This window comes from Rosa chinensis, chromosome 1 (assembly GCF_002994745.2).
Source record: "Rosa chinensis cultivar Old Blush chromosome 1, RchiOBHm-V2, whole genome shotgun sequence".
Classification (NCBI taxonomy): Eukaryota; Viridiplantae; Streptophyta; class Magnoliopsida; order Rosales; family Rosaceae; genus Rosa; species Rosa chinensis.
This window is the reverse complement of record NC_037088.1, coordinates 62692435-62830398: the sequence shown is the minus strand read 5'-3', so window position 1 is coordinate 62830398 and position 137964 is coordinate 62692435. Positions and strand designations below refer to the sequence as shown.

At 37.7% G+C, this 137964-nt stretch overlaps 18 protein-coding genes, 1 long non-coding RNA gene and 1 pseudogene across 29 annotated transcripts; 7 read left to right on the top strand and 13 right to left on the bottom strand.

Annotated features, from left to right (window-relative positions):
- The first annotated feature begins 12078 nt into the window (after positions 1-12078).
- Positions 12079-14739, top strand: LOC112171697. The gene has a single exon (XM_024308845.1). It carries the CDS (start codon positions 12079-12081, stop codon positions 14737-14739), a length of 2661 nt encoding a protein of 886 aa, XP_024164613.1.
- A 5108-nt stretch (positions 14740-19847) lies between these two features.
- LOC112171686 lies at positions 19848-21914 on the bottom strand (annotated as a pseudogene).
- Positions 21915-27825: 5911 nt separating this feature from the next.
- LOC112203968 (mitochondrial metalloendopeptidase OMA1) lies at positions 27826-31055 on the bottom strand. Its single transcript, XM_024344883.2, has 3 exons — positions 29911-31055; positions 29661-29809; positions 27826-28325 (listed from the first exon to the last, which is right to left on the bottom strand). The coding sequence occupies exons 1-3, from the start codon at positions 30826-30828 to the stop codon at positions 28073-28075; spliced, it is 1320 nt and encodes a 439-aa protein (XP_024200651.1). The 5' UTR covers positions 30829-31055; the 3' UTR covers positions 27826-28072.
- A 2246-nt stretch (positions 31056-33301) lies between these two features.
- Positions 33302-33862, bottom strand: LOC112171681. Its single transcript, XM_024308828.1, has one exon. The coding sequence runs from the start codon at positions 33860-33862 to the stop codon at positions 33302-33304; it is 561 nt and encodes a 186-aa protein (XP_024164596.1).
- A 240-nt stretch (positions 33863-34102) lies between these two features.
- LOC112203307 (DEAD-box ATP-dependent RNA helicase 7) lies at positions 34103-38947 on the bottom strand. The gene is made up of 14 exons (XM_024344320.2): positions 38330-38947; positions 38106-38240; positions 37885-38025; positions 37683-37794; positions 37405-37475; positions 37087-37241; positions 36849-36960; positions 36173-36274; positions 36040-36100; positions 35768-35936; positions 35593-35689; positions 35379-35473; positions 34893-35026; positions 34103-34685 (listed from the first exon to the last, which is right to left on the bottom strand). Exons 1-14 carry the CDS (start codon positions 38798-38800, stop codon positions 34474-34476), a joined length of 2067 nt encoding a protein of 688 aa, XP_024200088.1. The 5' UTR covers positions 38801-38947; the 3' UTR covers positions 34103-34473.
- A 799-nt stretch (positions 38948-39746) lies between these two features.
- Positions 39747-41111, bottom strand: LOC112163689 (embryo-specific protein ATS3B). The gene is made up of 3 exons (XM_024299995.2): positions 40927-41111; positions 40720-40827; positions 39747-40318 (listed from the first exon to the last, which is right to left on the bottom strand). The coding sequence occupies exons 1-3, from the start codon at positions 41044-41046 to the stop codon at positions 39995-39997; spliced, it is 552 nt and encodes a 183-aa protein (XP_024155763.1). The 5' UTR covers positions 41047-41111; the 3' UTR covers positions 39747-39994.
- Positions 41112-42736: 1625 nt separating this feature from the next.
- LOC112203897 (xyloglucan galactosyltransferase XLT2) lies at positions 42737-45017 on the bottom strand. Its single transcript, XM_024344817.2, has one exon. It carries the CDS (start codon positions 44669-44671, stop codon positions 43202-43204), a length of 1470 nt encoding a protein of 489 aa, XP_024200585.1. The 5' UTR covers positions 44672-45017; the 3' UTR covers positions 42737-43201.
- A 5549-nt stretch (positions 45018-50566) lies between these two features.
- On the bottom strand, positions 50567-56556 carry LOC112163843. Of its 4 annotated transcripts, none has more exons than XR_005805899.1 (8): positions 56496-56541; positions 54205-55618; positions 52562-52636; positions 52200-52255; positions 51422-51549; positions 51276-51338; positions 51040-51092; positions 50567-50791 (listed from the first exon to the last, which is right to left on the bottom strand). It is a non-coding gene; the product is annotated as an uncharacterized LOC112163843 (long non-coding RNA). The 4 variants fall into 4 exon arrangements; XR_002922298.2 differs by having other exon boundaries at positions 50568-50791; positions 52600-52636; XR_002922303.2 differs by having other exon boundaries at positions 50575-50791; positions 52600-52636; positions 54205-54390; positions 56498-56556.
- An 8970-nt stretch (positions 56557-65526) lies between these two features.
- LOC112203649 (cytochrome P450 704C1) lies at positions 65527-69101 on the bottom strand. Its single transcript, XM_024344592.2, has 7 exons — positions 68645-69101; positions 67411-68611; positions 67075-67290; positions 66651-66947; positions 66227-66547; positions 65913-66116; positions 65527-65829 (listed from the first exon to the last, which is right to left on the bottom strand). The coding sequence occupies exons 2-7, from the start codon at positions 67762-67764 to the stop codon at positions 65647-65649; spliced, it is 1575 nt and encodes a 524-aa protein (XP_024200360.1). The 5' UTR covers positions 67765-68611; positions 68645-69101; the 3' UTR covers positions 65527-65646.
- Positions 69102-69260: 159 nt separating this feature from the next.
- LOC112163767 (CDGSH iron-sulfur domain-containing protein NEET) lies at positions 69261-70415 on the bottom strand. The gene is made up of 2 exons (XM_024300052.2): positions 70075-70415; positions 69261-69556 (listed from the first exon to the last, which is right to left on the bottom strand). Exons 1-2 carry the CDS (start codon positions 70347-70349, stop codon positions 69454-69456), a joined length of 378 nt encoding a protein of 125 aa, XP_024155820.1. The 5' UTR covers positions 70350-70415; the 3' UTR covers positions 69261-69453.
- Positions 70416-71965: 1550 nt separating this feature from the next.
- On the top strand, positions 71966-78092 carry LOC112203394 (K(+) efflux antiporter 5). Of its 3 annotated transcripts, none has more exons than XM_024344387.2 (20): positions 71966-72367; positions 72658-72701; positions 72878-72945; positions 73088-73172; positions 73295-73356; positions 73658-73733; positions 73903-73977; positions 74552-74623; positions 74761-74844; positions 74945-75013; positions 75114-75191; positions 75304-75392; positions 75631-75727; positions 75823-75879; positions 76153-76248; positions 76404-76592; positions 76682-76759; positions 77224-77268; positions 77345-77440; positions 77681-78092. In XM_024344387.2, the coding sequence occupies exons 1-20, from the start codon at positions 72136-72138 to the stop codon at positions 77720-77722; spliced, it is 1734 nt and encodes a 577-aa protein (XP_024200155.1). In that variant the 5' UTR covers positions 71966-72135; the 3' UTR covers positions 77723-78092. The 3 variants fall into 3 exon arrangements, with proteins under 3 accessions (XP_024200155.1, XP_024200292.1, XP_024200204.1); XM_024344524.2 differs by having other exon boundaries at positions 77345-77502; XM_024344436.2 differs by having other exon boundaries at positions 71967-72367; positions 75826-75879.
- A 1257-nt stretch (positions 78093-79349) lies between these two features.
- Positions 79350-81919, top strand: LOC112196948 (cysteine and histidine-rich domain-containing protein RAR1). The gene is made up of 6 exons (XM_024337446.2): positions 79350-79580; positions 80074-80076; positions 80175-80257; positions 80389-80537; positions 81230-81465; positions 81549-81919. The coding sequence occupies exons 1-6, from the start codon at positions 79476-79478 to the stop codon at positions 81642-81644; spliced, it is 672 nt and encodes a 223-aa protein (XP_024193214.1). The 5' UTR covers positions 79350-79475; the 3' UTR covers positions 81645-81919.
- Positions 81920-85305: 3386 nt separating this feature from the next.
- Positions 85306-92321, top strand: LOC112176974 (LRR receptor-like serine/threonine-protein kinase ERL1). Of its 3 annotated transcripts, XM_024315119.2 has the most exons (27): positions 85308-85776; positions 86584-86722; positions 86851-86922; positions 87022-87093; positions 87179-87250; positions 87343-87414; positions 87557-87628; positions 87804-87875; positions 87968-88039; positions 88152-88220; positions 88306-88377; positions 88468-88539; positions 88620-88691; positions 88804-88875; positions 88958-89029; positions 89120-89191; positions 89282-89353; positions 89457-89528; positions 89631-89702; positions 89788-89859; positions 89952-90023; positions 90104-90175; positions 90268-90341; positions 90444-90575; positions 90666-91004; positions 91113-91483; positions 91667-92321. In XM_024315119.2, exons 1-27 carry the CDS (start codon positions 85665-85667, stop codon positions 92021-92023), a joined length of 2961 nt encoding a protein of 986 aa, XP_024170887.1. In that variant the 5' UTR covers positions 85308-85664; the 3' UTR covers positions 92024-92321. The 3 variants fall into 3 exon arrangements, with proteins under 3 accessions (XP_040368569.1, XP_024170887.1, XP_040368575.1); XM_040512635.1 differs by having other exon boundaries at positions 85306-85776; positions 90444-91004; XM_040512641.1 differs by lacking the exons at positions 88958-89029; positions 89120-89191.
- Positions 92322-93186: 865 nt separating this feature from the next.
- LOC112171670 lies at positions 93187-97015 on the bottom strand. Of its 2 annotated transcripts, XM_040519055.1 has the most exons (15): positions 96401-97015; positions 95896-96060; positions 95503-95683; positions 95176-95281; positions 95036-95086; positions 94771-94865; positions 94634-94670; positions 94411-94473; positions 94273-94323; positions 94129-94187; positions 93986-94043; positions 93835-93906; positions 93672-93728; positions 93471-93537; positions 93187-93379 (listed from the first exon to the last, which is right to left on the bottom strand). In XM_040519055.1, the coding sequence occupies exons 1-14, from the start codon at positions 96573-96575 to the stop codon at positions 93472-93474; spliced, it is 1236 nt and encodes a 411-aa protein (XP_040374989.1). In that variant the 5' UTR covers positions 96576-97015; the 3' UTR covers positions 93187-93379; position 93471. The 2 variants fall into 2 exon arrangements, with proteins under 2 accessions (XP_040374989.1, XP_024164588.2); XM_024308820.2 differs by having other exon boundaries at positions 93187-93537.
- Positions 97016-98886: 1871 nt separating this feature from the next.
- Positions 98887-101781, top strand: LOC112171661 (disease resistance protein RPM1). Its single transcript, XM_024308812.1, has one exon. It carries the CDS (start codon positions 98887-98889, stop codon positions 101779-101781), a length of 2895 nt encoding a protein of 964 aa, XP_024164580.1.
- Positions 101782-102506: 725 nt separating this feature from the next.
- On the top strand, positions 102507-104876 carry LOC112203137 (probable aminotransferase ACS12). The gene is made up of 4 exons (XM_024344173.2): positions 102507-103042; positions 103137-103271; positions 103563-103723; positions 103845-104876. Exons 1-4 carry the CDS (start codon positions 102590-102592, stop codon positions 104698-104700), a joined length of 1605 nt encoding a protein of 534 aa, XP_024199941.1. The 5' UTR covers positions 102507-102589; the 3' UTR covers positions 104701-104876.
- On the bottom strand, positions 104852-106070 carry LOC112203228. Its single transcript, XM_024344243.2, has 2 exons — positions 105247-106070; positions 104852-105106 (listed from the first exon to the last, which is right to left on the bottom strand). Exons 1-2 carry the CDS (start codon positions 106060-106062, stop codon positions 104999-105001), a joined length of 924 nt encoding a protein of 307 aa, XP_024200011.1. The 5' UTR covers positions 106063-106070; the 3' UTR covers positions 104852-104998.
- Positions 106071-107095: 1025 nt separating this feature from the next.
- LOC112171654 (putative zinc finger A20 and AN1 domain-containing stress-associated protein 8) lies at positions 107096-107533 on the top strand. The gene has a single exon (XM_024308805.1). The coding sequence runs from the start codon at positions 107096-107098 to the stop codon at positions 107531-107533; it is 438 nt and encodes a 145-aa protein (XP_024164573.1).
- Positions 107534-113431: 5898 nt separating this feature from the next.
- LOC112203050 (protein PSK SIMULATOR 3) lies at positions 113432-115174 on the bottom strand. The gene has a single exon (XM_024344101.2). It carries the CDS (start codon positions 114995-114997, stop codon positions 113534-113536), a length of 1464 nt encoding a protein of 487 aa, XP_024199869.1. The 5' UTR covers positions 114998-115174; the 3' UTR covers positions 113432-113533.
- A 6045-nt stretch (positions 115175-121219) lies between these two features.
- On the bottom strand, positions 121220-133403 carry LOC112202897 (cleavage and polyadenylation specificity factor subunit 1). 3 transcript variants are annotated; one of them, XR_005803816.1, is made up of 27 exons: positions 132872-133403; positions 132607-132753; positions 131929-132082; positions 131210-131345; positions 130644-130789; positions 130282-130377; positions 130148-130200; positions 129857-129988; positions 129305-129356; positions 129063-129182; positions 128531-128665; positions 128136-128264; positions 127782-127859; positions 127545-127670; positions 127012-127106; positions 126633-126829; positions 125384-126150; positions 125006-125086; positions 124855-124920; positions 124670-124747; positions 124056-124286; positions 123769-123900; positions 123453-123629; positions 122891-123076; positions 122150-122535; positions 121672-121910; positions 121220-121533 (listed from the first exon to the last, which is right to left on the bottom strand). XR_005803816.1 is itself a non-coding variant. In XM_040511866.1 (26 exons), the coding sequence occupies exons 1-26, from the start codon at positions 133201-133203 to the stop codon at positions 121796-121798; spliced, it is 4347 nt and encodes a 1448-aa protein (XP_040367800.1). In that variant the 5' UTR covers positions 133204-133403; the 3' UTR covers positions 121220-121795. The 3 variants fall into 3 exon arrangements, 2 of the variants coding, with proteins under 2 accessions (XP_040367800.1, XP_040367803.1); XM_040511866.1 differs by having other exon boundaries at positions 121220-121910; XM_040511869.1 differs by having other exon boundaries at positions 121220-121910; positions 122150-122514.
- Positions 133404-137964: the final 4561 nt, after the last annotated feature.

Sequence of the window (137964 nt, the reverse complement as noted above, 5' to 3'; positions counted from 1 at the left end):
GAAAAAGACAAGCAACCTGTAAGTTCTGTATTTGCATGCAAGCTCAGTCATGTAATGGTGCAGCCTAGGGACGTTGATCAATTGGTTTAAGATAGTTCCGGCAACAAGGTGGTATCTCTTTTTCTTCTCATTCAATCTTATGGCATGGGGTCTAATCATAAAGATAGCTAAAACAAATGCTAAACTTAATGCATTGAGAGGTAAAGGAGTTGAAAGAAAATCCATGACAATCAAGGGACAGTTGAAGAACACACTGTGGTGGATTAAAGTTTATTTTAGAAAGAATATGTCGCCACAGGGGAAGGAACACGTGACCGCATAATCAGCTAGTGGAAGATTTTTAGTGTTTGTGTAACTGTCCCCAAGTTAGGTGTCATTGAGAAACAAACAGTTCACATCATTTGTTATAAGTTTATAACTTAGCATAAAAAAAACCCAGACTAGGCGTGGACTCTGCATGCTATAATTGGAAGGAAGACAAATTATTGCAGGCCAGACCTTATCCAGACTATAGCTTTTTTTGAAGAAAAATCAATTTTATAGAAAAGAGATGAACCCAGACTTTTCATTGCACTGAGTCTACTGATAAAATGTAGATATTAATGCAGAGATAAATACCAATAAAGTGCATAAAAATTTCAAAAAAATACTTGAAAGTGCTAAATCACCTAATTAACCATCTCTGTCCAGATTCATTGTATTTTGTAATTGCTTGATCTTAGCTTCCTCTTCATTATGTAATTGCCTAGATTAAAGATCTAATTAGCTAACTCATTGTAATTGCTTAGACTAAGGATCTAGATAGCTTAGACAGAGGATCTAGATAGCTGTAATTTAGTAATCCTTTGTGTATATAATGCTTAGACTAAGGATCTAGATAGCTTAGACAGAGAATCTAGATAGCTGTAATTATATAATCCTTTGTGTATATAATCCTTTGCTTAGACTAAGCAAATACTATAAATCCTTTTATGGTATCAGAGCCAAGATCCTCCTCTGGCTCTTGCTCTTCTCCTTTTTTCTTGCAATCGTCATACTGCTGATTGTTCAACCTCTTTCTCTTCCTCAATCCCACAAATTCTTAGTCTTAGCCCAGTGCTTTCTCTTCCCAATTTCCAAATTTCTTGAAACTGCCACCACGTCTTCTGCTTCCATGACATCCTTCGCTGCATCTTCATCTGTATCCATGCCATCAGTTCCCTCTCAACCTATCTATCATTCTGTCACAGTCAAACTGAATGATGATAATTTTCTGCTTTGGTCTCACCAAATTGAATCCTATCTTCATGGTAACAAACTCTTCAAATTTGTAGATGGGTCATTCCCTTGCCCAGCTCCCTCTTCTTCTGATCATGAGGCATGGTTCTGCGCTGATAAGAATCTTGTCAATACCTTGTCAGCAACTTTGTCTGAGCCCATGCTTGCTTCTGTTGTTGGCTGCAAAACCTCAAAAGCCATTTGGGATCGCATCCAGGACTATTTTACACAGAAGTCTACTGCCAATTCATCTCATTTGCGACGTAAGATTAATGAGCTTTCTCGTGGAACCCGCACCGTTTCTGAGTACCTACAAGAAGCTAAGTCTATTTCAGATCAACTTGCCTCCATTGGTGAACCCGTCTCTAACACTGATCTGGTTCAAGCAGTCTTGAGGGGTCTTGGAGATGAATATGATATGCTGGTCATCGCTCTTGAATCGCATGACACCCTACCTCACTTCTCTACTCTACGGTCTCGCCTTCTCAACCATAAGGCCAAGCACTGCTCATCACTACCACCTTTCTCTATGTTAGCATCCCCCCATACACATTCTCACCAGAACAAGTCTTCCGGGTATCGCCCTCATAATCGGCTTAACAATAGAAATCGTCGGAACAACACCAATGCTTTCAATACTCCTGCAAGGATATCTTCTCCTGGTATCTTAGGAAGCGTTCCTAGCTCAAGTCTGTGTCAACTTTGTCATAGACCAGGTCACTCTGCTCCCACATGCCCCATGATCAACTGCTTTGCTCGTCCACCAGTTCCGAACTCTCTCCATACTGCCTTTGCGGGTTTACAAATTGTTGGGCAACCTCCTTATGACACAGCTTGGTATCCTGACACTGGTGCTTCCACTCATATGACTGGCAACCCAACCTATCTACAACAGCGCCATCCTTATACCGGCTCCGACTCTATTATGCTTGGAACGGGTGATCAACTGCCTATCACCTATACGGGTAACATGTCACTTTCTCTTGGCTCCAACTCATATAGGTTGAATAATGTTTATGTCATTCCCTCCATGCTTAAAAACCTTCTTTCTATTGCCCAATTCTGTACTGATAATCATGTGCTTTGTGCCTTTGACTCTCATCATTTCTATATTTTTGATCGTTCTACGGGTTGTCTTCTGTTTCAGGGCCTATGTAAGAATGGTCTTTACAAACTACCTTCACTTCCGTCCAGTCTACAAGCCTTGTCGGCTTCTCTGCAGTCATCTACTTTATGGCATAGTCGCCTTGGTCACCAGTCTAGTAAGATTATGTCTTACTTAGGCAAAAATAAATTGTTATCTTCCAACTTTAAATTGGACAAAAAATTTTGTAAGGGTTGTGCTTTGGGAAAATCCACACAACTCCCCTTTTCTTCTTCTCATACAATAAATACCGAATCTCCTTTTCAGCTTGTGCATTCTGATGTATGGCAATCACCAATCTCTTCTGCTAAAAATTATAAGTATTATGTTCTATTTACAGATGATTACACAAGGTTTACATGGTTATACTTTATGAAACACAAGTCTGAAGTTCTTGACCACTTCAAGAATTTTTTGTCTTATATTAACAACCAGTTTTCCTCCACCATACAACAATTCCAAAGTGATGGTGGCAAAGAGTATGATAATGTTGCTTTTAAAACTTTTTGTTCCTCCCTTGGTATTCATCATCGTTTTTCTTGTCCCCACCCTCCTCAACAAAATGGCCTTGCTGAACGTAAGCATAGACACATTGTTGACGTCGCTCGAACCCTTCTTGTCACCAGCCATGTTCCTCTCAATTTTTGGGTCGATGCTATGTCAACGGCGGTATATCTTATTAATCGCCTTCCCTCTCCACTTATTCAGTGGTCCTCTCCATACATTCGTCTCTATGGCATTAACCCTTCCTATTCTGAGTTGCGAGTTTTTGGTTGTGCATGTTATCCCCATTTGGGGGCCTATCTGACTAACAAGCTTTTGCCTAGGACTGTTGAGTGTGTTTTCTTAGGCTATAGTCTACAACACAAAGGATACAAGTGTTTGGATCGCACCACTGGTCGTGTTTACATCTCCAGACATGTTCGATTTGATGAGCAATCTTTTCCATTTGCTCAACTCAGATCTTCTTCTGTTTCCACCTCCTCTGAGTGGACTTGCATTCAGGTTACTCCGCCTCTTCCGGCTTCCCAGCCCCCTCCGGCTTCTCAGCCTCATTCGGCTCCCCAGTCCCCTCCGGCTCCACAGCCCTCTCCAGCTCCACAGCCCCCTCCGGCTCCCCAACTTCCTCCGGCTTCCCAGCCCCCTTCTGCTCCACCACCTCATCCGGCTTCACAGCCTCCTCCAGCACCATTACGCACCTATCAACGTCTGCAACCTACTTCACATTCTCCATCTGGCACACACGCTGTCCTACCCTCTCTTCTAGAGCTTTCTTTAGATGATTCCTCCTCAGTTCCAGGTTCTCCTACCGTAGCCATCCATCCCATGGTTACTCGCAAGCGGGATGGCACTCTCACACCTTTCGTCCGCACTGATGGTACTGTTCGATATCCCTTACCCAAGGCTCTTCTAGCTCTCACCAGCTCTTCTCCTGCTGAACCAACTTGTTATACTGACGCTTCTCGTCATCCTGAATGGCGCCAGGCCATGTCTGCAGAGTTTAATGCCCTTCTTAAAAACCACACATGGGTTCTTGTCCCTCCTGATCCGCGACAGCATGTTGTTGGTTGTAAGTGGGTGTTCAAACTCAAGCGCAAGTCTGATGGTTCTATTGAGCGGTACAAAGCCCGTCTTGTTGCTAAGGGTTTTCATCAACAACCTGTTGTTGACTTCGATGAGACCTATAGTCCTGTAGTCCGACATACCACCATCCGGACAGCTCTATCCCTCGCTGTCTCCTTTGGATGGTCCCTCCGTCAGTTGGATGTGAAGAATGCTTTTCTTCATGGTGTTCTTGCTGAAACAGTGTTTATGCATCAACCTCCAGGCTTCGCTGATCCAGCTCGCCCTCATCATGTTTGTCGCCTCAACAAAGCAATATATGGTTTGAAGCAAGCTCCTCGGGCATGGTTTCAGAGGCTCAGTGGCTTCCTACTTCAATTTGGTTTTCTTCAAAGTCAGGCTGATCCATCTCTGTTCATTTTTCGAACCGAGTCTGCCATCATGTTGCTTTTACTGTATGTGGACGACATTATTCTGACTGGGACTCTCTCAGACCAAGTACAGCATGGATCTCCTTCATCGCCACTCCATGACTGCGTGCCAACCTTGTACTACACCGGTTTGTGCTACTTCTCAGTTGTCTCACCTGCAAGGTGATTTGCTGCCTGATGGCACTGAGTATCGGCAAATTGTGGGCACTCTTCAATACTTGACATTCACTCGCCCTGATATTGCCTATGTTGTTCACCATGTTGCTCAATTTATGAGTGCTCCTCGCACCTCTCATCTCATTGCCGCTAAACGTATACTTCGCTATCTGAAAGGGACTCTAGACTTTGGTTTGTCTTTTCGTCGCTCCTCGAGTCCTCTCACTCTTTGTGCTTATTTGGATGCGGATTGGGCTGGATGTCCTGACACTCGACGTTCCACCACAGGTATATGTGTGTTTTTAGGACCTAATCTTATATCTTGGTGTGCCAAGAAGCAACAGGCTGTTTCTCGCTCCTCTGCTGAAGCTGAGTATCGTTCTCTTGCTCATGCTTGTGCTGATACTATTTGGATTTCATATCTCCTCACTGAACTTCAGTTTTCACCTTCTCGACCCATCCTCCTTTTGTGTGACAACCTCAGTACCACTTACATGGCCTCTAATCCAGTCTTTCATGCCCGTACCAAGCATATTGAACTCGATTATCACTACATCCGCCAATGCCTTCTTTCTGGTGCTCATCGCGTTCAATTCACTCCATCTCCAGATCAGATTGCCGATATCTTCACGAAAGGTCTTTCCCGCCAGCGGTTTGATCTTCTACGGTCAAATCTTGTCTCTCCTGGATCGTCAGATTTGCGGGGGAGTGCTAAATCACCTAATTAACCATCTCTGTCCAGATTCATTGTATTTTGTAATTGCTTGATCTTAGCTTCCTCTTCATTATGTAATTGCCTAGATTAAAGATCTAATTAGCTAACTCATTGTAATTGCTTAGACTAAGGATCTAGATAGCTTAGACAGAGGATCTAGATAGCTGTAATTTAGTAATCCTTTGTGTATATAATGCTTTCCTCACAATGAGAAGAATACACAGCAAATACTATAAATCCTTTTAGAAAGCTTAATGTTTTGCGATATAATACCTATCAAATAGGTTCAGTATAAATAAATCTCATGACCATTATCCAAAAATAATAATAATAATAATAATATTAAAGTAAATCCAGAATATGTGTCTGGCCCAAACTCTAGGTTACTTGACCTAGTGGTAATAAGGTTACATTAGAAAGATCTAGATTCTTATTCAATGTACGATTACTTTCCTTGTAAAATTTGGATTCTATGCATTGTAATCCTCTATATAAAGAGACTCCTATTATCAATGAGAATACACAGCAAATTCCTCTCAATTTCAGTTTTTCTACAACACGTTATCAGCACGAAGCCCTAACCCTGAAACCCTAAAATAGTAGCCTTCAAACCCCAGCAACCACTGACCCCCACCTTGAAGCTCTCAATCCCAGGAGCCCAGAACCGCCAGTGGCGTCACCGGAACGGGCCAGAAAAGTACCGAACCAGCCTCCGGAAGATAAAACCAATCCCTGCCTGGTTCGCATCCTCCCACGCCGCCTTCAACCTTCAAACTTGGTCACCATCTACACCTTGATTCCAGGACCTAGGAACCGGAGTCATAATTTCCAGAACCGGACAGATAATCACCGGACAGGCCAGTCAAAGTTGCAACATCACGTCAGACCAGACAGCCCAGTTGCTACATCTGCCCAGTTGGCTGCCTTGCCCACTTCCAGCCTAGCCCAGTCATCGGCCACCACAGCCCCTTACCACCCCTAGCTCGCTTGCAGCCTCCGGCACCGACACAGCAGCTCCGCCTTGAACCAGAAAGAAAGAAAGAAAAACCCAGAAAGGGGAGAAGACGTCTTCGGCCAAGAGGAAGGGAAGAAAGAAAAAGTGGCGGCCCACCAAGTGGGGGGGCCCAGTGCCAGAAAAAGAAAAAAAACAGAAAGCTTGTGGCCCACTTCAGAAGAAGAAGAGGAAAAAAAAAGGGCCCCGCGACCCACGTGCTCCCAAAAAAAAGAAGAAAGAAAAGGGCAAGAAGCCCACGCCACGGAAGAAGAAAGAAAGAAAAAAAAGGGGTAGAAAGCGTGCCCAAAAGAAGAAAAAGAAAGAGAAAAAAAAAAGGAAGTCGAAGTCAACTTTTGGTCAAAACCCAGAAGAAGAAAAAAAAGGTATTTTTTCTTTTAGTTTAACTCTTTTGCTTTCGTAATTTCAATTTCTCTTCTTTTCTCGGGGACTTGCAAACTCCCTTCTTCTACCCCCCCCCCCTTTCTTTTCATCATAGGGGAGACCTAATTAAGCCAAACCACTACTACAAAAACTGCATCACACAACACCTATCAGACAAGAGATTAAAAACTGACTGTCGTCTGATAACGTGAACTCCATTGCACAACGCTGTTAATGAAGTTCTGTTGTGGGAATACTACCAAATTGTGAACTTTTTCTTCAGATTTCTATCACACAACACAATTATGCATGTTCCGTTATCTAAATGACACAAAATTTATCGGTAGATATCCCACCATCACTTAACTCAAAATTCCCTCCGAAGACAAGTTCACCAATTATATCACGCAACAGAATTATGCATGTTCTGTTGTGTGAATGTTGCAAGCTACAACTATACATTGTTCTGTTGTGTGAATGTTGCAAGCTACAACAGTATAGTTGTCTATGTTGTATGACTAGAATCGAGTGCCAAATTTTGCGCCAAATTTTGGCTAGACGCCAATGTTGTAAAAATTTGACACCTTCTACTAAGTATACCTAGTGTATGATATAAAATATGATACAACAGATTGTAAGTATTCTATTGTCTGAAGGCTCAAATCGATTTGAAATCCTCCCACCAAACCTAGGCAGTGGCAAATTTCCCTTGTTCTTTTGACAAATATCGTTTATGTATACTCTCGTACAACAGTTTTTTAATTGCTCCATTGTGGCATGGGAGGAACAAAGTATACCACCACAATCAGAAAAAAGAAAAGAAAAGAAAGATAAGACCTTAACCTATCCTTTCCCCTCTCTCTCAGTAAAAACTCTAAGCCTAAGCCCCTCTTGACAAAAGCTATTCTTGGTCCCAAACTCCCAGCTCCTTTTTTTCTCCCCAGAAATCCAAATCCCCTTCCTCGCTGCCCTTTGTTGCTTCTATTCTTTCTCCCTAAAATACAAATCCTCTTGGGCAACGGAGGAGATAGAGTGCCCCAGATCCCCTTTATCTCTCCTCCTCGCCTTCAAACTAGGGTTAATTGAAGATATGCAGAAGGCGAAGGTGAGAAAGACGACGAAGGTGAACGTGTTGTGCTGCTTCTACGAGGCCTTGCTATCCTGGGCTTGCGAGGAGAAAGTCCACGCCACCACAAGCTCGCCGACGAGAATTGCGCAGACGTACATGGACGACATCAAGGCAATCCTCGACCGCAAGGAACACTACCTCAACGTCAACATCTCCTATCTCCACTTCTTTGGCGACCTCGGCTATAGGTCAGTTCACTTTTCTCTACTACTCTAGCTTAATAGCTTCAATTTGTTCTAGGTTTTCTGGCAAATCCTAATTTGATTTTCAATTTGGGAATTTCAAATTCAGGATTCTTAGAAATCTGAGTGATTCAAGCGTTTAATGATGCGGCCACGAAGGTCGCTAGCAAGATAGATCCTAAGTACTTAAAGGTCGCTAGCAAGCGTTTCGATTTAGGAATTTGGAATTCAAGATTTCTGGCAAATCCGAATGTAAGTCTCTCTCTCTCTCTCTCTCTCTCTCTCTCTCTCTCTCTCTCTCTCTCTTCCTTTCCCTCTCATGTTCTTCTTGCTCTTCTTCTTCTGCTAATTGTTGCAGAGATAGTTGAAGGTGATGGATCAGATTGAGAAATAAGTGATTAGGGAAGTATCAATGGAGGTATCGAATGAATTGAAAACCCTAATTAATGCTCAGGATTTGGATTCTTTCAAACAACTGCAGCACCTCATGTATTGTTCTCTCTCCGCTCACTGTGCTTAAAGTATTGATCTTTGTTTGTTTCTCTGTCATATTGGTCATTAAAATTCTCTAATGAAGTTGTAATTGTCATGAATTAGCAATAGTATAACTGATATCTATTTTTTTTGTTTTGTATTTTCCATCAGATATTATAACTGATGCTCATGACTTATCTGATGAGAGAAGGTACATTGGTTAGCCAACAAAGTAGTCTAAGCCATCAAGGTCCTCCCATTTTGCCTACTCAAAATCACGGTTGGTGCAATAGTGTTCTTTAAGTTTCTTTCATAAACTCATAAATTTGTAATCCTTTCTAACTTTGCAATCGTTAATTTACCAGAGGGGTTTGACAAATGCTTCTGGAGGTGTTGGCCAATTCATTGAGTTAAAGCTTCATGAATCCTTAATAGCTATGTCCAGTTTTGAAATTAATATTTAACTTAGATGATCTGTATGCAGCCTTGTAGTTTTGTTCTATTATTCATAATAATAGATGACTTGGTATACACTTCTTAAATGTGATCACTTGGAATTTATATGCTAAAAGAAAGAGAACTTGAAATTTTGTATTAGAAAAGTTTAAAAGGACTTGTATAGTGCCAGCTGCCAACTAAGTAATTTAAGGGCTTCGTCAATTATTTTTTAAGCACTATAAAGCAAAAGATGGAAGCAATCATGGGACCTTTAGGGTGTTTGCTTACGATCGACCATGACTATTGGCATGTATGTTTTCTTGTATTAGATTTTCACTCCGCCTGAGATAATAACAAGCCCTAGGATTGATTTGTTATGATAATAGACCCTAGAAATATGTAATTTTGTTGTGATTTGATTTGGATTGACTGGTGATTAGGTTTGGCGAACAAGGAAGACTGTGAGTATTCAGCCTATAAGCAAAGGCTAGTCACTAAGACCAGGAATCAGAACAAGCCGGCCAATCTGGTTCACAAGTCTATCATGAGGAAGGAGTTTCCTCGCATGGCCAAGGCTGTTACCAATCAGGTACCGTATATTTGATTTATGATTCACTGCTCTATAGATGCATATTTGTTATTGTCTAGAATGAAATGAATGCTAATAACAATACCGAATGTGATGCATTTAGTTTTCTAATCTACACATACTAAGGAGTTGCGACTATATTGCACCTTACTAGTAGTAATGAGTAAATGGCCATCGAGTCTTGGGACCATAACAGGAACCTTCCATTAGAGGTTAATCTTTGTTCTAGGTAGGTTTCAAATGACCTTGTGCTGGATGAGATGAGTTTTCATAGCCTTCTCTTAGTTGGATTGTAATTTTTTGGTTTAGTCTAGGTATAAGTTTTGTAGTAGTATAAATTGCTGACCATAGTTCTTGCTTTGTATCGGGTTCTCTTTCAGATATATTTGCTGACTATATTTGGTTTTGTGATAGGAGCATAAAATGCTATGAATTTATAGTTCAAACCTCTATACTTTTGCTTAGTTTATTCCTTAAAAAGATCAATTTAACTTTGTTATTTTCTTAGGTACTTTGAGAAGCAGTTAAGGAGAAAAGAGAGCTATTGTGGGACAATCAAGGCACTTCACATGAAGTAGTGATGCAAAGGATGGATTATGATGATTCAGTTGGTCCTAAAACTCAAGAGAAGATGGAGAAAGTTGCCGTGCAAAACAGTTGCAGAGAAGCAGAGAACAGAGTACAAGAGTCTGCCTTATTTTCTTCTGTTTTGGGAAGCTGTTTTGAAGAACCTTCGAGTGGAATTATGAAGGAAGGCCTGGAACTATTTGAAGATCACATGTTCTACTATAACTGAAGGCAAAGAGTTGGTCCAGAATGATAAAAAGGAAGCCGGAGACTGTGCTCAAAGTTGGTTCCTCGAGAAGACTGTTTCCATCAGCTTTTCAGGAAGCTTTTTCAAGGACTTTTATACTGGACTTAAGGGATGATAATCATGAATTTATCTGCCCAGAATTTAAGAATGTATGTTGTATAGCAGTTTAGAATCAAGAATCATCCAGAAAGGTGGTGTAATGAAGAAGTTACGATGCTACAAAGATGATCAGAGGATAAGGAAAATCTGGAATTTCTGACAAGTCTTTATGCGAAGCATTTTCAAGACCGTTGTTGGGCCACGTTTCAAGACGTTTTCTGGAAGGTTTTTGCACGGTTTTGAAGGGTGACATCAGATGTATTATGTCGCAGAATATCACCTTCGAATCTGCTGGGAATCCTTGTCAAACATGGAGAGGGAAATCAGTCCTAGTTGAGAAAGGAAAGTGAATTAAAGGCTATATTTTCTGAAGATATTCTTGGCAGATTTTGGGACGAATTTTATTGGATTTTTGCTGCATTATACTTATCAAGAGACTATTAGAAAGACTTAAGGAAGGTTCAGAAGATTGTGTGGCAGCCAAGCAAGTGGAGTTGGAGAAGAATAAGGAGAACTCAACCCGGTTTTGAAGAAAAAAGTTAGGGGTTTGTAAACAATAAAAGAGGAGGCTTCTAGGCGTCAAAAATAGACGACACCATACATATTTCACGCCTAAAAACACCCTAGCCTCTTCACTCTCTTTTTCTGCGACTTTGCCCTTTTATTTTCAATATGTTACTGTGTGTTTACCTTAGAACAATGAGTAGCTAAATACTTTTGTGTTAGGGGCTAGTTTGAAGCCCTAAACTATGGTTCAAGTTTCATAATAAAATTCTATGTTTTAGTTACTTTGTCGATGAGATTGTTCTTTGGTTCTGAATTAGATGAGTCTTTTATATGTATGTTTTATGTGGTTGCAAACATATAGGATATGCATGTAATTGGTGCTAGGTTAAATAGCAATTCACCTAATAGTTTTGTGATTTTAACCGAAGTAGTAAAACCTCTCGCCTAGGTGTGTACCAAAGATGAGGAATGCAACTAGACACGCTTGTTGTACTAGTTTGTACACTTAGATTGACATCCTTCCATATGTGCTTAATGCTTTAGAACTTGCTAAATGTAGGAGCTGCTTGTGATCTCTATGTTGCATGTTTTCAAAAGGTTCTAATAACGGCGCTTGTTCTTGTTAGAACATTATAGGGAAGTAATATAAGGTACTTAGCTTGCTTCTAGCTTTGTAACTTGGTCAATCTCTCTCTCATGACTTAGTAATAAACATAGGAAGAAAAATTGGAACTTGGATTGTGTTTAGTGGTGGATAACGAACTCCTAACTGCTCATCATCATATTCACAAACTCTACTTTAGTTTCATCTTTTGTTCTTACTTTATTTTCAGCAAAATTAATCAACAATCCCCCTAATTGTGTTTTTAGATTTGTTTTATTATAGTTTCCAGTTTTCTTTGTTTTCTAGGTTACATAAATTGAAGGTGAACCCTTGATCCTTGGCGTAGAACGATCCCTTACTTTCACTACTACAACTTGACAACAAAAAGGGTTTTAAATTGTGTGCTATTTTTAGCAGAGCAATTTTTGGCGCCGTGTCGCCGGGGATCGAATTTTGCCTTTATTTTTATGTTTTTGTGTTTTTTTTTTCTTTTAGTTTTTACAATTAGTTTTGAATTTCTTTTCAATTTCTTTTTCTTTTCAGCTTCTTGTTGAACTAATTTGCGTCTCTTTTCTCTCATTGAAGGAAGTTTCACTAGTGGATGCATACAAGGAACAACCCAAAAGGGGAGTTAGTGCCTTTGAATACTGAGTTAGAGAAGCTAGTACGAGAAAACAGAAGGTTGAAAAGAGAAGAACAAGCTGCTCAAGAAGAGGCCGAACCCATCATCCCCTGTTTCGTTTTTCAAATGTCGGACGACGAAGACAATCGGCAGCCGCTGCCACCACCACCAAGAAGGACCATTAGGGAGCTCTCAACGTCCCTCATAGCTGGAGGTATTCCATCATGCATTCGTTACCCTCAACCAGCTGAAGGAAAGACAGGGAATTTTGAGCTTAGGACTGGTTTTCTCCACAAGCTGCCCACTTTTCACGGGTTACCTAATGAAGATCCTAATTTGCATCTCCAAGAATTCCAATTTATTTGCTCAAGCATGACACCAGAGAATGCAGATGAGAATATCATGAAGATGAAGGCTTTTCCGTTTTCTCTTACAGACAAGGCCAAGACATGGTTGTATAGGCTTCCAAATGGCTATATAACCTCATGGGATATCATGCACAAGACATTCTTGGAGAAGTATTTCCCCACTTCAAAAATTATTGCATTGAGGAAGCAAATTACTGGAATTCAGCAAGGCATGGACGAGTCTTATTCCGAATACTTTGAGAGGTTTCAAACCTTGCTTACTCAATGTCCTCAGCATGGTTTGAGTGAGGATAGTTTGTTGACAGCATTCTATGATGGCCTCATACCCATAGAGAGAGATATATTGGATGCAGCAGCTGGAGGATCATTTATGGACAAGTACAATGAGGATGGAATGAAGCTCATAGCAGATCGTGCATTGAATGCACAACAATTCAATAATACCTCAAGACGTGTTCAAACTTTCTCTTCAAAAGGAGGTAACGATTCTGAAATTAAAGCTCAATTATCAAATCTAACCTCTATGTTATCTCAGGTCTTGGGTAACAAGAAGCAAGGAGCTATGGCTTGTGGTGTGTGCTCAATGGAAGGCCACCATACTGATCGTTGCCCTCAATTATATGAGGAAGAAGAGGTACAAGTTGTGGGAAATTTTCAGCAAGGAGGACAACATGTAAAGAATGATCCATATGCATATTATCCTGGCTCAAGAAATCACCCAAATTTTCGATGGAGTAACAATGATAATGTATTGGGCCCTTTTCAAGCATCTCAAGGGAACAACCATACACCTCCAGGGTTCACTCAACGTCCTCAAGGGGGATTTACACATAGCTCTGCGCCACATCAAGCTTCTAGTTCTTCATTGACTCCAATCTTGGATAAGTACGACAAGATGTTCGAAGCTTTGACATCCTCTACTCAACAACTCATTCAATCACAGCAAAATCAAGGGAAGGAAATTTCAGACCTTAAGAAACAAGTGGGAGAATGTGTCAACAAGTTGAATCAGTTGCATGATCAAGGAAAACTTCCAAGCAACACGATACCAAATCCAAGAGGAGGGTTTGAGTCCGCCAAAGTAGTAACAACACGAAGTGGAAGAGTACTCAGTGACGTCCCTAAGGCACAGAAGAAGGACAAAAGTGTTTCTGACCCTTCTGAGATTGAAACTGAACTTGCAATCCCAGACCCAGCGACTACGAGGATTGAAGACTCATTGCAATCCCCAACGAAACCAGAAACCAAAGGTAAAATTCCTAACTCTTCAATTCCGGTTCCTACTAATCCTCTTTCTTCTTGTCTACCTTTTCCAAGTAGATTTGCTCATTCAAAGGAAGAAGAAGACAAGGGGGATGTTTTGGATATTCTCCGGAAAGTTCAAGTCAACATTCCTCTCTTGGATATCATAAAACAAGTGCCAAAGTACGCCAAATTCTTGAAGGACTTATGCACCAAGAAGAGGAAGTTCAAGGGGAATGAAGTAGTAGCTCTTAGTGAGGAGGTGTCAAGTATTCTTCAACAAAAGCTTCCACCTAAGCTCAAGGACCCGGGACAATTCACCATTCCATGCACAATTGGTGTAAAGAGGTTTGATAAGGCTTTACTAGATTTAGGAGCTTCTATAAATTTAATGCCTTTCTCTGTGTTTTCAAATCTTAATTTAGGTACACTAAAGAAGACCTCTGTGGTGATTGAGCTTGCGGATCGCTCATCTATTCATCCTTTAGGAGTAATTGAAGATGTCTTAGTAAGGGTGGATGGATTGGTCTTGCCTGCTGACTTCTTTGTGATTGACATGGAGGAGACGTCAAGTCCCACATCATTGCCTTTAATTTTAGGGCGTCCCTTCATGGCAACTGCTCACACGAACATCAATGTCTACAAGGGAACGTTGACTATGGAAGTCCTTGGAGAAAGGGTAACGTTTCAAGTCTTTGAGCATAATGACATCACGAAAGGAATGGTGGGGCGTGAGGACAAGGAATTAAGAGAAGAAGTCCGATTTCTGAGGGGTTGGAAGGGGCATAAAGTGAAGGAAAAACACTCTCTGAAGAACTTGAATAAAGAAAATAAAGGTAATTTTAATTCTGATTTTCATTTACCTTTAGCTAATTGTAAGAGTGTTCTTGTTGATAGGGCTCACTTAGGAAATCCAACGCCACAAGAGGTATGTTCAATAACAGATGACCCACCAGATTCAACCAAGCACTCATACACAAAGGCAATGGCGAGGTTGTTTGATAAGGCTTCACGTGGAGCCTTTGGATGATCCATAGAGGATACCGTCTGGCTGAAAGACGTTAACTCAAGCGCTTGTTGGGAGGCAACCCAATCTTTTACCTTTTTCTGTCTATTTGCATTCATATTTTGTTCAATTTGATGTGTTTAGTGTGTGTTCAGGTCGGATAGGAAGGAAAAGTGAAGGAAAGACTCGTAGCTGTACGCGAAACAGAGTCCAGGTCGCACAGTCAGTCTACTTTAGACTGCTGCCGTTTTTCGCTCAGATGGAACCGGAGGATGTACCATACATGAATGGAAAGATCTTTGAGTCTAGTTTCTGTAGGTTTTTACAGAACTGGATTCGGAGTTGATATGCGTTCCCAGTTCCAGTTTGAATGCAGTAAGGTCAGCTCAGGAAAACAGAAAATTGTGCAGTTGTGTCACAGAAAAAAAGAAAAAGAAAAAAAAACTGGGCATATTTCCGTGGATGAAAAGAGGAGTTCTTTACATGGACTCACAGCTCTATATGTATACTACCTTAAGGCCGAAAATCTCGTCCATTGGACCAGTGATGCTCCCGGAATAAAGGCTTGGAGTTAGAAGGTGTTCCACATATGCACAGAGAGTTCGCAATGTCCACTTTCACTTCCAAGTGGTATCATCGTCATCTGACGCTGCATAGAAAAATTATGGGACCTAAAACATGGGCTGCCGACACAAACTTAAGGTTTCCGAAGATGCAACAAGACTTCACATGGAGCTTACGTTAGGAAGTCAAGACCTTATGGTCTTGAGGTTGGGGTCTTTTGTTGTCATCTCCAAAGGTCGTGAGCATTGGGAGGTCTACATGGGGGAGCTTTTCTGAACTTTTTCTCCTTACCACCTTTTGTTTTGTTAGCCTTTCTCTATGCTTTTGTTATTCATTGCATGCTCTATTTGCCATACATTGAGGGCAATGTATGATTTAAGTGTGGGGGAGGGATTTATGTCTTGTGTGTGTCTTTGTGTTTGAAAAAAAAAAAAAAAAAAAAATTTTGCTTTTAGTTTTTTTGAGTTTTAGTTGCCTTTCAACTGTCAGGGATGAACTTATATCTCTGAAATTATGGATAAAAGAGGATCACAATATTGAGATGATGTCAAAATAATTCTTTGGTTAATTACGATATCTATAAAGCATATGATTGTGTAGTAGATATGGTTTTCGTTGACCTTGGTACAGAATATTGAGCATGTTGATGATGAGTTTTGATTCATAATAACCCTTGTGAGAATTTGAGCCTATTTGCCATTCTTTGTGAGTGATTATTGAAAAATATATTCTTATTTTCTTGGCGATGCTTAGTGATCTCATTATCTTTCTATTTGATTGACTGCTTGACACAGATTAAGTTTGACGGACTCTAGAGATTACTAGAACTTGCTCTTGTACTAGTCGAAACTTTTATCAATACATGTCCCTGATTCTGGAAAGGATAAAGGCACCTAGGAATTTTCACCAAAGCCAAAAATAACCTGTGTCCATATTTGTGCCCGTCGTGGGACTCCCCTAGATAACCCCTTTGAGCCTACATTTAAACCTTTTTCTTTCATCACCCTCAAAATCCTAACCCTTGAACCTTAGTATAGCTATATCTCTACCCTTGTTCTAAGGATTTAGTAGAGCTAATTCACGAGGCAGACAAGATTTTGAAGGCACTACAAAAGAGAAGATGAGAAAGAATAAGTGTGGGGGAATGACTTGTCCATGTGAAAAAAAAAAATTATATGTATGCCGAAAAAAAAAATGAAGAATGAAAAAAAAATGTGTACGGCAATGAAAAAAAAAAAGTGCAAGTATTTGTGGATTTTAGTCCCCCCATTGAGGATAAGGAGTTTGTTTTGAAATTGAAGGCCTAAGTACGATAAATTTGGTCTTTGTCCTATTCCACAAGTGTTCACAGGAAGGTTAGCATGAAGCAAGGGCTCAATACAATGACATCCGCCCTCAATAAAGACATACAAGAAGTTCAATGTTGCAAGATGCCTTGGTGACCAGAAGAAGACGTCTCAATGCTTCAATGAAGGCTCCACTAGGTTTTTAGAATAGTTTGTGACTTTTCCTTACCCTTTCGTTTCTATAAACCCCTAAACCTTGGCCCCATTACAACCTTGTATTAAGACCTCTTTGATCCTTAAGATGGGCAGCCTTTGATCTGTGGAGATTGGTTACAAGAGTTGAGCATATGGTTCGGTCCGTTGGGCAAGTAGTTGGTATCCTTCATGAGATCGTAAAAAACATTAAATGCATATATTTCGACATAGCCTTTCCTTCTATATATATGTGAGCTTTTTGTTTGTCGAAAATATTATCATCTCTCACATATATTTGAGTGACAAAGCTTTTAAGCATTAGCCTTGATCTGAGAGAAGAAAGAGTGATGAATCCTGTGAGGTTTGAATCATACTTGTTGGATACATGCTGAGCTCCACCCATCACCATTGTCATATCCGTGTCTTACATATTTATATGTGGAATATATGTTTTAATTAACTCTTGAATTACTCATGATTGATTCTTGGTTGCGTGCTAATCTTGATGCTATGAAAGTAAGAGATTTCTGAGACAACAATGTTGAAAGGCTAGTTTGTTTGGAGTCTAGAGTCTTTTGTTTAGTTTTGATTGAGTCTTGTTAGTTTTGATTTTTGCTAAGGGACTAGCAAAAGCTAAGTGTGGGGGAATTTGATAGGAGCATAAAATGCTATGAATTTATAGTTCAAACCTCTATACTTTTGCTTAGTTTATTCCTTAAAAAGATCAATTTAACTTTGTTATTTTCTTAGGTACTTTGAGAAGCAGTTAAGGAGAAAAGAGAGCTATTGTGGGACAATCAAGGCACTTCACATGAAGTAGTGATGCAAAGGATGGATTATGATGATTCAGTTGGTCCTAAAACTCAAGAGAAGATGGAGAAAGTTGCCGTGCAAAACAGTTGCAGAGAAGCAGAGAACAGAGTACAAGAGTCTGCCTTATTTTCTTCTGTTTTGGGAAGCTGTTTTGAAGAACCTTCGAGTGGAATTATGAAGGAAGGCCTGGAACTATTTGAAGATCACATGTTCTACTATAACTGAAGGCAAAGAGTTGGTCCAGAATGATAAAAAGGAAGCCGGAGACTGTGCTCAAAGTTGGTTCCTCGAGAAGACTGTTTCCATCAGCTTTTCAGGAAGCTTTTTCAAGGACTTTTATACTGGACTTAAGGGATGATAATCATGAATTTATCTGCCCAGAATTTAAGAATGTATGTTGTATAGCAGTTTAGAATCAAGAATCATCCAGAAAGGTGGTGTAATGAAGAAGTTACGATGCTACAAAGATGATCAGAGGATAAGGAAAATCTGGAATTTCTGACAAGTCTTTATGCGAAGCATTTTCAAGACCGTTGTTGGGCCACGTTTCAAGACGTTTTCTGGAAGGTTTTTGCACGGTTTTGAAGGGTGACATCAGATGTATTATGTCGCAGAATATCACCTTCGAATCTGCTGGGAATCCTTGTCAAACATGGAGAGGGAAATCAGTCCTAGTTGAGAAAGGAAAGTGAATTAAAGGCTATATTTTCTGAAGATATTCTTGGCAGATTTTGGGACGAATTTTATTGGATTTTTGCTGCATTATACTTATCAAGAGACTATTAGAAAGACTTAAGGAAGGTTCAGAAGATTGTGTGGCAGCCAAGCAAGTGGAGTTGGAGAAGAATAAGGAGAACTCAACCCGGTTTTGAAGAAAAAAGTTAGGGGTTTGTAAACAATAAAAGAGGAGGCTTCTAGGCGTCAAAAATAGACGACACCATACATATTTCACGCCTAAAAACACCCTAGCCTCTTCACTCTCTTTTTCTGCGACTTTGCCCTTTTATTTTCAATATGTTACTGTGTGTTTACCTTAGAACAATGAGTAGCTAAATACTTTTGTGTTAGGGGCTAGTTTGAAGCCCTAAACTATGGTTCAAGTTTCATAATAAAATTCTATGTTTTAGTTACTTTGTCGATGAGATTGTTCTTTGGTTCTGAATTAGATGAGTCTTTTATATGTATGTTTTATGTGGTTGCAAACATATAGGATATGCATGTAATTGGTGCTAGGTTAAATAGCAATTCACCTAATAGTTTTGTGATTTTAACCGAAGTAGTAAAACCTCTCGCCTAGGTGTGTACCAAAGATGAGGAATGCAACTAGACACGCTTGTTGTACTAGTTTGTACACTTAGATTGACATCCTTCCATATGTGCTTAATGCTTTAGAACTTGCTAAATGTAGGAGCTGCTTGTGATCTCTATGTTGCATGTTTTCAAAAGGTTCTAATAACGGCGCTTGTTCTTGTTAGAACATTATAGGGAAGTAATATAAGGTACTTAGCTTGCTTCTAGCTTTGTAACTTGGTCAATCTCTCTCTCATGACTTAGTAATAAACATAGGAAGAAAAATTGGAACTTGGATTGTGTTTAGTGGTGGATAACGAACTCCTAACTGCTCATCATCATATTCACAAACTCTACTTTAGTTTCATCTTTTGTTCTTACTTTATTTTCAGCAAAATTAATCAACAATCCCCCTAATTGTGTTTTTAGATTTGTTTTATTATAGTTTCCAGTTTTCTTTGTTTTCTAGGTTACATAAATTGAAGGTGAACCCTTGATCCTTGGCGTAGAACGATCCCTTACTTTCACTACTACAACTTGACAACAAAAAGGGTTTTAAATTGTGTGCTATTTTTAGCAGAGCATTTTGTTGACAATCTTTTTCAGTTTGGTTGTAGCTGGAAGATTTTTCATTTATTTATACCATTGATAGAAGTCTCTAGACTCACTTCATCAATGCTCATACATGAATCAACCACCCTTCTCCCACATTAACTCCCTAGGAAGACTAAAAAGGTCAAAACATGAATTTAACCATGCATTTATACTCAATGCATGCACTTGACCATGCACCAATTTTCCATGCATAAGTTGTCACCTTGAATGCACAAACAATTAATACCATGCATTCATGCCATGCAAAATATCTCCACCAAGGAGGGATAGGCACCCAACAGTTGGTACTTTGATTCAAAGACAAAATCAGTTGAAAATAATTCTCCTATTATAGCTGTTACAGGGATCGAACATCTTCGAAGAAAACCTCTACGGCCCCCACGTGCTGCTTGTACATCCTGGTATATAGAGTGCTTCTTTCATGACGTTAGCTTGAGCCAGCTTTTCAGCTCTCTTTTTCCCGGTTGGATGGGTAGAAAGATAATCTTTCTGGTTTGGAGTTTCACCAGCAAGCTTGCTAAACTTCTGGTACACACCTGGAGCAACCATAGGATCATACCCGGCAGAAGCAAGCAACAACAGCCCAATGTAATCCGCCTCCATTTCCATCCTATATATCAAGATAGAGATCATTATCAGCGTACATCAATGTGAGAAGATGCACAATAAACAAGAGCATAATCACAACATGTGTAGTCTGCGGGGTAGCTTTAGTAGTTTATAGGAACACTAGACTTATATATTCAACTATTTTAATTTTTAAGCTCCAATACTATTAGTCAATTATACTATTTTAACAGTACGTACGTATCACATCTCATAGTGCATCACTGAGATGAAAGAAAACACATCATTAACAACACAACTTCAGAGTTTAAGAGAGGTATAATTGGAGATAACATGTATTCATGTAACTTAAATATTAATAAAAGATTTAGAAACAGAAAAACAGAGGAGTCTATGCCGATTCATATTTTATATATATATATATATATATATATATATAGGGAAATTCTAGTGTAGTGGTGGAAAATTATATATATATTATATGAATCATGCATCTACTTAAGCATTAGTTGGTGTGTTTTTACGAAGTAGAGAGTAGATTCACGAAGAACTTCGATAAAGGAAGACTAAATAAAAGGTTTGACAATTTGTCGAATGAGTGTGCAGCAACCGCACCGCTAAAAAATTGAAAGAAAATTACAAGCCACGTGTAGTTTGTAATGGTCTCTGCAGCATGTCGAGCCACAGCATGCCCAACCTGGTTTTTCAATCACAACCAAAACCAGAAGTCAATTATTTCAAATCATCTTGGTATTTAGGGTTCATAACTAAAAACATAGATGGATCGAGTTCATACCTCATGACCAAGTATCGTAGCTATCTCCTCATCACTTTTAAAATGCCTAAGCAACCCTGTGAAGACCACAATCTTGCCGCCGGGCAAGCAACATGCATTGATAATAGGCTGATCCACTACATATATAGATCTCCCACTTCAAACCATCCAAATGCGAAGTGGCGACTCTAGAGCCTCGCCACCACCGACCCCCCTTCTCTTTATCCTCCCTACTTATACCTCTCATCAATGCCTGAGTTATTTCATTGGCAATCCGCCTAACACGTCTGGTTTGCAAGTATCTATCAGACAATATATGCTGCCTCGATCTAGTCTTCTCTTTTTTCATCTCCTCAAATGTGTACTCTCCCAGCATCTTCTCCCACTCTCTTCTCAAAATCACAAAGTGGGTTCGTTTTGAGTAGGGAATAATCTCAAACCTGCCCAAACACACGGCTACGAAAACCCCAGAACCCAAAAAAGGCGCAGCCCACAGCCTCCTATGATCTGCATTAACCCAGGAGCACCAGCCGTGCCACCTCGTCCTGAACCGGCCAGAGCGGTAACAATCCTCACCGTGGTAATATTTATATGCACAGCCGGAAAAGGGACTGTGCTGAGCTGTTCTTGTGATTTTTCGGAGTTGTGGAATTGGTTTACGCGAAGAAGAAGAAGAAAAGCCTGGAAACTTAGGTTTGCTGGAGGCCAGAGGCGAATACTAGGAATAAATTCCCGAGATGGGCTTTCTAGTTACATCTTTGGGTACAATCCTTGATGTGAATCCGCGGAAATCATCGAGCACGAGCTTGGCTCTTCTGTAGTATGACATGATGAACAAACGTCTCAAATAGGATTCTTATCCAAGTGCCCTAATCCAGATCATTAATTTTTACCCTCCTAAACCTATTTGGACTTAAATTCGTACACCATAAAAAAAAACATCTCCTAAACCTATTTGGACTCCTAAACATTTCGTGTTTCGGAATTCCACAAGTTTGATGTTTTCCGACACAACCATCACCACCAACGGTGATCCAAGTTTTGCAAAGAACAATTTCTTCATTGTGCCTCCAAGAATCCTTTCTTGGACCCATTTTTTTCCAAGAGAAAACAAATTTAAGAATAAGAAGATGGGTGAATACATGAAAAATTGTGAAGGAGATGGAGGATGTTTGGTGTGAGAAATTAGGAAAGAATTGATAGGTATTTATAGAATTTCCTACAATTTACTGTTCCAACAAGTATATATTTTTTTCCTCAATTTTCTGGTAATTTTTTTGGATAAAACTGGTATTAAAAAGGGTTAATTACATATAAGTGCATATTTGAATGTTGTTTTAGCCATAAGGCCACCACCAAAAAAAAAATTCCCTCATAAGGCCACTAGATTAAAAAAGGTATTAAATTTTAGATATAAAAAACTAACATATTTACATAAATGCCACTAGAGTAAAAAGTCAACAATCATCTTCTCTTTCCTCTCCAACGAGGTTTCGGGCCAACTCCGGCGGGTCTCCGGCCAACTTCTGGCTACCACAAAAGCTACTGTCACTAACACCAAAAGCTACTTCGGTGAGATTTTCGGCAATCTCAGGCGAGATCACAAAAGCTACTGTCACCAGCAACAAAAGCTATTGTCACTAACAATAAAAGCTACTCTAGTGAGATTTCCGGCAACCTCCGGTGATGTCACAAAAGCTATTGTCACCAACAACAAAAGCTACTGTCACTAGCAACAAAAGCTACTCTGGTGAGATTTCCGGCAACCTCCGGTGAGGTCACAAAAGCTACTGTCACCAACAACAAAAGCCAATCAGGTGAGATTTCCGCAGCCTCCAGCATGGTAACAAAAACTACTACCACCAACACTAAAAGCTACTCTCATCAACAACAAAAACTACTCCTATACGATTTCCAGTAGTTTTCAGTAAGGTCACAAAAACTACTTTCATCAAAACCAAAAGCTACTATCACCAATAATAAAAGTTACTATCACCAACAACAAAAGCAACTTCCACTAACAACAATAACTACTGTCACCAACAACGAAAGCTAATCCGGTGAGATATCTGCAGACTCTAACAAGGTCACAAAAACTACTATTACTAACAACAAAAGCTACAACCACCAACACTAAAAGCTATTCACTAATAACAAAAGCTACTACTGTAAGATTTCAGATAGCCTTAGGTAAGGTCACAAAAGCTACTATCACCTACATTAAAAACTACTATCACCAACAACAAAAGCTACTCCTACTAACACTTATAGCTACTCTCATCACCAACAACCAGTGTTCTAAAACACGCCCACCTAGCCCGACTAGGCGGCACCTCTCCACCTCGAGTAATGCATAATCGGAGCTTCTGGGCTCTGAGATTTTAGGCGGGAGCTTGGGTTGCCTAGGCTAGTGGCCTGGGCGGACTGGGCGGTTGGCTGGGCGGTTTCCAGAATCACTAATCTGATCTTCTATAATCTTTCCTGTAACAAACGCCAGAGCCCAAAGATAATCCCACCGAACCTGAAAGCAAAGCAAACAAAACTAGATACAGTTGCTTGCACGATCTCTGAAAGCAAAGAAGAATCTCACAATACCCAAAAAGGAGTGGCCTTTACTCTCGTGTCTTCGTTCACATCACCTTCGGTTTCTTTTCTTGTTCGCTTTCTGGTTAAGCAGAGCCTATATTCAATGAGATCAGAATGTACTCGAGTGGATCAGGATGAGATCCACTTTCAAATTTCTAACTCAGATAGTGAAATCGTGAGAGAGAGAGAGAGAGAGAGAGAGAGAGAGAGAGAGAGATTCAATGATTTTGATCCAGTTGTTGGAGAATGGAGATAGAGAGGGAAAGAGGAGGAGAGCAGTACTGCAGGAGGAAGTGAGGAACAGAGATAACCTTTTTTAGTTTTCTTTTTTGTCTTTCACGTATTCTCTTTTTGACAGAGTCACTCAATGGTCTTCCACCCTTCCCTATGTTCCCCTTTTTAATTCATTAGTTATGTTTGAATCACCTGGGCACTAGAATCTTGGAATAAAATATAGTTTTATAGGATATCTTAGTATTCTTTTTTATAAGTTATAATAAGTCTTCAGTTCTTCATATTTTCATTTAAAGGCTATATATACTCTCATATATACATATATATATATATATATATATGATATAAAATTAAATAAAAATTAAAAAATACAAAACCGCCTAGGCGTCGCCTAGATACCCGCCTAGGCGCCTGAAAGCTCCTCCCCAGCCCACCGCCCGACTAGCGCCTACCGATTTTTCGAACCTCAACAACAACAAATGCTACTCTCACCAACAACAAATGCTACTGTCATCAACACCGAAAATCTACTGTCACTAACACCAAAAGCTACTCTCACCAAAACCAAAAATTACTTGTCAAAACGCCAAAAGTTGCTCTAACCAACACCGAAAACTACTCTCACCAACATTAAAAAGCTACTGACACTAACAACAAAATCTACTCTCACTAACACCAAAACCTACTCTCAGTGTACTAGCCTTTCTTCTTTCAAACCATCATTTATCAACCCAATAAAGCTACTGATAAGATAATAATGATTTGGAAATGCTAATCAAAGCGAATGCATGCCTAATCTAATACTATGCCCATTTCCTTCCAAATCTACATTGTGAATCAATATAAATCAGCCAAGTCAGAGAAAAGCTACTTAAGTAACACACAGGAAGCTGCTCCCTTTTAAATTGATATACATTTAGACATGAATAACTTGAATAGAATATAAACTATAAATGTCCATGAATAGCAAATAGTAAACACTAAAACAAAAGGAAAGGCGAATCATGAATAAAATATAAACTACAAATGTCAAGTAGAAGAAGATAAGGCACATATAATATCTAAATGATTTCAAGGTCTATACAAAACAAAGCACTGTAATTGCAATGCACCAAAAATCAAAGACAAAATCAGATTGGTGGCCATTTCACTCCGCCCGACTCTGATAATCAAATCAACCACATTTCGAACACTAATTCACTAATAAAATATTAAGAACAATTGAAATCGAAGATCGGTCCGTGGCCACATACATCAGGCTTCATTCATTTTCTCGTCAATTCAATTCCTTCGCTCTCCCTTGGATCAATTAGGTTTTCAACTAAGCAATCAGTCAATCAAATCCTTACAACAGTAGCAGTCTTGAGCTAATTTAACTTATCGGTACATTAGCTAAGCATAAAATGAAAACGTACCTTGAATCTCAGATAGGGCTTGCGAGGCCAAGCTTAACAGCCGACTCGAGGAGATGAAACGCTTCGTTTCGGCCATGGAGGTCTTCGAACCTATCTTCGGCGACGAACTCTGGGAGCAACAAGAATACATGTCTTGCCTCTTCTCTGTCTAATCACCGGCGCAAAGCATACTTGCAATTTGCAATTACAGCGATTGTTGGTGAAGAAAAATTCCGTAGAGGAGTTTGACTCACCAATAAATACGGACTGGAGCGGGTGCTGACCGGGAAGATCGAGAAGCTTCTTTTGAGTGTTGACTCGAAGTTTGACTATTGGCTAGAGGAGGAGAGGGGTACCTGCATAAAACCCTCCGATGCCTATCAGTACATTTCTTAGTAGTGGAGTCAACAAGTCAGAATCAGATATCTTACCCGGTCAGTATGCCCCCTATTTATAGGTGAGGGAGAGCTTGCACCATAAGTGGCGTTTAATATCGTTTTGATAACTGTGCTTATTATCGCCATAATTCCGTGTTATTTAATAACACCATCACTCTGCGTTATTCAATAACACCATCAGTCCGCGTTATTCAATAACGCCAACCGCGTTATTTAATAACGCCATAACGCCAATCGCATTACCACATTATTAAATAACGTCATCACTCCACGTTACTTAATAACGTCATAACACCAACCGCGTTATTTAATAACGCCATCACTCCTCGTTATTTAATAACGTCATCACTCCGCGTCATTTAATAACGTCATAACACCAACCGCGTTATTAAACAACGCCATGATGCCAACCACTTATTAAATAACGTCATCACTCCTCGTTATTTAATAACTCCATCATGCCACGTTATTATGACCGCTTTTAATAGCCTCCTTCATTGTGGTATTAACAACGGTAGTTAACGCTGCATTTACGATTGTCATTACCTGCGTACTTATGGCGAAGGTGAACCGTCACAATGGTAGGCCAAAATCGTTTATTACCCCCGCAACGATCACTTAGGAGTATGAACATGACGGATCCGAGCCTTGGAGACGACACTCAAGGCTTAGAGACAACAAAGATGAGGAGAGCTGAGGAGGAGCACGAGGCAGATAATGTGGCTTCAGATCAGAACGACAGCCATCGTAATTTGACAGGCGAGGTCGATTCCATGGCTCAATTTTGGAATTGGAGAGAGAGAGAGAGAGAGTATGTGAGACAGATATTTGGCTCCGATGCGGTTAGTTTTCTTGGATAGAAGGGCAAAATTGTCAGTAATGGAAAATTTGTGGATGAAAGTGGCCTTATGTGTACAAGAAAAATTAGGTGGCTTTATGAGTTTATGACTAATTAAATTTTCAAAATGACACTCGTGTGTAATTTTCTATATTAAAAAGCCTCTATTTAATAGGAGCGCTTGATCAATTTTTTTGATAAAACCTGATCTGTTAGATTACTAATATATCTGTTGCATGAAAATATATATATATATATATATATATATATATATAGGGGACGACATCGGAGCTGTCCATATTCAAAATTGACGAATAAGAACCATCCATTAATATGACCATTGTTACCCCCAACGGTCATTAGGGGACATGCAGTCAAAGCGTGCCCACCACAGCAGCTCCATTAAGTTGGACTTTACTCTATCTAGCGCACCAAGGCTCGTGCGCGTCTTTAGCATTCTGAAACCAGCGCATCCTTTTTAACTCTCCAGCTCGGAGCGTTTGGATTTTGCTTGGGCTGACACAGCCCAATTTGTGGCCCCGTGGCACTGCTAATGGGTCTTAGTTCTGAAAAAAGTCTCAAATATGAGACTTGGGATGAGCCCAAGTCCTATAATACCAAGACCAAGTGTTGGAGATGCAAAGTCATATATTTATCTAAATTCTAGGTTGGTAATTGTTGGAGTTGCCCTTAAAAGGCACATGATTAAGATGAAAGAGTCTTCTCGTACAAGAAAGATTTAGAAGAATATAGAGAAAGGCCAAGTGGATTTTTGTTGGAGTGCACGGACAACAATTTGGGTAAAGTCTTAATTTTTTTATTGATTTACTGTATTTTGTTATTTTTACCAAGTGTAAGTTGGGGTTTTGGTTTTTACCAAGCAACTCCACGCAAAACTAACTTCAACCCAATTTGGAGTTGAACAGCCAAAAAAATTTCTATTTTGTCAAAAACAGAAATTAACTTTCGTGTTGAGTGAGCAAGTCATTTGTCTCACATTCGTTTCATTTGTCATTTATTTTCCATTCTTTCATGGTGCTTATTTCATTAAAATGTCTAGAACACCCTATAGTTTTAGTGAAACGAAGATACGATATTCTACACCAAAACAAGTTGAACATAAGATACTGTACATGCCTTTCCAAAAAAAAAAAGTACAAGTGAATATGGAAGATATTGGTGGTAATTAATTAAATCATTCCTAATTGCAGGGAGTTACGGCTGTTATGCAATCGAAGTTAACGTAGCTTCAGGTTTCACTAAAGCAGTTAACCATCATGTAGGTCTATTATAGTAGCTTCCTTTTGTAGTTTTGTTGATATTAGTTTATTTTTGCATTTGTTATTTTTTTTCGTCCAATGGATAACGTCAATGATTCAATTTTGTTGATATTAGTTTATTTTACATAATTTTTTTGGTCCAATGGATAATGTCAAGGATTCAATATAACTCTCGTCCTTTCTTTTACCTAGAAGCTTATTTGCATGGCAAATTGCCATCCTTTCTATCTACATTGTCCTATGGCAGGAAGGGAGCGAAATAAAATTCCACATGCAAAACAACCCCAGCAAATTCATAATGGGACTTCATATTTGTTAACAGCATACATGTTTTTGACCCCTCATTGTGACCAACAGTTGCATACAAATATTACTGCTCATAGGTAAAAGGGTTGACGGATAAAATCAAGAAGCTATGCCTATATAGGACGTAAGAGGATATAATATTTCACATTTCTATGTATAGTTTCATTCATCTCACAAAATAAAAAAATATTAAACTCAACAAAAAAACGTATTGTCCTAAAGAAACCCTTCAACCCCACGTCCTGCTCGTACGTCGCGATATATAGTTAGTGCCTCTTCCATGATGTTAGCTCGAGCCAGCATTTCAGCTCTCTTTTTCCCGGATGGATGAGTGGTAAGATAATCTCTCAAAGCAGATTCTCCACCAGAGAGTTTGTCCAACTTCTCGTACACAGTTGGAGCCACTCTTGGATCATATCCAGCAGAAGCAATCAACAGCAGCCCAATGTGATCCGCTTCCAATTCCATCCTAATCAAATTAAATAGAGGCAAGAATGTGAACGTTGAAAGTAATAGTTCCATGATAATCATTACATTAAGATGTAAAAATGACAAGCAAACATCAGAAGAGCAAAATAATGAACACATCCAACCTAACCTAAAAAATCATCAGGTGATCAGGATAGTCAAAATCTTGAGGATTAACATTCAGTTCAATGACACCAAACCTAATAAGGTATCTGTCGGACCACCAACAACATCAGGTTCAAAGTGTATCAATGAGGGAACAGAGCATTAACAAATCGAGGTTATCAGAGATCACTAAGAAGTAAGAACTCAAACAAGCTAAGTATGGAGACTTCGGCCACAATTCCACTACTTCTGAGACCGGCAATTCTAACAAAAAGAAAATGCTGGAATACTTTGATTCCCAACCAAAAGGGAGTAAGCAATCCAGCAAGGCTTTATCCTCTCAGCAGACCAGATATTAGAGTTCAACAATGTATGACAGTTTAGACAGTAGGTCAAATTCCAATAAACAGTAAGAAACAGGTTAAAAAGAATCTTTAAGTACATTCACCAAGAGTCTCAGAACAATGGAACAACTCGATATATTTGACAACTTGTAACAATGTATATCCTGACAATCAGTGGGATTTTGTATGTTAGCTTCGTTAAACATCCTAATTAACTAACTATGTATCTATATAGCAATGATTCATATTGAACTGTTACGAGATTAATATCAATCGACTGTTTGAAATGATTAAGCAGGAAACCTGAAGTTGTAAAAATTGTTCTTCGCATTAAGCAGGCAAACTCTATCACCTTTTATTCTTTGCTGATGAAGCACTAGTGATCAAAAGCTATAAATACCATGCTACTATACTAGTTAATTCTGTGATTGAACATGCCAAGGGTCTTAAAACAACTACACCTCCATTCTTAACACCTGCCGGAAACCCATGGCCATCGGTCTGTCTGTACCCTGTTTTATATCCTAGACTCCTAGTTGATTAACATGGCTACATAATACTTTTACGCTGACCATATTCTGAGACAAAATCATTCTATTGCTCGGAACAATGCAGGGAACTTAAAATAGTAGAAGTGTTTGCCAAAAGCTGTTTAAAGATATCCTCAAGCTGTCAGACCATTTTAGGGATATTCTATCAGTTTTTCTAACCTTTACACTTTAAGTCCTATTATACTGATCCAAAAACCTCACTACAAAAATAACAAGAAGACATATGCAACCATTCAAGGCATGCATCTTCCTCCATCAGAACAAACCAAAACTAAGAAGAGTCACAAAGCACATAATTCTCTATCCATAAGCAAATGATAATCAGCAGTAACGTACCTTCGGGAAAAAGGAAGCCTTAAGAAAAGATTGGATAATGGGTTGACAAAATCAGGCGAAATAAGCTGATAAAGAAGCAGTTGCAGGATTGCAACCCACAGGTTCTTTGTGATGCCCTCTGCAGAGTGTCGAGCCACAGCATGCCCAACCTAGTTTCCAATCACAACACAAAGGACAAGTTTTATCCAATGCCCAACATATAACTAACACCTACACAGAACCAAAAAACCTAAGCCACAACCCATCATACCTCATGACCAATTATCGTAGCTATCTCGGCATCACTTCTAAAATGCTTAAGCAACCCTGTGAAGACCACTATCTTCCCACCGGGCAAGCAAAACGCATTGACAATCGGCTGATCCACCACCAAAACCTCCCAATTCAAATCAACCAAATGCGAAGTGGCATCCTTAACACCACTATCCTTACCCTTCTTCCTACTATGCTCAATCCACTTATCATCAAGAAACTCATCCTCACGTGACCAATTCTCCTCCACCTTCCCCTCCATCAATGCCTGCACACTCTCACTCCCCCGGCCATCGAATTTCGGGTCAACCTCCTCCGATGCATACCCCATGTCAGTCCACCCCTGATCATGCCTCAACCCTCTCTTCAACGCATCAATAATATCCTTGGAAATCAGCCTAACCCTCACACTTTCCGGGTGTATAGGAGGCAAAATCTTCCCCTTAAACCCGGCTTTCAACTCCTCGAACTGCTGCTCTCCCAGCTTCCTCTCCAAATTAGTCGACAGAATTACAAAATGCCTACGCTTGGTGTATGGTACAGTCTCTAAGTTCCCAAAATACACAGTGATAAAAACCCCACCGCCCACAACGATAGTAACAAACGCCCTCCTCGGGTCCTTGAACCAGTCAGCCCACCGGCGCGGACCTCTTTTCCGGAAATGCTGCACCTGCCGCCGATCCACATGATAATATCTGTTGGCAAAACCGAGAAATGGGCTCAATTGGTTTTGCGGAACTGGGTTCTGTAAAAGAGAATAGGGAGGAGAAAACCCAGAAAACTTAGCTGGTTTTGAGGCCAAAGTTGAAGACTTGGTGGAGTAGACTCTGGAGATGGGTTCTGGTCTAGCTACGATTCTTGATGTGAAGCCGCGAAAGGCATCGATTGCGAGCTTGGCTCGTCTGTAGTTAGCCATGATTGAATTAAAGGCCTCAACTTTGACACCAAAGTTGAATGAGGATTTGATTTGATGTTCTGAAGAAGAAAATGAGAATCTGATTTTTGTGGTTAAATGGTTGGTGAATAGAATATTCAGGAGTCTCGCTAAGAACCAACTAGAAGAAGATGAGAACAGAGAAGGAGCTGAAGAAGGACTTCGTTGAAACGTTGCGTTTAAGACATGTCAGAAACTGGAAAGTAGTGAAAACTCTGCTTAAGGTCAAAGGTACAGGATCTTAACCTAGTACCAAACTATTTTTATGTCTGGTTGGCTTTAGATACTCCGCGAGTCCGCGATTTCTTACTTTCTTGTTTCTTGTATAACAACTTCAGGAATTTTAAATAAGAAAATATCAAATTATTAGATTATAATTGACCTCAGATCATATTAACATGACCAAATTAAAAAGATAAAAAATCTTACAGAATTCTATTGTCTTAATTTCATTAATTGATTAAAATAGTACAAAAGTACATGCAATAACCAAATGTACATAGAAACAAATCCCACTTCACAAATACTTTTTTTCTTTTCACAAATATAAAACTTAGAAGATTATCAGTAGCACTGATTCTTCAAAGGGTTTCTAGCTCCGATTTTCCTTCTTTGAGGGCACTCCATTGCTCGTTATTTTCAATCAGCTTCCTTAAAGATCACTTTTTGACCCCTCACGAGTTTGTGGAAGAGTGACAGTTAAATGTCGTATCCTCATCAATCACATTCTTGAAGAGAACTTCCCATTCTTGGTTATTGAAAACCGGCCTCCGCAAAGGATTGTTAGATTTCTCCTTATTGTTGGTTCTCGTTTTGAAAACCAACGAGAAATCATCAGAGAGTGGCTTCAGACTTCCATTTTCTTCAAGTTGACCTCCACATATATTTGTCATGACTTCATCTTGTGGTAGGGGCATAGCCTCACACTTGATAGACATTGCAGCAGACGAACTTAACACAAGGACTGAATCACTGAAATTTGATCCTAAGAATTACTAAGCAAACGTATGAACACAAAGTAATGATTTGTGGAAAACTCAATGGGGTAGTTCACTATATATAGAGTTGGCTTTCCCAGTCGCATTTGGGAAATAATGCTATTCTAGGTTGGGTTAATTCTACTCCTAGTTTAAACGGGGTTATTCCTATTCCTAGTTTAAGAAGGAACTTATCTTATAGTTATAAAGTAATCTGGGGTTTGCATCCAAAACCAATTAGCAATTGATGGAGTGGCCCAAACTCTTATAAACGTATAGGCAATGTCCCATTTTTCCCAGGCCACATGGATATATTCTCAACACGCCCCCGCACGTGTGGCGAATTTCTAAGCCATACACGTGGACAACTTGGGTGACGTGGAGCCCGTGTGGCCGGTAGGCATGCACACGTGGGTAACCCACTCTGATACCATGATAAAGTAATCTGGGGTTCGCATCCATAACCAATTGACAATGGATGGAGTGGCCCAAACTCTTATAAACTCATAGGCAAGGTCTCATGTGGGATGTATATATTCTCAACATATAGGTAGGTCTGATTCCTATTCTAATTGGGATTCGTGGCCTACCAAGAAACAACTAGAAGAAGAAAGCAGGGAAGGAGCTGAAGGAATTCGTTGAAACTGTCAGAAAGTGGACCTATTTTATAAGGTCAAAGGTACAGGATTTGGTTAAAAAGGATTTTGGTCCTGGTTGGATTTAGATTTATCTAAATTTCTTTCTTTCTTGTTTCTTGTATAATAACTTCAAGAATTTCTCATAACAAAATATCAAAAAATATAACTAGCATTCTGTTTTGCTGACGAAAATCCCAGACTTGGTAATAAAAGACAAAGAAACAAGCCCTAATAAACAAGAACAAAATTTGTAACAATGAAATAGATACTAGAGTGTACAGAATATGCATGCATCAAGCAAAAATCAAGGCCCCCTACAAAATATATTTCTTCATTGTCAGATGTCCTCTTGCCTCCACTTCAAATAATTATAGTCGCTTGGCCACTTCAATGCAACCTTTATTAGTAGTTTGCTCAAGACAGGTTACTTGATGACTAACATTAGAGAAACCCCTGCCACCTCCTCTTCCACCAAACCTACTACCACCACGGCCACCACCGCCAAATCTTCCTCCCCTTGCTTCTTTTTCTTGTAAACTCGGCAAGGAGTCAAAGACCTGTATGCTGATACCAGCTGCATTTTGCGAACCTGCACCCAAAATAGAGATAAGACACATGTATAAGGATCAACCCTGTGAAGACCACAATCTTCCCACCCGGCAAGCAATACGCATTGACAATCGGCTCATCCACCACCAATACCTCCCAATTCAAGCCAACCAAATGCGAAGTAGCGTCTTTAACACCAATATCCTTTCCCTTCTTCTCATCCTCAAGTGAACACTCCCCTTCCATTTTCCCCTCTTCACCATTCATCAATGCCTGCACAGTCTCAACTTCCTACAAGGCATTCCCCATGTCCTGATCATGGCTCAACCCTCTCTTCAACGCATCAATTATATCCTTGGCAATCACCCTAATCCTCACTCTTTCCGGGTGTATAGCCAGCAAAATCTTCCCCTCAAATTGTGAAGCTTTCATTTCCTCAAATTGCGACTCTCCCAGCTTCCTCTCCAAATCAGTTGACAGAATTATAAAAAGCCGACGTTTAGTGTATGGCAGTGTCTCATAATTGGTGGTAAAAAACCCCACCACCCTCCACAATAGTAACAACAGGAATAAAATTCCGGGGTAAATCAAATATCTCTTGAACCGGTCAGCCCATCGGCGAGGATCAAAATGCCGCCGATCCACATGATAATATCTCAACTGTGTGTGTGGAATTGGTTTGTGTAAAATAGAATGGGAAGGAGAAAACCCAGAAATCTTGGCTGGTTCTGAGGCCAAAGATGAAGACTTGGTGGAGAAGACTCCGGAGACGGGCTCTGGTCTAGTTACCATTCTTGGCGTAAAGCCACGAAAGGCGTCGACTGCGAGCTTGGCTCGTCTGTAGTTTGCCATGATTGAACGAAAAGGTCTCAACCTGAACACGGAGCTTGCTTTTCTGTGCTCAAGGTTTTGAAGAAAAAAAATTTGTGCTTAAATGGTTAGTGAATAGAAAGTGACCTAGTGCTAAACTAATTTCAGGTCTGGTCAGGATTCAGATACCCTGCTACTCGGCCATTTGTTGTTTTTTTGGTCTGATTCTTTCTTGTTTAGTTTAAACTTAACTGGAATTTTAAATTCAAAAATATCAAAAAATATAAATAGCATTCTGTTTTTAATGCAGTAATCAAACAGTGATCTTACATATAAGAATGTGGGAAGCAGGAAAATCCCAGTCTGGCTAAATAAAAGGAAAAAGAACAAACCCTAATAAACAAGAACAAAAAACTTGTAACAATGAAATAGATACTAGGGTGGACAGAATATGCATCAAGCAAAAAATAGACCTATGATGAGCCAATCAAGGCCCTCTACTGAATATTTTTCTTCATCGTCGGATGTGCTCTTGCCTCCACTTGGAATAATTAGTTTAGTCACTCGGCCACTTCAAGCAATTGTCAGTGCAACGTTTATTAGTAGTTTGCTCAGGACAGGTTACTTGATGACTTGCTGACTAACAATGGGTTTCACCATCTGTTGTAGTTGCCGCGGCCTCTGCCACCGCCGCCACCAAACCTATCATTTCTTCCATTAGAGAAACCCCTGCCACCTCCTCTTCCACCAAACCTACTACCACCACGGCCACCACCGCCAAATCTTCCTCCCCTTGCTTCTTTTTCTTGTAAACTCGGCAAAGAGTCCAAGACCTGTATGCTGATACCAGCTGCATTTTGCGAACCTGCACCCAAAATATACATAACAGCGTATAAGGAACAGATCAACACTGAGAAAGCAGCCAAGAACATGAATAATTAACAGGTATAAAAGAGAAATTTGTAATGCTCAGAATTTAAGTCAATGGCATAATTGAGGTACACAAAGCCGCTTGATGAATATCTACAAGATATAAATAAATGAGTAAGGAAAGAAACCAAGTGTTCAGTACCAGTAAGAAACATATCCAAATCTTCAGCAGCTACATCAAACACTGCACCCTTTCCATCAGTTGTTAGCGCCATACCCTTCACTGACTCGACCTTCTCCTCCGGCAAGAACCTCCTCAAGGCTGAATAAGCAAAACTGAGACAAAGTTGATGGAATCAAGAGTCAAAACATATAAGCAACTAGTTGATGGAAGTCTACCACATATACTCAAAGAAAGCGTAATCAGGGGATGGAACCAATTTATATTTTACCCTTAACCATATAAACTAACTGACACAGTTCTTATATACCTTAATCGTTTTATAACGTGTTCCAGTCAGTTTATGTAGTAAACAGTTGGTTCCTATCATTAGTAAGCACTTCACATGTGATAACTTAAAAAGAAAGACTGGCAGCAGTGAGTACATATCCTTTAAGTGGTTTTAATTCGAGTGTTATCATGTGCAAGACCTAAAAGCAAAATAAGGCAAAAGTGACAAGTGCTCACGATGCTGTGTAAATGGGCTTTCCAGCTTCAAGCAGTATGGTGACATGGTTCTCCATAGAACTCAGAAGTGACCTCTTCTTTACATCAGTGTAGCCCTGCACACATGGAATGAGGCAAAGTTTAACAAACAATTTGAGACCGGAAAAAATAAAATGGCATCCAAGTTTTAAAAAATTCAAGGAAAAAATGTAGTTAAGTATTTGGAAAAGCTTACAGCAGCCTTAGCAAGAGCCTTTGACAGTAGATCTACTGCAGATAGGCCTGAGGTGTTTAGAAGCTCCTCAGCAACACTCTTGAATGCAGGAATTACGCTGCAATTAAAAATGTATTAATATTTGAATCCAATCACCATTAGAATGTAACTAGCATCTCATCGTCACGTATTATACCTATCAGAGACATTAGTAATCATTTCTGCTGCACTAAGACCTGCAGCTTTGGCAACGTCAATTGGCTGAGGAGCAGAAACATGCTCAAATTTTACCCCAGATTCTCTTTCGATCTTTGATATGTTTGACTTTCTAGGGTCATAAAGCATTACAGCAACTCCAGAATTGCCTGAAAATATGGTCACACCTCTAAGTACTCTCATAAAACTACTGCAATTAAGATACCTAAAAACACACATTTCAGAAGTGCTATTTTTTTTTTCAAGATTTACCGGCTCTCCCTGTGCGTCCGGATCGATGGATATAGTCTTCTACATCACGTGGAGGTTCACACTACAGACAATGAACAATAAAAGTAAGAGACTGGGTATATTACACAGAATGCAAATATGAAAACGAGCATACCTGAATAATTAATTGAACATCATTGATATCCAGTCCACGAGCTGCCACATTTGTGGCTACTAATGTCGAGAATTTGCCAGACCTGAAACCTGCAAGTGTGACCTGAAACGCAACAAAAAGGGAATAGATTCTGCAATTAGAGAAGGATAAATATTGAAACCACTTATACGCAGAAACCCCACAAACTCACTTGAGCAGGAAGCATCCATGCACAAAAATCCATTGAAAAATATATATGTGTGTGTGTGAGTAGGAAACCTTCAGGATGCCTAAAAACCGGTCATTGAGAGTAAGCAGAAATAAAAAGTCAAATTGGCCCTCCCAACCAAACCCTACCTACTTTTGTAATAAAAAGTCTCACAATTTCAAACGCCTTTTTATCATATAAATTGAGCTCCATTAGAAAATTTTATCTATAGGAACAGGCACAGACCTTGAAATTACTAACTTCATAATTTTGAGTTTTTCCATTTTCACAGTCAAGGTGAAACATTTACTACTTTGGGAAAATATACTAGATAAAAAGATTATGAACCATGTCCAGTACGAATATTACATACACCACATTTAAAATAAACCAATATGTATGAGGCCCCCTCCTTAAGAAAAACATATTCAGCAATTAAAAAAAGCACTTCAAAGATCTGAATAAGGATAAGAAAACAAAATAACATACCTCCCGCTGACCTTGCTGTATGTCCCCGTGCAAAGGTCTTGCTCCATGCAACCTCTCAGAAAGCTCAGAAGCACAATCCTTTGTCTCAGTGAAAATAATAGTGCGACCTCCACTGGATACAACATATATAAATTAGGAAAAGCATTCCAAAAAAAAAAAGGGAAAAATTTATAATCAAAACAGAAGCCTCCATTAACAACAGATGCGTTAGGTGTTTGTTGACAAGGGAAAAACCAACCTGCTATAACAACGAATGATATCAGGAATAACGTCTACTCTAGCTGAACTAGAGCAAGGAAGAACAATATGCCTAACATTGACGCTGGCCTTCATCTTTTCATTACCAACCAGATCTGCAGTTTTCTTATCTGATTTAAGAAACCTTTTGGAAATCTGAAAAAGCAAAATGAAATTTAATCAATATCTGTAAACGGTGGAAAGACAGACGCTATATCACAACCTTGGCAATTTATTTGTACAACTTATTTCAGATATAGAAGCTGAATCTACGTATACATCAAAATTCAAACTTCCAGCACTTGATTAATATACTTACATTTTGCACCCAAGAGGGTAAAGTTGCACTGAAGAGAAGCGTTTGAACTTTAGTTACATCTTTGACCTTGCCTGCAAACCCAAAAAACAGAGAGAAGTTAATGCCAGATATAATTCTTACAAAACTAAACAACAAAGAAATCATCTGACACAGAGATTGTAATTTGGAAAGTGTTTAGCTACAAGCATAAAGTAATTTCATAAAAATGGAAAAAACACAGCTATCCCACGTTAATAACAGCCAAACAGCAATACAACACAATTAGACAGGAAAAATACCTAGAATTTGTTCAACGTCATCAACAAAACCCATCCTCAGCATTTCATCAGCTTCATCAAGGACCCGAAACTTCAAAGTGCTCAAGTCTATATTCCCCCTCTCAATATGATCCTACACCAAATTCTCAAACTTTAATTCGCAAATCCCATAATTGCACTTCAAAGTTAAAATAGGCTCAACCACAATAGAATAACTCTATACCTTGATACGACCAGGCGTTCCCACAATGACATCAACCCCTCTCTTCAACTTATATTCTTGAGCTGCGTAAGGAGATCCACCATATACACAACACGATGCTAACCCCACAGCACCACCATAAAATTCAAAGTCCGCAAACACCTTATCAAACCAAAAACAGTCAATTCCAATACAACAAACAATCACAAACACATTGTAACCATGAGTTCCGCAGTAAATACCTGCTTGGCCAACTCCCTGGTGGGTAAAAGAACAATAACAGTCGGTGCTCTGCCGTATCCAGTCTTTCGAAATTCTTTAGCAGAACCATTTGTTAACGACTCCAAGATAGGCAACACAAAAGCCAGAGTTTTACCCTAAAATTTGCAGAAACAATAAACCAAGTGATCAAACAACGAACCAGATCATATCATAACACTCGAAAATAGACCGTTAAATTCGTTACCTGACCGGTGCGAGCCCGGCCCACCAAGTCCGCCCCGTCCAAAATGGTGTCGAACGTCATGGCCTGAATCGTAAACAAGGCCTCGATCCCCTTCTCCTTCAGCTTAGCCCTCAACGGCGCCGAAATCCGAAACTTGGTTACGGCATTAGGATCATCCTTCTTCACCTCGACCTTCTCCTCTTCCTCCTCCACCTTGGCCTTCTTCGATTTCCTCTTGCTCTTCTCCACCGAAGAATCGCCGTTGGGCTTCAAATTGACAGGCTCGCCGAGCTCGGAGCTGGTCTCGCTCCTGTCTTCGTCGTCGGCCTCCATATCCAGCGCTTTCCGCTTCTTCAGCTTTGACTCCTTCTTGCTACTGCTCTTCTTCTCACTAATCGGAGAGTCGGTTATGGACTCCTTTTTCGACTTTTTCATCTTCTTCTCCTTCTTCGGAGCCTCCAGCACATAATCGGAAACGTCTATAGAAGGCATAATAGCTATGATTCTATAAGCACTTGGTGGTTAAATCTGTGTGGGAGGGAAGGGCGCGCGAGAGAGAGGGGTTTCTCCTGCTTTCAGAGGAATGTGGCAGTGAGGTGCGTAAGCAGGAGAAAGAGAGAGGGGGTGAGGAATTAGGGTTTAGGGCATTTTATGGGCAAGCTGTGGAGGGTTCTTGAGCCGTTGGATTGCCCTACCCGAGAAATATCTAGTACGGCAACCCACATGGTAGCTAGGTCAGGGAGGTTTGGAAGGGAAGAAAGAAACGTGGCGGCATCCTAGTGGAGACAGATAGAATATGCTCCACGACGTCGTTTCAGTCCGTTTAAGATGGAAAAAAATATCCTCTGTTAAATTGAACAGAATTGCAAATTTTTTTTTTCACCATCAAGAACAAAAGCGCATTTTTTGTTAGAAGGTGTACCGGTTGATTAGGATCATGCCGAATATTAAATACAAGTATATAACTAAAGTGAAGAACTGTGAAGACATTTTATTGATGACAATAAAAATATACTGACACGATTTTGTTTGAGAGAATAAAAACACAAGTTGTTAAGAGGTGAATTGGCCGATTACAACTACACAAAAGATAAATATAATTGGAGTGAATTCACTTCTTCCCCTATTGCTCCTAATATAGTCCAATGCACATAATTGAGTTTGTCTTGACAGAGTAAAGAGACTCCAACTTTGATTATATATCTCGAATAAAAAAATTATGAAAAATGTTAGTTTGATGTCAAAATGATAAACATGATTTTTGTATAATTAATTTATAGTAGGTTGGTCAGAAAGTGTAGTGATTAGTTATTGTGTTTAAATCGAAAGCATATAAAGTTAGAGAGAACCATGTGATTCTCAAGAATTACGGAACATAACATTCTTGTAAGACTGATTACAAACCAAACATATGATTTATTCTCAAAATTCAAAAACGTTATTGACACGGGCGTGAAATTAAGTTGAGACTAATTCTTATTTGTCCACTATTTATATACACTATGATCATATGTGCTTGGAATTAAGATCATTCAATGTCAATATGAAATGTAGGATTAGCTTTCGGAAAGCTAATGATCGCATCTCACCAAATCCATAGGTGAAAGACAAATGTTTCTCCCTACAATACTAACACTAGAGACTAGAAAACCTCTAGGAGCCATTGTACCTATGGCAAGTGCAAAACTACAAGAGAAGCGACACGAGAAGCCCAACTAAAACATATATAAACCATCCATAAGCAGATTGCCGGTGTGAAGAGGAAGCATTCTGGCACAAGTTGAATCCATACCAAATGTCACTGGGAATGAAGGTATTGTAGTAGAACGAAACAGCCCTGGAGTTATGACTATAGATTTTCACACTCTCCGGTTTCCAACCATCTGGTCCTGTTCTGTAAAGATAGACATAGCAGATTTGGTATGCACAGGGTCCATATATCTCAAATGTGTCCGTAGAACAACTCTCAAACGTTCTCGAGGATGGATCGTCTAGTCGCGGAGCATAAATCTGTAGCAAAAATTGAAACCAAATTTAGTTGCATCATTCTACCAAACTCACAATGCCTTATTTTCGCAACAAGAAATATCAGAGGATAAATCGAGAATTCAAACTCATAGACCACGAATGTCGGGAGCTACACTCCCTTATATCTCGCACTACTATAAGCTGTAAGAAGGGTCCGAAAAATAGTATAATCATTCCATTGATTCTCCATACTGACTTTCATAGCCACTGACAGAAAATTCCAGTAATTACCAATTCCTAGGTTTCAATTGCAATAAGCATGGGATCAAAATTTCAGGGGTTTATCCTAAAAATTATCTATCGAAATTTCATATTCAATCTTCTATAGGGTCTAATATAAATCAAATGAATATGCAAAATTATGAGTAATCAGAGAGACAAACCTGGTTGCCATAACCATCCCCGAATGAGATACTGATTTGATCCCTTGTGTACCTCTTTGAGGAGCAGCTGGTGGTTATATCAACCGTATAAGAACAACTCCCGGCACTCTTTTTTCCATGAAGACAAAAAGATTGAAGCTATCAATGAAAATTTCAACGAAAAACGAAGATTAGGATTAGCGTTTTCTTTTTGGCGGATTGGTGTACCTGTACATGGCTGACGTTGAACCCTGTGGCAGGTTGGGGTCGCAGGATGCTTAATTTGGCTTGTGAAAGCGTGGAGACGAAGGCGACTAGGAGCAGAACAAAAGCGAGCGCTTTGATCATTTCTGCAGAGGAGTCAAAGAGCCATCGGAAGAGAGAGGAGTAAGATATTTATGGCCGTGAAGACAAAGAGGACAAGTGCGTCTTTATTTGGAAATTTAATTTTTAATTTTTTTTTTTAAAGTAATGTGTGACCAATAGCAGTGTTGGATACAAATTAGGCTTTGAGAAGCGTGGAAAATTGGGAAGCCAGAGACAGCAAATAGAGTAGCTTGTCCAATACGTATTTAGTTTGTATGGGCCAGTTGACCATCAGTTGCAAATGGCAGGCCAATAGGCCCAATCTAGATTGTAGTTGAATTAAAGTAAAAGTTTGGAAGAAGAAACATCAAAGAGTTGTTATGTCGTCTTCTGCCAGTTTGGCCCATCTAAGGTAGCTTTCCCTGCTTATCTTGTTATATTGTTGCTTACTGGCTGAATTGTAGACGGAAAATACTACGATACATTAGTTTATCGATATATTAAGTAGGTTATATTTGACATGAATGTAGACTAATTCTATACATAAGTAGACTAGTTTAACTTAATCTCAAATTAGTCTACATTTGTATTGTACTAGTTTACTTAATGTATCGGTACATTAATGTACCGTAGACAAACTCATAGTAGACTGGCAGGTCGTATGTTCATTCTTACTTGGAGAGATGTGACTGATCATTTTAAACGAACGAGATCGTTTTAATGGTTAAAATTAAATGTTAAACTACGGTCAATTGTCAAAAAGGTAATAATTTGATAATCCAATTAACGACGTTTGATAATTTGGTTTGCAGAGTTCAAAGTTGTTATGATTGGTGCTCAAATGATGATATTTTGTGAACTGTTACGCACACTAGGTTCATTGTTGAGACTTGGTGCGATGTGATACAACACACTAAAATTGTAAATGAAAAATTTCTATCATATTCAACATTAGTGTTTGAATATATTTTCAAACGTTCGATGTGGTAGAAGTCTTCCAATGACTACAATTGAGTACAATGACTACACAAGATATAAGCCCAGAATATTTGTTGCATCAACTCCTTTGGTCCGATTTGTAGATTGGCGACTATAAGGTTAGTTGGCTTGGAAGGTCGCGCCTTACCACAATTTCGCACTAGTAGGACAAGAGGATGGTAAGATTCCATTCATTTTCGTCCCTTCATTTCTCCTTCCCCCCCCCCTTATTTTTTCCCTTTAGAGCCCTACAACACGAAAGGACTGGCCCATTGCGCTCCTTTATCATCTTAAAAGCACCACCATGGCACCATCCACCATTTAGATGCAAATTCACTATCAAGCTACCCAACTATGCAAATTTATTAGCAATTCATCGAGATATTATTCAGAGTACCGCCGTGCACTTGCACTAACATAAATGAATGGTTAGATTGCATTAAATACACTTTTTATTTATTAAAAATATAATTGATAATAAATATCAAGGGTTGAGATTATTTTATAAGGGTTGGGTCACTTACACCGTCGGTGCATAGAATAATTTCCACAATTCATCATCTTATTTTCTCTAGCTATTCTATTCTAGCAAATTAATCATACTTTGGATGCATATAAACAACTGACCCACTGCTCCTCCTATAATTGGTGTTAGATACTTTACCAAACACTAGGCGTTCTCTAAAATTCACACACTAATTATACTACCGAATTTTGAAATCTCAATACTCGAAACACTACAAAACAACCCCGATGATCAAAACATATAAATTTCTTATTTCATTTTATTGGGTAAATTTCTGTCACCTTCATTATTCAACTTTCTATAATGCATGCTATACATGTTACAAAAGAAAAAGGAAAGACACAAGTCCATATCACATAGGGCATGTCCCTCCAAACCTAACCGAGCAATTTAAGGACCACAGCAATGTGTGGCACTGAATAAGTGAATCATCACATTCACAACTGCACTACCTATCAAACCCATTCTCAACAGAAATGAAAATTCACAGTAACTAAAAAATATAGTACTATCTTTTCTCTTTACCCAAAAAAAAAAAAAAACTGTAGTAACTAATATAACCGCTAGCAGCTTTTCCCATCTGTCCATAACAGCTTTTCCCCTGCAGTATGGGAACCCTTATCTAACCCCAATTTATACATGCCACATAGTAACAAAAAATAAATGAAATAATTTACTTTCCTCATTTACCCTTCATTTCCACTTGAACCCCCACTCTCCTTGCTCCTTGAACCTCCTCAACACACCTTCAAGGGCAATGTCAAAAGCGTCTTTTACCGTCTCCAACCCTTCCTGGGGCTTTGCATACAGAAAATTCGGAATGTAATCGATGACTTTCTCCCGCATTTTTCTCACCTCTTCTCTACTGTAACCGGCGAGCACGTTTTTTATCGAGGCCGTCCCGTTTTTTACGGCGTTCCGGTCGATGAAAACTGAGTAACTATCCGGTTCGCCCGGTAAAAACCACTCGTACTGGAAATATGCGGTCCGCTTCCAGAAAAAAACCGGGATCGAACCGGCCACCATGCAGTCAAAAATCGACCTCCGGGTGAAGCTATCCCCTCTCGGCTGGAGGCAGAAGTCCGAGTCGAGAAACGTCTCGAGAATCGCCGACGTGCCGTTGGAGCATTTGGACCCGCCGCAGTCCACGACCCGGCACGAGTCCGACTCGTTCTGGCAGTGACTCAGTAACAGTCCTCGGAAATCGTTCCTGATAAGGCTGCGCTTGGCTCCCGCGAAGCAGAAGAGCGTGGTTCTGTTCCGGTTCCTGACGAAGCCCTGCCACTCAGTGACGTCAGCGTCAGTTCTGGGGTGGAATCCGGTGGGGTAGGGAACACCGACATCGAAGTAGTCCCAGGGGTTCCGCTCGATGAGGAGTCGCGTGATGTTACGCATCCCCGGCTTGTAAATGCAGCCGGAGCCCCATTCCAGGTCCCTGGAGCGGCGGAAGTCCCAGGTGATCCGGCCCATGGTGATGAAGTGATCCCAGCCGTCGGATCTCTTGTAGTACGGCTGGTCCTGGACCCATCTCAGCATCGTCTCGCAGTGGCGATCACGGTCCTGGGCGGTGGAGGTGTTCGACCATAAGTACTTCCCGACGGCGAGACCGACGTAGAAGGGGATGTAAAACGCCGTGGCGTTTTCCGGCTCCATGACCCGGCACTTGTGGTGCATGATCCGATTGTGGAAAATCACCTCCGATACGAACTGGTCGGTCCAGTACCACGCCGGAGCAAGATTCTCCGGCACGACTCCGGCGATCCCTTTTGCCGGCTGACCGAACCCGTCGTTCGCCAGGGCGTCGCAGCGGGAGCTCCACGGATTGAGGTTGTCGCAGTTTTGTAGAATCTCTTGATTGAGAGTATTGGGTAAGTCGTAGACGAAAACCCGACCCGAACAGCATTCGTCTTGTTCTTCCTGCTGTTCGGGTAGGACTATTGATCCAGCCACAGAACCATACGGCGGAGGGAGGTCTTGGCGGGAGAAACGGCGGGTGCCGAGAGAAAAGAGGAGTATGACTTGGAGGGAAAGTATGGCCATGAGTAGCCATGTCCGGGGGTGGTGGATGAGCTGCTTGAGCGAGCTGAGTAAGTTGAGCGGTTCTGGGCTTTTGGGCCGCTTTTGTTGGAGTACCGGCAACGGTTGTTCCGGAATGGATAGCATTGGTGAAAACTCCGGCAAGTTACTGACCGGAAAAAATGGTGGGGTTGGTGATGGGAGGGGTTGTATGGGAGAGAGGGATGTTGGAACGTGGTGGTCGTTGTTTTTATTGGGAGGGGCGGCGAGCAGAGGGGTTTTGTTAAGAGCTGTTGGATGAAGGCGATGGATTGAAGCGGAGGAAATGCCACGTGTGCTGTGGGATTACCGGCTGCTTCCCAGAACCGACAGTGCGTAAACTTGTAATCAACTGGCACGTGGCTTTTAATATCTTTGAACTAGCTTTACTAGTAGAAAATTAGTCCAAGATCTGTTTACCTCTTAATTTTGCTCGATATTCTCACCTCCTTAAACTTCTGTAGATTGAAAGTAATTTATTTCTTTTTTATCGAGTTGAGCCACAACTGTTGTTGAATGCTTACGGATCGCTAATTTCCGCATTTTTCTCTTTTTGTCGCTCAATTGATAATCATAAGACATTTAACATCAATGTGGTTCAACATATCATTTAACTTTTAACATAGTAGATTAAGAATTATTGATTTCTTTTATTGGGTTGAGCCGCTACTGTTGTTGAATGTCTACAAATCGTTGATTTTGATTTTTTTTCTTCTTTTTATCACTCATCGAACGATATTTAAAACATTCAATATTAATGTGGTTTATTTGACTGTTAAAATTGTAGATTGAAAATCATTTATTTCTTTACTTGATTCAGTCACAATTGTTCGTTGATTTTATTCCTTTTTTTCTTTTCATTTTTTATCGCTCATATAACAATTTTGAAGATAGACATCAATGTGGTTCATTATATCATCTGCCTGTTAATTTTATTTTTTCGATTCTAAATTGTTTTAGGTGAAAATGGAATCGTTACAAGAGTGAGACTTTCCGAGCCGGTGAGGGAAGGGCGCATGCAAAGCGTGAGAGGTGCGCTGATTACGGAGGTGAAAACACCTGGAAGGAACGCCGTCGTTTTTGAATTCTAACTTTGTATTACAAAATACACAGCTAATTTGGCGCGTAGGGAGATGACGTTGAGAATTGGCTGTTTTTGGGGAGCTGGAGTGATGGGGGAGTTTTAGGCCCTTTTGGTCTCTAGTAGGTGTTGGGGGACTGTAGCTGCCGACAAAATGTAGTCATTCTATGGAGGTTAATTACTCTACAAAAACAACTTTAAATTTACATGAAGTGTTTGGTAAGTGATAAGAATAAAATATAAAATTATAATTTTCATTAATGTCATTTTACTAATTAAAGTATAAATATAACATCAAGTTATAAGGAATATTGGTAGGAGAATATAAATTTTTTAAAGAGGAGTAATTTATATAATTTTGTCTTTGATAGTGGGAAATAAAATAAGAATACCATCCCTAACTATATAATTCTATTAAGGCAGAGGGAGTCAATTTCCAATCAAATCTCATTTTTAATTTCCTTTTCAATATCTAATTACAACCAAACACCACATCTAAATGGAAATGAAATTATTTCCAATTTCATACCAAGATTTCCTGCCATCCAAACAAGACCTATAAGTTTTGAGCAGGAAAAACAAAAACAAAAAATCTTATTTTATGAGATAAAAAATTTTATGGTTTGGTTTAAAAAATAATAAAATGAAGACTATTTTTGTTTTAAAAAATGAAGATTACAATATGTATTAAGTTGGTCAAAATATAGTACAGAAATTAGCTTGCACTATAGGACCTTGTTTGGGTTGAGGAAAATAAAGTAATTTTTTTATTTTTTCTCATGGGAGGAGAAATAAATTTCTCATAAATTTTTTATTTCGATATTTGATAACATAAGGAAAATTATCAAAAAAAATTATAATTAGTGTAATAAAATAATAAAATGAGAGTAATAAATGTAATGAAAGAGGGAGGAAAAATAAATTTTTGAGGTATGGAAGAACTTTCCTCATTATTTTTCCTTCCTTGAGAAAAGTATATCTTTTTTTTTTTTTTTAATCAAGCCCTCAGGGCAAAATAGTATAATCAACACAAGCCAGAGTAGGCCGTTACATACCCTTGCGTTGTCATTTAAAGATATAGACAGACAATAAGGTAGTGATAGTACCTACAGTGGTTCATAAAAATCGACCTACTCATTATACATTTCAGATCGTAGAGATAGCGAAGATCCTCCATTGGTACTACCCCGAAGGCGCTACAGATCTAGGTTCCTAATACAAGGAAATTATTGAATTTAGATAAAACTAAAAACATAGAGTTGGGCCAAGAGCTTAAACTCTAGCCCAAATTGAAATCAACTGGACGAGGGTAAGACCCAAGCCCAGAAACTTAAAGCCCAGCAAATAAAGGACAGCCACCAAACAAAGGCCCACCCAAGGCCCGTCAGCCCGATTCGGTCCAAGTCCACCTTCTCCAGCCTCCCTGTCATACGAACCAGCCAAGCCAAGCCAAGCCTCTCTCTGTCCTCTGCACGCCCCCGCGACCTACACCCCTACGATCACACCGCCAGCAACCCAAAACTGCATTGCACAGGCCATTCCGCCACACCACGCCACCCAACCCCGATCCAAGCCCTCGCATCCCACACCGACGCAGCCACGACCCGTACATCCTTGATCCGCCCCACGATCACACCGCTTGAGACCCAAACCCCACGAGCCACGCCGCCTCAAACCACGGGAAGACGGAGAAAGAAAAACAAAACTCCGATCCAGGACCACGCGCCTCTTACTACCCTCGAGCCAAACTTGTGGCATTGCCATCCGGGTTCAATCGCCTGATCAATTAGCCACCATTCACCATCCCAGCTAGAACAATCTGACAAGCCCCCAGCAACACTCCATTCGATGCCCCCCCCCCCTGAGCAATAGCGATCCAATACCCATCCGGCAACCGACCTCATGACTACAGTGAGGCCCAGAGGCCAGCTCGGGCATCCAGGCGCCGCCAGACAAGGATGATTTTACCAGCCTTTAGGGTTGTTCACGGAGAGGGTTTTCTATGGTTTTAGAAAAGTTTATCCTTTCATGGCATCCCAAACACAAGAATTGATTAAGTTTTATTTCCTAATACTTTAATTATGTGAACCAAAGGAGGCTTAAACATATTTCATAATTCTCCATCGGTTAATGTTGACCCAATCTTGCAAAAATCTCGTCTAATTGTATGCGACTAGCACAAATAATTTGCGTAAGAATATTACTAGAAGTTGGGAATCAAATAATGTCCATAAAGTTACTCATTAAATGATTAAGACAAAATAGTGAGACCACTATTTTTTTGAAACACGTGCTAAGGTTGTTATACATACAACAACCAAAATTGATTGATTTTTCCATTTAAATCATACAATAACGGACTGTTTTTAGGGAGTGTATTCCACTTGCAATATGAATAGATGTAATTTTTTTATATTAAAATATATAAAGGAGTGGATTAGATGAGTGACTGTTATTTTTTTAGAGATTAAAATAACCGTCAGTGCACTTGCACGGTGCATACAATCCTCTCCACTGTTTTTAAGCTAAACTCAAAACTTTTCACTTATAAATTGAAAGAAAAAAAAACTTTCTTCTTTTTATGCATATGATTCATCAAATTTTTTTTTTGACACAAATGATTCATCAAAATTTGATCATGGAACTTATCAAACTTCAAAAATTTAGGGTTTAAGATTTATTTACTTAATGTCATTCAAAGCAAAAATGAAATATAGAAATCTGTGCTAGGTTTTCCCATAAACCAAAATCCACCTGAAATTTTGCATTTTTAATTGCTTGGATAGTGTGTCATTCTTGCATCATAATTAATGGTCTAAACAATTTTTTATATTTTTAATTAAAATATTATTTATTAAAAAAATTTAACAAAATGGAAATTATTCTATGCACCGACGGTGTAAGTGACCCAACCCTTATAAAATAATCTCAACCCTTGATATTTATTATCAACTTTATTTTTAATAAACAAAAAGTGTATTTAATGCAATCTAACTATTCATTTATGTTGGTGCAAGTATACGGCAGTGCTCTGAATAATCTCTATTAACAAAAATTTATATCGTACTCCATGATAAACAAGCACAATTTCTGGTTGACTCAATGTGGCAATGCCATCTTTCAAGTCCCACCCATGTTTCCTATGCGTGGTTGCAATCTGAAATTTAACCTATAAACAAACTCAGAATGGACAATTTTCGAAGGTTTTGTCAACTCCTAAATTGAATGTTAACCATTTTCTATTAAAGACCTAAACACCTAAGATTGGACCGCCTTACACGGAGGCACCTTTGTCAATTAGAATAATGGGGATGCATGAGATCTAACAACTAATGTAAGCGTTGAAAATATGACGAGTGTTAACTCGAACAATAATAGTTTAGATCCTAATCATGTGTAGATGTGACCTTGGGTTTTAGACAACTCATTAATATAGAATTATACAAAGAAATTTATTATTTTGTCGAGTCATTTTACATGACAGACTTCTCTATAAACTCTTCCGTATTATCAAGTAATAGACTAACTGAGATCCTATTTTACCTTAATTTTCAACACATAACTCTGAAAAATCGCTTTATTTCAACGTGTACTCTGCTGTAATTTGCTTGTCTTATACGGATTGTTTTGACCAAGTTTTAAGCCAAATATAGACCGTGGAAAAATTCCAAGTCCTATTTAGTGGTTTTAGAATATGGGACAAACTGGTATGAAAGCAAATTTTAAGTACAGAGTTTAGCGTAGCGGTGATCAAAGAGATTATCTATTACTATATTTTGCTTTTGCTTTTGAATTGATTATACATGGCCTAGTATTCTTTTTGCTTGTTTAATTACGACAGTGGTTTGCTTTAATCATTGTTTCTTAATCATTAGTGGTAGAAAAGGATGCTTAAAGTTCATTACTATTTTGTAAAAACTCTAACAGCTTCTCTATAATTTTTGTATTATAGAAAAGCAAAAGTCAAACTTTTAGCCTATTTTTCTTCTCCAACTCTAACAGATTCTCTAGTTTACAGTAATCTATAAAATTTCCATATTCTTCTTTAAAATTTTAGAGTTTGCTGTAAATATAGGGAATTTGATTTTCTCTCTCCTCACTTTCCCTAAAATAGAGATAGTTATAGAAAATCTGTTGGAGTATAAGAGACTCATTTTTCCCTAAAATAGAGAAAAATCAAAATATAGAGAATCTGTTGGAGTTGCTCTAATAAGCCACTTTCACCAAACGGCTTGGTGTAACTATTTTTTTTTTCTTTTTTTTTTAAAGGGGTGTAACTAATTTTTATTTTAAAGTTGTTTTGGTATAGTAATAGTCGATTCCAGAAGCACATTCTTGCGAGATGAGTAGAACTTTTGTCAACCTCTTCGTCATAACTTCTATAGTTCTATATCATCCCCTGTTACCGGAGAAGATTAGGTAACCATGATGGCCATGTTTTATATGGTGTTCTGTTTTGAAGCCCGAGCCACCGCGAAAAACCCTTTCCTTTTGCAAGCATTCTGTGTGAAATTCCCTCGCTTTGTGTCTTTTCTCTCTTTCTTCCCCGTAACCGGTGCCAAAGTGGCGGAGTTGCTCGCTGTTGTCGCTGCTTCTCTTTTGATTCCCAATTTTCGACTACCCTTAGGCCATGTTTATTTCCCAGAAAGTGGGCATTGGGAAATGAAATACTTTCCTTTCCTGCATTTGGGGACAGCCAAGGAAGGGAAACACTTTCCCAAATGAAAGGAAAAAGTGGAGGAATTTGGTTCCCTCGCCCCCCCCTCCTCCGGAAACACTTTTCCAAAGGAAAGGAAAGTGATTCCTTTCCTTTCCAGTCAACCAAACATGGCCTTAGGGTTAGGGATTTCAGTTTGCAACTAGCAATGGTGCCCGCGCCTTGCCGCGGGGTTTTTTGTTGTCAATAATTTACAATAATGATAGATATGAATGAAAAGACTTGATTCTTGATCACAATGATAAAAGAAGAGACAAATTTTCTTCTCTATAAAATTGTTTGGTTTACATTATCGCAGTTTACAATAACATCCTATCATAACATTCAATGACAACATCAAGTGTTGCAGGGAGCAGGGAATGCTAACGTAAACGAATAGAAATGTTGTAGCAGCTGCCCTAAGAGTCAAGTAAATGAATTTCAGAGACACCTGAGGATATTCAATATGCCAAATTAGCTTTGAGGATATTGAAAAATAAAATCGCTTAATGCAGAAATTACACTGTTCTAGCAAGTAGATTGACACATATCAAGAGGCAAATTCTAATGACATCACATAAGAAATGATGATGGAAATCTATTTTTTGGTACTGGAGAGTGGAATAAATTCAAAATATGATATAGATCTTGCAACATCAATGATCACTATATACCTAGTTTTAGTTCTAGAAGACTCACCTTAGAAACTGTGTTAGCCACTCTGCCACAGCATTACTTGTATCTCTTCTCTCCTGCATTTGCAAATTGAAATATTTGTTCACATATAGTTGATATCACTGAATTAAGCGATGAAAACAGATGAATCAAGAATATAAAATCCATGTACTTTGATTCAATAAAAGCAGGATCTGGACAAAACATTTTCTAAATTTCATCTTGTAAAATTTCATCTTCATAGTATCAAATAGTTGCACCTCTCATTTCATCGATTTCTGCAAGTTGAGTAGAATTATTGCTTGTTAAATGCCGCGACACTCCTGCATATAAGAATTTAAAGTAAGAATTAACTTTCATATTTACATTTTTGAATGCTTTGAATATTATAAATCACTATACCTACCGATTATACTTGTACCATCTTCGCATTCGCCTCTTTCATCCTAACTTAAACAGTTGATCAGCTGGACTTTCAGTAACCACTGGAAGAGTCTTTAGTATTCAAAGAGAAATTATCCTGAGAGTATTGACCTGCACTAATTAAGAGCACCATTAAGGCCCAGTAGTTTGTGTATCAAATAAACCACTATACTATCAAGTGTTGCTTAACATGTATTCTCTTTCATTCTCAAATTAAAAAAAAAAAAGCAATATTGTTGGTATAACAAAACAGGGGTCTCATAATAGTAAGACGATCGTCTTCTACTACAGAATAATATCGTCATTAATTCATATACACACTATCTTATATGGTAAAACAGAAGAGAAGTAAGTTTCCTTATATCAGAAAACCAAGGTTTGACAATGAAGCAAAAAGCCAAGGTTTGACAAATATGTACTTTCTAGTCTTTGTATGGAAAAACAAAATGAAGATTAAAAAAATATTTTCTACAACCACAAAGAAAAAATTAAAGGCCAAAATCAATAGAAAAGTCTATGTTAGCCTGAAGTAGACAATTATAGATACTTCCCTGATTTCAACATAGCCTTTGCTTTTACCTCCTTAAACTATCTGTAAGTGATTGAATGTACAATGAATGCACTATTTTATATGCTCTCATTCCAGCAACTAAGACAATGAAGAAACACAAATGGCTTGTTTCAATTAAACCACAATTCACATGAATGCAGGCAAGGATAGCCTTATATGCAAAGGCAATGAAGTGAGATTCTGAACATACCTTTTCCAATGTTTCTCTCACCAACCAACTGTGCTAGTCAACCAACTGAACTGAAGCTGCAAAAGAGGGAACTCATCAGAAGAAGAAAAAGGAGGGAAAAAAAAAAAGACTTCTTTGCTATAGGTTGTGTCTCATATTAAACTTTTTTCCCACGAACTAAGAAAATGTATTTGCATAACTGCAAACATGACTCCAAAACCATGAAAACTCTAAACGGAGGAAGAAGCAAAATTAACCGAGAAAAACTATGACTCCAAAACCATGAAGAGTCCAAACGGAAACTGAACCAAAATTAACAAAGACAAAGTATGAAAGCTTAAAGTATTGAAGGGTGTGGCAACTTATAATAAGATGTAACATACTTAAACAAAAGAAAGGCAGTACATATCTAACTTCATACCCTGTTCAAATGGAAACGACTTGAAGTCAATGTTAATCTGCAATTAAAACATAAAGTGAGAAAATATCTCATTCTTCTCAAAGTCGTAATCTACCATTTATTAAGCTCTTTATTACTTTCTGTATTACCTAAACATAGAACAACACCAATAAGCAAATAAATACCTATATATATATATATTAAAAAGAGAAGCATCCAATTTCACAGATTCAAAGTATATAACTCTGGAAATTTTTTTTTTTTTTAAATAGCACACTTGTGTTCCTCTAATAAATTCCTAGTTTGACATAAGGTTGAGCCTTATCTGCTAATCGACACAGATTCTCAGGGTTGTTTAATAGATATCTAATCCTTCAAATCATGTTCACAATCAAGCAAACCAAAGTATAATATTTTTAGTATCACATTTTATTTGAACTACATCCCTGCATGTTCTTTGATTCAAAACAATTGACAACATAATTCAAAGCTGATCAAAAACTTCAGCAAAAATACCCTAATTGACCATAAAACAAAGGACCATGCAATCCACGACGCAGCAACATCTAGTTTGAGAAAATATCGCTTTTTGACGCAGAATGGCATTTACACCATTTTACCACTTGCTACAATACAATTAGCTCTGCTCTGTTTAGTGTTCAAGAACCTTTTGTAATAGAAGTATGAATTTGCTTGAAATTCCATAAGCTGCAGTTGCTTACCTGTAATTACATTTACTGTTAAATAGCATTCTAATTACTACTATTGTGGGTGAGCCAGAATTGACTTTCGAAAGTGAAGAAGCTGCAAGAGAATTCGCTGACAAACAAATTTTTCTGTGGCTACAAACTTAACCCAATTTTTATATCCTCAGAATTTTCACCTCAATTTTGTTGTGAGACGATCTATAACAGAGTTTTTATTCTAAACTTACTTCAATACTCACTTCAAGATTCTAAACAATTTGTGGAACTTTCATCACCACAAACGATAATTCAACATTTCTAACCCATATTAGCTCATCAGACCTATGAATTAATCTCGACTTCTATTGATTAAGCACAGAACGAAAATAATAATAATAATAATAATAATGAACCTGGAAGTATCAACAAATAATATGGATCAATTCAAAACGAAACCAATCACATGAACAATTTAATGACTTCTCTTGACATACTCTTCTTTTCACACAATCTGCCAACCCAACTTAACCTAAATCTTTAATTTAAATCATGAATCGGAAAGAAAATAAAGGTGGGAATGCAAAATCCAATTGACCTCGTACTCAAATGATGAGCTGAGAACCCATTCTCATTAAATCGCAGACAAAACCCTTAATCGAATAAAATCCCAACAAAATTGACCGAAAAATTTACATAAAAGAAGTTACCTGTTGTCAATTGAATCAGTTATCTATGGATCAATTCAAAACAAAACCAATCACATGAACAAATCAGAGCAATTGAAGCATGAACAAATCAAACCTACCGATTGAAAAAAACAATCCACTAAATAAATAAGCCGATCAACAGTCCAAAACAAACCCAGACATGAATTTGCTTGTTCAAAACTGATAATATAGGACCACAAAGAGTGAATTCCTAAAGAAATTGTATTGGGTACCTGAAATTAGAGGAGATAATGAGCAGAAACAAAGAAAGGAATTCCAAATCCACAGATCAAAAGCAACGAACCGAACTCTCTCAATCTCGCCTATACGGCTGTAGAAGATGGTGGCACGATTGGGATCGGCGATTTGGGTATTACAGTCGATGGGACGAAGGTTGAAGTCGGTGGAAGCCCGAACAACTAAAAACATATATTCGTACAAAGATGGCAGCGTAGTAAGTTGAGGGAAAATAGAGGGCAAAACTGTCATTTCTCACCCTCAAGATGAACAGTAAAATGAATAGTGCAGGCGCTTTAGTATATAGTAAATTTTCTTTCTTTCACCCAACGACTTGGTGAAACATTTTTAATTTTTAAAGCTATTTAGGCCATGATATGAAAGGGAACTATTACTTGTTGTCTGAACGACTAAACTAGTGTGACAAGCACATGATTAATGATGAGAACTTTTAAATCTAAATAAGTTAGCTGCAAGCTTTGTACTCTTCTACGCAGGGCACATAGACCTAATTCCGCAAGAAGGACCTGAAAGATTTGTAGCCTTTAGACCCTTTAATTTATTTTTAGAGTTGCAAATTTTGTATGGGATATGAGGATATGATGTCCGGATATTACGTATTTATCTTCAAAAATGAAAAATGAGAATTACTAAGGAGATAATGATTCTATTGCAATCCTCTTTATATTGTAATACAACTTACCAAAATGATGCCTCAACTACAAGTTGTTGACCACAAGTCTAATGCATCAAAGAAGCAACAACAAAATTACATGGATCTGAAAAGGCTAGCCTCTTTCAGGTTCAATGATTAACATCAATTGGCAAGTGAAAGATGTTTAAAACAAGACATCTAATATAATTTTCTTGCATGCTCAAACTCTTGGAAAGGCACGAACATGAAGGCCTTTACTGATATGGAGTGTGACCATCGCTTTGTGTTTGACAAGTGACAACTTGTTTCTTAAAGCAACTCGAACAACTTCCTCGTATCTTGATTTTTTTCAATTTTAGGAAAAAATTTGGCTATTTTGCTCAAACAGATTCCCTATAATTATCCCTAAAATAGAGATAGTGATGAGAGAGAAAACCAAATTCCCTATATTTATAGCAATTTGTAAAATTTTAGGGAAGACTTATGAAATCTGTAAAATAGAGAATCTGTTGGAGTTTGAGCATAATTTTTTTTGAAAAGTTTAATTTTTGCTTCCCTATAATAGAGAAATTATAGGGAAGTTGTTGGAGATGCTCTTACTTTCTTGTCATTGAGATTGAATATGTAGTTGAGAAATTTTAAATACACTCCTAACTTCTTGACGCGCTAAAAAGCAAGCGCGCAATTTAACCCTGAAATATCGTTAGTAGTATAAGCAAATAGGGATCGTTCTATTCCGGGGATTGAGGGTACACCTGTAATTGTGTAACAAATAAAGAAAAGTATTATTTACAAAAATAAAATAAAGAATATAAATATATACAATTGTATAAACAAATAAAGAATTAAAATAATAAAGTATTATTTACAAAAATAAAATAAAGAATAAATATATACAAGTGAACAAAAATAAGGGGGGATTTTGTTTTTGGATTTTCAAAAATAAAACTAAGTTAACAAAATAATTAAAATGCAAAAACATAAAAATAAAATAGAGTGAGAGAACAAAGATCAAAAACCGAAACATATGATTAAAATTGATTCAAACCCTAATATTGTTCATCTAAGTCATGAGAGAGGAGTTGATCATGTGAAACATTCGAAAGCAAATGAATTCCCATTTTTTACTTTTCAATGCTAATTAACCTAAGCGAAAGCACCTTGATTAATCCTATTAAACATGCAATCAAACCCTAGAAAGCTAGTCAATCATGTCATGTTTAACGCATTACACATAGAGAAAGGCTATCAACTCAAGTGTACAACTTAGTATGGAAAAGTCCACCTAATTGCAATCCTCTTTAATTAAATTCGGTCTTTGCACAAAACCTTTACTACTTTGATTCAAGTTTACACAAAACGAAAAGTCGATTTCATGTTCTTAAACCTAGCATCATTCATATTAAAACCCTACGTGTTTGCAACCACATAAGATTAAAATACAAAAGTTATCTATAACGCAAATTTAATTAAACAAACCCACATAAGCAACCTTCGAATCACAATAATATGAATCTGAAAATTCTCAATTAATCATAAAATTCCAGAAATTAATATTCATTCAAACACATATGTCAACTAGAACAAAACCAACGAAATCAAAGCAAAGGTTACAAAGGAGAATCGGATTACACCGTGAGATGGAGATGAGATGAACGAATTGAGGATGTGGTCTCTTGAATCTCGAAAGCAAGCTTCAAGGATGGTGATGGAGGATGATGCTCACGGCAATTCTTCTTCTTCCTTGGCCTTGCTTGAAATGTTGAATGCACTAGAGGATGGAGAGAAAATGGAAAGGAAATGGAGAGACAAAGAAGATGGAATGGATGAAGGAATTGGTGGGAAAATGAAAACTAAGGAAAATGGAGAGGAAATGGAGAGACAAAGAAGATGGAATGGATGAAGGAATTGGTGTTATGAGAGTGAGAGGAGAAGTGTATTTATAGCCCAAAAAATGATGAATGGAGGGTGGAGATGAACATAAATGAAGGGCTAGATATGTTAGACAAATTTGTAAAAAATATCTTCCCACTTGTTTATCACTTGTTCAACTTGAATTGATTTTCCTCCTCAAGATTTTCCACTTGGTTGCAACTTTGATTTTCCTCCTCAAGATTTTCCACTTGGTTGCAACTTTGATTTTCCTCCTCAAGATTTTCCACTTGGTTGCAACTTTGATTTTCCTCCTCAAGATTTTCCACTTAGTTGCAACTTTGATTTTTCTCCTCAAGATTTTCCACTTGGTTGCAACTTTGATTTTCCTCCTCAAGATTTTCCACTTGCTTGGAGGTCCTAAAAATAGAAACTAATAAGAAAAATAGAAACTTTCCTAAAATGAAAAATGGCAACTTACTAAAAATGATAAATAGAAACTACAAAAATATAAACTTTCTACAAATAGGAACTTTCCCAATCAAAGAATGGAAACTTTCCTAAACAGGATTTTAATAAGGAAATAACGTAAGAAATGTAGGGAAATGCAGTTAAAACGTCGCATTAAAATGCTCCTATCAAATTCCCCCACACTTAGCTTTTGCTAGTCCCTTAGCAAAATCACACTAAGACACACACTAAGACTCAACGAAAATTAAAGACTCTACAAAAACAATGACTCTATTGCCCTTCAACTTTTTGTCTCAGAAATCTCCTACTTTCACAACATCAAGATTAGCACTCAACCAAGAATCAATATGTAGATATTCAAGAGTTAATTAAAACATATAATCCACACATACACAAGTAGGACTTGGTTGTAATAATGGTGATGGTTTCTGTTAAGCATGCTTCGAACAAGTATGATTCATATCCTCACAAGGTATATCCACTCTTTCTTCTCTCAGAATTCAAGACCATGCTTAAAAGCTTATAATCACTCAATTATATGTGAGAGAAAATATTTTGAGGCAATCAAATAGCTCACATATATAAGAAACGAAAAGCACTTTGTGAATATAATTTTTTTGAAAAGATCTCATGAAGGATATCAACTACTTGCACGGATGGACCCAAGCCATAGGTTCAACTCTTGTAACTCATCTCCACAAATCAAAGGCTGTCCCATCTTAAGGATCAAGAAGGTCTTATTAAGGGTTGTAATGGGGCCAAGGCTCAAGGTTTTAAGAAACGAAAGGTAAGGAATTTCACAAAGTGTCCTAAAAACCTAGCAGAGCTCATGTAGATGTAGAGACTTCTAGAAATCCACCAAGATATATCAAAATGTCACATCCCATAGAGGTTTTATGAAAGGGCCTAATGTCTTCATGTTGGGCCAAATCTTCACTCTAAACTTCCCTCGAACTAGTGAATTGGACAAAGGCCAAATTTTTCTGTAGTGGGCCTTCAGTTCAAAGTAAACTCCAAAATCACTAAGTATGGGAGACTAAAATCCATAAACATTTTTCTTTCTTTTCTTTTCTAGCCGTACACAATTTTTTTTTTTTTCATTTTTTTTTTCACGGCTTTCACATAATTTTTTTTTTTCTCATGGACAAGTCTACCCCCACACTTGAACTTTCACCTCTTCTCAATCTTCTTTCTCAATGCCAAATCCTCAAGTAAAGTCCCAAAATATAGCTCCGCTAAGTTTTTAGAACAAAGGGTAGGAGTGTAGCTATACTAAGGTTCAGGGTTAAGGATTTAAGGGTGATGAAAGAAAAGGCTTAATGTAAGCTCAAAGGGGTTTATCTAAGGGAGTCCCACGACGGGCACAAATAGGGACACATGCTTATTTAGCAATGGTGGTAATTCCTAGGTTGCCTCTATCCCTTCCAGAATCAGGGCCATGTATTGACAAACGTCTCAACAAGCACAAGAGCGAATTCTAGCATTTTCTAGTCCATCAAACTTAATCTATGGCAAGCAATCAATCAAATGAAAGAATAATGAGATCATCAAAACATCGCCAAGAAATTAAGAATATATTTTTCAATTATCACTCCAAGAAAAAGGGACATGGCTCAAATATCTCACATGGGCTTTTATGAATCAAAACTCATCCTAACATGCTCATATTCTGTACCAAGGTTACGAAATCCATATCCACTACACATGCATGCATTTTTCATATATCTCAATTAACCAAAGAATACCATTTTAAAAATCATCTCAATTTTGTGATCCTCTTTTAATCATGATTTCATAGATATAGAATCATCCTAGACAGTTGAAAGGGCATTCTAAGACTCAAAAACAAAAACAAAAGTAACCAAAATTTTTTAAATTTTTGACATTTTTCGATTTTTTTGTATTTTTCAATATATATGACTCAAGAAAAAAGTATAACTAAGACTCAATAAATAAAAGCAACAAATTTTTTTTTTTATATATTTTGACATTTTTTTTGTATATTTTTTTTTTGTATTTGACATTATATATGACTCACAATAAAAGACAAAAATATAAATCTCTTCCCCCACACTTAAATATTGCATTGTCCTCAATGTAATCAATTATAAATATGCAATGAAACAATTAAGCATAGATAGAAGACATTTACGAAAACAAATCCTAAAAAAAACAAAAGAGAAAAATTGAAAAATAAAAAGAAATAGGGAAAGAGAAAGCAAATCTGATTATATTCTGAATTGGGTTGCCTCCCAAGTAGCGCTTGTATTTTACGTCTTGCAGCCAGACAGTACCTACATTAAATAAAGTTAGTAACTATAATTAACAAAGAAATACAAAATAAAAACAAGTATAACTATTAATTACAAACTACAAGTATTAACAAGTATATTGTACATAAGACACAAGTTAAGTACTCAAGTGAGTATAAAACGTGAAAAGTATTTTTACAAGTTTAAAGTGTGAAACAACAAAATAATTTACACGTATAGAGTATTCACAAGTATTTCTTTTATTATAAACATTATTGATATCGAATCAAATTCCAAGCGGTAAATCAAGTGGACGTGCGGCCCAAGTATAGTCGCCTAGACACAAACTCCCTTTCAAATCGTTTGGGCAACCTTACTGAAATGGCCAGGTGGGGGAGGACGAACACGAGAGGAAAAATCCATTTTGGCATGAGCTACTCCCACATAGTGGTTTAGGCCCATTTGCAAGCACTTCTGGATTCAAAAACCCGTCATGAACGTTGTCCCCTTCCTAGACACCATTTCACATAGGCTTTCTTACTAAGATGAGAAAGGTTATAAGTGTGAAGACAGTTCAACAAGTGTTAATAAAGGCCGCCCTCAACCTTAAGGGACCTGAGCTAGGTACCAATAAGGGGTTTAGGCCAATATTAACAAAAGAGACTTCACCTATTCCTCTCAATTTACAACCTACAATTAAAATTCGTGTTCAATAATATAAATAAAAATTTAAACTAAGTTTTAAACAATTTATATACAACAAATATATACAATAAATGACACAATTTAACAAGTGATTTTTCAATCCCCGGCAACGGCGCCAAAAATTGATGTCGCTTTTGGGAAGCGCATAATTTAACCCTGAAAATATCGTTAGTAGTATAAGCAAATAGGGATCGTTCTATCCGGGGATTGAGGGTACACTTGTAATTGTGAAAAAAATAAAAAAAGTATTATTTACAAAAATAAAATAAAGAATATAAATATATACAATTGTATAAACAAATAAAGAATTAAAATAATAAAGTATTATTTACAAAAATAAAATAAAGAATAAATATATACAAGTGAACAAAAATAAGGGGGGATTTTGTTTTTGGATTTTCAAAAATAAAACTAAGTTAACAAAATAATTAAAATGCAAAAACATAAAAATAAAATAGAGTGAGAGAACAAAGATCAAAAACCGAAACATATGATTAAAATTGATTCAAACCCTAATATTGTTCATCTAAGTCATGAGAGAGGAGTTGATCATGTGAAACATTCGAAAGCAAATGAATTCCCATTTTTTACTTTTCAATGCTAATTAACCTAAGCGAAAGCACCTTGATTAATCCTATTAAACATGCAATCAAACCCTAGAAAGCTAGTCAATCATGTCATGTTTAACGCATTACACATAGAGAAAGGCTATCAACTCAAGTGTACAACTTAGTATGGAAAAGTCCACCTAATTGCAATCCTCTTTAATTAAATTCGGTCTTTGCACAAAACCTTTACTACTTTGATTCAAGTTTACACAAAACGAAAAGTCGATTTCATGTTCTTAAACCTAGCATCATTCATATTAAAACCCTACGTGTTTGCAACCACATAAGATTAAAATACAAAAGTTATCTATAACGCAAATTTAATTAAACAAACCCACATAAGCAACCTTCGAATCACAATAATATGAATCTGAAAATTCTCAATTAATCATAAAATTCCAGAAATTAATATTCATTCAAACACATATGTCAACTAGAACAAAACCAACGAAATCAAAGCAAAGGTTACAAAGGAGAATCGGATTACACCGTGAGATGGAGATGAGATGAACGAATTGAGGATGTGGTCTCTTGAATCTCGAAAGCAAGCTTCAAGGATGGTGATGGAGGATGATGCTCACGGCAATTCTTCTTCTTCCTTGGCCTTGCTTGAAATGTTGAATGCACTAGAGGATGGAGAGAAAATGGAAAGGAAATGGAGAGACAAAGAAGATGGAATGGATGAAGGAATTGGTGGGAAAATGAAAACTAAGGAAAATGGAGAGGAAATGGAGAGACAAAGAAGATGGAATGGATGAAGGAATTGGTGTTATGAGAGTGAGAGGAGAAGTGTATTTATAGCCCAAAAAATGATGAATGGAGGGTGGAGATGAACATAAATGAAGGGCTAGATATGTTAGACAAATTTGTAAAAAATATCTTCCCACTTGTTTATCACTTGTTCAACTTGAATTGATTTTCCTCCTCAAGATTTTCCACTTGGTTGCAACTTTGATTTTCCTCCTCAAGATTTTCCACTTGCTTGCAACTTTGATTTTCCTCCTCAAGATTTTCCACTTGGTTGCAACTTTGATTTTCCTCCTCAAGATTTTCCACTTAGTTGCAACTTTGATTTTTCTCCTCAAGATTTTCCACTTGGTTGCAACTTTGATTTTCCTCCTCAAGATTTTCCACTTGCTTGGAGGTCCTAAAAATAGAAACTAATAAGAAAAATAGAAACTTTCCTAAAATGAAAAATGGCAACTTACTAAAAATGATAAATAGAAACTACAAAAATATAAACTTTCTACAAATAGGAACTTTCCCAATCAAAGAATGGAAACTTTCCTAAACAGGATTTTAATAAGGAAATAACGTAAGAAATGTAGGGAAATGCAGTTAAAACGTCGCATTAAAATGCTCCTATCACTTCTTAATACACATGCCTTTAATTTTATATTTCAAATCAAATTTTATAGGTACATTAAATGTCCAAAACAGAACTCAAATAGTATAAAACCTGTTTCTAGGCGATAATAAATCCTTATGGACTTTCTAATAATTAAAACAAGTAATCAATATGGTCATTTACAATTTACAAAACGTCAATATATAAAATCGTAACCTTAATATAGTCAAATAATATGATATTTAATGGTTTTTTAGATTGAGGATATTTTGGGTACTTTGGGTTATGTATTTAGTAAAATATTAGAATGCGATATTAAATGGGTAGTGTATTGAGTATAGTATGTGTATTAAGTAATTAGGGGTGTGTACGTATTTAAAACCTCTCTATGTAGTTACTTAAAAGTATAGCAGAAAATATTCTCATCTGGATATAACCGTAGTCTTTTCCGAGACAAATTCTTGGACCAGCCTGCATGATAAAATGTTATCAATACTCCCATAATTAAGCAACTTTTTCAAGCAAATACTATCTTAGTTTTCTTAATTACATTGAAGGCCATGAATTTGAAAGGGTTCTCTTCTCGAAAAATGATTAGGTAGGAACATCACCACTTGCCCTTTGTTGACACTATATCCATCATTCCATCTGGCCGGATTCAAATATAAAACTGCCATGTGTTATAAAATATAATCATAGTTAATCATGATGTTTTATTAAAAAAATAAATTTTAAGTATTAAATTAATTTTACATGACGTGACAAGTTTTAATTGGGTAGTGATATCACCACAAAATAAAAATGGTGAGCAAATTTGAATCCCATCTGGCCAGGTATCATTAGAAAAACAAACCCTCGAATTCTATGAATGAATGAAAAAATCAAACTTATTAACCCAACAGTAATGTAAAAAGTGATTCATATCAAGAACCGCAAAAATTCTCAACATTCAATTCACGTATGACAATCATTGGAACTGCAGGATAGAGTCTTAGTGTCTCAGTCAAAACTGCATGGAGATAATGCATTTTGTTAAGGGCTTCTTCAGTAAGGTTAGCTGCAACTTGCTTGAGCTCTAACTTCCTGGGCAATCTTTTCTTCCGGGGTTGTCTAGAGTACTTGGATATTTATCATACACTCATTTACATATAATTGAACCAAAATTACAATTTAGTTGAACAAAATTTACAACATTAACAACAAAGTTATCACATTTGTTTTACACATTTACATATAATTGAACCAAGTTACTACATCGACAACAATTTGTTCATGAACTTGTAAAAATATCGTAGGTGGAGTAATTACCTATAATAGAACTAAAATTATCCAAAAATAACTCTATTTACAATAATGACAACAAAATTGTTGTCAGATATGTGATTGTGTGTATCACATATATACAGATACCGTAGAATTTCCCTTCCCTAAGTACTTTGGTTGAGAACTGAGAGCTTGATGCCTTCCTCGATGCAGCCATTTATCCCCCATCCACAGCGAAGATCCCATCACCCAAAGCATCAGACAGAATGTCATGCAGGTAGAATCCCTACAAAGAAATGGTGGACTTATGCCTCTTGATCAATCATTTTAGAATTGGGCATATTCCTAATTTTCTTTGAAATAAAATGTATTTGCACATCTGCCCTTCAGGTTGATATATAACATACCTTGCCATAGTTAGCGAATTTTGTTTTGAACACGTATTCCACATTTGCAGGATCTGCAGTGTAAAGTGTAAACCACAGTTCTGAACAAGCCAAGCATCGTGTAAGTTTTGTACTTGCATGCAAGCACAGTCATGTAATGGTGTACCCTGTTGAAGTTGATCAGTTGGTGTAAGACAGTTCCTGCAACAGGAGGGTATCTCTTGTTCTTCTCTGGCAAAAAAAATACTGCTAAAAGAATAAGTACAGCTAAACTTATTGCTGTAGGAGCTACAGGCAGAGTGGGATGAAAATCCATGACCAATATACTTATGGGATATTGAAGATGATGATGAGTTTAGAACTAGACGTCAGATATATAGCAATAGATTTACATATATGTGTGTGTGTGTGTTTTCAAATGCTGAAGAGTTTTCAAGGGGTTGAATTAATTAATTTGAGAACGATCGGTAACTACATTGATTTGCTATATTTTCCAGTAGATCACATTGGCCAATTTCTCATCAGACTTTCATTTTTATAATGTCTAATGCATCGATATCAGGTAGGGTTCGTGTCGTAGTGAACCTTCGCAGATAAATTTGCAATAGTCACCATTACGCTAACTTGATTTGGATCAATACAAATATGTTTTTTGTGATATGTAACAAGTAATTAATTTTTGACACGATAACCTTGTGAGTATGAAGGTACAAGTTTTATCAAACTTGAGTGTATTGGCATTTCCATACAAAACATTGAAGTATCCTTTTGAGTTAGTCATGTGTGTTAGAAAAGTATCTTTTGCGTTTATCATCTTTTATATAAAGATATTTTCTGATTGTCAAAATGTGTTATCAAAATCTTAAGTGATTTAGGATTTATTGACTTTAATTGGATATCTTTAATTAAAGGAACTTTTCCTAATAAGAGTCTAATGAGGGTAGAATCTTTATGCATTTAAAAGAATCAAAAGATTGTGTTGGTCTCTTATAATATGCTGCAGATGCATGGTCAGAGGTAATGAGGTATCACCTTGGACGCAAGAATTAGTTTTGGAGTCTTGCTTGCTTAATATCAGTTTTGCCATAAGAATCAAAGACACTTGTTCCTTGCTTAAGTGTTCTTGTTCGTTTTCCTCATATGCTTAGATTCTCTTGAGATCAGTAGAGAGGCTGTGAAGAAAGAAGAGCGATATTTGGTGATCGTTCAAGTGAAGAAGGAGTTCAAGACGGAAGACAAACTTTGTATTAATTTTTGTCTAATCATTGTAGCCGAGCTAGTGCTATTCAAGTTTGTAAAGAACATATTCTTCATCATAAGTTAATTCTTATTTTGGGTTCTCAAAAGTAAGAGCCCCGCAGTGTTTTTAATCTCAGAGGTTGAAGTTTTCACTGCGTAACCAAAATCTAGTGTTCTGTGTTATTTTTTGGTTTCTACCTAGTAAAGATTGATACGTACCTTGCAACACCCGTTTTCCAGAAAACAGATTTTGTCTTTGTATTTTCAGAGTATTTGAAATTGACGTCTCTACAACAAATTGATTTGATGATATGATATCCAGGTACATATATTCGTATTTGCTTTTTAAAATGTGAAATGAAGATAACTCAAGTAGAGAATGATTCTATTGCGATTTTTTCAATTTATTGTAATACCAAAATGATGCCTATACCTTGCATGATTTAGTAATGGACAATGCTCGATCAACAACTAAAAGTTGTTGACCACAAGTTTGATGTATCAAAGAAACAAGAATTAACGAGGCTAGCTCGTCTTTTATTTATTTTCAATTTATGATAAATAAATATATATATCAATGAGCTAGTGAAGATGTTTAAAACAGAACATCTAATAGACTAATATAACTTTCTTGCATGCTCAAACTCTTGGAGAGGCATGAACATAAAGGCCACCATCAATATGGAGCGTGACCATTGTCTTGTATGTGACATCTTTATTCACATCACTGAGCTTAAATATGTAGCTGCTTAAAAGCACAACAACAAAAATCTTCAACTGTGTATAACTATACTCCTTTCCGATACAAGTTCTTGGACCAGCCTGCATAAATGATTAAAAGTCATAAGTACCTCATAATTAAGCAATTTGATCCCGGCAAATAACAACTTTATTTTCTTAATTACATTGAAGGTTATGAATTTAAAAGGACTTTCTTCTTGGAAAATGCCATTTTCGTCGAGCCATCTCCCTGGCCGGAACTCTTCTGCATCATCACCCCATATAAACCTCATCCGGCCCATTGAATAAGGTTGGTATACCAATAATTCTCCTTTTTTGATACTATATCCATCTGGCCAAGTATCATCAGAAACACAAATCCTCGCATCCTATGAACGAAATGACAACATCAAATTTATCAACTAAGAAACAATATAAAGAGTTATTCAAATCCAAAACCGAAAAGGAATCTTAACATTCAATTCATGTGTTAAGTCACCATTGGAAGTGCAGGATAGAGTCTTAGTGTCTCAGTCAAAGCTGCATGGAGATATTGCATTTTGTTAAGGGTTTCTTCAGTAAGGTTGGCTGCAACTTCATCAGCCGTTGAACTATTATTCAGACCTGTTGCTTCTCTAACTTCATGTGCAATCTTTTCTTGTATATCGAGATGCTTGCACATCATATAGAAAAACCATGAAAGAGTAGAAGCATTTGTGTCTTTGCCGGCGGAAATAAAACTGAGGACCATGTCTCTCAAGTACTTCGGATCGGTCTCTCTAGTTTCCAAAAGCCTCGAGATAAAGTCTTTTTTCTTTAACTGTCATTTAACCTCTCACACATATCAGTAACATTGAAGCAATTATTAATACAATATCAATTAATTAAATCTAGATCCAGAAAAAGGGAGGTAATTAACTCACAAGTAGCTCATCATCTTCTGAATTATGAAGTGTTTCAATCTTTCTGTTGATTAATTTGTATACAAATTGATCCACCACTTCCATATTTTTTCTCAGCACTGCTTCCCTGCCAATGTTCAAGAACCGTTTGATCCTCCAGAAGATATCCGCAACACGATAGAGGGTAGCTTCGTTTGCATCATCAAAAGCATTGGAAAACCGAATGCTTTCTTCATTATTTTTTCCACACATGGTGCCTAGATCAATACCAAGTAGAATCTTGACAATTGAATCCAAGGTTGATTTCATAAACAAATCCTTCCAACAAAACGAGCAACAATTAATTGATTGATTTTCAAGAAAAACGAAAAACAGGAAAACTCAAACGTACAGTGCTATATATGTAGTATGTTATTTTTGAGACACTGCAAACTCTGAAACTCACTTGCATTTCCATTGATTCGTAGCGAGTAGCAGCTTCAGAAATTATGCCAGCAAGTTTTATTGCATTGGTCTTGAAGATTTCACTGCTGAAGTCTCTAAGTACTTTGGTTGAGAATTGAGAGCTTGATGCCTTCCTCTGATGCCGCCATTCGTCCCCATCCACAGTGAAAATCCCATCGCCCAAAACATCTGAAAGAATGCTATACAGGTAATATCCCTACAAAGAAATGGTGTACTTAAGCCTCTTGATCGATCAGTTTAGAATTGGGCATATTCCTAATTAATTTTCATTGAAATAAAATGGAGTTGTTTGACCCTTCAGTTTAATAGGACATACCTTGCAGTAGTTGGCGACATTTGTTTTGAGCATGTATTCAATATTTACTGGATCTGCTGTGTAGACGGTGTATCTGAACAAGCCAAGTACCCTGTAAGTTCTGTACTTGCATGCAAGCTCAGTCATATAATGGTGCACCTTGCGGGCGTTGATCAGTTGGTGAAAGACAGTTCCGGCAACTGGAGGGTATCTCTTGTTCTTCTTCCGCAGAGAAAACACTGCTAAAATGAATATTACTGCTAAACTTATTGCAACGGGAGGTAAAGGAGTGGAAAGAAAATCCATGACCAACATATACTTGTAGGATATTGAAGATGATGATGAAGTTAGAACTAGACATAGGAACAGATGCATATATTTTCAAATGCGTGTACATAGACTGCAGTGGAAGAGTTTTTTCTATTCATCATCAACTGCCTATTAACTTGTATATGTAGCTATATAGGGATGGCATGAAAACCCCTGGGTATGGGTACCTGTGGATAACTGTTGCCTTTGGGTGTAATCTCATGGGTATGAATATCTGTTTTATGAGTTATTCTCTATCATATGAAGAGTTTTCAAGTTGTTGAATTAATTTAATTTGAGAACGGTTGGAAGTAGAGGAAATCGGTGATGAATGTTGGCTGCTGCCTACAACTTCGACCTGTTTTTTCCTATATCTATTGCAAGCTATGCATATAGTTAGGCAGTTTTAGTTGAGTGCATATGCATATGGCTGCATCTTTAATGCATGAATTCGCATATGCATAAGTAATATAAGTTTTACCATAGACAAAGTTCTACATATAGCTATTGTAATCTTTAATGCTTTGTATGGTCTTTGGTTGTAAGGTGCCTAGTTATGTGAAGCCACCATATGTTGTATGTTTCAATCATCTCCAATATCAGAAATAAGATCAAGAAGAATGATATTCCTCCTCTCATATTTTATCAAGAACGATCGGGAAACTTGATTAAGGCCTCTAGGTTGAAGAAGACTGGTCTGTGTGAGCTAACTTCTTATAGTGGTAGACTAGCTAGCTTTCGGTATTAGACTTTCCATGTAATGACTTCCCGAATCCTAGCAACTAGAGGGTACTGATCAGCAACTTCAATCTCTGTATTCCTCTCATTCATGTAATGACCAGTGCAGTCCGGCCAGGGCATTGATCAATCAGTTGGTGTCAGACAATTCCGACAACATGAGGGTATTCTTCTCCTACAAAAACAAAAGAAGTGCTGAAAAAATTACCGCAAAACATTGCAACAGCTGCCTCCCTACGATAAAAGATAAAGGGATCAAACATAGTTTTCAAGTGGTTGAATTACAACCGTACGTGATAACTAATTGATCGACCTGGGGGCATAATAAATTGTATAGGCAATCATGAGAGTTCAATTTTGTCGTTTCCAATCCATCAATCACGCAGGGTGTCGTAGTCGAACCTCTCACAGAGAAAAATTTAAGAACGTCTTTAAATCGGACGCAATCAGGCTAATGCCTCCTTAACCAACTCTGTGTCTTTCAAGATGTCTCCAAGGCGATAAGAGTGCAGGCCATTTAAGAATGGTTTTCAAATAAAAAGACTCTTACTTCGTCACCATACCAGAACATTCATGAGCAATGCAGTAAAAAAACAATTAGGTATCTAGGATTTGTTGACCCTCAATTTGAAAGAATATACTTCTTTTTGTTCTAATGAAAGCATATGTACTTGGTGAATGACGTTTTCTGCATGAGTGATCAAAATCAAGATAAAAATTTGGTCATTTCTGTCCACTGCTTAGAAGCGGCGAGTGAACAAGCAGAGGGTCAAATTGCTAAGTTGCCATTTGAAATATAAACAACTAAATCACTTAAAAACACATAAAGAATGCTGTTTATTTGGATCTCTATTCAAAATCTCAAACAAATACTTGACAACATATTTCAAATGATGCATTGTCATAGCCATCTCATACTCTAGGAGATGACCCTCGAATAGGTTTTCAAACTAGTGCCTCTAAGAACCGTCGATTTTTCATTTCAATATCTGAGCACCTCTACTGAATTCTAAAGCTTTACTCCTTCTTCAAAAGCAATGGCCCGACATTGTCACCAGTAGCTTTATTATGCTTCACATGGCTTCCATCACACAAGGGAAAAGTCCCTGACCTCCAGCACCTATACTTACAAAAAAAAACCACAAAATTCAGCAGACAATCCATGACATTAAGCAAGATAATGCTGATATTACAACGACCCAGTTTGTTCCAAATCCATGATTGAGCAATGCCAATACTAACACTAATTTACGGCTAGAACTTCCCAGACCAAGTTCAAAGAGAGCTCTTCTAGTTGAAAAGGCACCACATCAACGGCATCAATAGCTAATTGTGAAACCAAATGAAGTACTTCGTCTCCAAAATTTGATTTTTCCATAATCAGACAATAAAAAGTAACAACATCTAATCAAATCCACCAATGCAAGTCTTGGCACTAAATTTTGAGCTAGAAACGCTAAAACCAACTTCAAGAATTACTCTTCAAAATCGAAAACCACTACAACAAATGCCTAATTGATAATTATGCCCTTCACAATTCAATCACATACCCCATTTCATCTCCAAAGATTAAATCTTTCCAGACCTAATATAATCATAGAACTAAATTAAATTAACTACACTGAGCTAAAAATTTACCGGCAGTAAGCAGTGAGGGGCTTAGCGAGCTCAGTGACCACAACAGAGTCCACAACCTTCGCCTCAGTCTTCCTAATCTCTGGGTTAATCGGCTGAACCTCCGCTCTCACCACCGCGCTTGTCTTCGGCCTCCGGCTGAAATCTACGCCGGAAGGGTAGGCCAAGCGGTGAGCCCCGAAGGTTGTGGCTCTTGTGCTGCTGAGATGCGAACAGGGGCTTGACGATTTGGTGTAGCCGGAAGAAACCAGAGCGGTAGTGGTGACAGTCGACGCCATTGAAATAGGTCTCTGGGAGTTTCTGGGTTTCTTGAAGGGATCGATTTGGTGGTGAAGATGAGATTTTTATAGGATAGAGTGAAGACTGTGGATGCCACACTCCATTGACAGTTGGGTGGACGGTGGGTGAGACACGTCGATACATTGGTGTTCTGGGCTTTGGGCTTTTGAATTTACCGTGTAAGGACTTTAACCCAATATGATAGGAGTTCGGACATTTTTTATTTTTTAAATCAATATTTGATAAAAAAAATTAATATAACAAATTACGTAATGCCGTAAATATGTAATGCATCTTCTGATAGCTCGTGTCACGTCCTACATGTAATTTTATTAAATTATTAGCATTTACATGTTTTCAACAAAGAAAACCTCTGAAATTCTATACATACTATAAATTCAGTACTACTGATTTTTCTTTTGAGCAAAGTACTATTGAAATTTAGTTTAGTTGAACAAAAATATATTATCACTAATGGCAAGAACTTAAAATAGCTAAATATCTATAATTTTAGGGTAAAAAATATAAATGGTCCATGTGATTTGGGATGATACTCAATATTATTAACCTCGTGGTTTCAAAATGTTTAATTTTACCCATGTGATTTGCAAAATTGATCAAAGTTGGTCCAAAAGCTAATTTTGACAAAAACTTTCCCATGTGCAATTCATATGTAAGGATAAATTTGTCATCTCAATAAAAAAAAACAAAAAACAAAATAAATTAAAAAATTTATAGGAAAATAAATTAAAAATAAATAAAAATCAGAATTCCACAACCTTATACTTTTTTTAGTTTCATTTTTCAAATGCTATTTCATTTAATTTCTTTTACTACTTAAAATTGAAATGACAAATTTATTCTTGCACATGAGATATTTTTGTCAAAAATAGCATTTGGATCAATATTAATTAGTTTCCCAAACCACAGGGATAAAATTAAATATTTTTAAATCATAAGGTTAGTTTTGAGCGTCACTCCAAACCACAATGATTATTTATAACTTTTACCCATAATTTTATGTAAGTTCTTCAATAAAAACTTATCAAATTCTATTAGCGATTGAGCTTAATATACAGCTCTTATAATTGTGGCTTTCATTGATGGGTAACTGATAACTAGTAGCTCTCTCTTAAAATGAGGATGAAAATATATAATGATTTTCCTAAACCCTCCATTCCAATGGTATACTTGAAACCCATAATTTCAACCAATATAAATTGTAATGATGAACTATTGCTAGTTACAAGACAATGTAATGTTTTTTTTTACCATCATTATCGAGGTGGTTATATACAACTATATATGCAGAATTTAAATAACACAAATACACAATCATGAGATGCCCATGGTAAGCAAACACGTATTTAATATTTCATCATAACAAGCACAAACACAATGATCGTTGCACAAACACAATTCTTTCTCTAAAAAGAAATGACAAGCTCAATAAAAAATTTTGATTTATAAGGCGTAAGAAAAAAAAATATAAAAAAACTCGTGCGCGGAAAAGAAAGGAAACGACCACATTACCCCCGCTGTAAAAACGCGCGTTCATACGGTCACGTGATGTATTGATCCCGCCTGAACAAAACTAAAAGTCCCCAAATCAACAAATCGCGGACAAAAAGGAAGGAGGAGAGAGCGAACCTGCGAAAGTGAAAAAAAAAAAAAGGGTAGCCTTCCTTTTTTCTCACGCATTCAAATTCAATTCAATTCAATTCAAATTCCTCTCAAACCCTAAATTCGAGTCGGCGGCGATTCGATTCCCCGGCCACATTTTCCATGGCGAAGAGAAAACGAACCCGGTCCATCGGGTTCGGGTTCTGTTATTGCGTTGCCATGCTTTTGGTTCACGCGAGGGTTTCGTCCGCGGTGAGATCCGACAAGGAAATGAGGGAGAGGTTCTACGGGACTATGATGAACTCTTCCGCACCGGAAAGTAACGACGGCACCATCGCCAAAATGTTCGATCGGGTTCTCGAGAAAGAGTTCTCCGATAACGATCAGCCCGAAGGTCACTTCTTCCGATTTTCTCTTCGGTTTTAGCTTACATTGTGCGTGTATTGTAGCTTCTGGTTTGAAAATCTGAATTGATTCAGTTTAGGTTAGAGGAGTTGAGTGAGGTTGTGGTTGAAGAACTAAGCGGATTATTAGTAGCTTTTTTTTTTTTTTTTTAGTTAAATGCAGCTGCTTATAGTTTACAATATGCTTTTGATGTTAGTAATTGATGCATTATTTTTGTTCCTGAATTATGTGGTTTCGTATGCTCTAGCTAACTTTTTGTTTGGTTTAAATTTTTATTAGGATCTGATAAAAGCAGCTTTAACAGTAGTGTGGCTGATCAACAAGTAAGTTTTTTGTCATTCTTATGAGCTTCTTGTATCAAAATGCAAGAATTTGGTTTGTGTACTATTTCTGTAAATTTTGAACGTATCAATTGAATTGATTTTAATTCTGTGATTTTTACTATTTTCTTCTTTCGTCGATATCATTATGTTGAAGAAGTGGTGGTTCTGTATTTCAGGCGGTACTGGAGACTGTAGCTAAGATCACTCATGAGAAGGGCAATAAAAATGATACTCAAGAGACTAAGTACGTGAATGTTGTAATAGTCTTTCAATGACAAGATGATTGTGTTGTGACAACATGTTAAATTTATAACGGAATGAGATGCGATTTTACTTTGTTATGGACTTGTAGTAATGTATACTGACTAGTTTGTTTTGGTTACCAGCGGCACAAAATCTTATCAGTTTCAAGGTGTTTTTTCCCTGGAGAATGAAGACTCTGAGGAAACAACAACCTTGATTGACAAAAAGGTACTTTGATAGCTGTGACAAATGATCTTTTTTTCTGTTGAGAGCTTTGGCAGAGATTCTCAGTAGTAATTGTTTAAGTTTCTGTTTAAACCTGTTAGCTTATTTTACTTGTTTACTGATAGGACAATGTGTTCGTGATGTCAAACAAGAAATCCAAATATCCAGTACTTCAAGTAGATTTGAGGTATCGTTAAATAGTCCTTTCCTGATTGTGCTATACATAAATAATTCTGGAACTGAGATTTGGTTATTGATTGCAACACAAATTTCCAACGCTAATGCATCACCAGAGATGGAGAAAAACATCTTAGTTGTTGGTTAATTTGATGTTTTATGGTTCTTGCAATACCTGAAAAACCTAATGTTTCCTCAAATAGCCATCATCTTTTGTTTTTGTATGACAAACTAGATGTTGGTCAATTTCTAACTTTTGATTTTACTTCTTGGTACAAATTATATATAGTTGACACTTGACACTTTTACAGGTTAATTTCTGATTTGGTGGTTATCATAGTTTCTGCTGCCATTGGGGGAATTGTGTTTTCTTGTTTGGGGCAACCGGTTTGTTTTTAAATCTTAGTCTCTAATTTGCACTTATTGATCATTTTCACTCATTTGTAGCTGGGTGCTTATCTGCATGGCAACATTAATAAAATGCAGCTACGTCTCGTTAACTTATTCATATGATACAACTGTGGTTATATTTTTCTGATTTATGCGTATATGGTAGGTGATTGTGGGCTATCTTCTTGCGGGGTCTCTCATTGGACCAGGGGGTCTCATGTTCATCAGTGAAATGGTACAGGTACGTTGGTGTGAAGTGCGATCAGTTACAATTTCTATTCTTTGTTGATATGAGAGTTGTAGTTTCTATATAAATTTCCCGCACCTACCTACTTTTATTCTTCCCACAATATTGTAGCTCCAATGATTGTCATTTTCATGGAAATATAGTTATGATCTTGGAGAAAGTGTTATGCACATCGTATAGTAATCTTATAAAAAAGAACCAGTTTATTAAATGATGCCTCTTGCTTCTGTTTAGGAGATTGAACACTTTTTTCTCCTCTTAAACTATAAATGCTTTCAAAATGTATCGGGATTTTAAGCCATGGATTCAAATATCAACTTTGGTAAAATTTAGAAAGTCAAAGTGCCAAAGGGTTGCTCCTTCTTTAACTTACACCGCATTTGATGCCCTTTATCCATATTGAAGTTACAATTTGTCATTCATAGTCTAATATAAAAGAATAAGAGCAGAACAGAACTATTATTCACTGTCTTGGAAATCTCTGTGTTACTTTTATGTCAAGCTTACCTGCGATCACACCTCTGGTAACATTTTTTTTTTTTGGTGATCCTTTCTTCTTTTGCTACAGGTAGAAACTGTTGCACAATTTGGTGTTGTGTTTCTTCTTTTTGCTCTAGGGTTGGAGTTTTCTTTGGCTAAGGTATGTATGGCTTTGGAAATTTAACATCATTTAGTTTTGCTGAAAGTTTGTAAAGGATTATATTCTACATATGTCCTGAGGGAGAGGAGGAGAATACCCTCTGTGTAGGGAGGCTTTTTAACTTTTCATTAATGCAGTTGAAAGTTGTGGGCCCTGTAGCTGTTCTTGGAGGGCTTCTTCAAATCATAACATTTATGTTCTTGTGTGGAATAACTGCTGGGGTATAGTATTAGCATACTCAGTCTTATTATTTGGTTTTTCTTACAAGATGTTAATTCCCGTCAAAATGAACACTGTGCTTCCCTTTTGCTAATTTTGCAGTTATGTGGAGCAAAGTTGTCTGAGGGGATTTTTGTTGGTTCCTTCCTGTCAATGTCATCAACAGCAGTGGTATGTTTCTGACCCTTAATTACATTGTCACTTTGCTTCCTTCGTTGCTGCTTTCTGAATTTTCAATAAACCTCATTTCTTTCATATACCCTTTTATCAGGTGGTGAAATTTCTAGCAGAAAGGAATAGTAATAGTGCTCTTCATGGTCAAGTTACAATTGGGACGCTAATTTTCCAGGTAGGTTTTGAACTGTGAAAACTTGAATGCTAAATTTATTGATAACTGAGTTTTACATAATAATGCTGTATGCGGAGCATATCTATTCATTATATCACTGTGGTTATTTCAGGATTGTGCTGTTGGTTTACTGTTTGCCTTGCTCCCAGTTTTGGGTGGTCATAGCGGCGTTTTCCAAGGGATGGTATCTGTGGGGAAGTTGTAAGTCTGCTTTGTTGCCTTCTTTGATTGCATTTTTTCTTTTCTCACCGTCTTTTATTGTTTCTATTCCATCCTTGTTTTGATGCCATAATGAAAGTGTGAATCTGTTTTGTCATGTTTGCTTGCCTTGATCAAGTTTACTCTGTTTATTTTTCTTATTATCTGTGTAATATACTGCGCAACAAACTGACAACAAGCTTGTTGCATATCATAAACTTGTATTTTGTTTTTACTTCAGGGTGCTAGTCTTATCATTATATCTTGCTGCCTCATCTGTATTTTGTTGGTCGTTTGTTCCTCGCTTTCTTAAATTGATGATGAAGTTGTCCTCTCAAGTAAGTATTGCTTTTCTATTGGAGCGGGCTAGTTACCTTCTGGAATCTGGATCGACTATAACTTCATTTGTTCTTTTATGATTCTTATTCTGAAGCAGACAAATGAGCTTTATCAGCTGGCTGTTGTGGCTTTCTGCTTATTATCTGCTTGGGTAAGTGAACTATTTTGTTCTTGTATTTATCAAAACTAATGACTGCTCATCATGCTATTTTTTGAAGTGTATAATATGGTCTAAAAATTTATTTCTTGATACTATAAAGTATAAGCTAGCCTCCTTTTAACATTAAGATAATGAAATGCCACTTTTCGAGCATACAGATTTGGATGTAAGAAAAGTAGCATGGTTCTAAGATAGCGATCTTGCTACATATTTGTAGTTCTCAACGCTGTTTTGATACTTGTGAATCTCCTGTAATCCTTTCAGTGCAGTGATAAGCTAGGCCTTAGCCTTGAGTTGGGTTCATTTGTGGCTGGAATTATGATATCAACCACTGACTTTGCACAACATACTTTAGATCAGGTACTCTCGGCGTTTTTACTTGTTACCTAAAATAAATGTTTTATTGATCCCTTTTGGAGAAAAAAAAAAACAGAGAAAATATGTACGGATAAAAAAAAAAAAACAGATGTAGGGAACTAATTCATTGTTGAACATGATGTTTCTCTGAATTTTAGGTGGAGCCAATTCGTAACCTATTTGCAGCTCTCTTCCTTTCAAGTATTGGAATGCTCATACATGTACATTTCCTGTGGAGCCACGTGGACATACTTCTAGCATCTGTGATTCTAGTTATAGTGGTAAAGACTGCTGTTGTTACTATAGTTACTAAGGCATTTGGATACAGCTTTAAGACATCATTTATGGTAAGTTCATGTAAGATTTGCACATCTTATATGTCTCTAACAAACTTATTTAACAAGTCCTAATATCGAGATTTGTTTACTTTTTATAGGTTGGAGTCTCACTTGCTCAAATTGGAGAATTTGCTTTTGTCCTTTTAAGCCGGGCCTCAAATCTTCATCTAATTGAGGTAACTTTTTGCTCTCTTGGTCAGTCATGGTATATTCAACATTTGCATATGTACCGCTGTAATTTGGTTTTCTTGAAAAGCATAGAATTTTGGTGAATCATAAAATTTTACCACTAGGTTTTGGTTTGAAGACCTAGCTGATAATAGTGCTGAATGATGAAATGAAGTTCATGACAATATTTTTGCAACATAAGAACTCGAAGAAGATATTTGTACTTGAAAGAAACTTTAAGAAGATACTTTGTGTTGATATGCACTCCAACATTGAGAAGTTAAAGCTTCTCATTTTTAAGATGCAGTTTGAAATTTAATTATTTTTGTTTCGTACACTGCAGATTCAATATTGTATATTCCAAATGTGGCAATCAGTTTGCAATGAATAGGAACCATTCATTTTTCTTGCCTTGATTTCATCTCATTTAGTTATTGTTGTTTTTCTTTTCAACATAAAAAAAATTCTACAGGGGAAGATGTACCTGCTTCTTCTCGGAACAACAGCACTTAGCCTGGTAATTTTATATTCAATTTTCATGCAAAGCTGGATCTCTCTCTCAATATACTTACCTAGAAATTGATGTTCTACAGGTCACAACTCCTCTTTTGTTTAAGTTGACTCCTGCCATAATGAATTTGGGAGTTCTTATGCACTGGTTTCCTCCTGAAGGCACCACACATAACGAGGTCTCTATCTTTTCCCCTCTCTGAAGCACATATATGCATGCTGACACACACTTGCAAGGACGGTATACCTTTCAAGTTTGAACTATAAGTAATATTATCTAGGGTTCTTATAATCCCTCTTTTAAATTGAATTGTTGGCTGCTGTGGGCTGGATACACTTTTACCACCTACAAGTATAATTTGTTTCTGGAAGCTATCCAAACCTTGAGTCTTAGCTTTCATTTTCACCCACTTTCACAGGAGAAAGTTGCGATGATTGAAGTACACACCAGAGTATTGTGACCTCTTCCGCGTATCAAGTCTCTGATCGTTACTATACGATTCAGCTGTATGATTTGTGAATATCAGGTCTCATGTTCACTGCCAATTCTGTTATAAAGGTTGCAGGTGACTGATGTCCGGATATTCAGTTAGCTTGGAGTTATCATTCTCGGAGTATCTGTGTGCATAGCTATATTTTTGACTTCTTGAGCAGCTTGTAAATATGATTCCTAGGGCTCTTCTTCAAGTGTGAATGCTAGTCTGTTTGGAGAAAGTTACTGCATATACTAGAGTTAAGAAATTGTATCCTGCAAAAGATGAACTTTAGAATCAAATTTTGATGGATAATTAATACCAAACATCGTTTACCCTGCAGCATCTTTTCTGTAAATTTGTTCTACTGCATTTATCCTACGGCAGAGTAAGCAAAAATTGCTTACTTTGATTAGCGAGACTAATGATGCCCAGACCAGCTCATGCAAGTGCTACCAGGTGCTCGTGCTAGCAAGATTATTATACCGAACTAGTCATATACTTTTGGAATCTTGTAAGGGAAGTTCTATTCATACCTCCTAAAATGGTATTTGGACCTCCAACAATTTTCGGAAGTTTTTAAACCGAACTTTGCCCTTCTAAAAAATGAACAAAATGAAACATGAAAAAAATTAAATAAAATCTGCACCTTCCCTTCTCCCTCCCTCATTCTTTTACAGCCATACATGAGGATTATTGGGCAACTTTGATTAAGGTAGAATGTTAAACATTGCAAAATGGAATAAAGGAAAAAAAAATATAGAAAAGAAGAAACGAGAAAATAATGATCAAAAAGCAATTTCTATCCTATTGTTTTTGTTTTTTTTTTCTAGTTTGGCTTAATTGCTTCACTTCATGGAGTTGATGCTAATTGTTATCTCGGTTTTTTTTTTTTTTTTTGCTAGAGTAGACTATGTTACTAGTTAGGAAAATTGATTTTGATAATAGTCCTCCTGTGATATTGTAAATTGCACGATTTATTAAGAAATAGAAGGAGGTTCATAAGAGTATCTAAGCGATAAGGGAAGGAGTACGTGCATGGTGATGATCGTGAGAGAAAGGAAGGAATAAAATGGTGTTAAGTGATGGAAAAAAAAAAAATATTACTAGTAGATTTGTATTGGAAAAAATTGAGTGGATACAAAAAAAGGGCAAGGTTGGAAGTTTTGTGCAAATTTTAGAAGGTATGAATAGAAACTTCAATTCTGTTAAAAATAGCAAAGAAAAAAGATTGTCTCGGGCCATGACTTTTTCTTTAAAACCGTGGACTATAAGACAGTCTTTTGGCCAAAATGACTTGTTCTTATTTTCTCACACTCAAATCATGATTTTTGAATAATTTTAGAATCGACAAAACTCAAAAATTCTGACCGGAACGATGAGATTATGATGTAGGAGAGTGGGATTTTATTAAAAAAACAAAAGATTAAGTTGGAGCTCATTAGACTGGACTGGGTTTTCATCCAAAAAAACTTGGATAAAGTGAAAAACCCATCTGACCACGGACCCGAGCCCGTAATTGGAATTAATTAAGCCCATTGACTCCCACAATTTGACGGGAAAGTCAATGGCCGAGACCCGGCGCAACTTCTCGAGAAAGTTCGAAAAGAAAAAGAAAAATCATAGTGGGCGAATCTGTTTTGAGCTCGGTTGGACTCACTCGCCGGTCTTTCTTCTTTCTCCTCCTCCTCCTCCTCCTCCTTCCTCGAGAGACAGATTCGTACACAGAGAGAGAGAGAGAATGGAGGGCCAGCCGGCAGCTCTACTTAAATGCCAGCGAATCAGCTGCAACGCCACCTTTTCCGAAGACAACAATCCCGAAGGTTCTTGCCAATACCACGATGCGGTACTCTCTCTCCCTTCCTCCAACTCCTTTTTTTTTTTTTTTTTAAATAATTTATTGTTTCGCTAGAAGTCATTTGCGATTTCGAGGTTTCAGGCTTTTGTTTGAGAAAGAATCCCTAATTGAAATTCAAGTTCAATTTTATAATTAGAGGCTACACACAATTCCATGCTTATTTCAGCTGGTGGATACGCCACTTGCTTCAATCTGTATCTTGAAGTAAATCTCTGTGATGTAATTTGAAGAATGAGCTCGCTGACTGGCTTTATGGTTTAAATGGAGTCGGAAATTTGGCTTGTTTTACTTTTTATGAATCTATTTTTGTGTTAAAGTTCGTTATATGATCAATTGAAATCGATGCACATTGTGTAATGTAACATGGAGGTTGTCATTGTTATTGTGCTTTGTGAAATCTTGCTTGTTATAATTTTACTTGTGCTTGTTCTTTTGCATGTTTGGGCTTGGTTTGATCGCATGGGCGTCTTCAATTCGTCAGGGAGTAAGTATACGAATATGCCCATTGATTTTGTTGGATTTGCTCTGTTATTTTCTTTTAGTTTGATACCATAAGTGAAGCAATAAATCTTTGTTTTCCAGCCTATATTTCATGATGGGATTAAAGAGTGGAGTTGTTGCAAGAAAAGAAGTCATGATTTCAGCTTATTTTTAGAATTAGAAGGGTAAGTTCTAATTTTCTCTTGGAATTATGTGATTCTTGAGATCCCTTTCAGTTGATTGTGCGTTTAGGTTTCTAACTTTCCTATTCCTTCCTTCCTTCCTTTACTTTTTTTTTTTTTTGGGTCGAATGAAGATGCAAGACAGGTAAACACACAACAGAGAAACCTGTTTTGGCAAAGGCGAAACCTAAGACGCCTGTTTCTACGTCAGCTCCTGCATCTGATGCGTCTGCTAAACAATCCTGCTCTAGGTGCCAACAGGGTTTCTTCTGTTCAGAGCATGGTATGTTCATTTGGTTGTGTTTTGCTTTACTCTGAATTGTTCAAGCTTGGTGTGTGTCTGGAGATTGATTGGTTTTTTCATGGACATGGTATAACCAGGCTATTTAGAACGCTTTTAAGTATGACAACTAGGAGAGATTGTAATAGTGATTTCTAGGTCTGACTTTTGGTGAAAAATAAGAATGTTATAGTTTATGAAGTCCTGATATCAGTGACATATTGATATGGATGTTTGAAGAAATGGGTTAAGGAACTGCAATAGAGTTCCTTGTAAATGAATTTTAGGTGGTTTGTTGAATTTGATGCAATGATGGCATATTCTATTTACATTGCTGGGGGTCTGCGGAAAATAGTTAACATTCCACTTTTCAGGTTTTGGCATCTAAGAAGAGGTAAAACACAGATATGTTTTGGGGGTTTGGGTTTCGATGAGGTTTTTATCTTCTTGAATCAAATGTTATGTTATCGTCTGATCTAAACTCTTTTCATTCTCTTAAAGTATTTTTCTGATTGTTTGGGTCGTTCCCCATCTGTGCTGATTCCCTAATTTACATCATTTTTTTTTTTAAGATACCTTACGTAATGTAGTTACTTCTATTTGGTAGATGATAAAGCTCCACCTTGCATGACTTATCCGTCTTCTTAGGAATTATTTTTTACATTTTAGGCTGAAGCAAGTTGTGCCTTTTCCAGGTTCACAAGCCAAAGAAATGAATTCAAAGCCTGTAAATGTAGCCACAACGCCACTTACAGAAAGCATTACAAATGATCAAGGCACTTCTGCTCCACTGAAAAAGATTATTGACATAAACCAGCCCCAAATCTGCAAAAATAAAGGTTGTGGTCAAACTTTCAAAGAGAGGGATAACCATGAGACGGCATGCAATTACCACCCGGGGCCTGCTGTTTTCCATGACCGAGTGAGAGGGGTGAGTTACTGCATGGTTGATTCAGTCATATAGTCGGTGTATGTGTCTACAATTCCAATAATATCTGTCTTCAAATTTTGCAGTGGAAGTGCTGTGACGTTCATGTAAAGGAATTTGACGAGTTTGTGAACATCCCTCCGTGTACCAAGGGGTGGCACAATGCTAACCCAGTCCAGTAAGCAGCAGTGGGGAAGGTTGAAGTGTTTTTTTTGCCATTTTTTTGTTCTAGGTTTTGTTAATTGAACTGATACATATCCTTCAGTTGTCATCCTGAATGTTGAACTTCTCTGTTTAGCTCATTTCTGAAGACCCTGCATGCTAAGATGTGAATTGCTATCTCGCTCAATTTCCGTGTTGTATTTCTACGATCACATCACTGTCATCTAAATTACACTGCAAATATGTGGACCAGAACTTTGCATCAATATGCCATATCTACTCCCAAATCTTCATACATCTTCTTCACTTATTATGCTGTTTTTTCTCGGCCCGACTTCACTTATGATGTTAAAAGAGGTTCTCACTTTCTCCACCCATTACTCATTTGTGTGAAGAACCTTCAATTATTATATTAGAACAGGTTCTTCACTCAATTGAGTAATGCATTTAAGCAGCTGACTATTACGCCCTTGAGAACACTAAACAGGTTTCCTGCACATAATTCTTGTGTAGTCATAACTGTTTCATGCAAAGCGGATGCAATTCTTATTGCATTTACCACAAGCTCTTAATTATGTAGCATTGGACGACTCCACGAAAGATGATTCTTGATCTCCATATTTGGCCATGTAGCTCAAATTTAGATATCGGGTATGGGCAAAATGCTCTTAATCAATATAACTACAATTTGCCAACCGAACAGATAAAAGAGAGGTGAGCTTGTATGTATGCAGCATATGTGATTACTTGTTTGCTTTTAAGTAGGTGTATGCTACATTGCGCTACTAAATGTGTATAGGTGTAACATGGGAAATAGGACCACTGAAGGATAGATACACATGCTACATTGAATTATGATCCTAAACCTATTGGTGGAGTAAAGTTTTCTGCTCCTTTGTACATTACTGTGACCCCTCAGTTTTGTAGTAAAGTCACTCAATAATGTAACCAATAAAAATGTCAACAGTGGAACATAGTATAAGTAAAAATTTGGCATGAAATATAATTGATGGATAGAATATAAAGGACGAAAAAGTAAGTGTTAAGGATGAGATCTATAATTGTAGAGGGGAAAGTTGAAGATCACGTGTCTTATGATGGGTGTGATCAATCCCCCCAGCCCCCTTCTTTATTATTGCCCCTACCAAAGTTTCATGGTCCCGTACCTTCTCTTTGTGTCTTGCATCAGAGCTTTTAGTTTCATTATGTTGACTGATTTGAGTGTATGGTTGACCGACCCTTCTTGCTTTGCTTGCAAGTTTCAAAATTCAAACTATGATTTTCCTAAATATTGTATACATTTATGCCCAGGATTTCTCTTTCTTTCTAATTTCACATTTTAACTCTTTAAAAATAGAAATAATCAATCTTTCAAAACTTTATGGACGTAACTAAATTTACTAACCACTACGTTATAGAATTCGAGGATGTTAAAACGTTATGTCACCGGAATGTCAAGTGTTATTATGATGAATCCGAACACGTAGCAATGCTCTACTTGAATGTAAAAACTAATTACATTGTGCATCCTTGGGTCAAAATTTCATGACTCAAATGTCATAGCTGAGTGATTTTCTTGGTCGACATTAGGTATAAAATCACCTTTCAAGTTCGCTAATCGAGCTATAAACCTAACACCTTATCACTTAGGTTATGCAAAATGTGGAAATTATTTTATGCACCGACGGTGTAAGTGATCCAACGTTTATAAAATAATCTCAATCCTTGATATTTATTATCAACTTTATTTTTAATAAACAAAAAGTGTATTTAATGCAATCTAACCATTCATTTATGTTGGTGCAAGTGCACGACGGTGTTCTAAATAATCCTCTACAAAATGAGCTATAAGCCTACAACACCTTATCCCTTAGGTTGTGAAAAATGTAGGACTCATGTGGCAAACCCTTTCAAGAATAGGTTCAACACATTGCTTAAAACTAAATGTTAATGAATCAATGAGCAAAGAGAACATTATTTTCAAACTCAGAAGTCAGAACCACGTTCCCCTTCCTCTCCTAAGTAGTTAACTAGCCAAATCAAGTGATTCAAGTCTATACCAGCCAGGCCCACTACCCAGAAACCAAATTTGAACCCCAGTCTAGTTCCTGTGGAAACAAGTTAGAAAACATCGAGCGAGGTCCCAAAACCCCAAAAAACCAAAATACACTAAAATGGCAACGGCAGAAAGATAGCCTTGGGGTCGTGGGTCCCGCAAAGGCTCACGCCGGTTGGTACGATTGCTGACGGCGGGTCACCGGCGACTGACCCGCCGGTCTTGTTTCTTTTCTTAGCTTTTAGGCTCTCAGAGGGTCCTCTCTGGCTCTACCTATGATGCTTAGCCTTAGCTGTCAGTCTGTCACCCTCTCTTCTCTCTCTCTGCTATTTCATTGGTCATTGGTCATTAGGATTCCTAGGGTTTCCCACAGCCTAAGCCATGTGTTTGCTGCCCTTTTTATTGTTTGGGGCTCTCTCTAAAGCTCTTCGCCTTTGTGATTAATACCAGCTTGGATAATCGGTTCATTTGTCCCTGTCACTAAAGAAGATGGTGTTGTCAAGTGAAATCACAAAATTGTCCCCGTGATATTGGTCAGAAAAGGAATTTACAACCGGGGTTTTGATTACCCGACGGGTAATCTCCAAACCCAGAAGAATATTAAGGAAATATTTTTGGATCTTAAACCATAGAACAATAGCAGGTGACGATCCCAGTAAATTAAAATAGTGCTAAAAGAGAAATAGAAACAGAAATGGCATTAGCATGGCCAGCTTTAAACGAAGCGAAGCCTGTTAATGTTCAAACGCTGCACAGCTGCAGACTCTGTCGCCTTCTAAAACCTCTCATGCATGCATATTATTTTTTAATCGATAAACAATATTTCTGGGGTTTATCTTTGTTCATCTTCGTAAATCGGAAAAACCTTTGAAATTAAAAATAGAATCTTTGTAAAGTCCCCTTTCATACTCTTGCTTTGGTTACAACCGTACGTGATTAGTGACTCCACGCGCACCTTAATATTGCCTTGGCGTTTATGGTTGACATCATCATCATCACCAATCCAAAATTTCCATGATTGATTTTGGGTCATTCACCGTTTCACCATCTACATCATTGCTAAATTATTTTAATTTTTCTTCATAAAAGGGGTTGCATTGGAAGGAGGACCAAATCAATCAATGTAGCCAAGATTTTGTGGGATTTCTTAGTCACTTCTGAAGCTGGTCTCGTTGCGCAAAAGAGGCAATGCAATCAAAAATGCCAAAAAGCATTTTACCATGGGTCTCTAACTTCTTCTGGGAAATTAGAAGAAAAAAAAAAAGGGTTCAAAAAACCATTCACAAATTTGTGCAAAATGAAATGCAGGACAAAGAGACAAGCAACACCAACAAGACCATTCAAACAAAAGCGAAAAAGAAGTAACCAAACTCCTCGTTTACAAGAAAACAAGCCCAGAATGGCAACTCTCTCTTCCACTTTCGGTCCATCAAAGTTGAAACCAAACCGGACTGTTTTGTCACTCTCACGGCGCGTCCCCCCCGCACGCGCCGATGGTGATAGTGGTGACAAAGGACGGGGCAGATTGGTAATACTGTGTGTCTGTGCCAGAGAGTGCAATAAATATAAAAATAATAATGGAGGGGGGAGGGACTTGAATAGGTGTCGAAAAAGCTGCGAGCTTCGGAAAACGTCCGGGTACGAATGACGGCCGTGCCAGTTTTCTTTTATTTTCCAAAGACTTAACGTCGCTTCACCGCCGTTTGGGGACCCCTTCTCTCTCAGTTTTCTTAAAGCCCGAGACTTTGGTCTCTCTCTCCCTCTCTCTCTCTCTTCATAACGCTAGAGCTTCAGTCCTTGCCTTCTGCTTCACGCCAAACGTCTGTTCACTTCACTCACTCTTCTCTCTCTTGAGGTGCTTATAATGTGTGACGAGGACACTTCAAAAATGCTTAGCTCATTTGCCTCTTGAGCATTTCACCTCCCCCCCCCAAACATTTTCTTTTCTTTCTTGTTTTTGTTCTCTTTGTGTTTGGCTCTGTTAATGGAGGAGAGGGTGGTTTTGAAATGGAGGAAGAAGAAGAAGGATGTGGCTCTGTGGTTTGGGTTGTCTCTGTTTCTGCTTTTACCTCTTGCTTCGTCACTGAGCGATGAAGGTGGGTGATACTATGCTTCTGTGTTGTTTTGGTTTTGGGTTTCCATTTTTGAAAGTGTCCAGTTTTTGTGTTTTTAGGCCAAAATGTTTTGGATTTTAAGAAACAAACCAGAAATGGAGAGGTGTAAAATTTTGTTTTTGGAATTTTGGGTTTTTTTTTTCCGTTTTTGAATGTACCCAGTGTTGTGTTTTTGGCCCAAAACGTTTAGGCTTTCTGGAAATGAAGAGCTGCAATGTGTTTTTCCGAGAGTTTTATGGTTTTTGCTTATTTGGGTTGTCTCTGTTACTGACTTGAGCTTCTTCTCCTCTGGTTTTGTTTCTGAAGTTCAGGTACTTCTCTGGTGCATTTTTTTAAATTTATTTTTGTAATTTTTTAGTACTGGAGTCTTTTTGGTTGTACTTAGAAGGCCTACGTTATTGTTTAATCCTAAATTTGTTACCTTTTTTGAGTGATTTTGTCTAATTTTTATAACCAGTAGCTGGATTTAAGCAAAGTGAAATGAACGGCTGCAATGCATTTTTTATTTAATTTTCCAAAAACTCCTGCCTTTTCCTTGTGTGGGGCTCTCTGTTTCGTCGGTTGGTTTTTGAAGTTTAGTTTCTTCCCTGGTGCATTTTTCCCCCTAAATTTCTTGCAAATTTTTAAGCAGTGTTGAAGTGAACTTAGAGTTCTCTACTTTTTTGTTTAATCCTAAACTTGTTACTATTGAATGGATTTAATACATATTATAATCCGTGGCTGGGTCACTGGGGTATTATTTAATACCGGTTGCATATTATAATGATGGTATAATGATGGGGTTCACAGGGAAAGCCCTGATGTCAATCAAGGCCTCGTTCAGTAATGTAGCCAATGTTTTACTGGACTGGAATGATGCTCATGACGAAGATTTCTGTTCTTGGCGTGGAGTTTTCTGTGACAATGTCAGCCTCTCTGTGGCCTCTTTGTGAGTTTCTCTCTCCTCTCTCGCTCTCTGTAATAAAACTGTTCTTTGTCTGCGTTAGTACTGTTGATGATCTCCTACAGTAATTCACTTTATACTGAAATATGTGTGTATGGGTTTGCTTGTTTTAGGAATTTGTCCAGCTTGAATCTGGGCGGGGAGATTTCGCCAGCCCTTGGAGATTTGGGGAACTTGGAATCCATGTATGTTTTCTGTCTTTTTTCCCTTTTATGTGTGTGTGTGTTCGTAGTGTAATAGTCCTGAAGTGGTTTGATGACTCCTTGTTTATTTGCGAATTGTAGAGACTTGCAGGGGAATAAGCTAACTGGTCAAATCCCGGATGAGATTGGCAGCTGTTCTTCTCTTATATATCTGTAAGACTGATCCTTGTTGAATTTCTTTGTTTGTCCTTTTACTTGTTTCCCATTTTGGTTTTGCTAATCCTGCGTTGAAATGCAGGGATTTGTCTGACAATAATCTGTCTGGAGACATACCCTTCTCGGTTTCAAAGCTTAAGAAGCTTGAGGTTTTGTAAGTGTTTAATCATAAATTTTCTTTCTGTAGGATGTATGCCTCAGAAATTCTTTGAATATTTACAAGTGTAATTTGGTTTGATAATGCAGGAATTTGAAGAACAATCAGTTGACTGGTCCTATGCCTACGACTCTTACCCAAATTCCAAACCTTAAAACTCTGTAAGTCTCCTGCTTTTAATCACCTGAATTTCACATTTATGTTAAAAATTCTCTCCGAGAACTGATGTTTGGCTGTTGGTATTCCTTTCTATTTGAGACTGATGAGTTTCATATTTCTGCTTTGATGCTGTTATGTTTGCAGTGATCTTGCTCGGAACCAGCTCACTGGTGAGATACCAAGGCTAATATATTGGAATGAAGTTTTGCAGTACCTGTGAGTACTTGAGACAATTATTCCATGAATTTCTGTGTATTGCATTTGTTCTTGCCTTCTTGTGTGTTTTTTATTCAGTAGATTATTCACAACCCTTTGTGTTGTAGTTACTTTACTGTATTTGCTAAAAGTCCTCTATATTTCTGATTCTCTTGGTTGGAATTTGACTTTACAGCGGATTGCGAGGCAACTCTTTGACTGGAGCACTGTCCCCTGATATGTGTCAATTAACTGGTCTGTGGTACTTGTAAGTATTTTCCTCCTGTATTTCAACAAGTTTTGGTTTCTTTGTGTTCTTTTTGTGTTTCTGTTGGTATTGAAGTTGCCTTATATGCTCAGTGATGTTAGAGGCAATAACCTGACTGGCCCGATCCCCGACAACATTGGCAATTGTACAAGCTTTGAGATCCTGTAAGAAAATTTGTAAAATTGAAAAAGTTTGAATTTCCCCAAATCTCCCATGAACTTAAAAGAAGCTTTTAGCTGTTGGTTGCTTAATATTTGTTTATGTTGGAAATTGTAGGGACATATCATACAATCAGATCACTGGTGGGATTCCATATAACATTGGATTTTTACAAGTGGCTACCCTGTAAGTTCAATTTCTTTGGACTGTTAAAGAATGTAGTGTTTGTGGAGTTCAGCTGTTAAAGAATGTTTATGGTGCATTTTGTTAGGTCGCTACAAGGGAATAGACTGACTGGAAAGATTCCTGAGGTTATTGGTTTAATGCAGGCTCTTGCTGTTTTGTAAGTGATTTGTTCTAATTTTGAATACTTTAACTCCAGTTGATTTTTGCAAGAGTTAAAGGAGTTTATAATATCATTCTTGTTTTCCAGGGATTTAAGTGAGAATGAACTTGTAGGGCCAATTCCACCGATACTAGGCAATTTATCATACACTGGGAAACTGTAAGTTTGCTTACTTTGCGTGGAAGGTTCTTCAGTAATGCTTCAGTTCTATATCTGAACACAATTGTTTGTTATTCCAGATACCTGCATGGTAACAAGTTGACTGGGACAATTCCTCCTGAACTTGGCAATATGTCAAAGCTTAGCTATTTGTGAGTTGCCTCATCTGTTATAAACCCATTGATGCAATGTTTTACTGATACAAACTCATTGGTGCCATGCTTTATTCTGTGTAAGAAGTCTCTTTGCTTATTATCTCTGCAGGCAATTAAATGACAACAAACTGGTTGGTAGAATTCCTGGTGAGCTTGGGAAGCTGAACCAGTTGTTTGAATTGTGAGTAATATTGTGCCAGTGTTCCTGTTCCTTTGTATTTTTTAATAATACCTTCACATTTATAATTTGCGTGATGTGTCAGGAATCTTGCCAACAATGATCTGGAAGGTCCCATCCCACATGACATTGGTTCCTGCACTGCCTTGAATCAATTGTAGGATATCTTATTCCACTACCTGTCCAAGTTTACAGAGTACCATAGGTTTATGCATACTGATAGATTTTCTTGTGATTGATTGTTTAGCAACGTTCATGGAAACCGCTTGACAGGATCCATTCCTTTAGCATTGAGAAATCTGCAGAGCTTGACCTATCTGTGAGTTCTAGTGTTTTGAATTCTGTCTTTCACTTGTGGTTTGATTGAACTTTCTTGTCAGTTGATAAATTAAATTGATTGGACCCTCAGGAATTTGTCAGCAAATGCCTTCAGTGGTAGAATTAATCTTGAGTTGGGACATATCATCAATCTTGACACTTTGTAAGTATACGTCTATCTCACTGTTAGACTTATAACGCATAGCTCATGTGCATCACCTCCATCTTTTTATGAGGAATTAACTGTCTGTTTTGTTTCCTTTCAGGGATTTGTCCAGCAACAATTTCTCTGGCCCTGTTCCTGCTTCTGTTGGCAATCTTGAGCACCTCCTGACTTTGTAAGTGTACTTCTTAGAGTATTCAGTATACTGTATATGGTTCTACAATTGAAATTTGTTAACACTATCTCCTGACATCTTCATACATATATTTACCTGCAGGAATTTTAGTGGGAATCATCTTGATGGTCCCTTGCCTGCAGAATTTGGGGACCTCAGGAGTGTTCAAATCATGTGAGTTTTATAAGAACTTGTTTGTAATTTGGCTGAAGTTTGCAGATTCTAATTTGCTTTTGACTTTGTGCATGTATGTTGACAGTGATATGTCATTCAACAATCTCTCTGGGAGCATTCCGTCAGAATTGGGTCAGTTGCAAAACCTTGCGGCATTGTAAGTTCTGTACTACATTGATTTTGTATTATATCTAAGTTATATCATTTATTGCGATGTTAATTTTGTTCTGTGTGGGCTCTCTTTGGTAGGTTGCTTAATAACAACAACTTGCGTGGAAAGATACCTGATCAGCTAACCAACTGTTTCAGCCTTGAGACCTTGTGAGTTTGTCTCTACTCTTTTCTGTGCTTGTCCATGTATTTTCTAATTTTCCTGACTGTTGTTCTATCAATATTTGTAGGAATTTTTCATACAACAATCTGTCAGGCATTGTACCTCCCATGAGGAACTTTTCACGTTTTTCACCAGACAGGTATGGGGGAAAACGGGAAAGGATCAGGGGATGAACAGTTTAATTTATGTGTTCTATGTTTATTCTTCTAATTATTGATGTGGTTGTTTCAGCTTCATTGCAAACCCATTGTTGTGCAGTGATTGGTTGGGATCGATATGCAGACCCGTTGCCCCCAAGTCCAGGGGTAAAAATATCTTCTTTTTCAACTTGCTGTGTGATGATGAAATATGGGTAATCATCTGGACTTTCCAAATTATTAACAAAAACTGCTTATTTCTGCTTTCAGCTGTATTCTCCCGAGCAGCAGTTGTCTGTATGGCGTTAGGCTTCATCACATTATTATCCATGGTAATAGTTGCGATTTACAAGTCCAACCAACCAAAGCAGTTAATGATGGGATCTACCAAGAATGGACAAGGCATGTATATCCTATGTTTATTTGATTTGCTTACTTCTTTTTTTTGTGTTTTAACAAATGAATCTAAGGAAGATTCACTATTGTTTACAGGTCCTGCTAAACTTGTAATCCTTCACATGGATATGGCTATACACAGCTTTGATGATATAATGAGAATCACTGAGAATCTAAATGAGAAGTATATCATAGGGTATGGTGCTTCTAGCACAGTGTACAAGTGTGTACTGAAAAATTCCCGACCAATGGCAATCAAGCGACTCTACAACCGGTATCCACACAACTGGAGGGAGTTTGAGACGGAACTTGAAACCATTGGCAGTATCAAGCATAGAAATTTAGTCAGTTTGCATGGGTATTCACTGTCTCCCTTGGGCAATCTCCTCTTCTATGACTACATGGAGAACGGGTCTCTGTGGGATATGCTTCATGGTTAGTTACCACAACTCAACTGTCCTGTTTGTCTGTTTCTTGTAGAAGTTGTAGTTATAAGAAGCTGTTAAGTTGTCAATTACTCAATGTTTGCTAATTGCAATGCAGGACCATCGAAAAAGGTTAAACTTGATTGGGAAACACGTTTGAAAATAGCAGTTGGAGCAGCTCAAGGACTTGCTTATCTTCACCATGACTGCAACCCCCGCATTATTCACAGGGATGTGAAATCCTCTAATATCCTGCTGGATGAGAATTTTGAAGCTCATCTCTCTGATTTTGGAATTGCAAAATCCATCCCCAGTGCAGATACCCATGCATCGACTTATGTTCTGGGAACAATTGGTTACATCGATCCAGAATATGCTAGGACTTCTCGGCTCAATGAAAAATCTGATGTATATAGCTTTGGCATTGTGCTTCTTGAGCTACTGACTGGAAAGAAGGCTGTGGACAAGGAGTCTAACTTGCATCATCTGGTATGTTTTCTAGAGTATCCCAAGTTTCTGAGTTAGCTTTTATGCTTTGTAAGCAAGGGTAGAAGGTTATAACTGTACAAATCAGCCTCGTAGATAACTAAAAGAAACATTCACCTTTTAGTTAGATAGTACTGTGGTAAACTTTACTGTGGTTAACTTTAAAACAAGGATTGTTCTTCTCAGATATTGTCCAAGGCGGATAACAATACTGTAATGGAGACTGTTGACCCTGAAGTTTCTGTCACCTGCATGGATATAACTCATGTCAAGAAAACTTTTCAACTCGCCCTGCTGTGCACCAAGCGAAACCCCACTGAGAGGCCAACAATGCATGAAGTTGCTAGGGTTTTGGTCTCCCTCCTACCTTTACATCACTCAAAGAAGCCTCTTTCAAATGGTATCGACTATGATAAGTTTGCGGTTAACAAGGAACAACAACCAAAAGTGCAACAGCAGAAGCCTGTTCGGCAAGAAAGTCATTCATCTGATGCTCAATGGTTTCTTCGGTTTGGTGAGGTTATATCCAAGAACACACTCTAAGTAGTTTTACAGTCTCCTGTGTTTTGCAACTGTTGAAAACTTCAAATGGGGAAGATGCCCGAGTTTTGGTTCAGATGGGGTAAAACTCTCTGCAGTTACTGGCTAGTAGGTGAATATATGGGTTATTGTTTCTTTTGGGAGGTAGAAAGTGAACAGTTTGCTTTTGTAAGGATTATAAGCAAATCTGAAAAAGTTGGTAGTTTCTGCTGTAAGGATATATTTTGTTAAAAACTTAAAATACTATTAGCTCATGGGAAAAGGTGAAAACCCCTGGTAGTGTCAGGGTATGCTTTTTTTATACCACTTGGTTTTATTTATTTGAATCAATGCCAAGAAAAACATCCACAAGATTTGGGGAAAGATTTGGTTGATGGTGTCCAGGCTTTTAACAGGTTCACGAGAATTTATGATTTGCTCAGAGTCAGAGAGCATTCACTGTGGACTGAGAGAAACAGCAAATATTGAGGGTTAACTAGTCCATGTCATTTGATCATTCAGATTTGAGACCTATAACATTCAACTTATTCAAGCAAAACCTGGGAAAATTGAACTGGTTGAGATGTCTGGTACCCAAATGCACTTGGAGCCAACAAGCACCTCTTGTCGGCCCTTTTTATGTAAAATGTAGAAAATACTGAGGGTTTTTCCATGGGAGATTATCAAACAAGAAAATGTCTTGGGTATGGGCTGCCACGTGGTGGGGCCGTGCGGCTCTCCAATCAAAATTCTCAAACTTTTTCATCTTTTTCGAAATTGTCCCTGATTTTTAATATGCAATACTCAAAATACCCCTATGCTTGAGCACTGATCGGCCCGCCCCACTGCCACGTGGTGCGGTACGTAAGACCTTCTCATCAAACAACAAATCTACCCTAGGTTGAAGGGTTATTTCATTCATGCTCCGTTGTCCTATGTGTCATTTGCTTGATTGCACACTAAACATAAGAAAGAAAAACCGACTTTTAAGTTCAACTCGCGTTTTAAGTATCATTGTTTAGGATACGTACAAAACATGAGAAAGAAAAATTAATTTCACTAGTCTTTAATTGGTCAATCTAGTCGAGTTAGGACAAAAGTGAATAACGATAATCAAAAGTTGAAGACAACCACAAGAAAAATGTTTGCATTGCAATTGCAAAAATTCCATTTTTTTCCCCCTCACATTTTCAGAACATTGTGAACTTCTAGTTACATGCCTACAAGACTGAGGGTCAAGCATAATGTAACTGCACCACATAAACTAACCAACTTCAAATGATGCAATGCTATTATGCTAACATTCAGATTGGAGATTTCTGCTTATGTAGTTGGTTGTTTTCACCGAACAAGTCCGATATCTTTGAATAAATTTAGGACCTTAATTCACATAACAAAACAAACCATGTGTAAACTAACAACAACTAACGAAAAACGTAAAGCTTCTGAGCTCCATAGAACATGTTCTAACCTTAGCAGGCATAGGCAGTTTTAAGCTCAGGATTTGCATTATGATGGGCTTCAGGTGCAAGTGAGAGCTGAAACAGATTTCAAAACAATACATGAATTGAATCAATTGACTAATGAATTTATTTTTAGGTGCAACAATGAACAACCTATTTATTAGCATTTAAAATTGTTCTTTCCAAAATGTAGATCAGATAGCAAGTACCTTGCTGAATAAATCTGTTGGTGGCTCCTTCATAAACCTCTTGTCAAACTTTAATTCCTAGGGGCAAGTGAAAGAATGGTATTAAGACTATAATTAATGAAAACAAATGACCATGGAAAAAGAAAATCAGTCCAAAAAATAAAGAGGAAGAAGTAACTAATACCCTTGGACTTGGTAGTCTACTTTCCTGTTTGAGATTTGGGATAGCACCAGTTCCTTCCTTACTTGACAATGTCTGCATCAGGCACAACATGGTTTAATGGTTGCAGAGAAAGATTAATACAAAGCTGCAGAAGTGGATAGACTGATATTACCTTCTTTTTAAGAGAGAGTACTTTGCATTTATCTCTCTTGGCAGAGGCAGAGTTTGATCTGTGAAGAAGTAACAACATCATTCCATACAATTGACACAAGATATGATACATACAATTTCTAGGTTTAGCTCGGAAATAATTACCCTTTAATCTCTGTGGCTTCAGTTGGTGATAAACAACTAGAAATCGGTGTGTTTGTCACCTGAAATAACGATTAATTGGTCATGCGAGTAGAAACAGAAAGTTGTACATCCTTATGAAGGAAGGAACAAGATTTGAAGGATTACATTATCGACTGTGCTTTGCTTAGCTCTTTGTGATGTCCTGAAATAAAACACCTGATAGCATCGAATTAAAGAAGTGTTACGAATATCGTGAAGCGGATATATTGTAGTAAGAAATAGAATAAAATATTATATGAATACTTGAAATTCTTTTGCTTGTGGTGTGCTCTTCTTAGGCAGGGTCCATGGAGGCTCCTTGATAATCTGCAAAAGCCAATATCACTGAACTGTAAGATCATAGAACTGTACAAGTTTTCAGTCTTCCAAATCTATGAAAATGAAAATTTTCATTTTCTTTCTAAATACTATTGACTTGAAGCACAAACGTTTCTGCTAAAGGAGCGTTAAGGGAATAGACACTTACTTTTGCTTGTTCTCCATCTTTCGCAATAGTCTTATACCTGAAAACCAAAGTGCACATTTCTTTCACATTAGAGATTCGTGTATCGAACATCCATAGTGAACAATATTTTACCAAAATCCAGCTAGAAGTGAATGTACCTACGTCTTTGTGCCCTTTGTGCTGTTTCCAAGTTTGGTTCTCTAGGAATGGTGACTTTAGGTCTACCATTTGGTGACGTTACAGCAGTTCCAACCTGCACAAAACCACAAATAATTGTTGACATAGAGTCATAGATAAAACGTTGATAACGACTATTTCGTTTGACATGGTATAGTGTAGAAACCATGGTTGAACCAGAACCAGATTTAGATCAAGATGAAGAAACAGTTGATGAGCTATGACTTAATGCAGTATGCAAATTACCTTTTTTGGCGACTTGTGTAACCAAAGAGGTTGATGCGTAAGTTGAGAAACCTGTTTCACAAAAAATTATAGAGAACACTAGAAAAATTCATATTCCAAGTATGATAAGCCACTGAATTTCAAAAGTAAAGTAAGTGTACCTTCCGCACATAGCCAGCCTCCAACTTCTGTCTTTTAGTTGCTACACTATCGAATAATGGAGAACTCGGTGAATTCTCCGCGACTTTCCCTAGCTTCTTCTCAAGCCTATGGAATTAAGAATTTAAAATGGAAGAAAAGAAACACAAACACCAACAATAAGAATGAAGGATATACCGCAAATAAACCATCATTGAATTCAATTTACAGTATTTACAAGTGTCTAGGAAATGAAACAAAACATGATTCAGCCACTTTCTGTCCAAGGCAGGCTTAATTAATTTTTTTTTTTCTTCCAAAGAAGATGAAGTAGAGAAAAAGATCAACACCTCCTCGATAATCGATTGGAGTGAGATTGTCGAACTTCATGACGACGCTGTTTTGCCTTGGCTAATTGACTCGCTGTGGGTTTCATCAAAGTTGAACTCCTTGATATGGATGGTGACTTGACCGAGGACTTGGTTTTAGCTTTTAGAGTATCTTGATCCATTTTATTAGAGCATTTTACTCCTGTTAGAAATATGAAAACTTAAGCTTCTTATGTAACAAAGAAAATGAATAAAAGAAACAAGAACAAATGAGATCAAAACCAACAGATTCGAATGAAATAAAATTCTTCCCCGGCCAAGATAGAATTTGGCAAAGAAATAAAAAATGGGTTGTGTGATCATATTGTAATGCTGTACTTAGTAGTTGATATTAGTAAATTTTAATGCATATACCTCCGTTACTATCATCTTCTATTGAAGAACCCTCAGCTTCCATGCTATTCTTCGACTCGATGCTAGCACATTTAATGCATTCAACATCTTTGAATTCCGCAGAGGTGTCCGTTGTTTCCTCAAGAGAATTGCCTTTGTGCCAATTCAACAATCTCACGATAAAAGCTGAAATATTCAAATAATCACATAGAAACTATTAATGTCTCACTTTGTATAGCACTGCGAGTAACAATGTTACCTCTCTAGATTGAGAAGCATAAGACCTGGGTTAGAGTTCCATACAGTTCAAACTAACAATAATAAACAAAAGAACCAACATAAAAAAATTCTAAAATTACAAAGCTTTGCCACTAACCAGCATTTATAATTCAATGCATGCATGGATTGCATGCCTATTTTCTTTTTGTCAAGAACAGACAATAGGATATTGCTAGTGATTCAAAATCATCCACTTCCATTTCTAGAAATGTGATCAAATATTTAACGAGCTCTGTAAATTGCTTACGAGACGAAGGATAACTTCCGGCGTATCTGAACCAATCTTCAGCCACTTCAGCCTCCCAATCGGTTTCAAGCGTTGTAAAATCATAGAACCTAGGCGCGTCGAACTCATAATCCATGTCAATTTCTTCACCCTCGAAAGCCTCCTTAACAAACTCCATCATTTCTTCGTCGTCCATATCTCTCTTTCTTAGCCTCCGAACACCGTCTCAGGCAAAGTAACAAGCGAATTGCAATGTCAAAATCGAATTACTTTGACATTCCAAAAGGTTGCCACTCTATATTCCTCGTGATGAAGAGGACATTTTGATTTTCCCTCTATCGAAATCGGACACGAAACCATTGACTAGGCAAAAACAACATTTATGAGACTAGGATTTCCCCCCCTCGGCTTCAAAAAAAGTTTCCCGGGAAATCCGAGAGGGAGAGAAACTTAATATTACGTAGATATAGAAATGATCTGGGAAAAACCCTAATTGGGATTTTATGAGGGAAGAAGTGAAAGTTTTGGTTTTGAATTGTTGACGGCGAAAATCTCGAAGCTGGTTTAAAGAAGCAAAGAAAGGAAAGAGATGAAGACAGAAGGGAGGAGGAGAAAGGTTGAGGATGAAGCTAGGTGTTGTTTTTTTAGCGCCGAAGTTTGAGAACAAGGGTCCAATATTTTTCTACTGAGAGGGATCCACAACCCCCTCCAGTGCAGTGCCAGCTACGCGCCAAAATGGAAATTTAATTTCATTAGTTACTTAGTTACCTTTTTATATTTTTTTGTCCGAAATTAGTAACTTAGTTACCTATTGTAGCCAAGAAATTAATTTCGAAATTCCTTGTACAAAGTTGTTTCCTTTTTCGTAACTGTCCTTTTTTATTTCAACCATTCAATGCAGCAATCGGTATTGTGGTTGTTTACTGCTGTGAATGAATACCCGATATTAGATAAATTTTGTACATGAGATTTGGAGTTGAATCAGTGGTGGATTCAGAATTTAAAACTGAAGTGGGCTGGATTGTTTTGTTTTTTTTTATAAAAGTAATAAGAAAATTTAGCGCAACGCCAGTATAAAAGAAAAATGAACGAAGAAAAAAGAAACCCCAAAGTTTGAAGGTGAGCACCTTAGCCAACAGTGCAGTTATAGATCTCTAATCAACTATATAATACATGTAGTGTATATTTTATACCTGAAAATTTGGGTAGATCCAACCTTGAGTCGGACAATATACAACTTATTACATTATGGAATGTCGATACAATCATATATAGCAAATATACTTTGTACGATTAGTGCTTTAGAATTCCTCTCTTTCTCACTTGTTCCTAAATGATCTATGTCATGTTTTACGTACATTGTCATGATACTTCCTAATTCCTATAAAATCTTTATTCACGTTCTTAAATATATCTAGCAGTTTAGTTTGCTTGAGACAACAAATAATTTTTTTTAAAAATAAATTACTGGTGTTGCTGCCCTCAAGCCGTGACTAATGAAATTGTCGAATACAGGGGAGGCATTGAGCCTAAACCCCTGATTACAATAAGCATCTAGAGAACATCATAAAATAATATCAGGAGTCTCTACCGAAAAAAAGTATTCAACCAGGCACCAACTAGCAAAGTGCTCTACTGGCTACTTTATTTGCTTTGATATAGTGGTAACATAACGGAAAGATAACTCGATATGTAACATGATTACAACGTAGCATAATTACCAACAACCCAGCTTTCCTACTATGTTGCTGCAAGAGGATAAATCCGACGACATTTAGTCTCATCCTACCACTAGGAGGTTGCGACCATTTGACAAAGTAAAGAATTTGCCGCCTACCCAAAACAAACAAGGCACTTTAAGTGCACACACAGGCAAAAAACTCGACTCGCCCTACATTACTAATATCTGACTTATTGCTCTCGTATAGCGCAAAAATACTAACCAACATTAGTAGTGGTTTTATTGATGATGTATGGTTAGATGAGACACCTACAATCATTCAAGATGTTCTCTATGAGGATTATTGCAATTGTTCTACTGTAGCTCGGGGTTAAGGTTTTATGTCCCCCCGATGCAAAATTCTACTATTAGTTTAATAAATGAAACCTGGAGTAGGGCTGAGCCTCCCAGCTAGGTTGGGTTCCAAACCCATTTAAAAAAAAAAAACATATAAAAAAACAAATAAACCAGGTCCAAGTGGGTCCAGGCCCAAAGTCAATGCAAGAGAAAGATTTGAGTGCAAAATGGCATTTTCAAAGTCAGAAGTTCCACCCCTTTGAATTAATCAACGAAAATGAAACCTGACCCAGAAGGCAAGAATCATGAAAAAGACGGGGTTGAAATTTCCTTGTGTTAACATAGCTGATAGCGTGATATATATATATATAGCAACCAAAAAGTCGTCCTTGGTTCCTTACACAAAGAAAAGAAACAGATTTGATTCATATAGAGTTCTGGATCTCCTCATATATATACAGCTTACTTTTGAACAAGGCGCTAAAAGGAAATGGCTGAATCAGTTGTATGCTTTGTGATCGATAAGTTAATTTCATTTCTCGTCACCACAGAAGCAAAAATCTCGAGAGATGTACACAAGGAAATTTCTTGCATCCGAGATGAGCTCGAGAGCATTCGATCATTCTTGAGGGATGCAGATGCAAAGGCAGCAAGAGAAGGGGAGGTGATCAATATCAATGAAAGCAGCGCAACTTGGGTTAAACAAGTAAGGGAAGCAGCTTATCACATAGAAGATGTCATTGATGAATATTTGCTACGCATCACGAAGAAGCATCAAGAACGTGGATTCCTCGGTCTTCTCCGAAAAGTTACTTGGTTCGTGCAGAAAATGAAACCAGAGGAGGAGATGGCTTTGAAAATCGAGGGTATGAAGACATTGGTTTGTGATGTTAAGGCAAGAAGTGAAAGATATGGCTTTAATTCGACTGAGCAAGGTGGTGAAAGGACTATTAACTCGCGGCGGTGGCATGACCCTCGAATGGCTTCCCTTTTCATTGAGGAAGCCCAAGTTGTGGGTATTGAATCTGCCAGAGATGAGCTGATTACTTGGTTTGTACAAGGAGGAGGAGCAGCATCATCATTATCATCGTCAACGCGTGCTGTGATATCAGTGGTTGGCATGGGAGGACTTGGTAAGACCACCCTTGCCAAGAAAGTCTATGATAACCAAGTGGTGATAGAGCACTTTGACTGCTATGCTTGGATTACAGTGTCACAGTTATACAGGATTGAGGATGTTCTGAGGATGATGATAATGCAATTCTACAAGGCGAGGCAGGAGTATATCCCCCACGGGGTTGATGCAATGGATGAGGAGTCCCTAATCAGAAAATCAAGAGAATATTTACAGCAAAAGAGGTATGTGGTTGTGTTTGATGATGTGTGGAATGTTGATTTCTGGGGGGCTATAGAACATGCTTTACCGGATAATGATAAAGGTGGAAGAATAATGATCACTACCAGGATTAAAGATGTTGCTGATTTTTGCAAAAGGTCTAGTTTTGTTCATGTTCATTATTTGCAACCTCTATCTCCAGACAAGGCATGGGAATTATTTTGTAGAAAGGCATTTCAATTTGATCAATTGGAGGGTAAATGTCCTCCAGAGTTGGAGGGGTTGTCTCTTAGAATGGTTAAAAAATGTGAAGGGTTACCTTTGGCAATTGTTTCTCTAGGTGGTCTTCTGTCAACCAAAGCTAAAGTTTTGTCTGAATGGAAAAAGTTGTACGACAGCCTCAGCTCAGAGTTGGAAAATAATCCCCATCTCTCAAGCCTCACAAGAATCTTATCCCTCAGCTATCATCATCTACCATATTACCTCAAATCCTGTGTTTTATACTTTGGCATATTTCCTGAGGATTACTCTATTAGCTGCATAAGACTAGTACGATTGTGGATAGCTGAAGGCTTTGTGAAAGTGACAAAGGGGAAGACATTGGAGGAGGTTGCAGAGGGATATTTGACTGAGCTAATCCATAGAAGCCTGGTTCAAGTATCAAAAGTTTACATTGATGGAAAAGCCAGAAGCTGCCGAGTTCATGACCTCTTGCGTGAAGTCTTCCTTAGAAAGGCATTGGATTCGAGCTTCTGTCACATGTTATCAGAAGATGACTCTACTTTTACTCCAACCACTCGACGCCTCTCCATAGACAGCAGCCTCTCTGATGCGTTGGGAAGCAAAAGCATCGAACAGTCTCATATCCGTTCTGTTTTTACTTTCAACCAAGATGAATGGCCCAACTACTCTTTTCTCAACACAATCAGTGCAAACTTTAAGCTTCTGAAGGTATTGGATTTTGCAGACGCTCCAATACAGCATCTTCCTAAGTATGTGGGGAGTTTATACTACTTGAGGTACTTAAGCCTACGTAATACAAAGGTGAAGCTGCTGCCAAAATCCATAGCTAAGCTGCAAAATTTAGAAACCCTGGATCTAAAACAGTCTCTTGTGTGTGAAATACCAGCAAAGCTCAATAAGCTTCTTAAGTTGCGACATATTTTGGCCTGCTATTGTGACTACAAGAAAAACTTTAGCATGAGTTACGAACGTGGAGTGATGATAGATGATGGTGTAGGGTGCTTGCTAGCTTTGCAAAAGCTATACCATGTGGATGCAAACCATGGAGGGATCAGGCTAATTCAAGAACTGAGAAAGTTAAGGCAGCTGAGAAAGTTGGGCCTAAAAAACTTGAGATGTGAAGATGGACAGGCTCTATGTGCTTCTATTGAAAATATGAACCACCTTGAATCTCTAGAAGTATGCGCAATGGGCGAGGATGAAGTCCTTGATGTACAGTCCATTTCGACTCCACCAGAATCCATTCGGTTTCTCTACTTGAAGGGGCGTCTAGAGAAGTTACCGAGTTGGATTTCTAAGCTAGAGCATCTAGTCAAGTTGAGGATTTTCTGGTCAAGGTTAAGAGATGACCCACTAAAAGCCCTTCAAAATCTGCCCAACTTGTTGGAGCTTGGACTCTCATACAAGGCATATGACGGAGTGCAGCTGCATTTTGAGGAAGGAGGATTTCAGAAACTGAAGTTGCTAAAACTCAAGCACTTGGAGGGACTAAATTCACTGATTATTGACAATGGGGTTATGCCTCTTCTCCAAGAGCTACAACTTGGGCCTTCACCACAACTGAAGGAGGTTCCCTCTGGAATCCACCACTTGAGAGATCTAAGAACTCTTAGATTTGTTGACATGCCTGAAGCTTTCAGACGTGGAATGGATGGCCAGCATTATTGGGTTGTTGAGCATGTTACGGATGTTCTCTTTAGTTACAAGTTAGGGCCAAGGTGTGACATATATGAAACTCACACACTGCTTCATTCCAATAGTTCTGCACCAGTCCCAACTACGGAACGCATATATTTAGAGCTGTAAATTGATTCCTTGTCATCAGAAAATATGGAATGCAAACCAGTGAAACCACACACGAAGGTCAAATCTTACATATAGTAATTTCACCAAATATATATATATATATTTTACATATAGTAATACCTTTATTGTGGAATCTTTCATCGGCAAAAATATTTATAACAATGACATTCATTGTCAAAATACATACACCAACAAAATTTCATATGCAAAAGTGTATGTAGATATCAAAATACTTGTAGCGGCTAGATATTCATCACCTAAAGTGCATAAAAAAATGTCTATAATGACAAAATTTCATTGCAAACCACCTATACTGATGAAATGTCATCGGCAAAAAAAATTGATGAGTATATGAGAAACCTCCGGGATGAAATATGTGTTGGTGAAGTTGTACAATTTATAGTGATGAAATTTTATCGACAATAGAATACATAAAGAGAGTTTTTAATAAGGATCTTATATTTAATGACCAACTGATGACTTTTAAATAAATAGTTGAATAGCTTTAAACTTTAGCTGATGTTTTAAAATTTTACGATGCATGTGATGTTGATTCTTGCCATTCATTTAGAAGATCTCTTGGAAAACATAAAATTGTCGGCAATAATTAATAAATAAATAATAGAGATTAGAGAACCTGAAATATAAATAGAAAATGTGAAACCTGAGGCCGAGCCCACCCTAGGCCCAAGTTTATACGCTTGGCCCCAAAAAAAAATCTATTGCCTCCGCAACAACAAAGCAGACACTTCCCTCCCACTCAAGCCACTCTCACTCTCTCCAACCAACTCCTCCGGCGCCCAAACCCATGACCCGAACCCGCAAACCCGAAACCTCCTCCGACGACGACGAAGACAACAACGACGAAAATCCCGCCGCATCCACCACCGCCATGAGACTCATCGTCCCTCTCCAAGGCGTCGTCCAAGGCCGCGGAGGCCTCATCCTCGGCTCTCTCATCCCCTGCGCTCTCTTCTACTTCCTCCAGCTCTACCTCAAACGTCACCGTCCCTCCCAACCCGACCCGGACCCGCCTTCTCCCTCCTCCTCCAACCTCCCCGAGCTCCACCGATCCTCGTCGCGCTCCAGCCTGTCCGGCCGCGGATCCATCGGCCGGGTCCGGGTCTCCTCCCGGGCCGACCCGATTGCCAAGCCCAACGAGTCGCCGTATTATATCGGGCTGGATAGGGTTCTGGATGACCCGTATCATAGTGTGGATAATCCGAATGGGGTTATTCAGCTCGGATTGTCTGAAAATAGGGTCAGTAATTTTTTAAAGTATGAAACTTTATGATAAATTTGTTTTTTTTTTCTTTCCCAATTATTAAATATTTTGTTCTTTTTTGTGATTGTAGCTGTGTTTTGATTTGATTGAGAAATGGGTGTCGGAGAATTGGACGGAGTCGATATTGGGAACCAACGGTGGTGATTTGAGCATTGCCGGGATTGCGGCGTACCAGCCGTTTGATGGATTTGCTGAGCTGAAAGTGGTATGATGAAAGCTTTAGTTAGAATGTAGCACTACCAAATTTGTGATACGTTACTTGGTTCATTTACTAATTTGTAATGTTTGATGCTACATTGTGTTGAGACTTGAGAGTGAAACCTCAAAACTGTGACCTACTTGGTGGTGATTGATTCTTAAGTAACGAATAGTTGATTATTTAATGAGATTTTATTGAGTTTTGTGACTTGGGAAACTTCAGAGATGATTGTTGTATTTCGGGAGAGTTGTGCTTGTTTCGAATTTCTAATGGGGTTGATTGTTGTGGTGGTTGCAGGCTATGGCTAATTTCATGTCCCAGGTGATGCGAAGATCAGTGCCATTTGATCCGTCGCAACTAGTGTTAACAGCTGGTGCAACCCCGGCAGTTGAGATATTGAGTTTCTGCTTAGCAGACCATGGAAATGCATTTCTTGTTCCTACGCCGTATTATCCGGGGTAAGATTTGTTTTTCTCACGGTTGAGCTTAATAATGATAAGAATATGGGAGAATCGATTCTGATGTAATGATTATTTGCACAAATCTTGTATGGTATTTAATTTGCAAACCAATGTGCAGTTTTGACCGGGATTTGAGATGGCGAACAGGAGTGGAGCTTATTCCCGTTCACTGTCGCAGCACTGACAACTTCACTTTAAATATAACCGTTCTTGAACAAGCATACAGTCAGGCTAGAAAACGAGGGGTGAAAGTACAGGGAATTCTAATTTCTAACCCTTCGAATCCTGTTGGCAATTTAGTTTCAAGGGAAACACTGTGCAGTCTTCTAGACTTTGCCCAAGAGAAGAACATTCATATTATCTCTGATGAGATCTTTGCTGGGTCTATGTATGGAAGCGAGGAGTTTGTGAGCATGGCAGAAATTGTTGAGACAGAAGATTTTGAGAAGAACAGAGTTCACATAATATATGGGTTATCAAAGGACCTATCTATTCCGGGCTTTAGGATTGGGGTTATATATTCATATAATGATAGTGTTCTGGCCGCTGCAAAAAGGTTAACAAGATTTTCTCCCATTTCTGCTCCGACGCAGCGCCTTATTATTTCAATGCTCTTGGATACTGGATTCATTCAGGAATACCTAGACATCAACAAAAGGAGGATACAACATATGTACGATTTATTTGTGGATGGTTTGCAACAATTAGGAATCAAGTGTGCAAAGAGCAGTGCTGGTTTATACTGTTGGGCCGATATGAGTGGGTTAATTCCCTCCTATGGTGAGAAAGGGGAACTCGAATTATGGGATAACCTGCTGAACATTGCCAAGATCAACGTGACTCCTGGGTCAGCCTGCCACTGCATAGAACCAGGATGGTTCAGGTGTTGTTTTACCAGCTTGATGCCTGAGGATGTTCCTGTAGTTATAGATCGAATCCGAAAAGTTACTGAAACAATTAAATCTTCCGGTTGAAATTTTTTGTTTGTTTAGTGACGCTGTTTGAATGTTTATGGTGTTGCTTATAGAAGTAGCTGATATAGCCTGAAGAGGTAGATGCTGTGGATGGATAATTAGAGATCTGATTTTGAAGTTAAATAGACATCCGAGCACAGCTCTCTTTATATATTCACATAATTTGAAATTTGGTACATAGTGGGCTTAGTTCTTGAATTCATCTTTTTACTCAAGCCAAAAGTGAAACTTAAAATCATACGGAGGACTGAATACATGGTGACTGCAAGTTGTTTAATCTTTAAGCAGCGCTACTTCTTCACATCAGAAGTCTAAGCCAGTTCTTCCTCTTGCTATGTAATCCTTCTATCATCTTGCTGCCAGTTCCAAAGATGCAGCATCCGTAAGCATTCTTCATCATGAGTTCCTGCATTGGTTCATTTAGGCAAGATACTGGTGTTTATAAAATCCTACCTAGAGTTCATGTACTGCTGTAGTAGCTTGGCAACTAAATATATGTTGAGGAAACAAAGAAGGTGAAAAAGTAGATGCAAGGATGGAGTTTACCTTTGATAGATTCTGTTTCCTCATTTGAACAGCTTTCCTCCTGTAACTACTCTTTCGGCTCATCAGTATCAGCTCTCCGAGTGTTCTTGGCCTCAGAATGACGCTACCATTAAATTCACGATCAAAGTATTTAGTCTTTGATCCTTGTGGAGTTGTGTGGTTGTCTGATTGGCCAACCTTTTCAAGAAATCCAGCTTTGGCAGGAAGCAGTGGAAAAAGGCATTCCAAAAAAGCACCACCCACCAGGCTCGAAGCTCCAGTTGCATAACTGCTTGTACTGCTGCCTGCTTCTGACAATGGTGAGGAAGGTGTGTCTGTCTCTGTCTGATCACTCTTATCTTCTGGCGCTGGAACAGCAGTGGAAATTGCCAATGATGAAACAAGACAGTTTGCTAGGAGAGAAGGAGCCGAGCTAAATGAATCATCTGTTTCAAAATCAAATGCTTCCATGTCCAGTTTGAACACACTTTGTATATCATCTTCTCCATCATCATTTTCATTACTGCCATCACTGTAATCTTCAGCGCCATGATCATTGTGCTGGGAGCATATTGGAGGTGATGGGTAAGTGATGAGCATCATGGGTTTAGGCATTGCTGATTCTGATGACGATTCCGCGAAATACGGTAGTGGCGTTCCTGGCTTTTCTTCCCATATGAACGGGACCGATGCAATAAGCTTGACTGGAGGGGTTGGAGCTGCACTGTTTGAAGAAACAGTTGGTTTCCAGTCTTTTTTTGGTATTCCTGGCATTTCTTCCCAAAGAAATGGTACTGAAGGTGGTACCCTTACCTGCTTCTTGTTGAAGGTTGCCATAACTTGCTTCTCTACTAGCAGATGCAACGTAAATAGGTTTGCAGTGTTTGCTTATATTGTGAATATGTGGTTGGGTTAGAAACTTCAACTAATATTTTTTTCGCTGACTGTAACATCTTTCGCCTAATCTACTAGATTAGGCACACCTGCTCTTCTTCCTCACTACTGCAATTTTGTAGTTTCATAATCTTGTGTCAACAATTAGAGTCCTTCACAGCAACTAAGAGACAAACTACTAACTCCCATAAGTTCTTGTGGATTTGTTCACTAGATTTGCTACCGAGTTAGAGTTCATTCGACTTTTACAACCAATACATCAATGGGTCGTATTTCTCAAGTAGTCCCATAGAAACGACTACATCTCATGTATGAATATTATAAATTTGTAATAACTTGCATTGCATGTATATTGAAACTTCTGGATTGTTACGCTCGACTAGAACACCGGATCATTTTACATCTTATTTTGACTTATAGTTTTTCAAATAATTTCCTAAAATGGTCAGGAATCCATGTATAACCACGTGCACCGACCTAGGAAACCTTTCCAAACTAGAGTACTACTGCTAAGTTAAATGCCATTAGCTTATTACAAATTGAATTAGTGTAGTTGGTAAAACAAGTTTGATTAAACTTCAATTTATTTTTCTGCCTTCTTCATTATTTGTTTACAAATCCATCGATCTTTCTTAATTATATGACTTTCAAGTGATAACTACTGAGATTGTTCTGGATTGTTCAAGGGTTTCTTTAATTTTGATTCATTTCCAAACTTGGTTAGGAATCAGCATAAATCCACCGACCAAGAGAAAGGAGAGAAGCGTTTAGGACTTCTTACCCAATCCTTATAGGATCATGAAATAGTACGTCCTTATCCAAATCTTACACTACGATCCACCCTTGCCTATATAAATTGCTCACACCCCACATCAAGTCTCCAAGAAATTTTGTACGTGCTCTTTAAAGTTACGAACGAAGATCAAAGAAGAAGGAGAATCAATTCAGAAGCAAAAGTACGGACTCGCCAACAAACATGGACTGTCCTTCACCACTGTGTGTCAAAGGTTGCGGTTTCTTTGGGACTTCGGCAAACAAGAATATGTGCTCAAAGTGCTACACAGAGTATCTGAAAGAACAGCTTCTTGCTAAGCCTACTGCAGCGCCGGCCGTGGTGGCTTCAGTGAAAAAAACCCTAGACGTCACTGTTTCTGCTAGCGAGTCGTTGTCAACTGCTACAACTACTGATCAGCCATGTGGTGCGACAAAGAATAAGTGCCAGAACGAGAGCTGCAACAAGAAACTTAACCTGGTGGAAATGATGACGTTAAAATGTCGCTGTGGTGGAATGTTTTGTACGAAGCATAAGTATCCTTACCACTCATGTAGTGTGAATTACAAGAAACCTGGACGAGAGCTTTTGGCCAAGCAAAACCCAATTTGCCAGGCTGACAAGTTAAAGTATAGGGTTTAGAATGAACCTTAGATAATCAGACCAGTTATAGAAAATCGATGCATGGTATTGACAAATTAAGAGAGAGGATAATATGATATTGGTAACTTTATTTATAGTGTTTGCAATCTTTTCTTCAATTGAATTTCTTCTTTCTGCAGTTGTTGATTTGCTGACGATGTGTTGATTTCTGTATTTTATCATTTGAATGTCTTTTATTCCTTATTTCAGCAAGATGAATGTCTGTCACTCTGTCAAAAATTTCTGGCACACACTTTCCCAGATTAGATACACACATGTTTATCGACATTATAACTCAAGGAATAAGATTAGTAGAGACTAGAGACAGAGCAATTAGCAGGGGATTTAGTTCTTCGCATTTCTGTTTTTTTTATGTGTTTTATTCAAAGCTTCAAAAGCTCGTGGTCACTGTATTGAAGGTTTTCATTCTCTTCCGAGGGAAATTAGGAACTCTATTTTCTGGCCATTAACAAGCAAAGATTATTACAGGGTATCGTCTTATAATATTTAGGGTTAAATACTGTTTAGTCCATGTACTTTGCCTCTCTCATCGTTTCAGTCCCTGACATTCTAATTTAATCTAATAACTCTTTGATCTCACAATTTCCCTCTAATAAGTCTCTTTCACGTCAAATTAGGAGTTGGCCTTGGGTGACATATCAAATATACCCCTTTGTTTTTTTTTTTTTCCTTTTTTTCCTTTTTTCCTATTTAATTTTCTTTTTTTCTTTTTCTTTTTCCTTTGTAATTTCTTTTTTCCTTTTTTTCTTTTTTTCCTTTTTTCTTTTTTCTTTTTCCTTTTTAATCATCATCATATCTTGCTGCCTCAGTAGTGTCACGTCGGCGAACCAATCCAGATCGACCCGAAACCCCAATTATTGTTCTCCACGCCGGCGGCCATTTTTCTTTTCCATTACTATTCTTCTTCTTCACTTCTGGTTTTGGTCAACTTGGACATCAAAAACCACCATTTCAACCAGACCCAAAATCCAAATCACCATATTGAGCAAGACCCAAAAACCTCAGAGTTTGAAAAAATGATAGTTTTCAGTGAAAAGTTTTCAAATTGAGGCCTGATGTGGAGAGAGAAAGTGGGATTTGAGTGGGAGAGAGAGAAGTAGGCTGTGAAAACAAGAGGGGAGTTGTTGAGCGGCGAATTTCCGAGCTGATTGGGATCTGCTTATGTTTGAGAGATGGCGTCGGCGACGATGGAGATGAGGGCAGATCCGCTAAGAGACAACAGAGGGAGATGACTTCAGAGAAGGTGAATAAGTGATCGATCAGCTCCTAACCTCTTGCTTGTGGTCAATGTCCATCTATACACCGCCAAGCTAGGTCTTTGCTGGGTTTGGTTTCAATTTGGGGAGAGAAACAGATGGGTTGTGGAGTTTGATCAGAATGGGATTGGTGGGTTGAGGAAGGAGAAAGTAGGCAGAATGAAAAGAAAAAAAAAAGGAAAAAAGAAATTAAAAAGGAACAAGAAAAAAAGAAGAAAAAGCAAAAAAGAAATTAAAAAGGAACAAGAAAAAAAGAAGAAAAAGCAAAAAAGAAATTAAAAAGGTACAAGAAAAAAGAAAAGAAAGAAATTAAAAAGGAAAAAAAGAAAAAAAAGAAAAAAAAGAAAAAAGAAATAACAGAGGGGTATATTGGACATTTCACCCAAGACCAACTTCTAATTTGACGCGAAAGGGACCTATTGGAGGGAAATTGTGAGGTTATGGAGTTTTTAGATTAAATTAAAATATCAGGGATTGAAACGATGAGAGAGGTAAAGTATAGGGACTAAACAGTATTTAACCCTAATATTTATGTGTAGTAACATTGAGATCTTCTTGTCCTATATCTTGGAATAACATTGACTAGCTCAAATGACACTCAAAGATTGTTCAACAGATGAAAAAGAAAACATAAACCTTCTTTAGCAGATTGAGTGTCTTTCACGGTCGAAGCATTTGAACCATTTCAAAACATCGTTTAAAACAATGAAGATTTTGTATCTAGAGTCATAATTTAGGGTTCCAAAAGATGAAAATTTAGTGGTAAACCCTTTTTACTGTAAGTTGTCTAGGAAGAAGTATTTATTTTACTCGTCGAAATTTCTAGGTCCGCCCTTTCTGCGGTACAATGACTACAATCTTATGCATGTCAAAGAAGAAGCAATAGAGTTGACAAAAAAAAAAAAAGAAGCAATAGACGCGGGGCTTCACTATCTATATGACCATATCATATGCAAGATGCCGTTAAGTTCATTACAAGCTGCATAACCTGCATTAGTTAGTCACTTAAATGCCATATGGTTCAACCTGCCATTACCTTTTGTTTAATTTCCCTAATGCAGCAATGCTTGCATGCATTTGGACTATGTTGTTCACTTAACTAGATAGATTACACACATTGTATGTGCAATGTGATTGCAGTTATAAATGTAAATAAATAATTAAAAGCAGATAACGTGCAACTACTCATCGCTCTTGTATTACTTTTAAAAAGTACATATGCTGTTTGAACTGTAATGATGATCAATAGAAATAGTTCTCATTTGGTGAACTTGTCTTACTGTAAAAATTCAAAACTCCTTTTTTGCATATGATCAACTGAATTTGTTTATGTATTCTCAAAATAAAACTGAAATTGTTTATGACCTTTATAGCTCAAGTAACACAAAGTTAAGGGTTAATGTAGTATCCGCAATTTTGACCTTTTGCAAATTCCATCTTTTGAAAAGTTTACGCAAAAAAAGAAAAAGATAATTGCTCTTTCAATTTCATACTAGCATTTCTTCATGACTTCACACATGCTCTGCATGTGCAACTTATTATTATTTTTTTCTTTAGAAAATAAAAAAGAAAAGAGTTAATTATTGCAAAGAAAATATAATGGGGAGAGAAAAGTGGGTTGTAAATGTTCAAATAAATCCAGAATATGTGTCTGGCCCAAACTCTAGGTTACTTGACCTAGTTGTAATAGGGTTTTGAATTAGAGATATTCTTTGAGATATTCATAAATATCCGATTAATTGTAAAATTATCTTTCCTTATACAACTCTGATTCAATGTCTTATAACCCTTTACATAAAGAGAGCCCCTATTATCAATGAAAGTACCTAGATACTTACACTCAATTTTCTCCCAATTTTAGTTTTTCTTAAACAGTAGATACTTTTTTTTGTTTATTTTTTTAATAAAAATATATTTTGTAAATGTCTTAATTATTCTTCTAATTTAATTAATTCTCAAAGTTGATTAATCTTCTAGGGTCTTTTCTGTCAAAATTCTAGATCTTGGCTAACAAACTCTCTTCTCTTAATAATAGTATAGATTAAAGAATATAGAAATAGAAATCGTTCACGGTAATGTTAAAAAATTTCATGTTAACTTAGACATGGTAAAACAATAACTTTGGTGTCGCCGGGTGAAACACTAGTCTTCAATTATTGTAGATAAATTGCATTTACTTGCTGTTTATGTTGTGTGGTGTTCATTTCAGTGACTTCTAGGAAAGTGCAAAGCTACGTTTGGCCAGAAGAGTGGTTGTTCAGTGATCAGTATAAACTTCCATGTAAGTGCTTCTTGGATCCAATACTTTTCATTATGTTTCAGTTTTTATCTCTCTATGCATGAATGATCATGAACTAAAACTAGAAGGCATGCTCACATAAGGGACGATTTTTAAGGGGCAGTGAGGGACAAGTAAATCTGACCGCTGAAAATAAATGCACAGTTTTAAGTTGTTATACTTTCTGCTTTTATATTTAATACATGTGGTTGTGATGCATTTGTCTCTTATAGTCCCTTAAAACTGTCCCTTGGTGAGCAAATCTGATTATATTTGTGCACTCTTTGCTTCAATTTTGGATTTGTTGGGATTTAAGCGGAATCGGATCGGAACAAGGCAGGTATGTCTGTATTGTGATCTGAGAGACTTGACGTTACAATATCGATGAACTAAGATCTCAAGTGCTTTTCATGGTGACCTCTGAGAAGACTTGACTTTCATGTAACTTATGAAACGATGGTAATTAGAGTAGAGAGTGAAACCACGCACCTCCACATCTCGGCAGATTGCTCTCTTCCTATTTGTATGAATGCCCAAAATACAATTGGGCCCAAGATTAACGTTAAAAAGTAGTGTTTTTAGTCTAGTACTACTAACTTATTCGGTAATTTCTAACCCATCTCACCACTAAAATTCAAAGAATTTGTGTTGCACCCCTTTCCAAAAAAAAAAAAAAATCAAAGAATTTAACACTCGTTTAGCTGTATCATGACGGAAGCCATATTATAATTTTCATGTGTTCGCTTGTTGTATTCTAAAATCTAATCAGTTCTACCGTAGAGATCACATAAACGATAAACGGTAATGTGATAACAAATTCAGAGAGAAAAAGTTGTTGAAACTATAAAATAAACAACTGGCCGGAATACTATACTGGACAGGAACAAAAGACTTGTTATCTGTTTATAATCCTCACGATACTCTTGTTGTCTATCTGTTTGGTTTTTAGTACTGGCATGGCTATACAGGCCTGCCGAAAGGCAAGGGACTCAGGCTGATCAGCTTCTCACATGTTCACATGCGAGTGGTTAGTTTATACATACTCAGGTGATCATGAAGGACCTTCTGGATTTACATGATTGATCAACTGCATCAACCTATTCTATGGTATTTGCTGGGCCCAAAACACATAAAATAAATTTTTTTTTTTTTTTGAAGGCCACATAAAAGAAATTTTAGATAGTTGAAATTGTTATTAAAAATAATGACGAATACATAAAAATGTCACAATAAAGCTAAGATAATTTAATCTGATGTTTCTTTTTTCGGCAATAGATTAATCTGGTGTTTGAGTGGGAATCTAAATGATGGTTAAGTTGATTCCCATTACCTAATTAGTTCAAGTGTCCCATTGGCATTGGCATTTGCAGGAGCTAGCCAAGATATGTACGTAAGATTAATAGTCAGAAGCTACTGCTCTCAATAAGTGGAGGATAACTGTGAGGTTAGTCGAATTTTAGATGATTGTAAGGATTAATGACATGCTTTTGATTTGATTAAAATTCGACATGTTTATCGTGAAGTAAATAGTGTAGCGAATAGGTTGGCACATTTTACTAGTTTAGATCATGTTTTGGATCTTTGTTTAGATGAGGCTCTTGCTTTTATACAGGATATTCTTTATGAGGGTAATTGTAACGCTACTATGATTGCTCGGGATTCAAGTATTACGTTCCCCCCTCGGTGCAGCAAAATTTATTGAGCCTTCCAGTTAGGCTGGATTCAAGACCCCAATTCAAAAAAAAAAAAAAATATATATATATATATATATATATATATATATATAACAAAGAACATAGAGCAAATATGGTAGATCCATCATTCTAGTTTATTCTCAAATTATGAACAATTAATAACTTTTGTAAATCGGCTTGTGATCTATGATAAACTAATACCAATCATAATGATCAGATATAGACCGATTAGAGCATTATTTTTTTATGTGTCTTCTATTATACTAACCAGATCATTCTATATTAATGTGCATATGCTGGTTATAATACCCACCTTATTATAATAAACTGATTAGAAATTTAATTGAAAAAGAACCGACACTCTTACCCCACAATAATGATAGAACTATACAATAGTGTTCCAAGATTCTCATATAACTGCTTGTAACCAAACAACCAAATGCTACAAGGCAAACAACTAATTATCTAAAATGATTTGGACTAATTCTTTATGGGTAGAAGATCATGCATGAATTATAATAGAAGTCCCTGCTTGTTTTTCTTGGCAAATTTCTGAGGAAGCAAATCATTTACATTTATATCTATTTATTTATGATTTACAGAAAAGGGTTAGATACAAAACAAACCCTCTCAATGATCTGAAACGCAGTTCAAATTGAAAATCAACGATATGATAAAATTTCAGAAATCAAAACTGAAATCCAAAATGTGAAACGCTCCAAAAAAGAAAAATGTTTGTCTTCCTAATTGTCTAGCTAGAACTCTGCAAATTAAGCAACCCATTAATGGAATTGTTGCACTCAAACAATGCCTTAGCCGTCATCTCCCTCTCAAACCTGCAAATATAGTTCAATCCCACTAGCAGCTCAGTTATGGCAGCTTCCGTCTTGTCCTTGTTTGCAAAAAACAAAGTCTGCAAAAGCATCACATTTGTTTTGGGCACCATATTTTGTTGCTCAAAGCTCCTCTCACTTTGCCACTTTATCATATTATGCGCCAGCGGTGACAACCACCCCAGGATCCTCCCCAACGCCTCCCTCCACTCTCCGGCAAGCACCGGATCACTCGCCGAGAACCCCACCCCTCTCAACCGAGCTCGTAACGCCGACCGTACACTACTCGGCAACATAGTATATAGATCATCCCTAGCATCAACCCCAACCATTTGTGGAAACTTGATCATCTTCTCCATGACTATGATCAAATTCGCATAGTGAAGCGCCAAAGCCGCTGCGCCTAGAGTACTGGGCGGCGGCTTTAGCAACTTCGAGTTGGACTCGAAGAATCCGTTACCCGAAGAATAATCTTCTTTAACAATAGTACTCTCTTCATCAAAATCTTCTAGTGGTTTTGCGCCCCGTACCAATGGGCCCGAAACGAAACGACACGCCGTACCTTGATCAGATGGGTGGACAGTGGCCGAAGCTGAGAGGCTGCGAGGCAAAGAAGAAGGTTGTCCTATGCCGAACACCAGCTTTGTCCTTGCGAGAATAGTGAAAATGGACCTGGCCAGAATCCAAGTCACAGTCTCGAAGCTTCGATTCCAGAGAGACCTGTCTTTCAGATACTTTATCTCCTGTCTCTGCCACACTATCTTCTGCTGAAGATCCAACACCTTTTGCTCTTTGCTCAGCGACGCGTCGTACTCTTCGCTTCTGAAGGCCTTCCTCAATGAACTTTCCAGTGCGGAGAGCTCGTCCATTTCTCTGTACAGCTGCGCCGTGAGGTTGACGTACCTGTCAAGCTTCTTGTTGTTCTTTGATTCCATATCTTTCGAGTTGATGACCCAGTTGTAAGGGTCCCGGCCCGAGTTGGCAAAATCGTTGAACAAGCGGTCAAAGCTTCTTAGATTGGCGTCGTTGCATTTGTGGCTGATTCTAGCGACGGACTTGGCCAGAAACCTAAGATTCTCGACGAGCTCGGCGCAGGCGAGGCCGAGGAGGAAAGCGTCATCGTTTGAGACGATTTTGCGGACTCCTTCGAGATTTATGGACTCGTTGTGGAGGCGGATCATGTTTTTGTCGGATAACGACTGCCAGAGGTGGAGGAGCTTCGACATAAGGCCGGCGATCTCGAATGCCAAAACGCCGACGTTTGTTGATTTACGTGACGGCTTTGCGGTGTTGTGGTGCGGCGTTGAGGAGGTGTGACGTACTGCATCGAAGCTGTGGGAGATGGCGGTCTTAACCCTGAGGAGCAGAGTTTCGAGTGCCATGTGAAGGAAGATTCAAGATGTTGAAGAGAGCAGTGATGAGTGAGTGGAATGATAATTGCTAGAGAGAAGAGAGAGATATAATTGAAGTGTAGTGAGTTGCAGAGAGACAGAGGATAGAGGAATAATGGAGGGAGAAGGTGAAGATGGAGATGTGAATATGTAATTAAGTTCGTGGGGTGTTGTGAGCTTTACATATAGGTCTACTAAGAAACTAAAGAAAGAGAGTCAGACTCGAAGAGAGTGTTTTGGAGTGGAAATGTCTGACCCAGATACAGCAGCGGCGCGTGAGGATTTTCGAAAGTTTTTTGGTGGTTTGTCTTTTCTGGTTGGAGACTCAAACGCTGAGTTTGATAGGATCTGAAACTGTTTGTGGTGTGTTTGGATGCTAACAACACTTTTTTCTTAGATGCTAGCTGTTTGTTTTTGAAAAACAAATGGACGAGGGGGCCGGAGGGCCACCCCATTGTTTTGGTCTTTCGGTTTGATTGTTTAGGGGAGGAGAATTGAATTTTTCTCGTAAGGTGATTTGTTTGTTTGGGTTCAAAGTACTTTCGTCGGAGGAGGAAAGGTACGCGACAAGAGTAAAAGCTCCGATACAAAAGAAGGAAACATAAAAGGGCAACCTACTTTGCAATATTGTACGTCTCTTCTTAATTTCCACCTTCATATAATACAAATCGTAGTAATATTTCACATATAACAAAGTTCTACCAACTTACCTTGAATGTTATTAATTAAGAGTCAATTATATGATGTAGAATTACTAGAATGTGAACTTAGAATTTAATTCTTGAATTGAGATTGACCTGAAACATGCGTATCAACGTATCCGGATGATATATTTATTAACATATCAATACAAGACTTATTCCGAAATGCTAAACCCTACTTTCATCATGCTAGTGATACTCTTCCTCCTAATCATGTATAGTCTCCAATCGTCCATTATAACGTACGATTAGCTAGCTTGGCATGCGCAACTTAAAATAGTTCTTCGATTCACGACTCAACCATAAACCTAGTGATATATTCCATTATACCAAGAGCTAGGGTTGAGTTGGAAGTTGGAGCTAGAGGTATTTATGTGGTGGAGATGCTGCAGTTGCATCATGAGCGCTAGCTAATCCAATAATGGGTATATAGTAGCTAGAAAGATATATTAATTCAATGAAGTTTTTGGGTGGAGGTGTGAGATGGACAATCCCTAATGGGAATATTAGCTAGAAAAGTACCCCCACTGAGTAACTCATTCCACATCACATGGTTAGAGGGAAGTGTGGTACTCCGTAATGGTTGCCTAGCTTATTGGGTTGGTGGATTGACTGGATTCAATATTGAAAAAAAAAATACGAGGGCGAGAGGAGGAAGAAGGGTTTTGCATACATGATGATAATATTCATATTCATTTGCGTAGTGTTCAAAGGTTTGAAGGAAAGGTTGGTCACTTTTTTACTAGCTTTTGGCAAATCGGGTTAAGCTTTTGCCTAGCAATGGAAGAACAAAGACGATTTCTTGTGTTTACTTGTCGGAAAATGAATAGGCAACTCTCACCCTATGTTACATCCCCATGTCTTGATTAAAGCGCATGCCTCCCCCTCCCCAACCTTTCTCTCCCAACACATTCAATTAAGTATCACTGCATGCACTGCTAGCTAGCTAGCTTTATTAATTATTTACTTCTTGTTCCTGTCATATATATAGAAGATTAAAAGGGCAGCAAGTTAAGTCTGCCAAGTTGTGGCTGTTGTGCTAGCTATTTAATTCATTCTCCTTTTTAATTGGATTCAATAACTGTTTTTCAGAGATGTAGAATGAAAGAGTTGACATCCCTTTTTTTTCCTTATTTCTTTTCTTTTTATCAAAATAAAATCGTAAAGACTAAATCTTCAAGTTTATGTTGTTATTAAGAAAATGATCATAGTTTCTTACTAAGACGAGCTGAGGAGACATAAAGCCAATATTTCGGGGTATTACAATTACAGAAAAAAATTATATGTAATATTCATGATTGAGTTAATTCAATCATTTTCGCTAGCCAAAGAAAAATATCTCTATTGGATAATGAGCTGAGCTATTACTTTTCTCATGCGTACGTACTAGATCACATCAAGATATCTAAACACAATCTCCGTTCAAACTTGTTATTCTTTAGTTTGCGGTTTAGGGTTTTAAGATGATCAAATTGACATTGGAGTTTGGAGAACGTGTGTATACTGGTTAATTTTGAGTGATTACCTATATGCCATATATATGCACTATTATTTAAGCGTAATTCTTTTGTCGTTTGTCTACTTCGTTGCTAAAATCCACAAACGGGATTTGCAGCGATGAATGTTGAGATCAGCAATTGGTATCTAGCTAGCTTTTCAAGAATTGTTGGAAAAGGAAGCCTCCCACTTCCAGACCAGTCTACATATTCTAGGTTATATTTGCATGGCAGCAATGGCAGGATGAACACTTGCCACTTGGCACAACGTGAACGGCCAGTTGGTGAAATTTGGATTTGGTGCACAATTGTACTATACGTACTCAAACAGGTAGCTATGGTTTGCTAAGCTCTATATATCGTAATCCTAAATTATAACACTAATTATATAAATAATTACAATATAATTTAGTCCAAGTCAAACATTTATCGAAATTGTTTGTATTCCTAAGATTATGATTGATCAGAAAGAGAATAGACTAATGTGTAAAGAGGATTGGATCCAGGTTTTGACTAACCAACTTATAGCAAATGTCTTTTTCTTACAAATGCAATGAACCAACAATATTATTGATCCAGATTCTTCAAACCTCAATGAAGATCTTAGAATCTCTACCAACTAAGCCGAAAAATATGGCAACATGAAATTTTAATACATGATCGATCATAATGTTTTAATTATATATGCACTTTGTGGTTTTTAATTGCTCGATCCATTGACTAGAGCATTTCTATATTTTAAAGGGGATCGAAGTGCCTATTACTTACTTGTTGCTAGCTAGCTAGCTATCGAAGAATACTAAAATGCGTTGTACTAGTCTCATCTTGTTTAAAATGTACTTGGACTTTTTATATGAAAGTAACCACATATATGTGAACTAGAATTTTTTTGGACAGAAATAGAGACTGCTACCATTGCATGAGAGCCTAGTTGATACAAATTACTACAAGTTGAGTCATAAATCATTAGTAATGGTACAAATGGTATCATACGTACAACTCTTGATTTAGTAAACTCAGTACGTCCAGAGAGATTATCGGAATTTCAATCCGATATGAAAATAGGTTTTGATGTAACCTTCTGATGTAGAAGTGTCTAGATAGCACATAGCCTCCATGACCTTCTAACGTACGTAACATTCTTATAATTCTTTGTAGCACCCAGAGGACTTTCATTCTATTTATGACGATGTGTACAAGGAGTAGAAGCTAGGTCAAGGATTGAGATCATCAAATACCATTTAGAAGATCGAGGTTGATGATGATAGCAAGTACACACTAGCTACTCACTATGGGGAGCCAAAACGAAGCTTAAACAACTAGAAACTGAAAAGTAGAGTGTATATAGAAATGGATGATCGATCATGTGTGTTGCATCATGCGGACTAATAATCTAATTCCAAGCTGCGGCTAAAGCATGGTGTCTTTTCTGGCACGTACGCTTGCCACCCAAAAAGAAATGATGGAGGACATGGACTAAATTGGATATGGTCAGACTAACCTAAGTGGGATGGATATATGCACTAATTCAAAGTCTTATTTATAATGCCCTAATGGGATTTGATGCCATCATCCACATAGCCGAGTGATGATAGATACCACCAAAGGGTCAATAAGCGCACTTATATATGGTTGGAGATGAGTGAAAGGGTGAGGAAATGAAATGCAGGTATACAATATCTGATTGAGAGAACATATTTAGTTATATTGTAAATTTCAGTTGATGTGTAAAAACCGCTTGAACGGTTATTTTATACAGTTATTATTAACCGTGTGGCTATTTTAGAAGTCTGTAAAGTCTGCTCTGAAATTGATGGATGTATTTGCGTACATAATTAGCAAAACGACATGGTAAAAGAGGATCATTGAATCCTCGATTTAAACGGGGAAGGTGAAGAGAGAAGGGAAAAGGAAAAGCTAGTTTTGATGGTGATTTGTGTCTAGAACCACTTAAGCATGGGGTGGCCGAGTTTGATTGGGAGACGAGGCGCACCATGAGTAATTGGACTTGGAGTCTGACCCATTTTGCAAGCAGAAATTCAAAGCTATGGTCATTGTCATGAGCACCTCCTTCTCCTTTTTTCTTCCAAGATACTTGTTGATGGGGACCTGAGTGACTCAGTGTGCATTGCTAAGATCCCACTTCCATAGTAGCTCCCATCTAGTGCATGCCCTTTTGGAAATTAATTAAGCCCCCTCCAAAGGCCAAAATCCAAAGAGAAGCCATGGTACACTTAGAGAATGAATAAAGAAACTGTATTATTGAACAAAGATAGAGGGATAAGAGAGTTAGTATTGCGCATGGGTGAGGAGCTAGAGACACTCCATGGCCTCTCATTCATCACAATTCGAGGGCTTGTGTTACCCTTTAGCTGGACATTTCATGAACCAAATGGTCCCATAACACCACATGATACAAGAAGAGGAAGAAGAAGAAACATCCCCTTATTTCTTAAGATGCTCTTTATCTCTCTCTATCTCTCTATTCATTCCCTTTGCCCAAAAGAGAGAGATGGAATTATGTGCACGTGAGTCATCATAATTCTATGTTCATATGGATGGACTTCATGAAGATGATGGAGGAGCTAAGAATTTCTCAGAGATGGACACCCACTTGGTAGCTCCCCCCACCATTTTTGTTGAGGAACTCTCAGTCTCGGCTCGACAAAAACTCCCGGTAACACCGTCTGTCTGCCATTCCCAAGTAAAAAGTAAAAGATCATGGAACTCAGTTTCATAGGATCCTTACTTCATATAAGATGCTAATCTTTTCCTTTGTGCGTATTAAAAAGCTACTAATCAATGGATTGTCTCAAAATGATGAGTCTAAGCAATTCATTTAACATCCCCACCCCACCCTTTTATGGGCGGCCTAGCAGCACCACTCTGTCCTCTGCATGTAATGAGGCAACATTTCATTGTTGGCATTGCATGTGGGAGGTAGGGAGGCTGGGTTGGTAGGGAAGCGGTGCTTGATTAGAGGACATAACTTGATCAATATTGAGTGAAAAATCGAGTTTTTTACAAAAGCACTAAAACAATGTCACGAATCAAGGATAAAATGTTCATAAGTTTCTGAGTCTCGAAAGTTTTTTTTTTTTTTTTTATCAAAAGTTAAAATCATAATAATATTAAAAAAATCATTCGAGATTTTTAAGTGTCATCACGTGGAACATGTATTAAAAAATGCCTTACAAATGGTGAAATTATGGCACAAGACAATTTGAATAAAATCTGGTACTGGCATGGTTTGACACGTTTGGACATGTCATGGCATGCCATAACGTGTCAAACCTTGTGAACAAATTTTTTTTTTTTTTTTTTGAATCCTCCCATCAGTCCCATGTCATTATCTCACTAAGTACAATATGATTTTTAAGACATGTACCAAGTGACGGACCTGAAAAAATCCAAATCAGATTTTTTTCTTACGATTTTTTAGAGTAAAAAAATCGTTAAAAAAGATTCATCTAGATTTTGAGATCTATCAGGTGTAGAATTGCTTAAAATCATGCATTACCAATTAGAAGATTTTGATGAGGAAAAAAAAAAACGTGTGCATCCACAGTTTTAGGTGATGATCATGATTTTGACATTTTTCTTTTTAGAAAAAAATAAAGTTCACGGATTGACTCACACAGGGTAAGAAAATCACACCACATCTTTCCATGTGCATGGTCTTGCTTGCTTGCATGAGCGTGGGCATCATTAGCCTTGCTTGCATAGACATAGTTAGCATCGTTAACCCCACTTGCATGAGCATAGACATCGTAACCTCATTAATTTGCATGGATATCATTAGCCTCGCTTGCTTCCATGGCATAGATAACCTTGCTAGTGTCACTGACTTGCATAGGCGTGGACATCGTGAACCTCACTAGTTTCGTACATGCATAGACATTATTAGCCTTGCTAGCGCCTATAACGCTGCCTTACATTTCTCAGTGCGACTATCCAACAGACACTCCAGAGGCGTGTCATGCAATAATAACTTCCATTAAGATGAGATCAAAATATGCAACGCCAAATAATAGTTCCATTCTAACAACTGATCCAAAACAAGGACAAAATACAAGCAAGGCACAAAATGGGAGATTGAGGGAGCATTGAGTTGGGAACTAATATCCTCTATTTTCTTATCATTAACAGCTTACAATGCGACAACTGTAGTATTACAAAAAGCTTCAATCTTATCATAATGCAAAACCCCCTACTTTTTTCTCCTTCCATCCTCTTACCCATTACCTGTCCTAATTACACAATTGTATATATGATTCTCCCCTACAAATCCAAGTGCAAGTGCTTACGAGGTCTGCAGTTTGATAAACTCCTGGCAATATCAACAAGTCTTTTCAGGTGAACGTTAGCAGAGGACAGAACTCGGCCTAAGGTTAATGACTACGATAACCTATCCTTAAAAGGAAACAACTTACTAACACTAGCTAATATTATTAGCAAGCAGTTATACCTAGAACTAGTGACCAGTGTTCAGTAACCCAACCATTAAAAATGAGTGTAATGCCAGCTGCCAGGGATTCAGTAACACAAATATAACGGGTTCCACCCTGTAAGCTCCTTCAAATTTGCTACAATCATAAGAAGCTCGTTCCCAGAGAGAGGTCGTCCAAGTTTGAAAGAATTTGAAGGCGAGTTGTCCCTATCTGTTGAGCAATCTCAAGCTGTTCCTCCAACTGAAGCATCTCATAACTGGAAGTACAGAAATTGTAGTGCAGTTGTTAGTGTTCATTATTAGCATGGCACCAAACACTAGTAATAGTGTTTGCATAACAACTAACTGATATAAGCCTCTTAATTAAATGTCTTAACTCTAACCGATATAAACAGGCAGAGCAAATGATATGCAACATAACTAACAAGATCTTTTAAATGTAGACATGAAAAACGACCATTTAAGTACATTAGAGAACTCAGACATCAAAACATACTGGAATAGTAGCTCGCAGTCAACAATGCTATCAGGGCCTGGCCGATGAGCTTTTCCTTTTGAACGAAACTGGCGGAATGATCTAGGATTCAAACCAGCAACATGGGGAACAGCATCAACAAGCTTATTCTGTAATGACTGCAATCTACGAAATGTCAGCTCCTCGAGAGGCGCAATACAACCAATGCTGCCATCCAGGGTACCAAATAACAAAGCAAAGCGATTTGTTTTATCAGAGCCTGGATTTTTTCCAGTTCGATCAGATAATGTAGAAAGCATCTGTAACCGCAAGAACTTAGTCACATGGGCACCGACATGGAATTCAGCTCTTGTAAGAAGCTTCTGGCCCTTCCAACTCTCAGATATCTTTGGTGCATAGTAAAAAATCTGTTTTAGCACATAAACCACATTCAAGCAAAAGTAAACCATCCACTAAAAGCATCATTTGAGTCATGACTAATGTTGCATAAAACCTCCCCCAGAAATATAAGACAAATAAAAGAAATTAAAAAAAAGGGAAACCTGATATCGATAGTTTCATTAACCTTTTGTTCTTTTTCTTCAAAAGACAAAGGATTTCAATTATCTTAATATATATCACTTGGTAGAACCCCCTGTATGCTTAAGGGGTGGGTGGTAGGGAAGACACCTAAAAGAAGACTAACATAACTGTATGCTTAACGGGTGGGCAGTAGAAGAAGACACCTAAATAACATAAAAACTGAAACTACAAGGCACTGACCTGAATGTTCTTTTGTTCATCTGCAACTGCAAGGCTCAGAGTACTTCCATCAATCAAAAACTCTGTTGCAAAACAATCAAGGTTACCAAAATCCTTGGCCAATAAACTGAGCTGAGCTCCCTGCTCCTTCCAACTGAGGAAGTAAATGCTTTTGTGAATGTCACCGAGGAGAATGAAATTCTTGACCTGAAACAATGAATTTACCCATTAACAAGGATCATGATAAATGAATTGAGCATACTATGCACACAGATGGAGACATGTGACCATGCGCACACATGGAAACTTTTGTGTGTGAATATCAATAATAAATACATTTAATTTATCTGAGAAACTTCTAATTCCTTTTCCTTCAATTCCTTCTATTTTTAAGATGAGAAGTTATCAAACAAACAACTGAGAAGGAGGATTAAACTTAACAAGCAAATGAAAATTTTTGACACATTTCAAATTTTCAACAGACATATCCTTAACATATCAAAGTACAGGTCTTAATCACATAGTCAATTACTGGTAAGGGAAACAGTTAAAAGAGAAAGTTGAGTAAAGGAAGTATACTCACAATATTCAAGCTCACTACGTATAAAGGTGGAACATCAAAAAATGCAACACCAGTCAGATCACTACCAGTCCACTTGTGTAAAATAATTTTAGGACCAGAAGCTATTAGTAGATGGCCTTGAAGCGAGGCCAATGCAGATATGGCACCTTTCAATTCCTTGGAGAAAACCTCTGAAACCTGAAATCAGAAATAACTGTAATTATCTCATAGAATTGAGACTTTAGAAAGAAGCATAACAGGTAAAAGGTATCTATAAAATTTGTACGGTAATAGATGGAGTTAAGAGAGAAAAGTTGTAAATGTTCTGAAAAAGTACCAAGTTTTGAGGATTGTCAGCATTATTTTCTGCCGAAAATAAAAGAACCCGTCCTCTACCAGCAACATCCTCCCCTTGAACATAAGCTGTCCCAATTGCTAAAAGTGTTTCGTTCTCTTTTGTTGTTGTATTCTGCAATGAAGTATATGTGACTTATTCGAGAAAAAAAATCTAATAAAATAAAGATAAGGAGATTGTCTAGACACCAGCTTACTTTTGACACTGGAACAAAGGATAATAGAAAGCATAAGCTAAGCATAGGACACATCAGGAGCCAGCAAACTTACAAACAGTGTAACTACGCGAACAGTCAGAGCATTTTCAGAAGTTTGCATTGGAATGGTAGCCCTAGCTTGCCAAGGGCCACCAGATTTTTCTGGCTCCATAATCCGAACCTCGAATTCATCAACAGTATAAGTCCGGTGTAGTTCTTCAGGACTCAAATTATGATTCTCAACCGAATGGCCAAATTCTTGATCAACCAAAGATGATAGAACTTGATTCAGTGGCTTCTGAACCTGAACATTAATTGTCGTGTATTACTCGAAAATGGCTCATAATGTGTCTGAATAAGAAGAAGAAAAATCATATGCAGAGCTAAACAAAAGTTGATAGTGCTAAGAGAGTGAAGCTAAAAGAATTTGTGTACACAGAATAACCGAATCCCAATTAAAGAAATTGATGATTTGACAAGGTTCGTGTGGATGTGTGGATGTGTGCATTGCATACCAAACAGGCCCTGTGACATGTGGATATGTAGTGTTTGCCTGTTTGGGTGCATGCTAGGCAACAATGTGAAAATAAAACCTTAATGTAAGACAGATATTAGGATTTCAGACCCCAAAAAAAAAGACGGATATTAGAATTGAGCAAGAAAAAGAGAGGGTGCAGATATACTCACAGGTACGGAAACTATAAGTGGGTATAAATTCTTCTCGGCAAAGTAAGTGACCTGGTGGGGAGTCCCTTTCAACGGAATCTAATTAAAACACGAGAATACATTAGTAATGCATAAATATAACTAATAGATGGCAGTATGTACACAAATGTAGGATTTATTATACATTATCCTAATGGAGTACCCACCTTCTGTACAGGCCAATAATTGTCATAGCTTGTAATAGATGGCAGTTGGCAAATTTTCATAATACCCTGGAAAGTAGAGTAGGATTAGCCAAAATGAGCAATCCCAGTTTAGGAACAATTCTGAGAGAATGGAAGTATACTGTGTACAAACCTGTGATGTAACATATATGAGTCCATGATTACAGTTAACATTGTGAAGCACAGTGAAGGCAACAATTGAACCATCACAAAGCTGCCAAAGAAAATAACACAGAAACTCCATTAGTAGACAATCAAAACTTCCAATTTCTTAACTCCAACAACTCTATTGAGTATTGAGAGCCCTATCCAACATCCTCATCGAGAAACTGTTTTTTCCAATATATACATGGGACTTCCATTTGAACTCTTTGTTAATCTTATTTCCAGAAAGTATCTTTAAAATTCATCTTTCCAGCATAATCATGTAATATACCAACTACAACGCATATAAAAAACATGGGCTGCCTCAATCATTTCCCTATTTCAGAAAGAGACGTGGATTTCTCACCTGTGGATGAACACGAAGCCGCTCTCTGAATACCATGAACCAAGCTGGTCTTGAACCAGAAAGGAACAAACCCTGATTACCAGCAATGTTGTTGAAAACAGTTATTCTTTGACCGGAAATTCCATTTGATGAGTCATTCCTAGCATATGTGTCCAAGGGAACACGAACGAATCTCAAATTTCTAAGCCTGGAAGCAGTAGCATTTTGTGATGAAGCTGAATCTTCAGTTTTGGTATTGTCTGGACTTTCATATAAGTACGCATGGTAACAAAATATCATCCCATCATTCAATATTCCAAAAAGAAATGGACGACTATACTGTCCTGACCATCTTTGCATGGTAAGCTCTACAACTCTCATATTGTGTATATTTTCTTTCCTACTCAGGCCACTCACTTCTTCAGTGCTTTGGCCGATCATCTTTTGGGAATCAATTAGTGGGTCTCGCATAAATGTGTCAACTAGGTGTGCCTTTCCAGATACAAACTTATCCACAGAGAAAACACAATTAAAATTTGGTACGTCAAATATTTCAAGGGAGCCGCTTTCGTAACAAACGACACAATATACATCACCCTGGTCATGTAATACACCATCAGCACCATCAATGGCCTCGTCAATGCCTGTAGAAAGCCAAGCATCAGTACTTGTCTTCCGGAGCCATGGCTCAGGTCCTTCATCATGATACAGTGTACAGGCAGATACTATTTTCTTTGAGCTCTCAAAGGCTGCCGGGATGCTTATAGAAACAGTGCACAAAGAAGGATCTGCAAATGAAAATCGACATGAGCTGATCCATGTTTATCCATAAAAACTCCGAGCAGAATAATTCTTGAAAAATGAAAGCAATGCATCAAAAAGATCGAAACATAAGAATACAAATTAATACTCAGGCAATCGGCTATTGTATAAACATAATGATATTAGTACAGAAAAAAAAATCGAATTCTTTACGCAGTTTCCAACATGCATATGCATGTATAGTTCCGCAGACAGAGTTTCAATTTTCAGACATGCAAATGCATGTAAAATTCCTCCATTTAGATTATATAATGAGGATTTTAGCTAAAGAATATTTACTTAAGGCTCCATGTTTTTTTTAGCATATTTAATTCTTAAGGCAATAAGTGAAACAGAGAGTTCAAAATAATGTCCACATAAATAGCAAAGCCAACCAGAGAAACCACTATGAGTGACATGACTGCACTCAAAATCATGTGTAAAATAGCATAAGCTTGACTAAAGATACCTCCAACAAGGAGCCGAATACCACCATCAGACATTCTCAGCAACACATACGGATCAACAATAGAAACTGATAATACTGTAGCACTCTCAGAACCTGTGCCAGATTCAGAGTTTGAGGCACCAAAGCTTAAGTCCTGAGTCATATAATAGCCTTCTAGAATTCGAGCTCCCCTTTCATAGATCTGCACAACTCGACGCCTAAAAAACAAGAAGGAATTAGTATGAATATGAAGACCGCTATTGTCCTTTACAGAGTAAATAGTTGTAGATCCAAATTGAAAGTAAATATAAGTTAAATATACAAAACACAATGTATAAGCCAACTGATGAGAACAATTTATAAAAAGAGTTGAAGCATGTAATTGAAATTAAACACTCACCTTCCAAACAAATTCCCTGCCGCAATTGTTCTCCCTTGCAGAAAATAGTCAACTTTATCTGTGACTTCGCTCAGATGATCAGCTGTTTCAAGTACCTAGTCAACATTTGGTAAAGGGGTGTTAAAGATTATTTCAAATGAAAGTCTGACAGAAATTGTAAATATCAAACACTACAGAGACTAAGCTCTTCCTGGTATGTACAGAACTGTGTACGCACCATATGACTCCAAATGTTTAAAGTAGCTGATTTTTGGGATATAAGCTGGGGGGCAGTCTGTGGCTGTACTTTATTAATCTGGTCATCTATACTACCCATACAACATCTACTAGAGAGCCCCCTCCAACACCCTAACCCAAAGACCCCATTTTTCTAAAATATAAATAGGATTTACAAGTGACTTATAATTATCATCTTAAAAATGTTGCACATTTGAATGATTCATTAATCATTATGCAAAGCTGAACAACAAAAATTTATCAACCTAGAAAGAACGTGTCAGGTTTAATGTATCATAAAAGAGAAGATGACTGACCATTGTACGAGCCTCCAGACTTATAATTAAAAAAGCATGATACTCATCATCGGAAGACTCAGCATTATGACCACGTGCATTCTTATGGTAAACGGTCCAAATTCCCTTGCAACCTGGTAGTGCAACCTGTTAAATCCAAAAACAGAAAGTATGGTCATTTTCATTTGATCAACTCTTACTGTAAATGGATATTAACTGAAGTAGCAAGACATGCAACCAAAATAAACTACCACCGACCTCAGTAATCATTTCTGGACGAATTGACTGACGAAGAACACAGAGCGAACCATTCTTTCCATGACCCGAACAACACACCTAAAATTTATCCCCAAAAAAAAAAATTACAGTTATCTATTTATAAAACAATACCAACATTCATAATGTCAAATTTCCCAATTTACAAATAACAGATAAAGACAAGTAAATTCCAAAATGGCCTAAATGTTGCCTGATTAAGGAAATAAGGAAGCAGGCATTGTAATCATTTCCAGAAGGAGCCTACCAAAACCGGTTAAGATTAAGCATATAGCCCATTATTCATATCAAGGAAAACTTGTATATAACAAGGGGGGGAGTAAGTTCATCAGCTACCAGTTCATAATTGCTCTGTTTAGCAATTCCAGTAGCATTTGCATCTGCATTTATCCTTAGCCCATAGGAGAAGTCCTTCAAAGGACCAACGTTAACCAAAGAATCCCTGACCGCAAATGAGAAAGACCTCTGCATGTACCCAAAAAAACATATAATATAAGCGACAAATCATAACATAAAGACCAAATCATAACATATTTAACTGCTAAATATGTAATAAAAAGAACATGAAAGCACACATTCAATTCAAATTTAAATGCTCTTTCTGTTTACAATATCTCGTTCTGCAATGGCAGAGATCCTCTCACTGTTTTTTCATTAAAAATTCCCCGTATGGACCAAATCAAGCAGATTAAAACATAAACAGGAAATGCATTCTTCGAAAAGTGAACAACCTGAGCTGATTCTGCATTGTTTTGAGCTGACCCATATAAAGAGAGCTCCTCACCACTAATCATATCTTGCAATGCATCAGAAGATGACATTCGCAATCGCTTAGCTGATGGGGCATCACCTTCAATATCTCCTACCTGTAACATTAAAGCATCAGGAATGTTTTTTATCCATACAAGTACAGAAATTATTGGAAAAACAACAAGGTTTGCAATCAGTAAAGATCAAAACAAAGAAAATATTTAAAGAGATTTCACTCAAACATGAAAATTATCAAAACCTTGGGAGATTCAACTACGCATAAAAACAAAGGATGCGCCAAAGTTCCACTTCAAAAGATTTCTCTTTAAAGTAGGGAAAAACAGAAACATTAAGGGTATAACAGTTAAAGACACTAAAAATGAGTAAATATCAAAAAAGGGAGCTAAATTCAAATTTCATTAACAAGAAGCAGACTTCAAAATGATGATTGAAAACAGCAATTATATTAACTTTTTCACAACTAAGAGCCAAACTAATGATTTCAACACAAACCTCATCCTTCAAACCAGCTGACAACATCGAGGCCCCTACTCCACTAGTAAACTGCACAAGCAAACTGTCTCCCAACCGACTGCCCAAAAAAAATAATGAATTTCCAACTGTTGCAATTCCCTACACAAGAAACAGTGGATTCACCAAAACTACAATTAATATTACATTATATAATGATACAGAATAACTTAAGACTGGTATAGCTAAAAGAAAATTAGGGCCAACAAAAAAATGGAACTCACCGACGTAAGTACTGAAGCTTTAGACTTTGAAATATCAAGTCTGTGTACGACCCTGCATATAAAAATAGGATCATTGCATAGCAAGCTATTTTAGAATGATGAACATAAGTGTGTATAAATATATATATATATATATATATATATGTATCATATATTCACATATGTATTTCCTACTACCATGCAGGTGGGAAGAGAAAAAAGTCAAGCTGCTCAAGAATCATCCAAGGTATGCCACATTCCAACAACTTGTGGCATTATCCAGATCATAAATTAATAATTGGGCAAAAGTACCATGTCAGCAGAAAATAGGTTTCCATTGCTTCACCATTTCCAAATTAGCGCATAGTAAAGTGAAATAAATAAACTTCAAACCCTTCTTTCTTACTCATATATATAAGAGACTCGTAGAAGATTTCCGTACTATGTAAACACAGACTATAGTCACCCAGTGGTGGCAAAGAATAAGTAAACAAGCTCTGCTTCTTCACACAAAATAAGACTAAGAAAACTAAGCAAACATAATCATATTATAAAGTAAATACAATGACTGACCTTCCATCATAAACAAGGGTGAGCAATAAGAGCTCCCCGGTTTTTGTAGACAGCAAGACAACATCATTCGACAACCAACTAGCATTGGCAGCATCAAGCTCCACAGTGAAACTAGATCTTGGCATCTCTTGACTGAATCACGCAGAAAATATTAAATATGAGAAAAAAATATGGGCCTCATATAAGCAAAAGATTTTGGAGAGAATGAAACCAAAGAAAAGGAGGGAGAGCAGGGGTGTGTGTGTGTGCACGCACGGATGAGAGAGAGAGAGAGAGAGAGAGAGTTGAGACCTGCTATCAAAAGAAACGGCGTAACTATTTAATGCCAATGCACATGAAGCTGACTGCATGAAATAGGAAACAAGCCCTTCAAATATGCTTCAACCATTCAACTATTAACATTCCACTCGAAGAAAGTAATTTACCTGGCTATGATAATGAACAGAGTTTGCACTAATCACAAGAACACCACCAATTGGAGATGGCACAGCAAGTAGCTTATAAGCATCATGTGGGAGGTTCTGACCAAAGAAATTGAGAAAAAAATTAGAGAATATCCAATATCACTACTTCCAACCATATACATTCTCCGTTATGAAAAAGCAAGCAAGACTTTCAACTTGCAAGAGAGATATTCCTTTACACTTCCATGTTCAGCTGATAGTTTGAACAATAATATTATAGATTACAAGGATCTAAATCACATACAACAGATAAGAAATTTGGAAATTTGTCAAAAGGTCAGTTCCATAATTTTCAGAAGAGTTTAATTTTTTGTGGAACTTACAATAGCTGACCATATCAGAGGATGCTGCTTCAAAGTTGTGCTGATACTAAGTGCGGAAATCATACATGTATGGTGCTTCCATGAGACACGCCCAGCCCAAGTAAGCTCCCGCTCATGAAGGATAACCAGAACGGGCTCAATGTAACCTATAAAAATCTTATTATGTGAAGCTTTGATAGATATAAGGCCGCACGAAGGCATTTAAGTAAGCTATTTGTTTTCTGTCTACTCGTGAATTCAATATAAGCAAATTTGAGTAGTAAAAACCAATTAACTATCACATTTTTGGAAGGAATAAAATAACTGTGCTGAAGATAACTTTGAGTATTCAAGATAATGCAATTTTCTAACGTATTTTAAAATTCACTGTATTTCAAATAATCAAATTTCTAGAATCTCATTATACAAATTTCACTTAGATACTAGGAAATCTCTTCTTTTCTTTTCTTTTGTGAAGAAGAGATCTGGATCCACATTTAAAAGTAACAAATAAATAAAAAAGATTATGCTACAAAAATCATATTAATCATCAGGCCTTTCAAAGATTATTGCATGACCAAACTAACCATGTACAAATGTAAAATCCTTTATATGTTTCATGTCCAGGTCTCGTAGACTAATAATGTAAGATGACTCAACACGAGAAGAAATTGCAGCACCAGATGCAAACCCATCATCATCCCCAACCAAACCATAGCCGCCCTGACAACAAAGACATCAAAGTTAAGAATAGGGGAAACTGCTTTCAAATAAAAAAGTTCATCATGTATAGTAAGGACAGTTCATGAAGCCATCAAGTGTTGTGCCAGAGAACCCTTTCATCAAGGCACACCTGCAATTGACGACCTCGGAACACAATAACCAAGACAGATACTTGAGCATGCTACTAGTGAAGGCATATACTGCATAAAGGCAATACATAGACTGTTGCTAAACCAAAAAGGCTACCCTTTTTTCCATCTGAATCCTACCAGTTTTATAGCAACAATGAAAACCAACTTCTTGTATCATATTGTTTAACATCACATGCCATGAGAGCCAACATTTAAACAGCACCTTGTTAAATATGAGAGACAAACCTAATAACGACATAGCCAAGTTGAATATGCTTTTTACAACGCATACAAGTCAAAAATTACAATTATAGCTAACCCAACAATGTTTCCTTCATTTTTCATATCCTATAATTGATAGAGCAGGAAAAAGTAAGTTTAAGTATTATATATTTTTCAGGATGTCAAGTTGTAAACCATTAAAATAAAGAAGTTAAGGAGACAGAAGAGACCTGAGCAGCTTTAAGTATTATCAGTTGCAAATCAAAAACAAGAACGCCTCCACATCTGCCTTGAGGATCAACCTTTACTGATGGGCCTCTTGCAAACGATTCTCTACCTCTTCTCAAATGAAGCCACTCTGGGCCCTCAAAGCAGTGCATAGAGCTGGAAGGAAAAAGAATTCAGAATTGATGAATTTTGATCATCTTGCAAAAGACAGTTAAACAAATTACAAAAAGAAAAAACAAAAGAATAAAATTATGTTTCTTATAGTTGGAAGTATCACCTTATACCCAGAGTGTCCTTACACATTTAGAAATTGATCATTTTAAGCCAAATTCCATTCACATTAAAGGAAGGAAATAACTTAAAATCATGGCACAGATTACAGAGTTTAAGAGACTTCAGTCGCTAAATTACGCAACCAACTTACATTCAAGTCAGTTATTCAGTTACTGTATAGAAGTCTGCTACAGGAGATCAAGTATACAGTTTGCAAATTCATAAACCACGCTTTAATTCTCAAGGCATTATGGTTCACTATCATCCCCCATGTATAGAAATTCAGGTTTCGATTGGCTTCAAGCATTAAACTTAAAATACTTACGGTCCAATGTGGAATCAAACTAAGGTTTAATCAACAAAACATTGACCCAAATACCGAAATAATGCAGATAAAAGTAATGTACCTAGTGCGAAGTCCATGAATCGAATCATCAAACTCTAGTACTGAAATTTTCGCATCTTCGAAGGTTAAGATAATAGCATCTCTTCTTTTAGAACCATCACCACCTCCACTAGATAACACCGCCATTGTCATCACATTGCCGTGCAATCTGTACCGCAATTACAAACAAACAGACACGAAATTGAAACCTATCAGTAACAAATCCGAGTATAAAGTCATTCAACTAATTCCAGCAACTATAAAGCATTTAGTTAGGGCAAACATACCTGTAGTGGCAGACGAGTTCCAGCGAAGCGCCGGCGACACCGTCCATGAGACCGCCCCGTTTCGATTCTCCGGAAGCTCTAGAACCTCTGGCGCCGCCGTCTTGCTCCTGAACTCTGACGACGTAGAGTTCCAGGACGTTCGCGGCGGTGACGACGAGATTGGGGACTGGACCAATTTCACGGCGCGCGGCGGGCCAATCGGACTCGAGGTCGTCGGTCTGGATGGGAGGGATTCGAGGGACGAAGTCGGCTCGAGAATGCGTGATGAAGCCGGAGGCGCAATTCTCGATGCCCGTCGGCCAGTGCATCATCTTGTGCGCCGCGTAGCTCATCGTCGGAGGACGACGACGGTGGCGGAAGGCCTAGGGTTTGGAACTCGAGGGCGAGGGAGGAGAGGTTGTGGGGATTAGGGACTAGGGAGGGAGATTAGGGTTTTAGAGTGGTTTTGAAGAGAACGTGAGAGTGAGGTTTGGGATAAATTCTGGGTTTGGCGGGAGGCCAGACGGTCATGGACTCATATTCATCTAACGGAGTGAATTCATTTGTACGAAATCAAAATTTACTAGTATGAACAACACAAAAATTTGAGCTACTAGCACCCAAGGGTTTGTTTGTTTGGTTCATTTAAAAAAAAAAAACACCGAAGGTTTGGTCCAGTGGAATCGGGTTAGGTCGGTAAGTTTGATGAATGTGAGCTGGATGACTAAATATTCGTTACTCCTCATAGTTTTGCATGAAAAACTATTATAGGAGCTATTAATATATTATTAAATTTAAAAAATATTATTAATTTTTTTATATGCAAATACTAATATAGGAGCTACGTACGAACGCTCTAGTACACTAAAAAACACCTCATTGGGAGAGAGTGCTAGATCAACAGATTTTAATCAATCTTTTTATGTTTGAATAACTTATATAAGAGCTACGAACTCTCCATGAGGCTGGAAAAATAGTCATACCGACCATAGAGACTCCAAATTCGACAATGTGTCAACTTCATTGGTAAAGTGACATTGGCATAATCGAGTTATGGATTTAAACCCATGAAGAATGGGTATGTGCTTGAGTCAGCTCCACCTCCTATTAAATATAGCTTTAAACCCGTAAAGAATGAATATGTGCTTGAGTCAACTATGCCTTCTACTAAATAAATGCACGTGATAGTTTTGGGTGAATTATGACATCACTCATCAGCGGTGAGTCGGTGATAAAACAATTTATTGCACGTTTTCTTATAGGAGGTTTTGGGCGACAAATATTTCATCGGCAAAGTATTGTGCCTTCCTATTTTATCTTCATTTTTGCATAGAAAATGTGACGGAGTTTTCTTGTTGCAAGCTAGTGGTGTAAGCGATTACAATATGTACATCTTTTTTATTCATAGTGCCATGGAAGCTTTTCTGTATTACACTATTACGATGTTATTCAACCTGCAGTTTAAATTCTAACATCACTACTCACTAGTCACTACCACATAAGTTTCATTATCATGAAAAGTTGTCTTCAAAGTTACTATCAAGCAGATAATATTGGCATTGTTTCATCAAATGCTTTCTGATGTTTATAAAAATCTCCTGATAAACAATGCATCATTATAAGACTTATATATGGTGGCCGGAAGAACTAGAGAGAAAAGGTCTTTTGTTTTCCATTATTTCCAAGATCATTTGGATAACTTTTATTCTCCAAAATGACAGACAAGCTTCTTCTTGGTCTTTAGGGATGCCGGAACTCCAAATGTTGGTAGGTGCCAGCAAGCGTCTTCGAGAAAGTAATGCAGTCATCAAAGCTAATCCCTCAGTCTTGCCTTTGTGCCATCGAAAGGTACTGATTTCAATTTGTCTTTTGGATACTTCAATTGTATCAGGGAATTTGTTGAAAGAGTCGAACAAAGCTTCAATGAGGACTAATGAATATCTGCATCTGAGGTGACGATGACTCGTCTTCAATTTCTAGTGTTCTAGTGTTATTAAATTTTTTTGTTCACCATTTTCTGACATATACATGCATGTGTTGCATTCTACTATTGAGCCATTGCCAGTGTCTGATTTGAATTCTTTGTCTTAGGAAAATAACTTCTCTGTTTTGTTTTGCAGAGAAATTACATAGAGTGAATTCACCTGCATATAGAAGTCTCCCAATACATTCTTCCTTTCTTTTCTCTTGGAGTCTTGGTACATATATATGAACATCAAGTAAAACAAGTTATCAACTCCGTAATTTAAAAGGGCACCTATTTACTCTCGAACATCTGATTAGGTTGTCTTGCACTTATAAAACGTAGCTGTTTCACTTTCAGTAAGTCATATACTTGATGCAATGAATCCTAACACACTGCAACTCTTATTTGGATTGTTACACTTATAATTACAGTAAACCTTTATATACATTTCTCATACAAAATCTGTTTGCGTCAAAATCATCTCTGCCAAAATTAGAGGCCAAGGGACTTGCAATCTAGTTGTCATTATGGATTGTGCAGGCGTGTCAACTCACGGCCTATTGGCCAAGCGAGGTTTTGATATAATATGTGCTTGACCGGACTTCTTCAAGTGATTATGGGCCGAGGAATGAACCGTCTCAGCCACTAGGTTCGAATGCCTTTGTTGTAAGGACTTTTGGAGTTTTCACCAATGTTGCTTCTCTTTTTTATTTTTTGATATAGGTTGCAAAAAGTAAAGGTGTGTAAAGTAAAGGAGCAAGAAGCTAAATGCGAGAATTTAAATGCATGAAATTTAAAGAGGCTAAAGAGTACATTGAATGTAAAGAAAGCGATTTGACTAGAGCAACAATGAAAAGAATTGCAGAGAATTTGATGCATTGTAATTGAGTTGTGTTGTGTTAGTCGGGGACCACTTACAATGTGCTAAAGAAAATACAATTAGGCGTAATAAATTCCTTAATTGCACCATGATTGCATCCTTCTTGCGGTGCCATTATAATTGATGTGCTCTTAAATATGCATTATGCAATATTCTCTCTAATGCCTTCAAACTCAATAAAATCTCTGCATTAAGTATTCTGAAGAATAATTATCGCTGTTATTTCCTTCCCTTCTCATTTCTCCTCCAAAAGTTAATATATAATAAAATCTCATAAATATGAAATGAAAGCACCATATTTTCCTCATCTATCGGCCAAAGATTTAAGGGCCAATTTACCAAAATCAGGTACAAACAAAAACCATATCCAATTCATCGCCTCTCTGTATCAGATGAGCCATTGGTGGCACATATTGATATTGTTGGGGCTAAGTGGAACTCAATCACCAATTTGCACAATCTTATCAATCATATCCATGCATAGGCTTCACAAGTAGTCAAGACCTTTGTTTTTACACAAGTATAGAGACCTCACTTGATTTTGGAAAGCTAATGACTTGGGCATCCTCAAAGGGTTCTAGTTCAAAGACTCTGCCTATCCTAAAAGGCTAAAACCCTAGTTTTCTTGGATTTTGATTTCAACGGGAGGATTGGTATTGCTCAGAGTTTTGGTTTCTTGGGACTTAGAACCAAACAATACCCCAACTTCCTCGTATTCCAAATCCCCGAGCGTGGCAAATGCAACAAGCATTCCTCCATTTGATTCAGGTTCCTAATCGATTTAGGAATTTCAATTAATTTGGTTGATTTCTTGCTAAGCCTGACTTGTATTTGTAAATTTAGGTTGTGATGATGTGATCTGTATCATGGAACCTGGATTAATGATCCAACAATTAAACCAGCTTATACAACTGCATGCCCCTTCATGTCAAGTAAGCTAAAGTGCCAGGTAAATGGATGGCCTGACAAGGAGTACGAGAACTGGCGATGGAAGCCTTTTCAGTGTGACCTCCCACCGTTTGATGCCATAAAATTTCTTGAACTGATGAGAGGGAAGACAATAGCTTTCATCGGCGATTCAATCAATCGAGGCCACATGGAATCCTTACTCTGCACTCTCAAACATGCATTTGTCTACACTTTCTAATCTACATCCTTAATCTTATATATAATCGCATTGATCTTCTTGAACCTGCTCGATTATCAAGTGATCATTTATCATGAAAAAGACATTATATGCACTCATTATACGTATTCAACTATAAGAACTATTTGAACCGGTTGGTGACATGATAAGTTAATATGAAGAAAGATGTTGTATAGGCCAATTGTAGCTAGGTACAACTTGCAAGTTGTTTTTAATCATGGATCATCCACTGTCATTTTAAGTCTCTCCTGTGTGACAACAAATGGTGGTGTAATGTGCACTTTTGCAGGTAGAAGTTCCAGAAATGGGAAGCAACAGTAGAATGCAAACCTACACTTTCAAGTCCTCATTCGTGACAATTGTTCGAATTTGGTCCTCACGGCTCATCAAAGAAGCACATGGAGATTTCGCCCCGATGGTGTGTTGAAGCTCCATCTCGGTGTCCCAGACAAACATTTCATCGATATAATCCCACAATTTGATGTGATGGTTCTTTCTTCTGGCCAGTGGTTTGAGAAACCTAGCTTCCATACAATTGTTGAACAATGAAGGCGTGCACCTCAATATCACTCAAGCATATGGGATCGATCTCTGTCGAAACAGTTTTCACTTCAATAGTAACACGTCCACATTACAACGGGATTGCCATTTTGAATTCTTATTCGCCGAACCATTTTGAGGGTGGGAATTGGAATGAAAGTGGAACATGCTCTGGAAATGTGATGCCTATTGGTGATGGACAGTTAGTGGAAAATAAAGACAAGAAGAGTATGCATGAAAAACAAGTAATGATGGGGTTTAAGAGGTGCGGTTAAGAAGAAGAAAAACAAGTCCAAGTTAATACAATGGATATCACTGAAGCATAAAGCATTTGAGTACCGCCACCACGGGCATCCGGGTCGGTACGGCTAGCCGGACCTGAAAAAACAAGCACATACAACCTGGACCGGACAGAAAGCCTCAAACGGAGAATTGCTTACATTGGTGCATGCCGGGTCCAGTTGATACATGGAACTAGGCCTAGCATTTAAACTTGTAACCCGCAAACCCGCACTATACCCGCACGCTAAAAACCCGCACAAACCCGCCCGTTTATTAATCCGGGCTAAAAAAAACACGCA

What these genes read in the sequence shown, in the direction of transcription:
- LOC112203050 (XM_024344101.2), bottom strand. Translation starts at nt 114,997, where the DNA reads ATGGCACTCGAAACTCTGCTCCTCAGGGTTAAGACCGCCATCTCCCAC.
- LOC112203968 (XM_024344883.2), bottom strand. Translation starts at nt 30,828, where the DNA reads ATGGCTAACTACAGACGAGCCAAGCTCGCAATCGATGCCTTTCGCGGC. An exon ending in CTACGATAATTGGTCATGAG is followed by an intron (nt 29,810 to 29,910) that starts GTATGATGGGTT and finishes ATTGGAAACTAG; the next exon opens with GTTGGGCATGCTGTGGCTCG. An exon ending in AGGCTTCCTTTTTCCCGAAG is followed by an intron (nt 28,326 to 29,660) that starts GTACGTTACTGC and finishes TAATTTGATTAG; the next exon opens with GATGGAATTGGAAGCGGATC.
- LOC112203649 (XM_024344592.2), bottom strand. Translation starts at nt 67,764, where the DNA reads ATGCATCTGTTCCTATGTCTAGTTCTAACTTCATCATCATCTTCAATA. An exon ending in ACGAATCAATGGAAATGCAA is followed by an intron (nt 66,948 to 67,074) that starts GTGAGTTTCAGA and finishes TTTTGTTGGAAG; the next exon opens with GATTTGTTTATGAAATCAAC. An exon ending in CAGAAGATGATGAGCTACTT is followed by an intron (nt 66,548 to 66,650) that starts GTGAGTTAATTA and finishes GTTAAATGACAG; the next exon opens with TTAAAGAAAAAAGACTTTAT.
- LOC112171670 (XM_024308820.2), bottom strand. Translation starts at nt 96,575, where the DNA reads ATGGACGACGAAGAAATGATGGAGTTTGTTAAGGAGGCTTTCGAGGGT. An exon ending in AAGATGGAGAACAAGCAAAA is followed by an intron (nt 94,474 to 94,633) that starts GTAAGTGTCTAT and finishes TGGCTTTTGCAG; the next exon opens with ATTATCAAGGAGCCTCCATG. An exon ending in CAACAGATTTATTCAGCAAG is followed by an intron (nt 93,538 to 93,671) that starts GTACTTGCTATC and finishes AATCTGTTTCAG; the next exon opens with CTCTCACTTGCACCTGAAGC.
- LOC112203137 (XM_024344173.2), top strand. Translation starts at nt 102,590, where the DNA reads ATGACCCGAACCCGCAAACCCGAAACCTCCTCCGACGACGACGAAGAC. An exon ending in TCGGATTGTCTGAAAATAGG is followed by an intron (nt 103,043 to 103,136) that starts GTCAGTAATTTT and finishes TTGTGATTGTAG; the next exon opens with CTGTGTTTTGATTTGATTGA. An exon ending in GATTTGCTGAGCTGAAAGTG is followed by an intron (nt 103,272 to 103,562) that starts GTATGATGAAAG and finishes TGGTGGTTGCAG; the next exon opens with GCTATGGCTAATTTCATGTC.
- LOC112176974 (XM_040512635.1), top strand. Translation starts at nt 85,665, where the DNA reads ATGGAGGAGAGGGTGGTTTTGAAATGGAGGAAGAAGAAGAAGGATGTG. An exon ending in TTCGTCACTGAGCGATGAAG is followed by an intron (nt 85,777 to 86,583) that starts GTGGGTGATACT and finishes TGGGGTTCACAG; the next exon opens with GGAAAGCCCTGATGTCAATC. An exon ending in CGTTGCCCCCAAGTCCAGGG is followed by an intron (nt 90,342 to 90,443) that starts GTAAAAATATCT and finishes TTCTGCTTTCAG; the next exon opens with CTGTATTCTCCCGAGCAGCA.
- LOC112203394 (XM_024344387.2), top strand. Translation starts at nt 72,136, where the DNA reads ATGGCGAAGAGAAAACGAACCCGGTCCATCGGGTTCGGGTTCTGTTAT. An exon ending in TCTGCTTATTATCTGCTTGG is followed by an intron (nt 75,880 to 76,152) that starts GTAAGTGAACTA and finishes TAATCCTTTCAG; the next exon opens with TGCAGTGATAAGCTAGGCCT. An exon ending in GAACAACAGCACTTAGCCTG is followed by an intron (nt 77,269 to 77,344) that starts GTAATTTTATAT and finishes GATGTTCTACAG; the next exon opens with GTCACAACTCCTCTTTTGTT.
- LOC112171661 (XM_024308812.1), top strand. Translation starts at nt 98,887, where the DNA reads ATGGCTGAATCAGTTGTATGCTTTGTGATCGATAAGTTAATTTCATTT.
- LOC112171654 (XM_024308805.1), top strand. Translation starts at nt 107,096, where the DNA reads ATGGACTGTCCTTCACCACTGTGTGTCAAAGGTTGCGGTTTCTTTGGG.
- LOC112203307 (XM_024344320.2), bottom strand. Translation starts at nt 38,800, where the DNA reads ATGCCTTCTATAGACGTTTCCGATTATGTGCTGGAGGCTCCGAAGAAG. An exon ending in TGACGTTGAACAAATTCTAG is followed by an intron (nt 37,476 to 37,682) that starts GTATTTTTCCTG and finishes TTGGGTTTGCAG; the next exon opens with GCAAGGTCAAAGATGTAACT. An exon ending in ATCATTCGTTGTTATAGCAG is followed by an intron (nt 36,961 to 37,086) that starts GTTGGTTTTTCC and finishes TGTTGTATCCAG; the next exon opens with TGGAGGTCGCACTATTATTT.
- LOC112171681 (XM_024308828.1), bottom strand. Translation starts at nt 33,862, where the DNA reads ATGGCAAACTACAGACGAGCCAAGCTCGCAGTCGACGCCTTTCGTGGC.
- LOC112203897 (XM_024344817.2), bottom strand. Translation starts at nt 44,671, where the DNA reads ATGCTATCCATTCCGGAACAACCGTTGCCGGTACTCCAACAAAAGCGG.
- LOC112163767 (XM_024300052.2), bottom strand. Translation starts at nt 70,349, where the DNA reads ATGGCGTCGACTGTCACCACTACCGCTCTGGTTTCTTCCGGCTACACC. An exon ending in CCCCTCACTGCTTACTGCCG is followed by an intron (nt 69,557 to 70,074) that starts GTAAATTTTTAG and finishes TTGTAAGTATAG; the next exon opens with GTGCTGGAGGTCAGGGACTT.
- LOC112196948 (XM_024337446.2), top strand. Translation starts at nt 79,476, where the DNA reads ATGGAGGGCCAGCCGGCAGCTCTACTTAAATGCCAGCGAATCAGCTGC. An exon ending in TTTCTTCTGTTCAGAGCATG is followed by an intron (nt 80,538 to 81,229) that starts GTATGTTCATTT and finishes TGCCTTTTCCAG; the next exon opens with GTTCACAAGCCAAAGAAATG. An exon ending in TCCATGACCGAGTGAGAGGG is followed by an intron (nt 81,466 to 81,548) that starts GTGAGTTACTGC and finishes CAAATTTTGCAG; the next exon opens with TGGAAGTGCTGTGACGTTCA.
- LOC112163689 (XM_024299995.2), bottom strand. Translation starts at nt 41,046, where the DNA reads ATGATCAAAGCGCTCGCTTTTGTTCTGCTCCTAGTCGCCTTCGTCTCC. An exon ending in TCAACGTCAGCCATGTACAG is followed by an intron (nt 40,828 to 40,926) that starts GTACACCAATCC and finishes CATGGAAAAAAG; the next exon opens with AGTGCCGGGAGTTGTTCTTA. An exon ending in GGGATGGTTATGGCAACCAG is followed by an intron (nt 40,319 to 40,719) that starts GTTTGTCTCTCT and finishes TTTTTGCTACAG; the next exon opens with ATTTATGCTCCGCGACTAGA.
- LOC112203228 (XM_024344243.2), bottom strand. Translation starts at nt 106,062, where the DNA reads ATGGCAACCTTCAACAAGAAGCAGGTAAGGGTACCACCTTCAGTACCA. An exon ending in GGAAACAGAATCTATCAAAG is followed by an intron (nt 105,107 to 105,246) that starts GTAAACTCCATC and finishes GAACCAATGCAG; the next exon opens with GAACTCATGATGAAGAATGC.
- LOC112171697 (XM_024308845.1), top strand. Translation starts at nt 12,079, where the DNA reads ATGCATACAAGGAACAACCCAAAAGGGGAGTTAGTGCCTTTGAATACT.
- LOC112202897 (XM_040511866.1), bottom strand. Translation starts at nt 133,203, where the DNA reads ATGAGCTACGCGGCGCACAAGATGATGCACTGGCCGACGGGCATCGAG. An exon ending in GCCGTTTCTTTTGATAGCAG is followed by an intron (nt 129,989 to 130,147) that starts GTCTCAACTCTC and finishes TGCGTGATTCAG; the next exon opens with TCAAGAGATGCCAAGATCTA. An exon ending in ACAATGCAGAATCAGCTCAG is followed by an intron (nt 128,265 to 128,530) that starts GTTGTTCACTTT and finishes GGGTACATGCAG; the next exon opens with AGGTCTTTCTCATTTGCGGT.